The 142288-nt window shown below is 47.6% G+C and overlaps 1 protein-coding gene across 1 annotated transcript; it reads right to left on the bottom strand.

Moving 5' to 3' along the window:
• Nucleotides 1–53028: 53028 nt before the first annotated feature.
• Nucleotides 53029–141726, bottom strand: SYT6 (synaptotagmin 6). Its single transcript, XM_038379998.2, has 7 exons — nucleotides 141168–141726; nucleotides 101834–102164; nucleotides 96563–97121; nucleotides 67164–67284; nucleotides 64501–64672; nucleotides 63634–63784; nucleotides 53029–54212 (listed from the first exon to the last, which is right to left on the bottom strand). Exons 1-7 carry the CDS (start codon nucleotides 141319–141321, stop codon nucleotides 54141–54143), a joined length of 1560 nt encoding a protein of 519 aa, XP_038235926.1. The 5' UTR covers nucleotides 141322–141726; the 3' UTR covers nucleotides 53029–54140.
• Between the last annotated feature and the right edge of the window lie 562 nt (nucleotides 141727–142288).

The raw sequence follows: 142288 nt of genomic DNA, 5'->3' as shown, positions 1-142288 counted from the left end.
CTCTTGGGAAAATCAGATTTTTTCATTAATGCCCAATTTATAAGGCCACAACTGAACCATATAGCAATGCTGGTCTTCATATTAGGCTTGCTACAAGCGAGACCCATCTCACAGGTGTGTGAACAGCAAATGCTGATAGCAAGGCAGTAGAATGAGCAGTGATGAAGGGGGAAGAGGGAGATTTGGATTTGCACAAGAATCCTCCTGTAAGCACATCATGTTTCCTCAGGCACCAGCCCAAGCCACATTCCCTGGTGCTCTGCGTGATAGCAGGAACTGAACTCGCTCTGAGCTAAGGGAAAGCTTGAGGGGACCTTTCCTCCTCGGTCTCATGCTTACTGGAGACATGAAGCACGTTTAACATTGATCGTTCCCCCTAGCACGACTAACACACCCTGTGTCTAAGCCCTCACTGCTATGAGGACCATGCTAGGAATCATGTTTGTTACCCTGGGCTGCTCATGAGTTAATCTCTGAGCCTGAGTCAGTCAGCTTCAGGTGTGTTACTGCTCATGAGGACAGAAAGCAAACGTACGTTTCAGGGAGGATCCCACAATACCCTAGCTACCACAGAAGACGCCTCTCTGGCCATCTATCGAATCTCCATTCCCCAGCTCTCCTGCCAGAAGTCATTTTACCAGGGTAAATTGAGTGTGTACCAGGGACCTGGCCTCCTGCCATGGATTATCAGGTTTCTCCTCTCAGAGCCACATTCTCCTCCATCCAATGTGAACCACGGCTTGTTACTGTAAAAACACCAGTGCTGGGCTGCCAGATGCATTCAGATAGGGATCCAGGGTCACTTGTACCCTCCTCCCTCCCACATTTTGAGTCCTGTCAGAAAGTCTGGACTTGCAGAGCCCCAAGCTGAGTCTGTGGAAAAGGGAACGTCTCTCAGGGAAACTTCCCTAGGCCTGAGGGGTCCTCTACCCAGAGAACCTTTGGGGAAGGGGGCTGTGAAATAATGTCTGAGCAGCAGTTAGCAACTGCCTCCTGAGGGGTCACTGAACCTGCCTGGTGCTGGGCAGCTGCCCTCTTGTCTGCTTTCTAGCTGCATCCTCCTATAGCAACACCCCGGCACAGTGGTTCTCAACTTCAATGCATTTGCAGATCTGTAAAAAAATGTCAAATGGTGTTGTGACCCCCTTTGGAAATCTTACACAGTCTGTGACCCTCAGGGGACTGCGGACCACAGGCTGAGAACCACTGCCCTAGAGAGGCCAGGGAGGACTGACCCCGTTCAGCAATAATTCTCAGGGGCTGCCAGGTGACCAGCCCTTCTGTGGGCTCTTTTCCCAGGATGTCCTGCCTTCTGCGGGAAAAGCCAGTCTCACCCCAGCTGTGCTGACATAGACCTGCAAGAGCTGATATCTGACATATAAGTGTGGCCTCCAGCATGCTCCAAGATCATCTCTGCAGCTCACTGCAGATGCCCCTCTCCCTCCACGCAGCCCAGGACCTCGCCCGGCTAGGCAGAAGAACCCATCTCCTAGGAAGAGTACAGGGGAGTGAGCGACACTGCGGCAGCAGCTTGGGCTCACAGTCTCTGAGCAGTGGCCAGACTCTTTGGTTTGAAGGACAGACCCCAGCACCTCACCATTTCTCATTTTAAAAGGAACTGTCCTTTGTCACAGCCACGTGATGACATTACAGGAGAACAAAGAACAAAGAGTGTTTTAGCATCTGTGGCAATGCAAGTCCAGAATAAATGATCAATGGGCCCAAGTTGTTCTAGGGTCCAATTCCCCCAGTATGGAAGTAAGCGGGGTCCTTTGATCCTCTGCAGTCAGAGCCTCAATCACTCGCCTCTGGCAGTACCCGCTCTGCATGGCTAACAGGAAGAGATGCTGGAGCAGAGGGACCCAAAGGACATACAGGAAGCAGACATGTAGAGTGCAAAGAAGCTATTTAAAATAGTCACTTTCCTGTCTGCAATTGCACTTTGATTTATACCCCCTAAGAAGACAGGAGACCTTAACAACTGTGCCTTGTCCAATTGGCCTGCTGCCAGTTCACCTCTCCTGGGAGTAGTCTGAGCTCTGGTGTGAAGTCTTCCCTATGAGAAATTCAAGACTGAACTGAACATGCTACAGCTGCTTAATGGAATCCCCCCAATGCAGCTGGAATTCCCAACTGCTGATTCTGAGCCAGAGGAAACACCTGGAAAAATAGGTGGTAGAAACGCTTTGCGGAGACATAAAAGAGCCGTTTAGTGCTAACGAGAACAGTAGCCAAATAGCTTGGAGAGGGAGCTGGGGCAAGATAGGGTGACCAGATGTCCCAATTTTATAGCAACAGTCCCGATTTTGCGGTCTTTTTTTTATATAGGCTCCTATTATCCCCCACCCCCGTCCCAATTTTTCACATTTGCTGTCTGGTCATCTTAGGTGCAGAATATCTGCACATGGGTGAAGTCTGGTATTTGCTTCCTTGATCTGCTTCTGATGGATCCTCATCAGCCTTCCATTTGCTCCTGTGCCCTAAGCTACCCTGCCCACCCTTCCTCCAGCCATTTCCCAAGATTGCATTACCCTTAGCATCCACCACAGCCGGGGCATCTCCCTTCCCTTCCCCTCTGTTTAGCAGCATCTCAGAAGCAAGGGTTATTCCAGACTTTGTGTGCCTTCCTCCATCTAACGACCCCACAGACAAATTAGTGCACCCTCTGCCTCCAGTGGCCAGGCCAAGCACATGTATATTACAGCCCTGCTGCCCCTTATCCAGCTTCAGTTCTGTACCCTGATGTTGAATGTCATTGGATTGAGAAGACGGGAAGTGGGACTTTACCCAGTCTCCATCCACAACCTCCATCCACAATCCTGCAGTTCTCCAGAGACCACAGAAATGGATGCGGTCTCTGGAGAGCTGCAGGGCCAATAGCAACACAGTCCAGCTCCATCCCACAGCTGCATATTGCAGGGCTTTGAGTTGCCTTCTGGCATCTTTCTGCTCTTCAGAATGCCCTTTTTAATCTCACTTTTGAAAGAAAGTTTTAAAGTCCAAATGTTCGCAGCCAGAGCTTGTGACCCTGTCAAAGAATCGTTGCAGTGTGCAGAAGGAAACAATCTTTCATTATTTTTTGGACAGTTTCAATTACTTAACTGGGAATTGTAATTATTTCCATGCTTTGATCACAATGGATTATGTGGCATAAAATGTTTCCAACTTGCAATAACATAATTGCATCTCTATTGAGTAAGATGTGTGTGTGTCTCTATTGTCACCAACAATGAGACAATCCTTGCCAGGCGGCTTACATTTCATCCCGGAGCACGGTTTCATGAAACTGTAATCTGAAGAATTTTACTGTTTTTTTTTTAATTTTAGTGCAATTTTTTCAAACCAAGGCTTTTGGAATACATGCAAATTCAAAGTTGAGCAGTTCATGCTGCGCTATTGTTTAAAATGTCCCTCCCTTCCAATAGCTCAGTTCTTCATTATTTTTATGGAGCCTCTAGCCCAAAGTCCATCTGGAATTGGTACAAACTTTCTACCGCTCACTTTTTCATGAGCTAAAAGTTCCAGAGGAATCACGATTCTTCCTGCTGTGGGGAGAGTTGAGAGTAAATCCTGGGCTTTCTGTCCCTGTTGTCAGCTCCTACTCCCCTTTAAGTCCATTCTTTCTAGCAACAAAAACCCTTCCTTTCCTGCCTGGAATCATCATCCCCTTCAGTCCCCTAGTCCTAGCCCTGCGCTGACCTTGGTGGCAGGGGAAAGACAGCTCTGGAGCCAGCACTGCCAACCCCAAGAAATCATCTGACTGGCTTTAAAATCGTGAGATTAAAAACAAATTATAAATCTTCAGTTCATTTATTTGCTCTCTGCTTTTTGAACCTTTCAGTTGCACTGGGCATGTTTTCAAGTGTTTCTTGCAACCACGAGTTCCATTATAAAACCAAACCCAAAGCAAATGCTGACATTCCCAGGGGGAGAGACCATCTCTCGACTCACAAACCCATCAATTGCAAAGTGTGTCGCTGTCTCACAGCAACTCTCTTCCTCTGTTCTCAGACCACTAGCAACCAGAACCAAGGTCTGGAACTCCCAAGTCTCTTCTCAGCCCTGCCTGCCACAGACCCACTGAGCTACCCTAGGTAAGTCACATCACTGTGTCTAAGTGTCTCCATCTGCAAAGCAGGAATAGTAAATAATACCACAGAGGGTTCACTGTTAACCCTTTCAAGATACCAAGGTTCTTTGGATGTGCCTGTTCTCTGTGAAGGACACACATCTCACGGTGTTAAACAGTACTAATAAAACTGCCACTTTTTTTCTCTAGCGAGAGCTAGAAACCCAGCCCAAATGGGCGGTTCAGAACCCTGAGACCAGCCAGTCAGCACCCAGCCAGCCAGGGTGCCTCTCCTGGTGCAGCCAGTCCAGCTTCCATCCCAGAGAAAGAGTCAGTCCTCCTCAGGAGGGGCCTCCTCCAGCACCCTTTCCTAGTCAACAAATGAGACAGCAGAATGATCCAGAATTGCTGTCGCAGCAGCCGTAGACCAGGCCACACCACAAAAGACATGTGCTTTGCTTTGCAGTTGGCAACAGGCAGTTTCCATAGAGCTCCCTTCACCAGGCCCTGGCTAGGATGAGACCAGCACGTGGGAAGGCAGCAGAAGAGATGCCAGGTCTGCCTCTTGGAGCATTTGAGAGATCACAAGAGAAGAAGTAAAACATACATTAATGACGCTTTTAAGGGGCTAACCTAAGGGGTGAGGAAGAGGCCAGCCAGCTGCCAGCAGATAGCACAGAGCTGCTTATTGACATGCTAGCGCCATGTCACAAACCGGTGATTATGGAGTACTGCTGCTATTGCCAGAGAGACAGAGTCCAAATCAACAGAAATGACCAATTAGTGTGTTTCTGATGAAACAGAGAAGCACACAATTGACCAGGGGTGGGCAAACTTTTTGGCCCGAGGGCCACATCTGGGTATGGAAATTGTATGGCGGACCATGAATGCTCACAAAATTGGGGGATTGGGGTGTGGGAAGGGGTGAAGGCTCCGGCTGGGGGTGTGGGCTCTAGGGTGGGGCCAGAAAAAAGGAGTTTGGGGTGCGGGAGGGGGCTCCAGGCTGGGGCAGAAGTTTGGGGTGCAGTGTCCGGCTGGGGGTGCAGGCTCTGAGGTGGGGCTGGGGATGAGGGGTTGGGGGTGCAGGAGGGTGCTCCGGGCTGGGACCAAGGGGTTGGGGCGTGAGAGGGGGTCAGAGGTGCAAGCTTCAGGCAGCGCTTACCTCAAGCAGCTCCTGGAAGCAGCAGCATGTCCCCGCTCCGGCTTCTACACGGAGGTGTGACCAGATGGCTCTGCACACTGCCCCGTCCGCAGCTGCTGCCCCTGCAGCTTCCATTGGCCATGGTTCCCGGCCAATGGGAACTGCAGGGGCTGTGCTTGGGGCAGGGGCAGCGTGTGGAGCCCCCTGGCTGCCCCTACACATAGGAGCCAGAGGGGGGACATGCCACTGCTTCCGGGAGCCATGCGGAGCCATGGCATGCGTGGAGAGGGGCAAGCCCCCAACCCCGCTCCCTGGCAGGAGTTTGAGAACCAGATTAAAACATTTGAAGGGCCGGATGTGGCCCCCGGGCCATAGTTTGTCCACCCCTGCAATTGACTCACTAACTGCGCAATTAAAAGGATTACTCCCCAAATTGCCGACTAACTCTGGACAATGCAAATGGTGCTGGAATGAACACTTGCCCTGTGCTGAGGAAGGAAGGTCTGATGAAAGGCACAGAGCACAGCTGCCTTAGTCTGGCAATGCTGAAGGCTGCAGCTTTGAGAGGGGTATCAGAAGAGCATAGATGCTGGGGAGAAGGACTGAGGTGAAGGTGCTTGGGTGCTGCTTCCCCACTGTCTTTCATGCTGTGTTCTCCAGGCAGCCTCTCTCCAAATGCAGCAGGCTGTGGCATTGGGCTCAGACCTCTCCACCCGCCGCCCCTCTTCTCACGGGTTCCTCCTGGGAACAGATTATTGTGTCTGCTTCTAGCTCCAGGCAGCAAGGGCTGAGGGTGCTCTGTCAGCTGTGAGAGGCTGGGCGTGTGCATCTCTCCAATCCCCAGCCGCAAGGCCTCGCTGTGTTGCTCTCTCTGGCATTAGCTTGGCGAAGCAGCCACCCAGCAGGTCAGAGGGGCAGGAAGATAAACAGGGACAGAGGCTCAACTTCCTCTCTTCTACTGAAGCATCATAATGTGCAAACTCCTCCCCTGCCTGGGCCTGATGGCTCATGCTCCAAGACTGCTCTCATCCAGGGCCTGGGGGCTAAGGAGCATCTTCCCCATCAGACAGAGTGGGACTGCGGTCCCAGGCAGGGTAAGTGACTTGCCTGAGGTCACATGAGGCGTCCCCAGCAGAGCTGGGAACTGACAGCACAGTCCTGAGTCCAGCCCCTTGACCACAGTCCAGTGGCTCCAACAATGGACTCAGTCCCCAGCATTCAGGTGTGACCCATGTTGCATGAAAGCATCAGGCCAGTGAGCTGAGTGCTAATGTGAGATGCTACTAATTCTCTTGCACTAATTGTGAGCTTTCTAGAATGATAGGGCATGGCCACTGCTACCATCAATCTGCTTCTTCAACACAACACCAACAAAATCATCGCTCACTGCTCAAGGAGTTACTCCACAACCCAGAGCATGAACTTATCTTCTTGTTGTGCTGTGTAATTTTGCAAAGCCCTAGGCATGTGCGTATCTCAGTGGCACAGGAGTCAGTGGTGCTTAGCATAACGGTGAGAGCTGGTTCCTATTATTCAGCAAGGAAGTGCAGAAGGTGCAAATATAGACAATACTAAGTGAAAATGAGTGGACTGCAAAACCCTTAAGATTCCCTCTGAAATGTACTGAGGACAGCAAGGGGGAAACGGCACGCAAACATGATGCTGTGTGTAATACTACAGAGGCTAATTTTAACTCAAGATACATCTTAGAGTATGTTACACAAGAGACTCCCCTGTGTGTGTTGGAAAAAACGTGTCCTAAATACAGCAAGTCCATTGAAGAGAGGCACTTAGTGTATTTAGTGGAAATGGTTTCAGTGATATATGGTATGGCCCACATAGGAAAATGTGTCTGGTTCTCTGCATCCATACCGTAACTCCATCCAGCGAATTCAGCCATATGTGCCTTTATTGGAAGCCAAGGGCTATGTATAGCATGTTAGAAGTTTATAAAAGTTACATCTAAGTGCAAAGACAACAAGGGCATTAAAGAAAACTGCCCTAGTTACAGATGACTGCAAGGGTAAGTGTACACTGTAATTAGACCCCCGCAGGTGGCCCGTGCCACCTGACTCACTCACGGTTTGGGCCTGTTTCACTGCAGTGTTAACTTCCTGGTTGGAGCTGCAGTGGGAGCTCTGGGACCCTCGCACCCCACAGGGTCCTACAGCCAGGCTCCAGCCCAAGGCCAGAAGTGTAGACTGCAATGAAACAGCCCGGTGAGTGTGAGTCAGCTGGCAAGGGCCAGCCGCAGATGTCCAATTTCAGTGTAGACATACCCTCAGAGTACCCAGAGCAGGCCCTGTATTTGGCAGGGAGGGGCAGACAGAGAGAAATGCTTCCACAATAATTGCTCTCTCTCTGGGTGTAGGTAGATCTTCTAATTGCACCCCCCTGAGATGAGGGGCGACTCCAGCAGCAAGAAGCCTGTTACCCAACCCTCCCTCAGGACATGAAATCGAGGGGTCTCTCCCCTGCGTCCACACTTGGCTTTCTTTCTCTCTCCTAGGCTAGAGACCAGAGCAGCCCTGACTGATTGTGAGGCTCACTGTCTCTTTGCCAGCAGGCAAAGCGTAACTCTTTCCCCAGCCAGCCTTTTTCTGAGCTGTGTGTTTTATAAAACAAGTTCCTGGTCGCAAGTGCCCAGCCCCGGATCTCTCTGCACTCACCACATCAGCATGGCCACTGGAGAGAATTTCCTCCCATGCTAATGACCACGCAGTGGTGTGCGTCTTCACAGCAGTGTCTGACTGAGACTGTACAGTCCCTGGGCAAGGAGCATACGTCTTTCCAGCACCTCGCAGGCTGTCAGCAATTCATACTAATGCTGCTGTGCTGGACAATGGCTAAGTGTGGGTCTCTTTCCTTAAACAGGTTAGGGCTGAGTCACACTGCAATATGAAGGACTTAGCATTTCCTACACTGGAGCAATGTACTTTCCAGAAGAGACCATTGCACATCCTAGGAGCTGCAATATAGTGGCTTTAAATGCTCGACAATTACCCCGTATGTTTGTCTTTTCCCAGGCCTGATTTTCAGCAGTGCTGAGAACCCACACCTCCCCTCTAGGCCCCCACCAATCACCCAGGTGAGAGGCAGGGGCCTGGGTTAACCACTTGTGCACTAGGGCTTGTGGAACACCGTTATCTGGTCCCAGCATGCTCAGCACCTCTGGAAATCAGGCCCCAAAAGAAGCCAGGACCATGGGTTTAACCCAATGCCCCCACCTGGGGAAGGTGGTGGAGCATCTGAGAGCTGGAGTTGCCCTCATGCAGTGGGGCTCGCCTTGCTCGGTGGCCATGCCTAATCCGTCGGCTGGGCACTGGTTCATAAGCAGAGTGGCACTGGGCCTGTTCCAGGCTGTGTGTTTGTGTCCCACACGCAGCCCCTTCTCTTCTCAACTCGGCTGCGTGAGCGTGGAGCTGCACAAGGACTTTGTTCTTTCCAGTCTCTTCTCTTCTCTTCAATGAAGCCACTTCTTTGGAGATTCCTCTCTTAATACCCTGCAAAGACCCAGTTATCAAAAGCTTAGACCAAAGCCATTTGTAAGCAGAGCTATAACTGCCAGTGGATGAGGAAATGTATAGGTTAATTTAGACTAACAAGACTTTTCAATTACCCAGCTCCAAAGCCACGTGTGAAGACTGAGGGCTGGGAATATGCAGAGAGGTGAGTGCTGCCCATGAGGGAGGAAATCCGACTGTACTAAATAACACCTGTTCTTTTTGGATCAAAATGACATGCACGTTAAAACCAAAGCCAGTTTAGCCATTAACCCCATTGCCAAGAAGCCTGTCACCCGCTGATCTGTTCTCCCGCAGGAATCCCACTGGGGAGGATCAACAAGAGGTGATGCAGGGACTTTGCTGCTCTAGCTCCCTAGAGAGTTCTGCCAACTCACAGGGAGCCAGTGTCAGCCATATTCTTTAGCCCCATGGTGACACCATGGTACTAGGGCTTGGCTCCAATGACATTTACACCCGCTGTCAGGGAGGCATCACAGGGCTCTTGTGCAGCTGAGAATTGGGTCCTGGGTGCCTCATCCATGGCACAGAGAGCATCTCTGAGCCATGTTAGTCAGGCAGCCAGGATTGGGATATGTGTGCTCAACAACCAGATGGGCCCTTCTGGGAGGTCCTTGCCAGACACCTACTGCAGGGCTACTCTCAGCCATGCCGTCCCTCCAGGGAGATGGTCAGTGGAAGCTCCTTTGACCCTTGCTGGTGACTGCCCAGCAGAGAATCATGCTGTTGCTTTGGACATGGTTCTTGCTCACAGTGTCACGGGCACAGAGGTCCCGGGCTGGGTTACTGCCAAACACAGAATGTCTAATGAGTTCCTCCCAAACTGGTGTGTTTGCAAGCCCTAGTTATTACTTCATTCCATCACACTGATATTCAGAGAGTCAGTCAAGCACTTGAGAGGCAGAGAACGTCCAAGGAAGGCCGCCCACACAGCGTGAACCCTGCCCTCCTGTATGTAGACAGTACAATGGGACAATAGTTAATTACGAGATCCCAGAGACTTTCCCCGGTACTGCTGTGCAATAGCACAATATTCTCTGCTGCCTCCAACAGGCTGGCCCAAGTGTGCAGTCTGGGCTGTGCGGGAGAAGGGAGGGTTAGTTGCCATGCCCTGTGCAGGCTGCCGAGAGCCTGGAACATGGATTGTTTGCACTGTCGCCATTGCACTAAAATATGTTCTTTTAAATTCCTGGAGAAAATGCCCTGGGTCTTTCACGGCCTGAGTTGGATTTATCTCCTCTTTCTGCCCCTGTGTCCCCTGCTGAGTAATTGCACTTGTGTCTCTAGTCTTGTGTCCTCTGGAGACACTTCAGCCCAGGTCTCCTCATATTCCGTGCATGCTGCTCAGGCCCCATCAATCCCCAGCAACAAGCCCTTCAAGCCCGAGGGAACAAGTGCCCAAAACTTGCAAGAAAGGAACAGCGGGTCACTACCCACACCTGCTAGGGAATACCACTAGGGAATCTGGGAATTCTGCTTGCTAGCTGCTGGGAAGAGCTGCAGCGCCAGGATGGATTTAGGAGACCTCTGCTGCATTTATGCAGTAGAGGAAAAAGGTGTTGTCATAGCTAAAGTGGAAGGCTCTGGTTGGCTCGTACTGTTATTAAGTTTGCATAAAGAAAAGGAGTACTTGTGGCACCTTAGCGACTAACAAATTTATCTGAGCATAAGCTTTCGTGAGCTACAGCTCACTTCATCGGATGCATTCGATGAAGTGAGCTGTAGCTCACGAAAGCTTATGCTCAAATAAATTTGTTAGTCTCTAAGGTGCCACAAGTACTCCTTCTCTTTTTGCAAATACAGACTAACACGGCTTCTGCTCTGAAACCTAAGTTTGCATAGTCTCTCTTTGCTAGATGTTGTCTGCTCACCAGAGAAAGGGACATTGCTCCACAAGATGAACTGTCTCCTGACTGAATTATCACTTAAACTCACAGTGAAGCAAGAACTTTAAAAACAAACAAAAACCAAAACCAACCAACTGAGCAGGAGTTGTATGCCAAGTCTTTGGAAACCCAGCCACCTTTTTTGTCTGGTGCTCAAGAGTGCTCTGTCTGACATGAGTCATGCTCTGGGGGAAGCCACGTGTCTCGGCCTGGCATTACCCATACAGGAAACTCCTGTATCTGCCCCACTTTGTTGTTTTTTTAGGTTCCTGGGAAACATCCAGCAAAGTCACTGAGAAAGAGAGAGCTTTAGGATTCCAGAGAGGTGGATAGAGTTGGATGTTCCCGAGGCTGAGAAATCTGAAGCAAATCCATGTGCTGAGCTGGACTACCCCTTGGACTGGCATGCTGGGAAAATACGATTGAGCCCTTTGAAACATGTTGTGATGCTGCCACAGTGCACTGGGGGGGACGACAGTTGCAGGTCATTATATGTACCGTAGGAGAAGAGGCTACTGATTAACATCACAGCTCAGGAAGTGAGAGAGGTAGATTCCTGCTACTGTTTAGACTCAGCAGACCTCTGTCTCCTGGAAAGGGTCAGTCAGGCCAGGAAATGCTGATAAAGATTGGTAGCGATCAGGGGTGACCAAGGGCATGTGTGAGCACTGCAGCTCTTTGCCCAAGGAAGAAGGGAGGGATATGCTAAGCTGAAAGCCATCCAGCACCGTGTGGAGGAGCCTGGCCCAGAGGAGATACTGTGGGATGACATATCAGCAGCAAATGTGCAAGCCAAATTCTGCTCCATCCCCATTGTACCATGAAGTATCCTAAAGTGATGTGGCAGAGTGAGGTATGTTGTTACAGCAGGGCTAAGAGAAGGCCAATGCTAATTTGCCTGCCACAAAGGAGTTAATGGCATGTGGGAGATGCGCGATCTCTAAGCAGGAAATCAAGAGAATTAAAAAATTAAACTGAAATTTAAAAAACCCAGAGGAAAATGAGAACAAAGAAAGAGAAATGTTAATACATGAGCTACTTTGCAATGGAAATCACATCTCTGCCCTCTGGGAAGCTTTTTCTTGATAAATGTTGGCTTCCTGACCATGACTATCTGGCTCCTACATCCGTAGCTCACGAAAGCTTCTGCTCAAATAAATTTGTTAGTCTCTAAGGTGCCACAAGTACTCCTTTTCTTTTTGTGAATACAGACTAACACGGCTGCTACTCTGAAACCTGGCTCCTACAGTCTTTCTAGTCTTTTTTTTACCTTGAAACAAAATCACTTGCATCTTTGAAACCCAAAGCACCATAACTGCATGCAGCCTGCAGCCCCGCAGCTGTGGTCTGGAGTGACATGAATGCAGGTGATCACTCCTTGCATTTTGCTCTGAATTGCCAACTCTTCCCTTACTGTATTTTTCCAGGAAAGTAACATGTTAAATGAAAAACCAGTTACCTCAGCTGAGCCAACTCAATGTCAGAGTTATCTGCCGGCTCCTGATCCCTTACGGTCTCCATTCAAGCCCTCTTGAGAAATTGAAATGTGCAGCTCAGCTTGCAACAGCATAAAGGAAGGAATATAATTAAATCTAATCAAAAGGGATCAGAGCCAATAAATCCTGTAAAACTTTGCTCTCGCTGAGCCTGGGTATTGTATCAAGTTGTTTATTGGTTGGCCATTTTCCCCTCTTCCACTGTTTCCATGCAAGCCAGATAATTCCTTGCCTGTAGTTTGTGCTTCCATTTCCCGGGGAATATAAGATCTTCCTTCAAAGGGTGCAGAGAAACAAGCAAGTGCAGAAAATGGGAACCAGATTAATTAATATCATGTCACCATCTCTATTGCTGCATCTGGGAACTCTCGATTTCAGGAAACTAACCCAAACACGCTGGAGTCCAGGGAGCTTGAGGTTACGGGCAAGGCCGAGAGATCCTAAGGATTACTGGGGGCTCATCTGGGGCATGTATTTCTTGGGGTCAGTAACAGTGCAGTTAACAGTCCCTTCCATGGCTGGGAAGCAAGTGTGCTGACATTCATCAGCACAGGCTGCTTTGTCAGCCTGGGACCTAGAGAAACACCTGGCTCGCTCTGTGCAGGGCCTCCCAAACCCCACCCCTTTTTATTCAGTACAAGCAGATGCTTCCTCCTCTTTATTGCCAAGTCACAGCAGGACTGACCCAGCATCCCTGTGCAGTGTCAGGGTGGGAACTCAGAAGCTGATGCTCTTCTTCTGAGTCCGTTGGAAGGGACTCAAATGCGGCTGGGCAAGTCAAGGCCCTGGCTGCTTGTGGTCATTGAAGATGCTGCCACGTATCATGGAGTTGGATGCTAAGCCTGATGCCATGTGGGCAATTACTTTCCGCCTCCCTGAACTCCGTTTTTAACTGAAGACGTCCATGCTGCCCTGCCTGAAACCCTGCGGTTCACTCTCCTGGTCAGAGAGGCTGCTGGGATGCCTGTGTGATCTGCGAGGCCCGGGGGTGCATGTTTCAAATAATCATGGGAATTCCTTGGCTGCCGTTTTCGATTTCTGCAAATGAACAACAAAATATTTCCTCTCTGAGAGTTTTTACACCAGCTCCCTGCAGGCTTTCCATCCTTGCAGCTCCCTGATACGATGTACTGATTGCACAGCTTTGCAGAGACGTGGGCTGAAAGAACAAACACCACATTCTCTGATGAAAGCAAGCAGCTTTAGTAGCAAACCTTAGTAGCAAACTTCCGGCTTTGGCCTGTGATTAAATTAGCCAGTAGCTGATTGTTCTGCAGGTGAGATGTGCCCTTTCTTTTTCTTCACTTGGCAGAGATAATTTTACATGGATTGAGCCAGATTCTCAGCTGGTGCAAATAGGTGTTGCTGTACTGCAGTCATCCACAGCCTCAGAAACAACTCTGACATCATAATCAAAAAGGCTGACAAAAGAGATGCTGTCATCATCATGAATAGGTCGGTATATGCACAAGAGGCTGCTAGGCAGCTCTCCAACACCACATTCTACAAGTCATTACCCTCTGATCCCACTGAGGGTTACCAAAAGAAACTACACCATTTGTTCAAGAAACTCCCTGAAAAAGCACAAGAACAATTCCGCACAGACACACCCCTGGAACCCCGACCAGGGGTATTCTATCTGCGACCCAAGATCCATAAACCTGGAAATCCTGGACACCACATCATCTCTGGTATTGGCACCCTGACAGCAGGATTGTCTAGCTATGTAGACTCCCTCCTCAGGCCCTACGCTACCAGCAATCCCAGCTATCTTAGAGACATCACTGACTTCCTGAGGAAACTACAATCCATCAGTGATCTACCTGAAAACACCATCCTGGACACTATGGATGTAGAAGCCTCTACACCAACACTCCACACAAAGATGGACTATAAGCCGTCAGGAACAGTATCCCCAAAAATGTCATGGCAAACCTGGTGGCTGAACTTTGTGACTTTGTCTCACCCATAACTATTTCACATTTGGGGACAATGTATACCTTCAAATCAGCAGCGCTGCTATGGATACCCACATGGCCCCACAGTATGCCAATATTTTTACGGCTGACTTAGAACAACGCTTCCTCAGCTCTCATCCCCTAATGCCCCTACTCTACTTGCACTACATTGATGACATCTTCATCATCTGGACCCATGGAAAAGAAGCCCTTGAGGAATTCCACCATGATTTCAACAATTTCCATCCCACCATCAACCTCAGCCTAGACCAGTCCACACAAGAGATCCACTTCCTGGACACTACAGTGCTAATAAGCGATGGTCACATAAACACCACCTTATATCGGAAACCTACTGACTGCTATTCCTACCTACATGCCTCTAGCTTCCATCCAGATCATACCACACGATCCATTGTCTACAGCCAAGCTCTACGATACAACCGCATTTGCTCCAACCCCTCAGACAGAGACAAACACCTACAAGATCTCTATCAAGCATTCTTACAACTACAATAACCACCTGCTGAAGTGAAGAAACAGATTGACAGAGCCAGAAGAGTACCCAGAAGTCACCTACTACAGGACAGACCCAACAAAGAAAATAACAGAACGCCACTAGCCATCACCTTCAGCCCCCAACTAAAATCTCTCCAACGCATCATCAAGGATCTACAACCTATCTTGAAGGACGACCCATCACTCTCACAGATCTTGGGAGACAGGCCAGTCCTTGCTTACAGACAGCCCCCCAATCTGAAGCAAATACTCACCAGCAACCACACGCCACACAACAGAACCACTAACCCAGGAACCTATCCTTGCAACAAAGCCCGTTGCCAACTCTGTCCACATATCTATTCAGGGGACACCATCATAGGGCCTAATCACATCAGCCACACTATCAGAGGCTCGTTCACCTGCACATCTACCAATGTGATATATGCCATCATGTGCCAGCAATGCCCCTCTGCCATGTACACTGGCCAAACTGGACAGTCTCTACATAAAAGAATAAATGGACACAAATCAGACATCAAGAATTATAACATTCAAAAACCAGTCAGAGAACACTTCAGTCCCTCCGGTAACTTGATTACAGACCTAGAAGTGGCTATTCTTCAACAAATAATCTTCAGAAACAGACTCCAATGAGAGACTGCTGAATTGGAATTAATTTGCCAACTGGATACAATTAATTTAGGCCTGAATAAAGAATGGAAGTGGATGGGTCATTACACAAAGTAAAACTATTTCCCCATGTTTATTCCCCTCCCCCCACTGTTCCTCAGACATTCTTGTCCACTGCTGGAAATGGCCCACCTTGATTATCACTACAAAAGGTTCCTTCCCCTCGGCTCTCCCGCTGGTAATAGCTCACCTTACCTGACCACTCTTATTACAGTGCGTATGGTAACACCCATTGTTTCATGTTCTCTGTGTATATAAATCACCCCACTGTATTTTCCACTGAATGCATCCGATGAAGTGAGCTGTAGCTCACGAAAGCTTATGCTCAAATAAATCTGTTAGTCTCTAAGGTGCCACAAGTACTCCTTTTCTTTTTAAATGGTTCAATTGCTCAGCCACTGTAAACACAAATTCTGGATGCCTCTCTATTCAGGCCACGGAAGAACCGATGCTATTGGATTATTTCTGGTTGACAGGGAGGGAGTTATTTTCAATAACCCATGGAAAGCCCATTCTCCACTTCAGCACAACACAGCCTCCACCCCACCACCTCATGTTTGGGCCAAACCGGTCTCAATCTGGAGTAACTACTGACTGCGGTGGTGTCACTCTAGTTTCACACTGGAATAACAGAACAGAATTTGACCCTATGTTTCCATTTTATTACAGCTCTGCAGACCAAACAGTCAACACAGAGCTCCCATCCAGAGAACTGGACAATTCAGAGGCTTGATAGAGCAGAGACACAAGGGCTGAGAAAGCAGAACACAGGCTGGGGTGGGTATCTGCAAAAGCCAAGTGGTGCTGCCTCAAAGCCCCAGAGTGGCAAACTAAGGGGTGACATTGCCGTATGTGCTGCCACTCTGACAGCCCATGCACCTTGGAAGGACGCAGAACAGTACGGAAGAGGCTTTATCATTACCATGATATCAAAACCCTAAAACCGAGCACAGTTTGCTGGAGCTGCTGCCGGAGCTGATCCATAGGCTAGAGAGCAAATTGTGAATGAGTAGAAGCAGGCAGGTTAGTAAATCCCTAATTATGGCTTCCCTTAAAGTCTTCCTGGACTTTCTAATTCCTTCTTAGCACCTTTCTTTTCCTTCCATCCCACAAGCTAACACTGCAGCTGTAAATTAAACCCGTTCTCTTGGCTCCCAGATGTGGACTTTTTGCCACTGCCTTTAAAGATCTGGCTGAACTGTTACAGACACATCTCAGGGGAACAGCAAGTGCCTTGTTCTTGTAGATAATAGAGCTAATACCCCCTGTGGGGATAAGGCGCTTTCCTGCTGCTCTGTAACGCCCCCAAAAATGAACACATCCACCTTTGGCATGTGTCAAGAAGTCCTGAACTGAGGCATTGCAGCCTCCAGGCCGCTCTCCAAGGAAAGATCAGAAGCTGTCATTCTTTTTAGTTTATTACTTACAAATCTAGCAAGGGCTGGGTTTCCAGTGTAAGCCAGGAACACGTACAGGTAATTAACAAGATAGAGAGATGAGGGAAATATTATCAGGCAGTTCCACACATGGAAGGGGGTAATATAATTTAGAACCAGTCTTGGTTTTAATTTGCAAGCATACACATTCTAGATGAATTCCTGGGTTTAGAAAAAGACTCTATTTACATCCTGTGGATTTCTAATTGGAGACCATCTAACTCCTCCACAGAGCAATCTGCAGCGGAAAGCCACAGAATCTGGTATAAAACCTCACCCAGAGAAGGAAAGCTGAAGCACAGGTTCTGGGAGAGGAACTGTGTACTCAGATTCAGAAGATGTTTTTTTATGTAGAGAAAAACATTGTATTTCACTGCCATCTGTTTCCCCTCCTCAGTCACTGACCATTCACAGTGCCCCACAGAGGCTGATTTGGACTAATTAACCTCACTATAACCAATAATATTCCATTAAACCATGTGTTGCACATGCACACGCACACACACACACACACACACACAGCCCTAGTAAAGCTCCCTTCAGGACAGACACTCCCATGTCTATTGTGTTTGGCACCCACCTTACTGGACCCATGTGCTCTTTGAACCTCCTGATTCTGACCTGAATCCAGGCCCTGCCCCCATCAGGGTCTCTACCATGCTTTCAGGGTGCAGAGTCTCTCTCTAGTACCCATTCAGGAGAGCTGGAACTTCACAGTCCAACTGCCCAGCTCCTGGGCCGACTCCTCAGGCTTCCCATTACTTAGCCACCCCCTGTTCAGAACTGCAGCCATGTGGGCACTCTGGGTTTGCAGCTTAATGTGTCAAGGGCACAGACAATGAAAGCCAACAGACGGATGGACAGACAGACAGTCGGTGCACAGGATTCTAAACACCACTGATCTGTACTTAGCACGAGAGATATATGGCTCTAGACAAAATAATACACACATCTGTCTGCATTTCCCTGCTTCAGTTTCCTCTCCAGGATAATACGTGCTTCTTGGTGCTGCAGCTGACTAATACTAGCACTTTGGCTATGCCACGGAACCCACGGGGGTTGACTCCCGAGATGTTCTTGGAAGAATAACTTTTCTGTAGAACTTTGTCCCAGGTGCTGAGATGCCTAGGTTAGACAGAGAGATTGTGCCCCAGAGATGGTTGCACTTGGGTTGCTTTCTGTACTTCAATAGTTTGTTAAGCACTTGGGGATGAAAAGATGCTATCTAAAGATAACCTATCAGTTTAATTCCCACCAGGGCAGCCCACTACAGACAGATAGGAAGGTCCTCAACCTAACTTCTTTCTCTGCTCTCTCCACCATGAGACTCTCCCTTTGTCAGAGTTTCTCTCTTCTAACACCATTGGCAGTGAAGGGTACAATGCAGACGTGTCAGTGCTGCTGCATTAGGAGGCTTCCTTGGTTTGTGCCTGGAGCCACCCTTCATGTTATCATTAAGAGAGCCTTAAATGATAGTTAGGCTCAGTCCACTCCTCTGTGCTAAAACTGCAGATGTTTGCTGGATAACTATTAGGACTATCGATTAATCACAGTTAACTCATGCGATTCACTCAAAAAAATTAATCGCAATTTAAAAAATTAATCGCGATTAATCGCACTAGAATAGAATACCAATAGAATACCAATTGAAATTTATTAAATATTTTTGGATGTTTTTCTACATTTTCAAATATATCGATTTCAATTACAACACAGAATACAAAGTGTACAGTGCTCACTTTATATTTATTTTTGATTACAAATATTTGCACTGTAAAAATGATAAACAAAAGAAATAGTATTTTTCAATTCACCTCATAAAGAGATTGAACTACAGTACTTGTATGAGGTGAACTGAAAAATACTATTGCTTTTGTTTATCGTTTTTTACAGTGCAAATATTTGTAATCAAAAATAAATATAAAGTGAGCACTGTACACTTTGTATTCTGTAAAAAGAAAAGGAGTACTTGTGGCACCTTAGAGACTAACAAATTTATCTGAGCATAAGCTTTCGTGAGCTACAGCTCACTTCATCGGATGTAAATGCATCCGATGAAGTGAGCTGTAGCTCACGAAAGCTTATGCTCAAATAAATTTGTTAGTCTCTAAGGTGCCACAAGTACTCCTTTTCTTTTTGCAAATACAGACTAACACGGCTGCTACTCTGAAACCTTTGTATTCTGTGTTGTAATTGAAATCAATATATCTGAAAATGTAGATAACATCCACAAATATTTTAATAAATGATATTTTGTTATTGTTTAATCGCACGATTAATTGCAATTAATTTTTTTAATCGCTTGACAGTCCTAGTAATTATTCATCTATACTTAGGTGCTGGATTCCATTTATATTTTTGTTTATTAACCCTTGATACAATCGGTCCCCAGTCATCTTGGCTCTTCCTGTTGATTGTAATTGTGTTGCAATTATAAACTATTGATTAGTCTTTGAAACAGCAACATGCATCTCTTGGAAATCAGTGACTATTGTAGTTAATAACCAAAGATTCCATGACATTAGCAGTCTCTGGCTTGAGACCAGAAAAGTTTACCAAAAACCACTAAGTCCTACATGAAACAATTGATTTTCTTGCAGTTTGTTGCCTGAAAGGATTATTTTTATTTCTCTATAGATAATGCCCAATGTTCAGTTCCAACACCTCGGCCCCTTGTTTTGGGAGCTTAGAGCATTTTGTATCATTCCTAACCTTCATTGCTTCCCTTCATTCATTTTATGCTTATCTCCTCTGAGAGGAACACAGGTTTCATAGTCAAGGCATTGAAAATGTACCTCTCTCTCCTGGTGCAAAGATAATGGACCTTAAATTCCTCCCCTGCCAGAGAAAGCAAATTTTAACATCCATATTAAATGCTTATTTGAGATATGATTTAAAGAGATTTCCCCAAACTTGTTGAAAACGCTGCTTGCTGTGAAATCAGTTCAACACAACATTAGTAGGAAACATGCAGCTAACGCCTGATTGGTTACGATGAACTGACACTTTGTCTATGTCTAAACTAGCACTTTTGTTGGCAAAACTTTTGTTGGTCAGCGGTGTGAAAAACACATCCCTAACTGACATAACTTTCACCAACAAAAGCACCAGTGTGGACAGCGCTATGCCGGCAGGATAGTGTCTCCTCTGAACATAGCTACCGCGCCACTCGTTGGGGTGGTTTAATTATGCCAGCAGGAGAGCTCTCTCCCATCAGCATAGAGTGATTACACAGGACACCTTACAGCGGTGCAGCTGAAGTGGTACAGCTGTGCCACTGTAAGGTCCATAGTGTAAACATAGCCTTAGAGCAGTGGTTCTCAAAGCCGGTCCGCCGCTTGTTCAGGGAAAGTCCCTGGCGGGCCGGACCAGTTTGTTTACCTGCCGCATCCACAGGTTCGGCTGATCGCGGTTCCCACTGGCCGCGGTTTGTCGCTCCAGGCCAATAGGGGCTGCGGGAAGGATAGCCAGCATGTTCCTTGGCCCACGCCACTTCCCACAGCTCCCATTGGCCTGGAGCGGTGAACTGCGGCCAGTGGGAGCCGCAATCAGCCGAACCTGCGGACGCGGCAGGTAAACAAACCGGTCCGGCCCGCCAGGGGCTTTCCCTGAACAAGCGGCGGACTGGCTTTGAGAACCACTGCCTTAGAGGACACCACCAAGAACTCTTCTCCAGGAGGGCTAGCTGGGATGGGCCTCCCTCTGCACATCCATTAACATGGATTGGCTACGGACATCACAGCATGGGCAGTGCTTCTTTGCAGCAGCTTGGGGCCTAGCCCTGCTTTGCTCTCCTTTCCTGGGCATTGGACTCATTGAGTGCAGACCTGTTACTGAACCAAAGATTTCCACGTGTTAGATATTCACCCATACAAATGGGTGTTTGCATTAATTTTATTCTAGGCGAGTTTTTTCCCCACTTTGCCAACAAACAGAGGGTTGGTTTGTTTTAGCTGGGTAAAGCCAGGAGTATCAGGGCCATGCCTATTCTTTTCAATTCATTCACAGGACACCTGGGGGAAGTCTTTCATGCCAGCAAAATACTGGGAGCACAGGTGCTGACTCCATGGGTGCTCTGGGGCTGGAGCACCCATGGGGAAAAAATGGTTGGCGCTGAGCACCCACTGGCAGCCCCCCTATCAATACCTCCCGCTCCCTACAACAATTCCTGCCCACTGGCAGGTCCTGCCCAATCAGCTGTTTCGCAGCATGCAGGAGGCTGGGGAGGGCAGGGGGAGGAACAATGACATGGCGCGCTCGGAGGAGGGGGCGGAAAGAGGGGTAAGGAGTGGGAAGAGGTGGGTGGGGTGGGGTATGGCTTTGAGGGAAGGGGTGGCATGGGGATGCAGCCTGGGGCAGAGGTGCTGGGGAACAATGGCAAGTCGGTGCCTGTGACTGGAAGGGGAAACCAAAACGATTTACATATGTTCATCAACATGATTGCTTGGCTGTCTGTGCCAGGGCCTGGTCCCCATCAATCTGCTGCGCTAACCATGGTCACAGAGAACAGCAGCATCAGGCATGCATGGCCAGAGCACCTTTCACCCAAGGAGCCCAGAATCAATCACAAATACTAGTCAGTGCTCCCAATCCTCAGGATAGAGGGAGATAGATGGGTGCTGTTCACCACAGCACCTGGGGTCCTGAGGCAGTCACCAGGCATCAGGGAATCCTCCCTCTGCTCGGCCTGTTAACAGGTGTTCCCAATCACAAAGCCAGTATGAACCATGTTGTACTTTCTTCCCATGGCGTAACTATGGATAGAGCTGTGTGGCAGATGTAATCTGATCGTCACAACATAGCCTGCTATTGCTGATGTTGCCCCAGGATGGTTGGTTGGTTCATTCATTTAAGTGGCACCAAATGGTGGGGCTTGTTAAAAGTGTTGTGTCAGTTTTTATATTGATTGTTTATGGATTTAATTATATTAGATTTCAAATGCTTTCTGTAGGGCTTAGAGCACGCCAGCAGGGCAGCATGCTATAAACAGCATTGCTGTTACCACTGAGATGAGGCAGACTCCTGACCGGCTCTCCCTAGCTGATTGAGCCCAAGTTGTCTTTCTTCACTTGCTTGGTTTGTTGATCCCTGTTGCATTAATGTAGATGGAATATGGGGGCCCAAGGCATTAACATAACCCAGTCACTGTCCAACGTTAAGCAGTGTTGGACAAGGTCTGGCGTTCGGTACACAGAGACAGATACTCGCTTGGTTACTTGGTTCCTAACATCTTCCCAACACTCCCTCCCTACCTTACAGAGACCTCACAGGCCAGGGTTGAGAGATGAGGGGTTATAAATATACTGCATGGATTCATCTTATCTCTGGATAAAACACACCAATGAAGATGTACATTTGAAGGGGTTTTGTTCAGGTTCTGTCACTGCTGCAGTCCAATGCGACGGATAAATGTGTGGTTCATATAATTTAATCAAAGGGTGAGATAATGACTCTGTTTTCCGTCAGACATGAGTGACAAATATGCTTTCTCAGCTGCCTATAAACGGAAACTGCTTGGAGGATCTCATTATCTGGATCTCTGATTCATGTGATTATACCTGAGTCAGCTGCTGATTTACTGTGGCTCCAGATATTAAAAATCTCAGCGTGAAAGGAAGCTGAACAACTAATGCTGTGATCGTCTTGAAATGAACAGGACTCAGGAGATCCCATCTCAAGACACTTAGCACTAGACTGGCAAAGCTCTAGCAAAGGTAGCAATGCACCCCTCAGTGCCTGAGTCACAGAAGTATCAGGCTGGGACAGCGCCCTGCCAGGGGGCTTGGTCCTGTAGGAGTTGCTGTTTTAGTTCTCCACGGGCTGGATTCAGTCTCTAGTGCTGACCAAGATAGCCATGGTCACAGACACACTGGAGGGAATACTTCCTCACTGGCCTGTCCAGTGGGCAGGGGTTCCAGGGTTCTCAGGTGCCAGGCCTGCCAGCCCCTCAGACAGAGCATGCTGGGTCTTGGCTAAGCTCGGGTGGTTGCATGCTGATTGGACCCCTGGTGCTGGTGTGGATGCTGGAGGTGAGTGTAAACATGCCTGCATCCCAACCCAGTGGTCAGCTCCAGCTGGAAGTCAGGGGCTCCCCTTGGGCCCCTGGTAAGGATGGACACTGGCTCTGCCTGATTTCAGAGCTCTCCAAGCCAGTGCCCCCCCCAGCATCACCCTGCCCCCCAGGACTGACTGACACCGGAGAGTTAGAGTCAGGAACCCTGGCTATGGAGGAGCAGCACTGGTCTCCTCAGGACCAGGGAGTGGGCTCAGGTGTCTGTCAGTAACATCAGATGACAAGATGGGGCTGTTCCCTTGCTCCTAACGATTAAAGCCAGCACCTGCTGCTCATGACATTCATGGGATTGGGCTCCCCATGTGCCTAAGCTTGTCGGGGCATCCCCTGCCCTTTGCCTGTTTGGGCCGTTAGAGCGAAAGCTCTGTGGGCATGAGATGCATCTCTTCCACGCTCATGTGGCACCCAGCACAGCGGGGCCCGAACCCAGCTGGGACCTCTGGAGTCTTCTATAAATATTTACTGCCACTAATTACAGGGGAACCCACCAGCAGCTTACAGCTCCCCTGTGAGAACGGACACAGGTGGAATGAGTCTTCCAGCAGCAGTTCTTCACATTCCTTCCCCAGATAGCCCTGGAGTTGTGATGGGCAGTCACACATACTCCCCAACGCCTGAGGCTGCTCTGACCTCAGTGGGACACTAGCTTGTAGATGGCTCATTGAGTATTGCTAGTTTGTATGCAGAAGACTAGTGCACACAGATAATGCCTGCTTGCTTCTCTTGAGCTATTTTAATCTTTTACCTTCCCCACCCATGTGGGGCTGATCTGACATGGACGGGAATAGAGAGAGGGGGTTCTGAACCACTAAGTGCTTTGTGCTACTTTTAGAGACAAAAATTCTCTGAGATATCCAAAATCCTAAAAGCCACCTCTTGTATGCAGTTTTTCCTCTCTGCAGTGTGATTATCATTAATTCCAGGCATGCGGTTTGTATGACATTTTTTTGGTACACTCCTTAGAATAGAATAAGCAAGCAGCCTCCTTTCAGAAAGACTATGGTATGGGATTTGAGTAATCTTTAGTTGACTCCTGAGCTGACCTATGATTTGCATATATATGATAAACTCTGCCATGACACAAGAACAACTTACAGCGAGGCTGATTGGTGCAAAGTTGGACATGCAAGGAATAAATCTCTCTGACAATGACAAAGAGACAGTTCTTTCTAGCAGGCTTTTAAGGATGCAGTAGACGTTCTGCTAGTCTACATGATAAGAAATCATAATGGGTGTTGCCTTATTAAATAATGCACAATGAGACTGTACCTCAGTCGCCAAGCACTGGGCTATTCTCTGAAAACCTGCCCCATCATGCAGATAAACTTTCAAAATCTAAGTCTGTATCTCTGGGCTTGGAGAAACTCCGATCATTCTTTTAGCTTTCAAAGTGCTTCCAGAATCTACATAGAGAGATACACTGTTCTGGGTGCCTTGGGACAACCTTGTTCTGTATCTAGCTCATCTCATGATAGCTTGGCTCCTCAGCAGAGTCTAAACTTGTCCTAAATCACAGAGGTTAGTATATCTGAATTAATTGCCACATCCCCTCCACGAAGGGGTGGACTTCATAGACATCTGAATGACCCGTCCCAGATTCACCTGCCAATCACAAGATTAATTCTGCATCAAGGGGAGTAATTTGTAACCATACATTATTGGTTCACTTAATCATTCATGATTCTGGACCCCTGTGGCTGCAGTCTGGGCATTGCCATGACTGTCAATGACGACCAGGTAGCCCTAGATGAAGCAGAGGGATGAATGTATTCGCTATGAAGGGCAGCATACACTGCAGCTCATGAAATGTTGCTGTGAAAACTCTGGAGCCCCAGGTCCAGGGAAATGACATTAAAACCTCCCTCATCTCTAGCATTTTGCAAGAACTTCACAGGTGATACTGCCTATACTAAAGGCATTACTTCTGGAAGACCAGCTCCAGAGAAGGCAGGTCCTTCTGGGTTAGGTGTGAGCTCCCCACTTGTTTATTTGGAATATAAATGATCTTAGCTCATGTTTGCAGAATGCCATCTGGTATTTCAATATTTTTTACTCCTGGGACTTGTGTTTCGCGCAGGAGAGATGCCACTGCTTCCTGGGCCAGAATAAGCACCATCTATTAATTCCCAGTGCAAGGTTGAAAAGTTGCTGCTACTTTGACATGCAGATTTGTGGCAGCGGGCATGATGCTTTGGCCATCTTGTCTCCAATGTACATTCACGCAGATCAGCAGCATTGCAGAGGGGAAGGTGGACTGCTAGAACGAGGCTGGTGCCAGCATATGCAGGCTCCCTAGTGTGGGAAGTAACAGACACTTATGGTGCCATAACAGTTCACACCAGCTGCGGAGCAGCCTGCTCTGGCTGCCCCTGATGCCTTTACTGTTCTCCACAAAGTCGGTGCCATGGGAGGGTTGAGCTGAATCACACTCCATGATTTTCTGAGCCTTTTTAAGTTGTTTTGGGGCAGAAGAAAGTGGGTTGTCTTCTCTTGTGTGACTATGGTTTGTTGTTGGGGATACACAGTATCAGATGTTGGAGCAGATTGCACTGCACTAACACAGCTACACAAATGCACGTGGAAGGGGAAGAAGAGTGTTGTAACCCAGCTCCTCTGTCACTTGTAGTGCAACACATTACAGAGTAGCTTCCAAGCTCACCTATGCCAGCGTAACCCCACTGGCTTTAATGGAGTCACTCCTGATTTACACAGGTTGGTGAGAACAGAATTAGCCCCAATCTGTGTCACAGCCTTGCCAATGTCAGCATGCTGCAATGACCCACAGCTCCAGCTGATGGTAGTTGCTACAAGTGGAGGCAAATCCAGGCATGGTGGTTGTAGAGCTGCTCCACACAGCTGTGTCCTGACAGCGCCTTAGTGAACATCACTGAACGTGGCTTCGTGGCACATGCATAAAGCATGTTGGTGATTCAACTTCTCTGCATTATCTGGGGTCTGATGCTAGGCATGGAGGCAGCATCACAGAAGCAACCCCCGCCTGAGAGTGCTCTCTTGAGGAGTAAGTTTAGCCACAAACTAAGCAGGCAGAGTCCATTGCCAACACCCCAGGGACTGACCTAGTTTATTTTTTGAACGGAACAGCACCATCTTCAGTGGAACATTCCTGCATTTATGTTTTATCCATTCAATCATTAAATGTCAAATGTAAGACTAAGTCTCAGCTGCTCTCAGTTTGCCTGCTCTGTGTTAATTGGGAGCTGTTCCTGGCTGGCTTATCTAGGTACATCGAGGCAGGGCTTCCAGTTCTGTTTCTTCCTTCTGGCTGGGAATATTTCAAGGCCTCTCAGATAAAGGTAATACACCGTCTTACCATGCCACATCTCCAATTTGTTCCTTAGTAATACAGCCAGTCCTCAGACCCTGATTTCAATACATGTGCAAACCCAGATAATAACTGGCGGGCCTTGACATGGGCTGGGCAAGCTGGTATTCAGCTGGGAGAATCCACAGCCATTCCTCTGAAGGTGGATTTTTTTGCAAGGGCAATGTGGATGCATTCTCAACTACTTCATTTAGAATAAAACTGCACTTTACAGATCCCATGATTTGGGCACCATCTCTGTCCTTCAGGGACTAACAAATTTATTAGAGCGTAAGCTTTCGTGAGCTACAGCTCACTTCATCGGATGCACGAAAGCTTATGCTCTAATAAATTTGTTAGTCTCTAAGGTGCCACAAGTACTCCTTTTCTTTTTGCGAATACAGACTAACACGGCTGCTACTATGAAACCTGTCCTTCAGGGGTGTTTCCTGTCCTTGTTTACAGCTACCTGAAAAATTCAGATTTCTGCTTCAGCCAACATTTTAATTCATGCTGGAAAGTAATTCGTTGTTTGGACAGGCAAGCTCCCCTGGCTCTCTCTGTCGGAGCGAGCAAATAGCAGCCCTATTGTCTGGCCAAATTATAGACTGGCCAGTGACTTTGTGCCTCCCAAAATCCCTCACGATATTCTTTCCTCTCTCTCCTAGACTGTTGCATGATGTTACTGTGTGCTGGGGAACAGAGGTGGCGGGGTCTCAGCAATGAGTGACTTAAGCCCAGTACACACGAGCTTGCAATCAATTTGCAAAATGCCTTGAGCTCTTTGGACGGATGACAGGCACTAGGTAAACATTACCCAAGCCTTTATCACTGTGGGCGCAAACAGGAAAGGAACAGATCCACTCATAAATCCACTCCCATTGTTCAGTTTCTCACAAGGGCAGCTGGATCAGGACAAGCTATATTGTCCTCCGTCCCACCCTTGGTACCAACAGCTAATTACACTGGGAAGGACAGTCACACACTTCTTCTCTTCTCTAGGTCACGATCCACCTTTTTTTTCAGGGTGACTGGTGCTTCTGGGTATGCGTTGAGAAGTAGCCACTTGATTCGGTGTCAGGACAATGCCTCTCAGGGCTGCAAACAGCATTATCAGTGTGAGAGGAAGCAGATAGACAATTCCTTCTGATCTCTTGGCTGAGAGTTCAGGGATGGACAGAGCCCTGCCCAGCCTGCTACCTACACCTGATTAGCTCTGCCAGAGGGGAACACAATTATCCAAATAAGCAGGCAGCATGATGGCAGAGACCCTGCAGCAAGGGCCCAGCACACAGTAATTAGAGCCTTCATTAGATAAAGAAGAGATTGCACAATAGCCAGAAAGGTCCTCTTGGTTTTCATAACGATCACTGCCTAGAAAATTCATTTATGATCTTTTCCAGCAGGCAACGCCATCGGATAGCGGGCAATGCACAGGGTCAGCCAGCCCAAAGCCCTTCATAGGAGCTGGGCCTCAAAACACTCATGGGGCTAAACCAACACATAGCTGAAGAATGCCGCAGCCACCTTGCAACAGAACAGGGGAGGAGAAGACACATTTTCAGTGTGAAAATAAATGGAGAGCTGGGGAGGCCATTCCAGACAGCAGGCACTGCGGGGGAGAAGGCACTCACACCAGCAACACTTGTATTTTCTGTAATATCTTCTGTCTAAAGGCCTGCAGAAGGTGAACTCAGCAGCACACAGACACAGCAAGATGCCCAGCAACTCTCGCCAGGTGCTAAGATGAGTTCATTCCATTTATTTCCCCACCATCCCCAAGATCACTGCACTGTGGAGAGGGAATTAAATCCCCCCATGCTGCAGAATGTGGGACCTGCCTGATGTCTGTGCGACCTGCCCTCATTCAGGAGCCTCCTACTTGACACCGAAGCCACTGCAGCTCTCAAGAAGCATAACGGAGCTGGGAGCAGCCACCCAGTGTAACTCGGTGTGCCAGAGTAGAACTGGGGGCTCTGGGGTTCTCCGCCTGCTCATTTCACCCCTCCCAGCAGGTAGCGCAGTGACTGTGCCAAATGGAGCAGTGGTTACACAGACCTGGTCTTGAACTGGGAACCTGGGGGAGTGAACATTGGCCAGCACTGGATGGGATGTAGGGGAAAGTAGTTGTAAACCCTTGGAGCTGCATTGCCACTCCCCAGCCTTTGCCCCCTTTCCCCATTCACCTGAGCCGAGTTTGGCCAGGTGGATATTTACAGAAAACACCACGACTGGTGCACAGACCTTCATGAACAACCTGTGTTCTGACCAGTCCCGTGGTTGGAATAGCAGAGACCCAATCACAGATCAATAGTGCTACAGTTTGTGAGCTGCCCATTGGCTGAAACTTTTTCACATGAAATCTTCAAACATCAACAAACATCTGTAAAATCTGTGATTTCTTGGTGGGCAGTTTAAGAACAGAAAGCAAGGCTGGATTCAGCAGAATAATTGTTTGTGATGTACTATTGAGCCAATTCTAGCAGCAACATTGGGATATTCCTTCCACACGGAAATGGTAACAGGAGCTTTGTTAGACATTTGTACAGCACCTAGCACAATGGAGGTAGAGTGTCTAGGTGCTACCGCAATACAAATAACGTATAACCGTCTCCAACATTCAGCTGGACACAGCACCCAGAGCAGGGAGAGGAAACTCCAGTACTTGCCATGCTAGTACCTAAGCATTTTGCCCACTTCATAGAATCATAGAATCATAGAATATCAGGGTTGGAAGGGACCCCAGAAGGTCATCTAGTCCAACCCCCTGCTCAAAGCAGGACCAAGTCCCAGTTAAATCATCCCAGCTAGGGCTTTGTCAAGCCTGACCTTAAAAACCTCTAAGGAAGGAGATTCTACCACCTCCCTAGGTAACGCATTCCAGTGTTTCACCACCCTCTTAGTGAAAAAGTTTTTCCTAATATCCAATCTAAACCTCCCCCATTGCAACTTGAGACCATTACTCCTCGTTCTGTCATCTGCTACCATTGAGAACAGTCTAGAGCCATCCTCTTTGAAACCCCCTTTCAGGTAGTTGAAAGCAGCTATCAAATCCCCCCTCATTCTTCTCTTCTGCAGACTAAACAATCCCAGCTCCCTCAGCCTCTCCTCGTAAGTCATGTGCTCTAGACCCCTAATCATTTTCGTTGCCCTTCGTTGTACTCTTTCCAATTTATCCACATCCTTCCTGTAGTGTGGGGCCCAAAACTGGACACAGTACTCCAGATGAGGCCTCACCAGTGTCGAATAGAGGGGAACGATCACGTCCCTCGATCTGCTCGCTATGCCCCTACTTATACAACCCAAAATGCCATTGGCCTTCTTGGCAACAAGGGCACACTGCTGACTCATATCCAGCTTCTCGTCCACTGTCACCCCTAGGTCCTTTTCCGCAGAACTGCTGCCGAGCCATTCGGTCCCTAGTCTGTAGCGGTGCATTGGATTCTTCCATCCTAAGTGCAGGACCCTGCATTTATCCTTATTGAACCTCATTAGATTTCTTTTGGCCCAATCCTCCAATTTGTCTAGGTCCTTCTGTATCCTATCCCTCCCCTCCAGCGTATCTACCACTCCTCCCAGTTTAGTATCATCCGCAAATTTGCTGAGAGTGCAATCCACACCATCCTCCAGATCATTTATGAAGATATTGAACAAAACGGGCCCCAGGACCGACCCCTGGGGTACTCCACTTGACACCGGCTGCCAACTAGACATGGAGCCATTGATCACTACCCGTTGAGCCCGACAATCTAGCCAGCTTTCTACCCACCTTATAGTGCATTCATCCAGCCCATACTTCCTTAACTTGCTGACAAGAATGCTGTGGGAGACCGTGTCAAAAGCTTTGCTAAAGTCAAGAAACAATACATCCACTGCTTTCCCTTCATCCACAGAACCAGTAATCTCATCATAAAAGGCGATTAGATTAGTCAGGCATGACCTTCCCTTGGTGAATCCATGCTGACTGTTCCTGATCACTTTCCTCTCCTCTAAGTGCTTCAGGATTGATTCTTTGAGGACCTGCTCCATGATTTTTCCAGGGACTGAGGTTAGGCTGACCGGCCTGTAGTTCCCAGGATCCTCCTTCTTCCCTTTTTTAAAGATGGGCACTACATTAGCCTTTTTCCAGTCATCCGGGACTTCCCCCGTTCGCCACGAGTTTTCAAAGATAATGGCCAAGGGCTCTGCAATCACAGCCGCCAATTCCTTCAGCACTCTCGGATGCAATTCGTCCGGCCCCATGGACTTGTGCACGTCCAGCTTTTCTAAATAGTCCCTAACCACCTCTATCTCTACAGAGGGCTGGCCATCTCTTCCCCATTTTGTGTTGCCCAGCACAGCAGTCTGGGAGCTGACCTTGTTAGTGAAAACAGAGGCAAAAAAAGCATTGAGTACATTAGCTTTTTCCACATCCTCTGTCACTAGCTTGCCTCCCTCATTCAGTAAGGGGCCCACACTTTCCTTGGCTTTCTTCTTGTTGCCAACATACCTGAAGAAACCCTTCTTGTTACTCTTGACATCTCTTGCTAGCTGCAGCTCCAGGTGCGATTTGGCCCTCCTGATATCTTTCCTACATGCCCGAGCAATATTTTTATACTCTTCCCTGGTCATATGTCCAAGCTTCCACTTCTTGTAAGCTTCTTTTTTATGTTTAAGATCCGCTAGGATTTCACCATTAAGCCAAGCTGGTCGCCTGCCATATTTACTATTCTTTCGACTCATCGGGATGGTTTGTCCCTGTAACCTCAACAGGGATTCCTTGAAATACAGCCAGCTCTCCTGGACTCCCTTCCCTTTCATGTTAGTCCCCCAGGGGATCCTGGCCATCTGTTCCCTGAGGGAGTCAAAGTCTGCTTTCCTGAAGTCCAGGGTCCGTATCCTGCTGCTTACCTTTCTTCCCTGCGTCAGGATCCTGAACTCAACCAACTCATGGTCACTGCCTCCCAGATTCCCATCCACTTTTGCTTCCCCCACTAATTTTACCCGGTTTGTGAGCAGCAGGTCAAGAAAAGCGCTCCCCCTAGTTGGCTCCCCTAGCACTTGCACCAGGAAATTGTCCCCTACGCTTTCCAAAAACTTCCTGGATTGTCTATGCACCGCTGTATTGCTCTCCCAGCAGATATCAGGAAAATTAAAGTCACCCATGAGAATCAGGGCATGCGATCTAGTAGCTTCCGTGAGTTGCCGGAAGAAAGCCTCATCCACCTCATCCCCCTGGTCCGGTGGTCTATAGCAGACTCCCACCATGACATCACTCTTGTTGCACACACTTCTAAACTTAATCCAGAGACACTCAGGTTTTTCCACAGTTTCGTACCGGAGCTCTGAGCAGTCATACTGCTCCCTTACATACAGTGCTACTCCCCCACCTTTTCTGCCCTGCCTGTCCTTCCTGAACAGTTTATAACCATCCATGACTGTACTCCAGTCATGTGAGTTATCCCACCAAGTCTCTGTTATTCCAATCACGTCATAATTCCTTGACATCACCAGGACCTCCAGTTCTCCCTGCTTGTTTCCAAGGCTTTGTGCATTTGTATATAAGCACTTGAGATAACCTGTTGATCGCCCCTCATTCCCAGTATGAGGCAGGAGCCCTCCCCTCACAGACCTTCCTGCCTGTGCTTCCTCCCGGTATCCCGCTTTCCCACTTACCTCAGGGCTTTGGTCTCCTTCCCCCGGTGAACCTAGTTTAAAGCCCTCCTCACTAGGTTAGCCAGCCTGCTGGCAAAGATGTTCTTCCCTCTCTTCGTAAGATGGAGCCCGTCTCTGCCCAGCACTCCTCCTTCATGGAACACCATCCCATGGTCAAAGAATCCAAAGCCTTCTCTCCGACACCACCTGCGTAGCCATTCGTTGACCTCCACGATTCGACGGTCCCTACCCAGGCCTTTTCCTTCCACGGGGAGGATGGACGAGAACACCACTTGCGCCTCCAACTCCTTTATCCTTCTTCCCAGAGCCACGTAGTCCGCAGTGATCCGCTCAAGGTCATTCTTGGCAGTATCATTGGTGCCCACGTGGAGAAGCAGGAAGGGGTAGCGATCCGAGGGCTTGATGAGTCTCGGCAGTCTCTCCGTCACATCACGAATCTTAGCCCCTGGCAAGCAGCAGACTTCTCGGTTTTCCCGGTCAGGGCGGCAGATAGATGACTCAGTCCCCCGGAGGAGAGAGTCCCCGACCACCACCACCCGCCTTCTCCTCTTGGGAGTGGTGGTCGTGGAACCTCCAACCTCAGGACATTGCATCTCATGCCTCCCAACCAGCGGAGTCTCCTTCTGCTTTCTCCCCCCAGACATATCATCTGGTCCACTCTCCGCATTGGTACCTGTGGAGAGAACATGAAAGCGGTTAGTTACCTGTGTCTGTGTTACTGGAACCCGGACATTCCGCTTACCTCTTCTGGAGGTCACATGTTGCCAAGCTTCTTCACTGGCCTCTTGGCTCCTCCGTGCAACCTGCTCTACATCTTTAGAGCTTTGTGCCCCTAGAAGGCTATCCTGAGTTTGGTCCAGAAAAACCTCAGTCTCTCGTATACAACGCAGGGTCGTTACCTGTTGCTCCAGACCTTCAATCTTCTCTTCCAATATGGAGACCAGCTTGCACTTTGTACAGACAAAGTCGCTTCTGTCCTGTGGAAGAAAGACAAACATGGCACATCCAGTGCAGGTCACAACAGCTGAATTCCCCCCTTCCATATCACCTACCTACTACGGAGCTTCCTCAGAGACGTTGGCAAGATGTAAGCCTCACTGGGCTCACTCCAGGCGAACTCCCAGGCAAACTCCTGCTGTGAGCTGCTCTGCTGTCCCCGCTGCTCCGCTGCCGCTCAGCTGGTTCGCGAGGCTCCGGCTATTTTTAAACAGCCAGGCTTCCCTGAGGCAAACACACAGACACCCTAATGCCCGCCCCCTGCAGGCTAGCAGCCAATCAGACACTCACTCAGGCTCCCTCCCAGCAAACACACGCTCGGATACTTCCTCAGCAAGCAAACACACACACTCGGATACTTACCAGTCCCAGGCAAACTCCTGCTGTGAGCTGCTCTGCTGTCCCCGCTGCTCCGCTGCCGCTCAGCTGGTTCGCGAGGCTCCGGCTGAATGAATTCTTCGATGAATTTAGCCTCCCAACAGCCATGCAAAGTGTCATCCATTAGCAGCATGGTGCTGCAGTCATTTGCCTATCACGCTGTGACTGAGCAGCGAAGCCAGTGAAAGAACCCAGCTCTCCTGACACCCCATCCTATTCCTTAGGCCATGCAATAGCTCCTCCAGCACTGCCTTGTGCACCCCTTTGGAGCACGGGGTGAAGCAGTGCTGGATGTCCACTGGCACTAAGAATTAGGCGTAAAGATCTTTTCTTTGGTGGGTGACACCCTCTATGAATGCAGCAAATCCCAGTGTTATGGAGTCTAAGCTCGAGATTCAGGGGGACTGGACCTGACAGGCTGCCCTAGAGCTGAGAGCCACGCTTGTGGATCTATGTTAACATTGCAAATGTAAGGCACAACCTCTGAGGCTTTTTGCAGGTAGCAGTTGACTAAGCAATGTATTAATGGAGGACTACAAACCAGGAGTGAGGCAGCTGGGACTGCAGAATTCGGAGGAAGTTGGCAGAGCAATAACAGAATCCAACTCCATTTATGAAAAACAGATTCATTTTATCCTAGAGTAGCACCAACAACTGACTTAATTTAAAAAAAGTCATTAGTGCTCTTCTTCCTGTCCTTTGTGGCAGCAAGACTCATTTGCTGAGGCAGTTTGAAATGGAAAGAGATGTGCGATTGCGAATGGGAGATTAGAAACGGGCCCTTTGCAGCAGAAGTAATTAACTGCCCAGAAAGTATTTACAGATGTGAACTGATTACTGGGTCAGGTTTCCTGCGTATTGGTTTGCTACGTGTCTCTCTGAGCCCAGAGTGTACAATGCCAACGTGCTGTACAGAGAGCGCCAGGGTTTCCTCCCTTCCCAGCTGCTCACCCCAGAGTGCTTGCACCCCTCCGATAGGAAGGCAGGGAAATGACCCTTAGCAGCTCGTCCTGAGGGCTTCCTCCACCCCAGCTCTGGAATTTGAAATCCAGGCCCAAGCTTTGGGGCCCAGCGGGATCACCCCTGTTAGTTTGTGAGCCAGGCATGCCAAGCAGCAGGTCAGCACACAAACCAGCTGGCCACAGCATCTGTCTCTCTCTCTCTCCTCCAGAGCCAGAGAAACCAGAACCAGCCCAGACGGGACATAGCCAGGGGTGGTGCAAGCTCCCAGGCCTGCCCCTCTGCATACCTCCACCAGAGGCCAGAGCCACCCCCATCCCCCACAGCCACCAGTCCCCACCCCAGGCTAGCTCCCCCCAGCCCAGGAGCACTGGGAGGGCGGGTGGAGCGGCCTGAGCCGGGGCCACCCCACAGGGAGACAGGACTCCAGCTGCATGGAGCGGGAAGCAAGGGGGGTCACACCTGGTACCTGATACCCACCACCCATGGACACAGCCAAGGGTCAGACAGGTCAGGGGATGATCTCATGTCTGAGGAGAGGACAGAAGAGAAGGAACTGCTACATCAGAAGCATCCCCCATTGGAGCCCTGCAAAGAGCAGCCACCAGTGGTTCCCCATGCTTTCCATATGGGCTTGGGGAGGAAGAAACATTCTGTTGCCACCTGTGGCATCCCCCAGGGCCCTGGCATGTGGCTCTCACAGGCAGAGACTGAGACACTTTCAGGCTGGAAGGGACCATCATGATCACCTAGCCTGACCTCCTGCACATAACAGGCCACAACCTCCCCCACTAGCAAAATGCCCTGCAGCAGGATTCTGCACGGAAGAGTTCAGAGACACGTACCAAGCACTAGCAAACCCTGTCCCCCCATTGTTCTGCATTTGAAACTCTGCCCCAGGAGAAGTGATTTGGAAGCCCCCATCCCAGTTGCCAGGGAAGGGGGCTCCATTCTACACCCTGATTATTTCTTTGACATGGCCAGATGTAACATTTAGATAAGTACTGCTCCCACGGGCATGGCTGTTCTTTGACGAGTGTGAATCAGCAGAGTTCTCATGGATTGCATGGGAGTTGACATGCTGCCCATCATTTCTCTTAAAAGTTAGTGTTTGGATGGCATGGCTCAGCTGCCAAGCAGACAGAACAGGTACTTTCTCCCTGCGATTTGCCCTGCTGTGGGGGTTGAGGGGGGAGAGGTGTATTGCTCAGCCTTGGATCCATTACTCCAGTCAGGAGGTAGGCACCATACGAATGCTTGGGAAGAACCAGTCCCTGAGTGCTCACAAGCTAAATCGATAAGGCAGAGTAATGGGGATACAACACAGAAGCAAACCCATCCTGTTTCCAAGTTACCACACGCCCTAGCTGAAACTAACTGCTCTGTGGATCTGGATCATGATGGCATTGCAATGAAAGTGCGTCTCAAAGTTTAGCAAATCCCATTTCCCTGCTTGCAGAAATCCTTGTGCATTTCTCTCTAGTTTCCCTTAGGCCACAAGCACGGCTGGGAATATAAATCTTGCTGCCCCATGAACCCAGGACTGTTCAGATTGCAGCACCAGCAGTTTGCAGCCCACAGTTTGGCCTGAAGCAGTCACTGCACATGTTTCCCCACCTGTAGCTATATATAGTGTGTAGGTTTGTTCAGCAGTAGTAGTGCACCTTCCCAAAGAGTCAAGAGTTTCCCCTTTGTGAGCAGACCCAGCAGAGCTGGGAGGCTGTCTGCACTTCGCCTGAGTCTCCCGTCTGCAGAGCGAGCCTGGGAGCAGTTACAAGAGGCTCCGTGAGGACATGGAGTTACCAGGCAGGAGCAAGCAGCTCCTCAGCAAGGCCCTCACCCTGCAAGCTGACTCCACAAGCAGAGCGCTGTGCTCAGCAGTTTGTCCCACCTAGGTTTAGTTTGAACCCCTCTATTTTCAGCCCCTTCATAAAGCAGTTCTCTTCATCCTGCTTCCTGTTCTTATGAGTAGCTCATGTTCCCTAGCTGGCAGTTGTGATCTGTTTCAGGAGCACTGGGCTGGGCAGCTCCTCTGGGTGTTGGTCAGGCAGCACTATCCCCCTTGCCCAATGCAGTACTCTTAGCTAAACACATGTTCTGCGTGGCTGCTCTCCTAAGAGGTGTCACTACCAGCTTAGCTTCAGCCCTGCAGGCTAAACACCCTGTGAAAGGGACCTTCTGAAGCAGCCCCTCTCTCTGTTTTCTCAGGGTGTCCCTGGACCTAAGCTCAGGTGCTTTGAACCCACTGCTCTAATGTGGGAGCTTCTAGAGGCACCAGTTCCCTGCCACCCCTTCCATTCAGAGTCCTGGCCTTGGCCCCTAGGCAGCTACAGCCCTTCCCACTCCAGTTTGCCCAGGGCCTGGCTCTTCCCCTAGCTCAGCTGGAAAAGGAATCTCTCTAGCAGCAGCTGCAGTGCAAGAAAGTAACAGCCCTGCCCTCAGCTGTACACAGGTTACAGAACTTGGCTTGTAACCCTCCCTATATAAGCTCTCCTGCAGCCCAGTCAGCACCCTGGAACACCAAACACCTGTGTAGGCTTTAACCAGAGCCCAGCAATTAACCCTCCATTAACCCTCTGCACCTGTGCTCCTAACAAGCTCTGCCCTGTCCCGTCCCTTGCTCTCTAGTTCCCCATGATTGTTCTATGGGGTGATATTAGAAGAGATTGGACAGCCTCTGTTTACTTTTCCTCTAATTACCTCATGTTGGTTCATGTGTCAAGGACTCCTAATCCACCTGTTAGCAGACTGAAAGGGCTCCTGCCTCAGCTTTAATGCCCTTCTTTAGATCCCTAATTACATAGAAGTCTGTTGGATTTCCCCAGGTTGGAACTCAGCAAGGAGGGCATCCAGCTATTGCAGCCCAGCTGCTTCTTAAACATTTACCCGGTTCTGAACAAAGATTCCTCATTGTCCTTAGAATTCCAGTCAGCCCTGCCCTAGGGAGGAAGCATGTCCTAGTGGATGGAGCCTCTGGGTTCTGTCACTGAACCCCTGTATGAGCTGGAATGATCCCCCTGCCCTGCTCCCTCTGTGCCTTAGTTTCCCCAACTGTAAAAGGGAGCAATGACAGCGACCTGCCTGTCTAAATGCTTGTGAGATGTATGGATGAAAATCTCACATATATTCATCCATATGAAATAATGGATTTTATTGTGTTGTGTTGTTATTACGGCACTGGATAAGCCCTCATGGTTCCTTCCTCAGCTATTCTGATCTCTATCTGAGCTAACTGCACCCAGCCATCTAGCCTCACATTCTGAGTTACAGGATCTGCTCTTCACTTGCACTGAAGAGTCTACACAGTAACATCCAAACATTACTATCCCTCCTGCCCACAGCCCATAGCACTTACCCAAATGTAAGCAGGGGAATGTTCCTGCTGTCATGGGGAACTTCCCTGGCCTATACCTCACCCCGGTGGAATTGGCTAGCGAAAGGATCCGAATCCTCGCTCCCGCTCCCTTTACCCAGGGGCCTGCCTGCTCTCGAGGTCTCCCCTTCCTCCCTCCCGTGGGGCAGAGTCCTCATAAACCCAACAAGGCCAGGCCCAGGGTTCCTGCAGGGCTGGACCTCCCGTCTTGTCATGGTCACTTAGGACGGTGGCTAGGGTGTCCCCACTGCGGGGGGCTCTCTCCGCCCCGGCCACGTCCCTGACCCACTGCTCATTACATAGAGTTCAAAGCAAACACGAGCGATTAAACAGCGACCAACGAACAAAATAAGGACAAACGGGCCGTCACCCGAAGGAAACCACGTCACCCCCTCCGTGGGCCGGGGACAGGCCACCAGCCGCCTCTGGGCTGCACGGGAAGGTCAGTCTGTCCCTCGCCCGTCCCAGGCCCTGGCCGCGCTGCAGGGACGCCGCGGGTGAGTTGCCAGGTGTCCAGTTTTCAGCCAAACACCCAGCTGAGAAAGGGCCCTCCCCAGCCCGGTGAGAAGGAGCGAGCGAGTGAGGCCGGGGGGAAGATGGAGTGAGCGGGGCGGGGCCTCGGAGAAGGGGCGGGGCAAGGCTGTTCGGTTTCGTTCGGTCCGGAAGTGGGCGACCCGGCGGGCCGGACGCTTGCTCTGGCCGGGGCCGCCCTCAGGCTCTAGGCGGCAGGGCCCTTCCCCCAGTGTTGCCCACTCCCCCCCGTCGGGCTCACGTCCCCCCTCCCAGTCCGGCCTGTGAGCCCCCTGGGCTGGTGACCTCTCCCTGCGCTGGGCCCTCGGCCTGGGGTCCCCCCTCGCAGTCCCCGGCTGCTCACCGCACTCGGCTCCGGACGGCCCCGGCCTCAGCGCCGGCCTCAGCGCGGCTCCCCAGGCTGCCCCTCTGGCCGGCGCGGCTCTGCTCCGGCCCGGCTCTGCTCTCTGGGCTGCTCCTTTCTGGCTCTGCTCCCGGCTCGGCTCGGGCCCCCGCTCCCCTTAGCTCGGCCCTGCGCTGCCTCAGGCAGCTCCAGCGCACGCGGAGGACGGGACCCCAGGCTCCGGACTCCCTCATTGGCCTGTCTGCCCTGTCAATCGGGCTGACCTGGAGGTTGGCCTCTCCGCATTGGCCCTGGGGACCATCAGTCTCAGGCTCCTGATTTCTCATTGGCCCTGCCCCTTTCCTTTGCCACCAAAACCCTCACCCAGTGTCAGTGGGGGGCCAGCGGTCCCCTTACCCACACGTCTGTAGGGCAGCACCACACCCGTCAGAACGGATCTGCGCACACACCACGTCGGGCACCCAGCTGTCCTTTCTCCTGCTCTGCGCCGGCAGCAAGTGCATTATCACCAACTTCAGCACAGGCGCCATGTTTCCCTGGCCTCGGGCAGGCCTAGTGCCTATCACAGCGTGTCGTGTGGTGACGCTGTCGCTGGAAAACAGGCTTTGGGGGTTCGACTCAGACAGCACTGAACAGGAATTGTTGCTTTATGAGTGGGGTGACCCCAGAGAGCCTCTGGGTAACATGGAGGCTGGATTTTGTTCTCTCGACCCAGTCACATGAACTGGGGCTGGGTGACAAAGCCGCTACCCTTAATAGGCTGCTGTTACTCCATGTGCAGTCAGAGCCAGGAGCCTTGGTGCCCAGAGGGTTTTGTGAAAAGGCCTGTTTTGTGCACTGATAGGGAGAAGTGTCCAGGGCCAGCGAGTTCTCACCCCTCTACTGCTCCTCTCCTAATGGCACATCTGACAGAGTGGTGTGTCCCTCCCTCTCCGTAAGCAGCTCGTTGTTCAGCCTGGTTACTCAGCTCTCCCTCCGCCAGCCTCATGCCGCAGCTCAAAACTGTTTGGAGAGCGACATGTGGAAGAGAAGCATGTGGAAGAGAAGCATTATTACTCATGTGGAAGAGAAGCATCTGTTCAGATCTTCAGCCCATTCCTTCCCTTCGCCTCTGGGGCAACATCCCAAGCCTTGGCTGATCATTTACTGAGACTGATCCTGCAAGCTGCCCGCACAGACAGGTGGTTGTACCTGGAAAGAGCCATATGCAATCCACTCTGGCAGCAGGGCTTCCTAGGCTGGGCCTAATTTGCAAAATGAGGGGATGCTGGAGGTAAAGGGCTGGCCACGTTACACTAGGTCATGATGGCTAAGGCTGGAAATTTACCCAATAGCTATTCTGAATTCTTTCTTTGGGATAATTATTGCACTATAAACCCTGGGTGGACACGCTTATTCTGGAATAAAAGATTAATCCACCGCCAAGATATGGATGATTATTCTGGACAAACTATTTCAGTCAATCCAGACAAGCTTTATGTCTTTACTGCCCAGTGAACATGAGTCACTTGCATTCCGGCTAACTTCTCTCAAGCTAGCCTCGCTCAAGTGAGAGCAGCCACACTGCCCAAGAACACACGAGCGGCACAGAGAGCATTAGCAGCTGACAAGTTGTGCCAACTCAGCCTGAAGGCTATACCTGCCGGCAGGCTAACCAATTTGAGTTCAAAGCACCACCACACTTGGGAGTGTGGACAGGACTTGAATTAGAGCCAACACTTGAGTTATTCCTCAAGTTAACTCCGCAGTGAAGACAAGGCCTGGGAGTTTTCCATACGTGGCACATCAGGTGAGAACCTCCTGATACTCTTGAGTTCCTAGCTTTAGTCCTTGCCACTGTCTTTCCCAAGGGTGACTGAATGCTCTGGGATAGATTCCTGGGAGTCAGGAGACCCAGAATGTGCAGATGGGGAGATGTGCCGCAATCACTCATGGGACAATCACCAAAGGGAAAAAAGCCAGGGGAAAAAATCTCGTGTCCATTAGTGAACTGGACCCACCAGAATTAAAATCCTCCCCGCTCCAGCTGTCATTGGCCCTCAGTAGCAGCATTATCCATCTGTCCCAGATCAGCCAGGGGAATTTTTTGCCTTACACATGGCTTAGGCATCTCTGTACACTGTGCTGCTGATGGTCCTTCCCACAGTACAGTGATTCCTTGGCCTTGTTGAAATAATTTATTCATGTTTTCCATTTGCCAGTGAGAGTGCTAGGTCCAGTATCTGGCTATATGTCAGTGCCTTCTCTCATTGACACACAGGATTCTCGGCTGTGGGCGGGAGACTCAATGCTCTGCTTACTGGTCTCTTGGCTCCACAGGCCTTTATTTTCCCAAGTGACAGTATTGGTGCCCAGTGCACAATGCCATAAAAGAGCTGGTTTTCAGGCCATGCCAAGCACCCACCCTCTGAGAGCCAGGCCCCTCGAAGTTGTCTCAAACTAGGCACTCAGAATCATTAGCCTAATAACCAGGGAAGCTGTAATCCACATGTGTCATGTAAGACCCAGGAAGCAAGAGCAAAGCTCGGCTTATGTCCTCAGGAACTAAGTAGTGCCCTGAATGTGCCCCTTTGATGTTCCTGCGAGATGCTTTCATCACTTTATGGTAATTTTCTTGCCTTCCTAAGATTTCCAGTGAGACTTTTTCCTCTGTCATTAGTATATTTAATACTTCTTGGGGGTGACTCTGAGTCTGGTCCTTGAATGTTCCAGCACTGTTTGGAAATCAAATTCATCAGAAGGCCCTGATTTCTTGGGGTGCAGGAGCTCTACTGTTATAATGACCCGCATTGTGACTAGGTTGGCAGCCTGGTGTTTGACACTATCCTAGGTACAGGAAGTTCAGTTTTTCTTTGTTCAGGTATGTAGGATTTGTAGTAATGGATCAATCCTTTAACCCACAGTCTGGTATCCTGCCCCCTGCTGTGCCAGACCATCTATTTGTCTACTCAGCTAGCTCACTACCTTCTCCATCAGCTCCAATCACTGGAACATAGTCTGGCAGCTCAGCTTTGGAGAAGGTAGAAAAAAAATCTTCCAAATGCCCCTGTCTGGAAGTATCACGCTGCACACGGAGGGAAATTCTGGGGCCCAACAGAAATGTATTATAACCCACGTATCTGGTGGTATGAGGAAGACGCTATAGGGGAGACTGGCCGTTGTGCACTTAGGCTTAGCTGGGCATTGCAGCCTCACTGGCAGACGGTCACAGAGGGACAGGAAGGAACAGGGGGAACTGTGGGTTGTTTGTTTTCATTTTATTTTGTACTTGACAAATCTGCAGGTTATGCTCATCACCATGGGTGTTTTCCATGGCAACAGAACATATATTAAAATGAAGACTCACACTGAACTATTCTAAGTTATTTTATTAAATTTAATAAACTACATTTTTGAATTCATGTCTAGACTGGATTTCAGAAATAAAGTGTATTGTAAATTCCTTTTTCTTTTTAATTAGGAGTTAAATGGAAAAAATAAACTATACACATATAGTTGAATGCTTAATGCCCTGTTTTAAAATATAGGGACTCTCTAAAGACAAAGACAATCACTGCATGGCACAAAACTGTACAATTATTTTACACATCTAGCTACAGGAAATAAACACTCCTCATAACACAGAGATTCAAGTAAAATTGCCACTGATGGTGCACTGAGGATGTAAGGCACAAGGACTATCCCAAGATGTTTAATGCAGTCATGTACTAAGTGCCATTCTCTGTAAACCCAGGCTGACTGTAACGATGAGTGAGAGCCTGCTTCTTAGTCCCAAATTCACCATGGGCAGATGACCTGAACAAAGTCTGACCTTACCATAAAATGGACTTTAAATGGCGCAATAGCCTAGTTTTGGCCCTTTTCATGGAGCGGCATTCCTTCTTGGGCAATAGAACCAGCCTACATCTTTCCCTTCTGCACAATGAGGAGTGAGTAGGGTGGCATATATCCCAAAGAGAAAATGGGACACCCCCAGCTGCTTGCCCAAGGACCACTTTCTCCACACACCCCTCCCTCCGCGAGGCTATTGCCTATGGCTAGAACCCTGCAGGGGTTGGAGGGAGCCCTCAGGAGGCTGTTGGCCCTTTGCTGGAACCTTGCCACCCTCCCTCCCATACTGGAACACTGCCTCCCCTCCCCAGCCCTGCCTCCTCTGTTGCGGGGAGCTGGCATCTCTGCTTGCCCTTCCCTTCCCCTGAAATTCCTCCACACTGCACCCCACCTTTTTGACAAAAGTGGGCATTTGTCCCGTTTTCTCTTGCCAACTGATAAAGTCAGCAAGAGCACAAGGGACAAATGCCTCCTTTTGAAAAAAAAAAAAAAGTCAGGACGGCCAGGACAGGGCTTAAAAAAGGGAAGGTCCTGGCCAAAACGGGACATAAGGTCACACTAGGAGTGAACCACTCCAGCCCCATGCACAGACACAGACTGCAGCTGATCTTCTCAGCAGGGCCTGCGGAATAAGGTGGTGATCCAAGACCGAACCCATTGCTGGAACTGACTACAGAGCACAACACAAAAGCTAAGGGAGACCCAGGGCATCCAAGTCCTGACTGAATGCTGGAATCAGTAAGGGCAATTTCCTTCCATCTGCCCCACAATGCATGCATCGACTGTGGGAGGTTGTAACTGTGACAGTCATGGGTAGTCTGCACAGCACGTGCCCTTTTCATGCACACTTAGCAAAAAAAAAAAAAGCACAGTCCAACTTGACTGCACACTGTACCGCAGGATTCCCACATGTTCATAACGCAGCTAGAGCTAAAACAATTGTCCTTAGAGTGCTCCAAAACTTTCTCACCTGGAAGGGCTTTTTCCTTGCCAAGGTTTGGCCTCCAGCCCCCTGCTGTTTCTGCTGTGGAGCTGCTAAAGAAATGACCAGAATGTTTCTCATAAAGGGGAAAGTATCTTCCCTTTCTGCTCATTCCAACAAAGAGCTGAGCCATTTTTGCTCACCCTTAAAAAGCTCTTCTGGACAGAGAGCAAGCTTGGAATATGTTGGCCTGGAAAGGGAATGTTTCAGAAAGTCTGACAGCAGCAGAGCTCAGGGGTTTATAATAGAAACTGTCACAGCTTTTTAGCTAGGAGTTGCCCTGTGCTACCTAAGAGATCAGACTTGGGGACAGTGATCTTCTATGAACTCTGGGTGAAGTTTCTGGTAGAATGATGGTCCAGGTTGCTGGAGAATATGCACCTGTGACTGGGCTTCTGCTGGAGTAGAAATCCATGGACAGCAAACTGCTGACAGCTCTGCTCTGGCAGAACTCGGGGCTGGATTCGGATACCAACATGTGGAACGACACTGATCGCACATGCTGGACGCCACAGGAAAGATTCTCTTTGGACCTGTTGCCCTTCTTGCCTATATGCAAAGCTTTGCTACAAAATAGAGAGTTGTTAATACATGTGTCGGAGAGATTATCCCAAATCTGTCTAATTGGACTCTTGCACCTTCCTCTGAGGCAGCCAGTGCCACTGGCAGAGCCAGGATACTGGACTAGATGGCCCCCAGGTCAGATCCAGTCTGGCAGCTCTATATTTCTGTTGGCTTCTAGAGAAAGCACGTGTGCAAAGTGCTTTGCTGGATCAGGGCATAGTGTCCCAACTGCACAAACCTTTCCCTGGCTCCTGGCATCGCAGGCAGACTTTGGAACTTTCCCAAACTGGCACAGATGCTTGCTGGGAGAGCTCTCACTCAGCTGAGGGTCCCACGATTGCAAGGGGGAAGGAATGCTCAGGTACTTCACCACATTACTAAGACAGCTGCAGGGAGTTAGACAGCGGGGGACACACTCACTGCATGGCAGTGCCGAAGTTTGTCTTCTGTATTTATTGCTTTGGTCTCTCTCAGATAACTGCACAGAACCTTCATTTATTTCTTAAGGCCTTGTAAAGCCTCTGGGGCTGCTCTGGCCTCCTTTTTCAATTTGCCCAGCTGTGACAGTCTAAAATCAGGGCTCAAAGATTTCCTTGAGATGTAACAATAACTTGCTAGGACAAGGTTCCTGTCACCAGCAGTTCTTGGGTTACTGGTGCTCAGGAGAGTTTCCTGACACAGCAACTGGCCTGGAATCAGTGGAAGATGGAGGAAGATGGCCAAGCTCCCCGACTAAAAAGGACAATTTATTTAAAAACGAAAAGAAGATATTGCGATAAACTAGTCCTTGGGGGCCTAGGGAAGAAGGGCAACCAGCTGACGGGATACTTGTCAAGCAAGCCTTGTGAATTGCGGGGAAGCAATAGACGTGGTATATCTGGGCTTTAGTAAGGCTTTGGATACTGTCTCGCATGACCTTCTCATAAACAAATGAGGGAAATACAACCTAGATGGAGCTACTATGAGGTGGATGCAAAACTGGGTGGAAAATTGTTCCCAGAGAGTAGTTATCAATGATTTGCAGTCAAGCTGAAAGGGCACATCGTGTGGGGTCCTGCAGGGATCCATCATGGGTCCAGTTCTATTCAATATCTACAGTGATGATTTGGATAATGGCATAGAGAGCTCTCTTACAAAGTCTGCAGATGATACCAAATTGGGAGGGATTTCAAGCACTTTGAAGGACAGGATTAGATTTCAAAATTATCTTGCAAACTGGAGAAATAGTCTGAAATAAATTGGATGAAGTTCAATAAGGACAAATTCAGAGTACTACATCTAGGAAGGAATAATCAATTGTACAAATACAAAATGAGAAAATGATTGCCTAGGAGGGAGCACTGCAGAAAAAGGCCTGAGGGTCATAGTGGATCACAAGCAAAATTTGAGTCAACATTGTCATACTGTTGAAAAAAAAAGCAATCATTCTAGGATGCTTGTCAGCAAGACAGAGAAGTAATTCTTCCACTCCACTCAGCACTAAGGCCTCAGCTGGAGCAGTGTGTCCAGATCGAGGCACCACACTTCAGGAAAGACGTGGACAAACTGGAAAAAGTCCAGAGAAGAGCAACAAAAATGATTAAAGATCAAGAAAACATGACCTATGAGGGAAGATTGAAAAAAATGGGTTTGTTCAGTCTGGAAAAGAGAAGACTGAGGGGGGACATGATACAGTTTTCAAGTACGTAAGACGGTGTTACAAAGAGGAATGTACCGTTCCTCCCTCTCGGGGCTGGGGCGACCCCTTTTGATAGTGTTGGGCAGGTGGTATGCCCGCTGGCTGCTCGCCAGGCGGTCTGACTTGTGGCCGCACAATTGTCCATATGACGGTTCAGGGTGCAAAAAGGAGGATTCAGCACACCACCAGTCAGATTGTAGCCTCGGTCTCCTGGCTGGGTGGGTAGCAATACACTGGGGCGCTGGCCCTTTGGCATGGGCAGAATAATTAAACAGTCTGAATCACTGACCTTCTGGCCTAAAGGTTAGCATGCAACCAGCCCCGCATACGGGGCTGGAGATAGGGAATCCAGGCCCACCCTGCTCCACTAGGTCCCAGTCCAGGGCCCTAGAAATGATGGGCGATCCCACCACGGGGCCAACGGGGAAACTTGCAGTCGCTGCCTTGCGTCCTGGCAGCACAAATGGACCAAAATCTTGTTTCCCTGAACTACTTCCTATTGGATTCTGCTGGTGCTGCTCCTTCGCCACTGGGACCTGGCTCTCAGTCTCAGTTGGGTGGCCCTTCCTCCAGTCTCTCCCTGGGGGTCTTCAATCTCCTGGGGCAGTGGGTGGGGCTGAGGGCTCAGCTGCCTGGGAGGGATGTCTGCCTCTTTCCTGGCTCCAGCCCCAACGAGCTGCAGGACCTGCTCTTATACTGCCTGCCCCGCCCTGCACATCCTGGGGGAGTTAACCCCCTCTGTGCTGGAGGGAGGCCATGCTGCCTCACTACAAGGAGGGTGATAGATTGTTCACCTTATCCCCAGATAGGGCAACCAGATGTCCTGATTTTATAGGGACAGTCCCGATATTCGGGGCTTTTTCTTACATAGATGCCTATTACCCCCCACCTCCTTGTCCCGATTTTTCACACTTGCTATCTGGTCACCCTATCCACCGAGGACAGGACAGGAAGCAATGGCTTTAAATTTCAGCAAAGGAGATTAACGTGAGACATTAAGAAAAACTTACTGTCAGAGTAGTTAAGCACTGGAACAAATTACTTAGGGATGTTGTGGAATCTCCGTCATTGGTGAACAGGTTGGACAAACACCTGTCAGGGATGGTCTAGATAATACTTAGTCCTGCCTCAGTGCAGGGGACTGGACTTGATGACCTAGCCCAGTCCCGTTCAGTCCTGCATGTCTCACACCAGTTAATTTCATTAAGCTCACTAGGGTTACTTCAGAGTTGCGGCAGTGTATAAGATCCGGGCCTGATTCTCATTTACACTGTGGCCCCTTCATACAGCTCCAGTGTAGCTGCGGAGTCAGGCTTGTATAGCTCAGTCTGGAACTTCAATAGATGTTTCTTACTGTGACTGTTATCTGCTTTTAAAAGAGTGTGATTGTGTGAGGATGAACAAAATCAGCTGTAGTCATTTGACATGTTTCCTTCCACAGAGTACCGGGGAATCGATGCTATAACCCAGGGCCTGTCTACGCTGGCACTTTACAGCTCTGCAACTTTCTTGCTCAGCGGTGTGAAAAAACACTCCCCTGAGCACTGCAAGTTTCAGTGCTGTAAAGTGCCAGTGTAGACAGTGCACCAGCGCTGGGAGCTACTTCCCTCGTGGAGGTGGGTTTTCTATAGTGCTGGGAGAGCGCTATGCCGCGACTACACAAGCCACGTTGAAGTGCTGCTGTGACAGCGCTTTAACGTTGCTAGTGAAGACGTGCTCCCAGTGAGGGATGCACAGAGGTCTTTCTCTCCCACATATCTGAACACTAAAGTACCTGTTTAGGGTGCAAAGTAAAGGCAGGATTGATGGCAGACCATGACAAGTGTGTCATGCAAAAACATATTTGCAGGACAAGTATTTAGATACATCCAGTGTATCACAATGTCTTCTAGCCTCATTTCACAGACCCACAGGAGCACTTGGTAATTAAGCTGCACCTCAGGCAACACCACTCCACTGGTTTTTCTACCCTTTAGCATGGCTCTGAAAAACAGGAGCTGTGTGAGGCTGTAACAAAGAGAAGAATGAGGCTGAGGTCAGGCCCAGGGCCTGGGAACGTTTGGCAGGGTTTGGTTAGCTAGTTTCCCTTACACTGAGTAAAATTCACCACTTGTGGCTACTGTTCTGATTTTGCAAAGTTGCCAGTAACTGGTTCATGCCCTGTAAATAGTTACGTGTCTCCATTGTGTGGAGGGTGTATGCAATCAGGGGCTGGAGCCTGAGGGGCTGAAGGGGTAATGCATACTTTGAGGAGTACTTAGCAGAGCCTTGATCCAGCTCCCATTGGAAAGACTGCCAGTGACTTGGCTGGATCAGGCCCAGGAGCTGTCCCACTGATTTTAATGGGACCATTGGCATGAATCAGTACTAGAGGGGTGAAATTCACCCTTGTGCAGCGGGCGACCATTGGCCAATGTAGCACTGACGTCCCACCTAAGTCCAAGGCGTATGTAGTGCATGGCCCTGGCCTGCCCTTCTGCACGAGGAAAGAAAATATTGGTTATGCATTCCACATGTGCTGGCCCAAGCTGTTCACAGAGATAAAAGAACAGGTTTTCCATTGGGACGAAGGGAAATAGTGTGGTCAACTTGTGGCCTAGTTGAGGTCAGGCGCTGATGAACATACAGCGGATTGATTATCCCCTCACCAAGAGTCATAGTTCAGCTGCAGCGTTTCCAATCTAACTGTGGGTTTTGTACATGCTGGGATGGGGGTCTTACTCAGTAACAAGGTGGCAGCATTTCAGCAATGCCGCTGACAATCAATAGCAAGAGGAAATTGATTATCTGTGTGAAGCAGGAATTAAAAATAGAAGCTTGATGCCAAACCCCACGTCTATTTTGACTAAGTCCCAGCTAATGAGAGACATGATGGAAAAGCAGTGTTATTACAGAAGCACAAAGCCCAAGAAGCGAGGCTTAAGGAAGCAAGGGACTGAGTAGGAGAGTGATTAATACATTTTTAGATGACAACATCTTACCATCCAGCTGAAACTGGACATGCAGCTTCCAGGGCGTAAGTCTTCCCTGCAACCGTAACCGCTGTGATGGGCACCAAGGTCTGAGCTCTGGGTTAGCCTAGGTGGAGTGTGAGCTGCCCTGCTGCAAAGCCCTGCCTACATTGCTGTGACCTCCCTGGGGCTGCACTCACCAGGACCCGCTGGGAGCACAAACCAGGCTTCTTTGGGTTACAGTCAGCTGAGCTGCTCTCTGATTCCTGCCTAAGGAATTGTGGGAGAACTGCTTTGGGGGTGGGCGAGCAGGAAGTACTAGAGGGCTCTGAGCACTCGCCTGTGTTCTCACTGCAGAGGCAGCAGGTTATCAGCCTGTGTGAAAGCAGAACCTGGGCTCCCCCAGTTAAAGTGGCCTGGGTCAAAGCTGGTTAGGTCTTAGCAGTTTAAAAAACACCAGTAGGCATCAGCGGGAGCCACATGGACACAGAGGCCATGGCCGGCTAGCATGGGATAGATTCACACCCCAATGTGCCACGAACAAACTGGTCTTGCAACCACACCCTTGGGAAACTTGACTAATGTGACCGTCATTCTTGTTCTGGCTGATGAGCTGCTGAGTGTTCGTGGGGAGGCTGTAATGGGGCAGGGGCAAGCTGTGCACCTCGCTCAGTCACCAAAGAGACTGAGCAATGGACCCAGGCCAGCTCTGAAAGGAATGAGTGGAGCAGGGGCCCACATCGAATCTAAGTTACAGCACAGTGACTCCAGAGTAATTATACCAGAGCCAGTGAACCTAGCGTACTGGAGAGCAGAATCTGACCATAGGACTCACGACACTCAGGATGCGTCTATGCTGCCTCGAGAGCACAGCTCTGAAGGAACTGGCCTACGGACTCAGCATCCCCACTTCATTGTAATCCTATGTGGCCTACTGCTGGCCCCATGTCTCACAGCTGTGCTAACAGAGCTGCTGATGGGGCTGTGGCTTGGGCTGCGGCCATGCTGCAAACATGCCAGGGCTTGGGCCCAAGGCTCAGTGGGAGTCAGGCTCTGACCTGCCCTGGTAGGTAGCCAGACTGATTTGTGTGTGGTCAGAATGGGGTCTTGGCAGGGCTTAAAGACTCATAGAGTAGTTCCCAGAGCCTCCCCCTCACCCCACAACATCCTCCCCATTCTCTGCCTACCAGACTGGGAAGGGGGCGGAGCTCTGCAAAGAGGGGAGGTCATGGGGCTAGGGGATTTGTGGGGGGAAGAGCTTGGGGCTTCTGCCCTGCAAGGTGGGGTGGTCTAGGGGCTTTTGTCCTGTGGGGCTATGTGGCTCCAGGCTTCAGCTACAGGGTGGGAGGGCCCCGGGAAGCACTGGGGCTCAGGGCTTCTGCCTGGCAGGTTTAAAAATATTTTCCGGAACACCACTCTGGCCAGCACCCCCAGATTTAAGCCCTGGGTCTTGGGTTCAAACCCGAGCCAGAACCTAGCTCAGTGCCCACTGTAGCTATAGCCTGCAGTGTAAGCCTAGGGTTAGTAACTAGCGTTATCAGAGCCTGTGTTTGTTACACTAGGGCTTGCACATCCACACTCATTTTTAACCCCCAGGTTAGGAATTGTTGAACCCTGGGGCCCAGCCTCACTCCTCTCTAAAAGCGTCTACACAGTTTTATATGGGCCCGAGTCCAACCGCCCACAGCCCAGACTTCCTAGTGCCCTCCCACAATGTGGCCGCTCTAGCCCGCTGTTCATGGTGCAGCGTGAGAAAACTTGCCTGCCCATCCAAACGTAACTGTCCAGAAGATGGTCCGTGGGCTTGTGGGATACTGTTGGCCAAATCGCAGTGTGTGGTCACACTGCAAAGCAATAGGGCATAAAACTTGGGCTTGACTCAGACTTGGCCCCTCCAGCCCTGTGGGGGTCTACCATGATATCTGTGTAGACAGCAAGGAATTGGGCTTGAACCCTGGACTCACATTGCAATGTAGACCAGGGGTGCCAGAATGGGGATGGGAGCATGGCTTTGCCACTTTTTACTGGCCCTAAAGGCAAGCAATAGGGGGGAGGGGCAGAGAGGAGCAAGTGGGGACAGAGTTGGGGGGGGGGGAAGAGGCAGTATGGGAGTGGGGTCTCATGGGAGGGGGCAGGGCAGGGGCTCGGGGAGAAGGGATGGCGTAGGGCAGGGCTTCAGGGGGAAAGGGTGGCATGAGGGGTGGGGGCCACAGTTCCGGCACCAGTGACCCCCCCCCACACTTTTAGGAAGCTTTCACCACTCCTGGTGTAGACACACCCTCAGTGGCCCCAGAAGGCCCATTAGGAGATAATAGCATGCATGCATTGCAGAAGATTAACATAAGCCCCTGAAAGCAGTGGAAGGCACTTTTTAACTTCTGATAGCGACCCTCAACAGGTTCAATTCAGCTCAGATCGTGCTTTAGAACATAAGAATGGCTATACTGGGTCAGACCAATGGTCCATCTATTCCTTCGGACAGTGGCTGGTGCCAGATGAGTTAGGGGGAATGAACAGAGCAAGGCAGTTTATCAAGTGATCCATCTCCCATTATCCTATCCCAGTTTCTGGCAGTTGGTGGTTTAGGGACAGTCAAAGCATGGGGTTGTGTCTGTGACCATTTTGGCTAATAGCCATTGATGGACCTGTCCTCCATGAACTTATCTAGTTCTTTTTTTAACCCATATATAGTTTTGGCCTTCACAACATCTCCTAGCAAGGAGTTCCATAGGTTGTGACGTAGGACTTCCTTATGTTTGTTTAAAACCTACTGTCTCAGCATTTCATTATGTGATCTCTAGTTTTTGTATTATGTGACATGGTAAACAACACTCCCCTATTCCCTTTCTCCACCCCATTCATGATTTTATAGACCTCTATTCTATTCCCCCTTTAAGTGTCTCTTTTCTAGACTAAGGGCTAGGTCAGTCTTTGTGTGGTCCATAGTGGTTTGGCTTTCCCTGCTTGTGAGTCAATATTTTGACCTATTAAAGCTTTTTCCTATTAGAAGACACAGGACACTACAGGAAAGGATATACTCTCTGGAAGGTGTTTGTAGGAAACCACCTGGGCGGTATAAGCTATAGCACCAATCACCACATCTAATTCTTCACCTTTACTGCACTTTCACTTCTCTTTTAAACCAAATTGTAAGTAGCTGTGGACTGCAAAGTCATATGTTTTATTAAGCTAACATCTGTTGGTGAAAGAGAAACATTTTCAAGCTCTTCTTTCACCATTAGAAGGTCCAATAAAAGATCTGACCTCCTCTCCGGTCTTTATAACACCCTGGGACCAACAGCTATACCACCACTGCCAATATCATTGGATTGTCTCATTTTCAGCAGGGTGTCTTCACTCAAGTTTAAAGTCACATAGGGGTCTTTTTGTGTATGGTCCAATTGGCTGAACATCTGGAAATGGATAGACACAGTCACTACTGTCCCAAGAGAAACAAGCATTTAGGCCAGTAAAACAGGCATTACAAATCAAATCTTTTATTGAGTTTCTGCTCCTTTAGCATGTGGCACACAGAGAATTAAGATACAAAGTCTGGTGAGAAGTTAGGTATTTGTGCTTCACCGAATAAAGGCTCCGTCCTCTCACCCAGCAAAGACATACATACAAGTCTAGAACATTCAAATGGGAAAATGAGGGAAAATGAGGCTGAGCTGGAAACTGATTGCTGGCTCAGGTGCTTGCTAACCTGAGTCACCATACCTGTACATTGGTGATTGGAGAGGAAGGGGATGACTGCCCAAAATTGTTTAATATCAGTGAAACAAACACTAATGTATTTAGCAACTTAGAGAACAGAAGTCCAAGATGAAAAGTCTCAGAAAGTTCATTTGCTGATAAATACCTGCTGACTTGTGGGATTCAAAAACATGGTACATTGAGATGTGGTAACATCATTTTCTGGATCTTGCAGGCAGTGGCATTAGCAACCATTCATTATTCACAACAGACTTTTACCTTGGTTTGAGATTTTAGACACTTCTCTTATTAAGTAGCTGCTTACAACTTATGGAAAAATTTAAAGTAGGGCTGTCAATTAAATCAAGAGATTAACACAAAATTAACTACAATAAAAAACCTCTAATTAATCACAGTTTTAATCACACTATTAAATTTAAACAATAAATATCAATTTATTATAAATATTTTTGATGTTTTTCTACATTTCCAAATATATTTATATAAATTACAACACCGAATACAAAGTGTATAGTGCTCATTTTAATATTACATTAAAAATGAAACAAAATACTATTTTTCAGTTTATCTCATACAAGTAGTGTAATGTAATCTATTATGAAAGTGCAACTTACAAATATAGAAATTTTACATAACTGCTCTCAAAAACAATGTAAAACTTCAGAGCCTACAAGTCTACTCAGTCCTACTTCTTTTTCAGCCAATCACTAAAACAAACAAGCTTGTTTACATTTACAGGAGATATTGTAAATAAGAAGCGAGCAGCATTGTCACCAGAAAGTGAGAACAAGCAATCGCATGGCACTGTTGTAGCTGATGTTGCAAGATATTTACGTGCTCAATATGCTAAACATTTGTATACCCATTCGTGCTTCCACCACCATTCCAGAGGACATGCTTACCAACTGAAATTCAGCATGGATTCTAGTATTGTTTAACAGTGCAATTAAAATTAGGATTAATCACAATTTAAAAAAAAAATCTCATGATGAATTGTAATTTTTTAAAAATGGTTTGACAGCCCTAATTTAAAGCTTTAAAAATTAAAAAAAACAACAACACTTGTTTATATTTTTGTGCTCCCCTGTATTCTCTCACACTGTCCTGCTAAGGATCATTTATAAAAATAAAGATCTAGTGTTCATGCAAGACTTTCACCTGCTCCTATAACCCATTTCCCACCTCACATCAGAACCCTGCTTGCGTCAACACAGTCCTCTTCACTCCGCATCAGACAAGCGATGTCACAGAGGAATGAGCAGCAGTAGCAGACAGGGGAAAGGATAGCTCAGTGGTTTGAGCATTGGCCTGCTAAACCCAGGGTTGTGAGTTCAGTCCTTGAGGGAGCCATTTAGGGATCTGCCGCAAAAATTGGGGATTGGTCCTGCTTTGAGCAGGGGGTTGGACTAGTTTGACCTCCTGAGGTCCCTTCCAATCCTGATATTCTATGATCTATAACTGTGTTCATGCAAATGGTCCTAGGGAGAATACAGAAAATGGATCATTTTCCCTGAGGAATCAACAAATCTTCAATACATCACAGAAGGAAGTTTGGGGTATACACGGCACAAACTTTGAAAGGCTCATGAACATTTCTACATGAATAAGAAACCTGTAAACATGTGGCTGAATTCAGATTGATCACATTAATAAAGAGCTGGTCACATGAAGTCTAATCAAGGCTTCTATTTACACGGTTCCAATCAGTCAGAAAATGCAACAGCATGCTTCTCCCCATGCCTCTTCCCTGGGGCATGTCATCGGTGTTCATATAGGCTGAGAAGATCTCTGCTACTGGTCCAGCATTTTACACGTTATTTTACAGACCAACCTCCCAGCTCATGTTTTGTTCCATCTTCTTCCTCGGGCAGCAGATCCATAAAATGCAAACTACAAACATCATCTTGGGAGCCATAACAGACCAAGACAAATTTGACCACAAAGTGTTTCTTCTGCCTTTACCTACGTTGGAACAACTAGGCCTGGAACGCCTCACTGGTGCCACTCAGCAACAAGTTGTTCAGACTGTAGGACAAGTGCAAAATAACTTTGTTTAGTTCCATTCTAATCCACTGCTTCAGTGGCTCATGGTGTGGGAGGTGGCTTAGGAGATGGACATGAGCCTTGGCTGTCGAAGCTTGCTGCTCGGCCTTGCCACTGATGGGAGAGAAAAACAGCACGTTATTTTCCCCACATTCCCTTGTCACGATCACAGTCTTACTTTCCACAGTCTCATCTGCTGCTGAATTGGGTTTAGCCTAGGATTGTCTACTTCCATCACTTGGTCATTAAGGCCTCATTGGTGGCAGCCATACGTGCCTGACACCACCTATGGGAGGTTGCCAGTGCGTTATTACTTTTTTAATCCTGAACCCCGGTGCCGAGACTGAGCATCAGATAAATCATATCCAGGCTCCTTAGCTGGAGAAAGTTTGCCCTCCGACTGTTTCCCATTTTAGCATGCAATTTTTTTTTTTAAATATTGAACTATAGCAAAGTTAATTAAATCATTGCAGTAAAGAGAAATAATGAGACTCCACAGGAACTAGTGCCAGAGCCATTTTTCAAATTGAAAATCAGATCAGACTGGGGATGGATGGATAGGTTAGTATGTAGTAAACACTTCATCGTCAGGGACTTCAGACCATAAATTATTAGCAATTTGTCTTTGAGCTATTAGTGTAGTTTAAAACCAATATCACTCAAGCTTTTGAGGTCTTGCCAGTCTCTCCCTCTCTCTCTCTCTCTCTCTCTCTCTCTCTCTCTCTCTCTCATTTTATTGAATGCGAATGACAAACTACATGTATCTCCCAAAGACTGCAGGGAATATGGTATTTCACATTGCACCTGCTCCTGGCTCCTGTTGCAGTGCTGTCCACCCCAAACCAAATCTCCCCTCTCCTGAGCCAGCAAAAATCTTTGCATGTAAATATTAGTGCTCAAAGTGCATGAAGTTCACATAAGAGAAAGAGAAAATTCACCAGCTGATTTGCACCAAATCACTGCAAATGAATGAATCCAGGCAAAAGTCACACCACCGACTGGCTTTGCCACAGGGTTTCCCTGTTCCAGTCCAAACGTGTAACATGCATGTTATACTGTTTAGGAGGACCAATGCTCTCAACCGTCACCCATGCACGTAAATCACCCTGTGCCATGGAAAGCATACAAAGGACAGGACCCTGGTACAAATCAACCTGCCCTGTAGGATCTGAGAGGTGCAGTTACTCACTTAAACTCTCAGAATAACTGTGATAATAAGTTCCAGAGTAATTGCTCCCCCAACCCAGTATAAACCTTGCAAGTGGCTGGGTTTACTTCCACAGAGAAACAAATATGGTTCCATACCTGGTTGGGGCTCTCATGTCCACATGATGTCATTGCAGCTTTGGCCTCTGATTGTCTAGTAATTCATTCCATGCAAAGTGGGTGGAAAATGCCATGAAAAGTGTGTATGGGTGGAGAATTCGGATTCAGTTTCATTTAACATCCACTTTGCACAGGTATAAATGGTGATCCAAGGTGCAGAGCAGTGGCCAATCAGGCCTTTCGCCCATCACTTGCTACCTTGGAGGTACTGTCCCTTCCATGTGCAGTTCTCTTCTGTACTCTGCTGTGCCACCAGCACAGGATGGCAGATCAGAGCTATGGAATCCCCTTTGTGTAGGATGGCTGGCTCCAAATATCCTGTTTAAGACGTGCTATCTGAATACACTCGCTGGCCTGTAAGAGTTCTCATTAATTCTTTCCCCGTTTTTCACTTCAGAAAATAAATGCTTGCTTGGCCCAGACCCATTAGTAAGAAGAATGAGTCAGCAGGGAAAGGCATGGTGGTGGGAACATGATAGTGACCAACCAGAGAGAGAAATACTCAAAAAATCCTGCTTCCATGTAAGAGTCATTAACTCAAAGCCAGAGGGCTGCAAGTGGGATATCAGGGTTGCATAGGCCTTGGGCTGGCTCCTTGCATGGGGGGAGTTTCTCAGGACTCCCCCTGTTCTTTGCAATGGGCACAGTCCATCTGCCCAAGAGGATCGGATGTGCTAATGCACAGATATGCCTGGCCAGATTGTGAGGTCTCCAGCCAGTGCTGAGCAAGTCACAGGGGAAGGTGTGCTGGCCATTGCCCATCTTGGCTCAGCTGTGCCTTTGCAGGTACACTCAAATTAATGTAAACCTAGCATTATGCCAGCAGCAGCAGCAGACCTGCTTTCATGACTTATCTGTACAAATACTCATTCTGGGGAGGCAGGGGGCAGAATTGGGGGGTTAAGGGTTGGCATTTACTCCTTCTCCTCAAAGAGGACAGACTTTTCATTTCCAAAGCAATCCACTACACAGCAGAGTGGACATTTAATTAAAGGTCAGCAGAAAGTACTGCGTTAAGAACCAAGAATTGTCTCTCAGACCTAGGGTACCTTAAGGTAATAAAGTCATTCTGCAGTGCCGCTGCCAGTTCTGCCAGGCTGTTCACTACAACCTAAAGCCCCAGAGGAAAGCACAATGCAGATGTAATCTCAATGGTAGAATTGCCTCCAAAAAGATGGGACATCAGAAATTACTCCAGAAATAAGCTCTTGGTAGAGTTTAGGATGTGCCATTGCAGCATTTCTCCTGCCTTTACAATGATAATGTTATCTATTCTTAACTGTGAAGGAAGCTCTAGTGAGATCAGGGTCAAGTGACCTATGCATCTTGAGAAACCAGAATAATTTTCCCTTCTCTTAATTAGAGAAGTGAGCCATTCTTTCTGTAACAGCCAGGGAAGTGTCAGTTCTTGGAAGGCCAGATGGACTCAAAGGACTAGAGGAGATTAGCTTTGCATATCATTAAAGATGAGCAGTTATCTTTCATTATGGACTAGATCCTGCTCCCGGTGAAGTTAAATTATTTCTCCAGAAAAAAGTTTAAAAACAAATAAATGCCCAAGTGCTGAATGTTGAAACTGCCTCATAACATTGGAGACACATTTTATACTGGGCTGGTGATACTAGGTGCTCCGAGATAGAGACAAATCTCCACTTTTCACTGTTCCCTTTAATGTTCATAAAAAGACTCTGATTTTTAAAAATTTCTTCCTGTAAACATGGCAGTTAAAGATCCTGACTGACTGATGTCAGGAAGTATTTTGAGGGAGACAGCAAGGCATGAGAAAGTAATTGGAATGGCTGAAGCATACCTAGTACTGCAAGGGGAAACTCATCAGATGCTGAATTGTCCTGGGTCAGCGTGTTGGTTCTTTAGCCATGTGCTGATGATTATAGGAAGTGTGTGTTAGGTACCTATTAGTGCAAGGCACTGGAAAGCAGGATTCCTGGGTTCCATGACTAGCTCTATTGAAGTTGGTGTGAATGTGGACAAGCCCCTTAATCAGTCTGTGCTCATTCAAAGAAAGGGGGAATAACACTTCCTTACCTAATAAGGGCCTGTCATTAATTAATTACTTTAAAGTGCTTTGAAATCCTTCAAAGAAAGTCACCAAAGAAGTGCAAGTTTCTCACTTAGTGGCAGCAAAACAAGAGTGAACAGAGCTGTGGCTATTGATGATGGTTCATTGGAGATCATCGCCATGAAAGGGGGAAAGGGAGAGCAAGGACTTGGCTCATGCAGACTCAGGCCTGATTCACCATTTTACTACTCCAGTGCTATTCCTGCAGGGAGCCATCTGTGTAAGACTGATGCAATGGCTGGGGGAATCAGGCCATGCAGCACACAGGTTCCTCTAGTTGAATAGTCAGGAAATGCCAACGGGAAGGCAAGAAGTCCCTGGAAGAGAACTCTAGGTTTTACACAACTCTGGAAGATTGCCACTGAGAAGCCATAGTGCAGTGTTGTGTCTGGAACACACACCAGCAGCTGGAACTGTACAGGGATGGGCAGCAGCAGCCTTGGAGGAGAGGAAACCTGGGAGAGGGACTAATTCATTTTATTAAAGAAAGTCCTTCCTAGCAAGGAATGTCTTTTTCTGATTTATTTGAGGTCTGTGATCTTATTCTAAGTCCAAAGTTTGACAGGAGCACTTTTTAGACAGATTTCTGCCCCCTCCCCCCAAAATAGGCGCTAGTTGAGTGCAGATTAGAGAATGTATAACAATTAGCAAGGAATTCTACATTACTCTTCAGTTTGCACATGTGCAGTCAAATTGGGAAAGGAAGAGGAGATGGCTAGGAGCTTTATCTGAGAGGAGGAGAGGAAAGACGTACAGAACTGAATGGTATAAGTTACTTCAAATTCCCCCAGGTTGACATAATTTTCTGTTTTACAATTTAGATCACTTTATTTAAAAAAAAAAAAAAAAAAAAAGAAGAAGTCAAATTGGTTTCCTTGCATTTGACTTAAGATCCAGGTCTGAATTTGGAAAGAAACTGTCACATGTTCCATTTCTTTCTAAAGTTGTTGATATTCCTCATAATTAGAGGTTTCAGAGTAGCAGCCGTGTTAGTCTGTATCCTCAAAAAGAAAAGGAGTACTTGTGGCACCTTAGAGACTAACAAATTTATTTGAACATAAGCTTTCGTGAGCTACAGCTCACTTCATCGGATGCATTCAGTGGAAAATACAGTGGGGAGATTTATACACACAGAGAACATGAAACGATGGGTGTTACCATACACACTTTAAGGAGAGTGATCACTTAAGATGAGCTATTACCAGCAGGAGAGCCGGGGGCGGGGGAAGAAGAAAACCTTTTGTAGTGATAATCAAGGTGGGCCATTTCCAGCAGTCGACAAGAAAGTCTGAGGAACGGGTCAGGAGGGGGGGAATAACATGGGGAAATAGTTTTACTTTGTGTAATGACCCATCCACTCCCAGTCTCTATTCAAGCCTAAGTTAATTGTATCCAGTTTGCAAATTAATTCCAATTCAGCAGTCTCTCGTTGGAGTCTATTTTTGAAGTTTTTTTTGTTGAAGAAGAGCCACTCTTAGGTCTGTAATCGAGTGACCAGAGAGATTGAAGTGTTCTCCGACTCGTTTTTGAATGTTATAATTCTTGACGTCTGATTTCTGTCCATTTATTCTTTTACGTAGAGACTGTCCAGTTTGGTCAATGTACATGGCAGAGGGGCATTGCTGGCACATGATGGCATATATCACATTGGTAGATGCGCAGGTGAACAAGCCTCTGATAGTGTGGCTGATGTGATTAGGCCCTATGATGGTGTCCCCTGAATAGATATGTGGACAGAGTTGGCAACGGGCTTTATTGCAAGGCTAGGTTCCTGGGTTAGTGGTTCTGTTGTGTGGTGTGTGGTTGCGGGTGAGTATTTGCTTCAGGTTGGGGGGCTGTCTGTAAGCAAGGACTGGCCTGTCTCCCAAGATCTGTGAGAGTGATGGGTCGTCCTTCAGGATAGGTTGTAGATCCTTGATGATGCATTGGAGAGGTTTTAGTTGGGGGCTGAAGGTGATGGCTAGTGGCGTTCTGTTATTTTCTTTGTTGGGCGTGTCCTGTAGTAGGTGACTTCTAGGTACTCTTCTGGCTCTGTCAATCTGTTTCTTCACTTCAGCAGGTGGGTATTGTAGTTGTAAGAATGCTTGATGAGATCTTGTAGGTGTTTGTCTCTGTCTGCGGGGTTGGAGCAAATGCGGTTATATCGTAGAGTTTGGCTGTAGACAATGGATCGTGTGGTGGGATCTGGGTGAAAGCTGGAGGCATGTAGATAGGAATAGTGGTCAGTAGGTTTCTGGTATAGGATGGTGTTTATGTGACCATCGCTTATTAGCACCGTAGTGTCCAGGAAGTGGGTCTCTTGTGTGGACTGGTCCAGGCTGAGGTTGATGGTGGGATGGAAATTGTTGAAATCATGGTGAAATTCTTCAAGGGCTTCTTTTCCATGGGTCCAGATGATGAAGATGTCATCAATGTAGCGCAAGTAGAGTAGGGGCATTAGGGGACGAGAGCTGAGGAAACATTGTTCTAAGTCAGCCATAAAAATGTTGGCATACTGTGGGGCCATGCGGGTACCCATCGCAGTGCCACTGATTTGAAGGTATACATTTTCCCCAAATGTGAAATACTTATGGGTGAGGACAAAGTCACAAAGTTCAGTCACCAGGTTAGCCGTGACATTATCGGGGATACTGTTCCTGACGGCTTGTAGTCCATCTTTGTGTGGAATGTTGGTGTAGAGGCTTCTACATCCATAGTGGCTAGGATGGTGTTTTCAGGAAGATCACTGATGGATTGTAGTTTTCTCAGGAAATCAGTGGTGTCTCGAAGATAGCTGGGAGTGCTGGTAGCGTAGGGCCTGAGGAGGGAGTCTACATAGCCAGACAATCCTGCTGTCAGGGTGCCAGTGCCTGAGATGATGGGGCGTCCAGGATTTCCAGGTTTATGGATCTTGGGTAGCAGATAGAATACCCCAGGTCGGAGTTCCAGGGGTGTGTCTGTGTGGATTTGTTCTCATAATTAGAGGGAACACATGTGGCGGATGGAGAGAAGGGAATCCAGAACTTGCTTATTCTAATGGAAGCTTCCTAATATTGACATTTCCCTGAATAGTCTGGTTATTACTGTTCCTCACAATAATGCAAAGTAAGCTCACCCAACCCCAGAGGGCAGGAATGGGAGACAGCGGCTGCTTCATTGTGACAATTCACACTACCTAGGTGTTTTCACCAAAGGATCTTATGATGCAGGTGATGCGTACTGAGTACACTGGATAGGGACATCTCAAACAAGTGCCTCTGTCTTGAGAAGTGTGACCAAAGATTTGAGTCATCGGTTTTGCTAAGACTGTACATCATGAGAATAGAGTCAATCAGCTCCCTTGTTGGAAAGCTCAGCTGCACACACAAGATCTGAAAAGGCACACTTGCTGACAAGCTCTGGGAGCAAGATACCCACCAGTTATAGGAGAAACCTTTCATTTGCCACCCACCTTATTTTCTGTGAATTGACGTCTGCGAACATGACAGTGGGTGATGCCCAACACCACACAACAGACCATTAAGGAGCAGGAGGGGGAGCGGGATGTGCAGGGATGAACAGCTAAGGATAACATCTTGCCACCAGAATTCATCAAGGCATTTTTCTAGAGTTTAACAACCTTACCCATCTGATTTACACAGGGATTGTGTCCTGACCTCCCGAGAATCCTTGATAGGAAAGTGATTGGCAGATCCAGAAGAGGGGCAGCAGAGCTATTTTTATGCTCAGAGGGAGATTAAAGACACCTTGACTCTAAACTCTCTTACAAGACTATATTTAGTGCAATAGAAAAAACATTTCCCCAGTAATTGCTTCTTGGGACTCTGGTAGGTTTTTTGTTGTGTTTTGTTATTTGGTTTTTAGATATGTCTGTATACAAAAGAGTTGCACACAGGCGGCTAAAAAATAGACACAAATAAGAGATGGTATGATGGGATAACATGATTTTGGTAATTAATTGATCTTTAAATATTCATGGTAAATAGGCCCATGGCCTGTGATGGGATGTTAGATGGGGTGGGATCTGAGTTACTACAGAAAATTCTTTCCTGGGTATCTGGCTGGTGAATCTTGCCTGGTGAATCTTGCCCATATGCTCAGGGTTTAGCTGATCACCATATTTGGGGTCGGGAAGGAATTTTCCTCCAGGGCAGATTGGAAGAGGCCCTGGAGGTTTTTCGCCTTCCTCTGTAGTATGGGGCACGGGTCACTTGCTGGAGGATTCTCTGCTCCTTGAAGTCTGTAAACCATGATTTGAGGACTTCAATAGCTCAGACATGGGTGAGGTTTTTCGCAGGAGTGGGTGGGTGAGATTCCGTGGCCTGCGCTGTGCAGGAGGTCGGACTAGATGATCAGAATGGTCCCTTCTGACCTTAGTATCTATGAAAAGGAACCATTTGCTTGCTGGCTGTGTGCAGTGGGTTGTGGCAAGAATACAGGACTCGATGATGCTGGGCTTTTGTAATCGTCCCCCTAATCCGCCCAGCATTAGGGTGAAATGATGCATTTGATTTTTTGTTTTCAACATTTGGGTGGCCCAGCAGTGGGTTTTGATTTCCATTTTAAGTGGGTTTCATATTGTGCCTGTTTCTTTGAATTTTCTTGTAAATAATTGAATTTTTCCTTGTTTGTTACCAGAAATTTAATAGGAACTGAGCCTTGAAACTGCAACCTGGGTCTTAAATATAATGGAATGAAATCATGTAAACTGCCAAATGGAGAAATGATTCTATCCTCCTGCATCAGACATGACAGCTGGAACCAGGTGCTGTGTGGCTGCTACTGATACTGCAGAGGAGGTTAAGCTTCCTGGCTAATGGATCACTGAATACTGCATAAAAGAAAAGGAGGACTTGTGGCACTTTAGAGACTAACAAATTTACTTGAGCATAAGCTTTCGTGAGCATCCGATGAAGTGAGCTGTAGCTCACGAAAGCTTATGCTCAAATAAATTTGTTAGTCTCTAAGGTGCCACAAGTACTCCTTTTCTTTTTTGCGAATACAGACTAACACGGCTGCTACTCTGAAACCTGAATACTGCATATTTATCCTGAAACTTAGCAGCCACTAAATCCCAGCCCAGCAGACAGGAATAACTCCTATATTCCTGCCAGAGGGGGTATGTGACATGCTGTAGTTTTAGCCTGAGTGGTATATTTCACAGCACAGCTCACCACCCAAAAGTCACTGCTATTGTCAAACAAATTCCGTATCAGAGATGACTCTGGGTCTGATTCTAATCTGACTTGCACCAGTTTTACGCTACTGACTTCATAGGGGTGACTCCTGATTTACGGGATTCTAAAGCATCTTGGTGATAGACGACCAGGTTTCAATGGACACATACTGGTTCAGGCCACTGCTGTGATCCATGGGGCCCAGCATCTGGCTACCAGCAGAGCTCAATCTCTGACACTTCAGAGGACAACAAAATACTCCTTATACCACACCTAGCCATTGGGCAATGCTGCATAGAGGGGAATGCTGTCCTGGCCCTGGCCAGGGTGGAGATGTTATCGTCTTTATTGCTTTAACTGGCATAGCTGTAAATGGTGGCTTTGTTTATCATCACTAAAGTGCCATTGATGTGCCTGGCATTGTGCAGGTTGGCAACTGCACCTCTAGGGATTTACCATCCAAATTAGACAGATAGCAAAGGAGACCAGGAGGCTGCGTGAGGAAGGGGAGGAAATGGAGAGCGAGGGAAAGGGAAACCTTGTGGATGGTCAGGAAGTTGTCCAGCCTTTTCAAGTCCAGTGACCATATTGAGTAATACAAAGATGTAGCTAAACGCTCTCCAAAGATGTTTGGAGCAGTTAAGAGTAGAAACATGTGGTGTGCCTGGGGTATTTATTCTGGATCACAGCAGTGTTCCCTTTTCCTGTCTGTTCTCTCAGATAAAAAAAAAAAGAAAACCACAAAAACAACCTGATCTGTAAATTCCATTCCTTTCCACTTCTGCTTGCCAGCCAAGGAACTATGTCAAGCCAGAGCAGAGATGCTGGTTCTCTGGGGTCCACCTCCAGCAAAAAGCTCCACTCAGCCCATCTCAGAAACTCCGCAAGTGAGAGCAGAAGCTTTTTGCAATCCTTGCACCAGCTCAGCCATGCGTGGCACATGCAGTCAAAGGAAGTAATTGACTTCAAGCACCTCTTTGAAGGATTTCTTCACCTCCACTAATGGATGCCAGTGTGCGATCGGTTTGCGAGGGTATGCCAGCATCTCGTTCCAATGGTCTCGGCCCAGTCCCTCGGCACTGATCCCCACACGGCAACCTCCAATGATCTCATTATGACCAACTCTGAAAGGCAATGGAAAAGTGGCATAATTATTTTGACTAGAAAGTGCATGTGCACATTGCCTATACAGCCACACTGCTTACGAGTACTGGAAATTTCCTATGGACTGCTAAGACAATATCATACTGTCTCTTGCAACGTGTGTGCTGCTCCCAACACAATGGGGCCCTGATTGCAGCTAGGCCTCTGGGAGCTACCAAAATATAAATAAAAATCATGCTGATGGTTTTATTCAATTACAGGCCTTTTGGGATTCTGTATGTGGGCTGACCTCCAGACTAGGTCAATAGACAGGATCCCAATGGACGTGTGTTCTGATAACTGAGGAGTGAAAATAAGTGCTTGGGGCTCACTAATAAACGAATCCCTGAGAAACGGATGGCTCCACTTTGTGGGAAGTGGTTTGCCTTCTAACAGGGATGATGGCTCAGATGAAATGCATTCAACACTCTGCAGCTATGGGGCATATTGTGCTCATTCAAGGAGAAAATTACTTAAAAGCTAAGGATCAGGTTTATTGTACTCATGTTTCTAGCAATATAATTATCCATAGCATTACATATCCATGACATTTTGTAATGCATCATTATGTGATGCATGTTGACACAAACTGGCTGTGTAATCCAGGCAGCAATACCAAGGCGATTTGGAATGGAGCATGAAAACCAGGCCGAATGGGCTTGTCCCTTCTTTCTGCTTTCCAGAAGCTCCCACCTACCTATCATAATCCATGACGGAGATAAGCAGGCTAACTTGATCCATGTTCTCTGGGGGAATGTCAAAGATTATCGCCTCATTGTAGGTAGGATTAAGAGTGTTTTTCTTAATGGTGGTTTTCTTCTTTTTCAGCCTCCGCCCATCACAGAGCAGAGACACCTTGACATACGGATCTGAGGAAGAGTGGAAGGGAAAAACTTACTGCTTATGGAAGATCATTTTGTCCTATAGGAGGTAAATACAATGCATAACACCACCTCTGTGGGATGTTTATAGGAGGCCATTCCATGCAGCTAATTTATTTAAAAAAACCTCCACCCTTTTCTTCTACCTGCAAATATTCCAATTTCTGTCCCACAGCAGCAGCTCAGGGCTCAGTAACATGAGTGAGCAGCAAACAGATTAAACAAGGGAGGTTATTTTTTGCTGCAGAAAGAAAATTTATTTAAACCCATATTCTGTAGAATGCAGGAAGGGCATGAACAAGAACCCCATTCAAATTTCCCTGGTTATAGCGATAATTATAAGACATTTGACCTGATGGAACTCTACTCACTTTGACCAAGGGGAGAAGGGGCCCCAAAAGAACTGCTCTCTTCACCAATTCACCACTGGGAAGTGAATGTGTAATAAATTCAGCCCACATGGGTCATCAGCAGGGTTTGAAACCAGGATCTTCAGCACCAAGGTAAAGCCTTCTACCCCTTTAATTAAAGGAGTAACTCCATGAAGCTGGTAGAAGTAGTAGACTGTTATCCTGTAGTGGACCCACTAATAGAATGGGACCCAACATACATTTTGCCAATGAGTTACACAGGATATGTAGCAGCAATGACTCATTTCTCTGCAACGATGAGACAGTTCAACTGCCATCTGTATCAGTTCAGAATAACCGTCAGTCTCTTAAAGAGACTTTTTCAGGTAGCAGAATCTTTCATTGTACTTTTTCCCCCCTTAGGTTTCATCCTGACTTTGCCTTGACACAACAGTGTCTAAGTTACTTCAGGAAGGTGCCATGTGCCTACCATAAAATCCTCACTGTATTTCCAAGTGGAGGGAATGTTCCACAGAACAAGCCAGCAGTGTGCCAGTTTTCACCTTCATCCCACTGCTTTCAATCCCCGTTTAGTTTTTATCATTTTACATTGTCATCTCTTTGGGGAAACAACCTGGTCTTCCTATCAGTTTGTATGGCTCCTAGCACAATGAAACTGACTGAATCTGCAAATGCATCTGACAATACAGCGACCCCAAAATATTTCCTGAAGCAAAAACAACAATTTCAAATACTTGTAGAACAGAGTAAAAATGTAACACAGCCACCTTGAAGATCAAAATATGAAGTGGAACTTAACTTACAGAGATCTTTTGCTGCCATAGCTCTCTCTCTCTCTCTCTCTCTCTCTCTGTGTGTGAGAGAGAGAGAGAGAGAGAGCAGGTACTCAGCATACAATATAATTAGAGACAGCAAAATGCCTTTGTATTTTATCTTGTATCTTATTTCTAGGACCATCCTCTAGGAAAGTTTCCATAACTTGCACATACAAGTTTATTGTCTAAGTGGCATGTTGAGGAAATAAATGGCTGTCACATCAGAGGCCTGATAGCAAGAAGTGGCATTTAACAGCCCTTTTTCTTGGTGCGAAAGGGCAGGGGGAAGAAGAGGAGGTAGGGCAGCCCTCACTTGCTTCATCAGTGGCTGGTTTTGGCAGAGTGCCTCTAAGTTACAGCTTGGTTGCTGTGTAGACTGCCGGGAAAATCTCAATGCATTTTGAAGTTCCAGTAAACAAACAGCATGTTATTGCAGAGCTACTAAGCTGCCTTCCATCTGAAACTGGGATTCTCAGACATTTCACACTGCAGCAAGTTCCATTTGAGCAGAGCTGAGTGTGCTCAGAGATCTCTTCAATTAGTGTTACTGTTTATGAAAAGGTTTTTCAGAAGAATTCAAGTACTTCCATTAGACCTCCAGGTAAGAAACTTGGCTGGCTTTCATGTTAAACACTAGTGTTTGTGCATGGTGAGTTCCCAGGCAAGATTTTGGAACTATGAACGCACAAAACCTTGCTAGTTGATTAAACTTTCTCACACTGGAGTGCCAGGGCAGTGCATGGAGCAGAATTCCCGGTCACACACCTTTGCTCATCATGGGTCAGATTTATTCAGGCAAATAGTCTAGATTCTGGCAGCAAGTGGCTAGCAGAAATTTCCATAGGTGGAGGGGAATGTCCTTGCTGGCATAAAGCGGCTGGAGTCAGTGCCTGCATCATTCCCCAGGCCCCGGGAGTGCCGAGAGAAGTGGAGGGACATGTCCGAGCTCCAATCCACCAGTACCGCACTGCTGTAACTGGTGATGCAGCACGGCATGCCCAGCAGAGAACAAGGAACCATAACTGCCCCCATTTCCCTGGGCCGAGTGGTGCGTGGCTCCTGGGAGGGTTGAGCACCCCTCTCATTCTCCTGGGGCTGGCTTTCCAAGTTAGATTTATTTTTTAAAGCTTTGTGAGTATAGCTTCATATCTGTGTGCACACACAAACTTCCCACACCCTTTATCAGGGCACCTCAGAAACCACACAAACTAGCACAGCATCAAAGCCAGCAAGCTGCTAGGTGGGTGAAGTAAAAGGGAATGACACTAACTCTTTGAGCAAATGAACATGTACCTGAGTAGCCGGTAATATCCATAGCTTTAAGATTCCTGCATTTAATGACTGTTAAGGTGAGGCGACCTGCAGTTGGCAGATAACAAAGGGAAAACATGATCTCTCCCAGGTCCACGCTTTCCTTTAATAAAAGAGGAGACAGAGCATTAGAAGTGTGTAAGAACCAGCCACGCACCAAGGTCAGTCCTTTGCATTTTTTGATTCTTTTACCCATCTTTCCTTTTTCACTCTGCAGAACTGCTTCACTTCTCTCTCACCCCAGAAACCCACTTCTGGGGAATGCATTTTGAATGCTAGCAGTGCACCTGAATTAGATACAATGGACTAAAAAGCTTCCTGTTCTCCTGAGTTAATATCTGTTGGGGAAGTCAGTATTGTTTAAAAATCCTAATTTTGCAAATATTCTCTGGTCAACCCAGGTTTCTTGTGAAAAAGAAACCAGTCGGCTTCCTGCTCAAATTGCAACATATCCCAAGTTTCTCTGTCTCACCAGTATGTGAGGGGCAAGGCAGATACCATAATGTCCAACAATGCTTCAGTAGACAGGCCTCTTTGGATAGTGGGCAGAGACTTGGGGAGTTAGTCTAAATCCTAGGCAAAGGCTTTTCTTCATCTGAGCCAGTTTGCCTCCCTCATTCTGTTTTACTAACTGATACAAAGGGGTCAACATTCTCCCCCACTCCCCTACCACCACTGCTCAGACCAGTACACTGGTTTTATTTTTAGTGTCTCAACGAGTCAACTCATCTTATTGTGGTAAATACCTGCCTGGATGTTGCTTGTCCACAGCCATTTAAATAAGGTTCACTAGAATTCCTCTAGGTGGCGATGGGACCCCTCCCTTTCTTCAGACACATCCTTCCACATCTGTCCTGCCAACTAATTAAATCATTTATGGAGTGTAATGAGCCAGGACCCCCAGGACTCCCACGTTTGGAGGGGCAGCGGAGGTGCAGAGGTAACATTATCAGCTCAGCCGTCACTGTTCTTCATGAATCCTTGCAAATTGGATTGTATCTAAGTCAGCGGCTCTAAAATCCCATTTTAAAAACAGATGCTATATCTCTTCCGTCTCCAATTGCTGTACAAAACCCCATGCTGAGCACCCAACATCAAGGGGCAGCCATTATACAGCCATTAAAAATCTCAGGCCAGGCCAAGCACAGCTTTAGTTGGCTAAAAACCTGTATTCTAACTGAGCTGAGGGGCTTCCTGTGACCCTAGGCTGCAGCCTCTGACCCTATCTGTATTTGTACACCACATTACAGCGGCACCTGGAGGGCCTATCCAAGATTAGGGCCCTTTGTGCTGGGCACTGCCCGTACATCTAGTCAGAGACGGGCACTTTCAGTCTTAACAAAGAAGACGGACACTGGATGGGAGGGGAAACTGAGGCCCAGGAAGAGGAAGTGATTTGCCCAAGGTCACCCAGCAGCTCAGTGGCAGAGCTGGAAACAGAACCCAGGTCTTCTGATGCCTCATCCGTGCCCTGACCACACAGATGGGGAGATGCCTGTCACCTTGACAGCGACCCTTGACACTGCTTATCCTGGGTAGGACTGCGGCACATTATACTATTTGCCAATCTCATTAACTGGTGTGAAGCTGCATTGCAGACAGCCTGCAAAGCATGAAGCATCCAAAGCAGACTGCAGGCCACTACAAATATGCTTTACATACCACACAATTCCTGTACCCTCTGGCTGGGACGCAAGGTGATTTTCATTTGCCTTCCTAATTCGGTTTCACTGGCCTGGGATATAATCTTGCCCTAGTACTTGTGGCACCTTAGAGACTAACAAATTTATTTGAGCATAAGCTTTCGTGAGCTACAGCTCACTTCATTGGATGCATCTGATGAAGTGAGCTGTAGCTCACGAAAGCTTATGCTCAAATAAATTCGTTAGTCTCTAAGGTGCCACAAGAACTCCTTTTCTTTTTGTGAATACAGACTAACTACTACTGCTACTCTGAAACCTGCCCTAGTACTGTATCATTTGGAGAATTTCTTTGGGGTGTCATGTGCAAACTTGCTATTAGCTGGGACACTGTTCCTCACAGAGCCAGGGAACTGCCCCTCTATCAGTGTGGTGGTGGTTTCCACAGAACACCACTACTCCACCTTGCTCAGCAAGGTGACATCAGCTGCATATCACAGCATTACACTTTGCTTGGGTTTGATCTAAATGAGCATATTAGTCTGCCTAATACATAGTATAGTGGAGTATGTTTGTGGCATCCCTCCACTGTGTGTATCTGAGCTGAAGAAGAATGTGTTTTTCACTCTGAAGAGCAGTGATATGGTATGAGAGAACAGCAAGCGTGGGCATAGAGGTGTCTTATGTGAGACCATAATAAACTGACTTTGATGCCAAAGACAGGGGCGGCTCTACCAATTTTGCTGCCCCAAGCAGTCACCGCCAAATTGCCACCGTGCCTGGAAGAGTAGCGGAGCTGCCGCTGAATTGCTGCCCCGGGACATGGAGTGCCGCCCCATTCTGAATGCCGCCCCAAGCACCTGCTTGGAAAGCTGGTGCCTGGAGCCGGCCCTGGCCAAAGACAGGGCTATGACTCCTCCAGACACAAAGGGAGTGAACAGACCCAGCCAAAGTGATGCTTTCACCTCAGTTTGACGGAGTTGAAGCAGGTAGAGATTTCTGAGACTCTCTGCAGCTGTCCTGTTCTCTTTGAGCACATGCAGGATTAGATGCTGGCACCTTCACTTATACTGTGTAGCCCCTGATTCCACAAGATGAGTTATTGATTTCGGGGATCTACCTTCAGCCCTGGGTATAATGAGCAGCCCTTTGCTGTGAAGGGAGCACAGGATGCAGAAAAACACCTTTCAGTCCATTCAGGAAAAATTACTTTCTTTTGACAATATTTGCCCAACCTTCAGCCTCTCAGTTTGGAGAGGCTTGCTGGGAGACACAGAAAAGTGCATTTGTGGGCAACAGTCACAGGAGGGGGTTATTAGGAATTACACCAAAGCCAAGGGACATTGGCTACTCCAGGCTTGGATTCTAAAAACAGCCTATAAATTACTGCAGATTTCCCTTCTCAACAGCACTGCATGCTGCGCAACTCACACTACATTCTGTAAGCAACAGGATTTCACTGTTTTATGTGAATGTTTAGGGTTAGTAACGTCTATGGAATGTGCATTTACTGCCTCAGTTACATTGTTTCTGTGCAGTACTCATGGAAACACCTGATGCAAGACAGGATATTTTCTGGAAGAGATGTGAAGATGAAAGGCTCTTTATTTCTGGCATTTGCTGGCACACAAATAGTTTACAGGGTTTGCTTCAGAGAACACAAACTGTCCAATATATGGCTGCTATTAAGACACCCAAAACACAGCCCATTTCCTTCTTCCAGTGGGGTGACTGCAGGCCCAGAACAGCATGTGAAGGATGAACAGAATGAGAGGAGCACTTTTCTGAACATCTGAAGGCCTTCCTTGGAAGAGTCGCTTTGATTTAGCGTTTAAGATTGCACCGAACCCCTGATCCTCAGAGAGGGCAAAATACATGCCGTGCCAAGGGCCAGCACCAGGCTTCCACACTGCTTCTTACGTGGTCAGTCAGCATTTGGCTGTCCCTCAAAGCCAGCATACATTTCACCCTGGAGAAAGCTGCCCTGCACAACCAGCATCTCTTCTTCTTGCAGTTTCTGGAAGACCACCTTTCTCCACGTTCTGATTTGGATCTTCATAAGGAAGAGACGAGATTTTCCGCATCTAGCTAGAAGGTAACCTGCCACCTCTCTTCTCAATCATGTAGAATGAGTTGTTGGTAAGATAGCTATCCAATTGAGGCTGCGTAAACGCTCACATTAACCAGAGCACTTTAACCTACCTAATTCAATGTGCTAATAGCAAGTTGCAATTAAAATTGACTTAATACTGTGCTTTTTCAGACAAAATCAGACACATTAATGTGCGCTTTCACATTAAGACCTTTCATATCACTGGAGAAGCTGGCACTGTTTGTGGTAAGAGTCTAAATGAGACAAAATGCTAGTGTCAGATTAAACTGCAAATTGTGAAAGCATGAGTTTCTTGTTCACTCAGAATTCTGTGCTAGGATGCTGGCCTCGATGACTCACTACCCCTGTCGATACCTGTTCAATGAGATCTGAAACTCTGGGGGGGGGCCTTGAAAAGAATTATTGGGTGTGATTATCTTATTTCTGAAGAAGCAAAACAAACCAAAGATGAATTATTTCTATTTCCATACATACACACATTCCTTAGGATGCTGAAAATCATCTCCTTCATTGTAGAAAGGCCCATCCCTGCCTCTCACTTTCCCTGTAAGAAAAATACAGTTACTTACCATCTCGTAACTGTTGTTTTTCGAGATGTGTTGCTCACGTCCATTCCAATAGGTGTGCACTCACCACATGCACAATTATCAGAAGGTTTTACCCTACTGTCAGGTCGGCTATGGAGCCCCCTGGAGTGGGGCCTTCATGCGGTGTATATAGGACTGCTCAGTTCCTTCTTGCCGGAATACTCCGATAGAGGGGAGGCGGGTAGGATTTGGAATTGACATGAGCAACACATCTTGAAGAACAACAGTTACGAGATGGTAAGTAACCATTTTTTTCTTCGAATGCTTGCTCATGTCCATTCCAATAGGTGACTCCCAAGCAGTTTCCATGGAGGAGGGGTCTGAGTTCAGAGTTGCTGATTGCAGGACTGCCTTGCTGAAGGCCGCATTGTCCCTCGCCTGTTGGGTGATGGCATAGTGTGACGTGAAGGTGTGGATGGAAGACTATGTTGCTGCCTTGCATATGTCCTGAATAGGGACTTGTCGAGGAATGCAGCAGAAGAAACCTGCACTCTTGTGGAGTGCGCCGTCAATGCCGGGGCTGGAATCTTAGCTTGTCATAGCTTGTTCTGATGCAGGACGTGATCCATGATGAAATGTGCTGGGACGAGAAGCCCTTTCATCCTTTCGGCAATTGCAATAAAGAGCTGTGGTGACTTACGAAATGGCTTTGTGGGTTCACTGTAGAAGGCTAGGGCACACTGGACCTCCAGAGAATGGAGCACTCTCTCTGTTGCTGGCATGAGGTTTAGAAAAGAATACCGGTAGAAGTATGTCCTCGTTTACATGAAGGTGTGAGACTACCTTGGGTAGGAATGCTGGGTGAGGGCACAGCTGCACCTTGTGTTGATAAAAAACAGTGTAGGGGGGGCTTGGAAGTCAGTGCTCTGAGTTCAGAGACCCTTCTGGCTGAGGTTATGGCCACCAGAAAAGCCACCTTCCAGGACAGGTAGGATAGAGGGCACGTTGCAATGGGCTTGAAGAGGGGCCCCATAAGTCTAGAGAGAACCAGGTTGAGGTCCCACTGGGGAATGGGCTGCCTCACCTGCAGATAAAGTCTATCCAAGCCCTTGAGAAACAGGCCAAAAATGGGATGTCCAAAGACCAACCTAACCGCATGCCTGGGTGGAAGGCCGAGATGGCAGCCAGGTGCACCTTAATAGATTATATCGCCAACCCTTGTTGTTTCAGGTATAGAAGGTCTAGCACAAGGGGAATAGGGGCTTGCTGCAGGGTGGTACCTTTCTTAGGGACCAAATGGAGAAATGTTTCCACTTCATCAGGTACGCTGTGTGAGTGGAGGGCTTCCTACTCCCCAACAGAACTTTCCTAACAGAGTCCGAGCACTGCAGTTCCAGCAGATTCAGCCAGGGAGTGTCCAGGCCAGGAAGTGGAGGGACTCCAGGGTGGGGTGCTGTAGTTGGATGTGGTCCTTTGTGCTGAGGTCTGGGAGCACAGGAAGGACTACTGGCCTGTCCACTGATAGGTTTAGCAACGTGGTGAACCAGTGCATCAGCATAGCCTTGCAGATGAGGATCATTGAAGCCCTGTCCTGCCGGATCCTGAGGACCACCTTGTGTACGAGAGGGAAGGGCGGGAACACAGAACAGGTGACCCGTACTTGGGAGGCGAAAGGTTCTGAAGAGAGCAGAACAGCTAGCATCTTCTGTTGCTCTGTGTGGCAAACAGGTCCGTGTGGGGATAGCCCCACCTCTGGAAGATGGAGAGGCAATTCCCCGTGTTCAATCACTTGGGGCAGAGAACATGCGTAGATGTTACCACGCACCAACAGAACTTCATCCACCCTCCAAGTGACTGTCCTGGGACCCATTTTTATCCATTGTCATTTTAATTATGCCCCCGAAGATCACAATGGACCATCAAGTTTCCAGTAGGTTGTTGCACTGTAAGGAGCCTAAGCAGGTCCAGCTGGAGCTGCCTTAGAGAAGATACTGCTCTGGGGGGCTTGGTTTTTTATTTTAAAAATAAATGATAATAGGATGAAGGAGCTTCTTTCACTTGATCATTACCTGTTAGGTTCACTCCCTCTGGGGCACCTGGCATTGGCCACTGTCGGTAGACAGGATACTGGGCTGGATGAACCTTTGGTCTGACCCAGTATGGCCATTCTATGTTTAATTCCCAAAGGCAGGGAATGCAGAGACAAGAGCTCCATCTCTTCCCCAAATCCTCCCATGTACATGTATGGGAGGGTATTTAAAGAGTAGACATGGGGTAACCTGGCAAACAGGAACTCAAACATGAAGCACTTCAGTCCTTAGCTCTCTGTTTTATAGATTTCAAGGCCATAAGCCAAACTGATAATACCAGTAATTTTCCTCATGTAGGCTCCTTGCCTTTATGTTGCTTCATATTGTAGATTCATCACCAGAAATCGACCTTATATAACACTACACCAGACCTCCCAGAAGACAGAACTAGTTACTGGAATGGGGCTTGAGTCAGTCTAACAGAAGAGAAGAAATAGGTCCAGATGCCACTCCAGCTAAGAGACCAATGTAACAGTGGTATAACAAGACATTTTGAGTAAGAAACTAGAATACAAAATCAACATGGCACACATTAAATGAATTAAAAACTGAACAGATATACAAATACATTTTGAGACCTATGGGGAATCATTATTACACAGATGTGTTTTAGCAGGGTCCCTCAGGGATTGAATCTTGGCCCTACACTATTTAACATTAACAACAACGACGTGGAAGAAAAAAACAAACAAAAAATTCTCTGAATGTTTGCAGATGGCAAAGACTGAGGATGTTAGAAATAAAAAGGTGAAGTCACTGATACAGTGTGATCTGCATTGCTTGGAAAACTGACCAAAAGCAAACAATATGCATTTCAATATAGCTGAATGTAAAATCATACCTCACACAACAAAGTATGCAGAACATACTTACAGGATGGATGACTCTACCCTGGGAAGCAGGGACTCAAAGAGACTTGGGCTCATGGTGGATAATCAGCTGAACATGAGCTTCCAGTGCAATACTGTGGCCAAAAGATCTAAAGTGATCCTTGGATGTATAAATAGGGGAATACTGAATAGGAAAAGGGAGGCTATATTCTCTCTGTATTTGGCACTGGTGCAATCACTACTGGAATGCAGTGTTCAGCTGTGATAGCCACAATTCAAGACAGATGTTGAGAAACTGCAGAGAGTTCAAGAGAGTCTACAAGACTAGAGTAGGGTTGGAAAGCATGCCTGATAGTAAAAGGAGCTTACCAGGTTAAGGGTGACTGGAACACTGTCTATAGGTATCTACATGGATAGCAGACATTTGAAAATAGAGGGTTCTTAATGTAGCAGATGAAGGTATCATAAGATCCAGTGGATGGAGGTTGAAGCTAAACAAATTCAGACTGGAAATATGGTGCAAACGTTTACCAGCGAGGGTAATTAACCTTTGGAACAACTTACCAAGGGTTGTGGTGGATTCAATATCACTGGAAGTCTTGATACCAAGATGGGATGGTTTACTAACAGATCTGCTCCCATCAGGGAAGTCCTCTGGCCTGTGTTATGGAAGTGGTCACACTCAGTATCACATTGGCCCCTTTGAGTGAGGGCTTGGAACAGACAATGAGAAGAACCCAGTCGAATGGAGAGAAGGCACGCAATGCCCTCCCTCTCCATCCCACCCCCCAACAGCCTGATGGGCAGGATTCACTCCAATGCAAGCCCACTGCAGGGTAGGGAAACACTGCAATCTGTGACATGGGCCCAGAGCACTCAGAAGCCGCTTGTTGTTGAATGTGAATTAATTAATTAACAGGATGAAGAGCTGAATTCAGAATGGATGTTATCCTGGAAGTCTCTTTCACAACAATTTGGTTTCAGGGTGGTGATGGGGGTGGCAAAACTCCAGGCAAAGGCTCCAAGCAAAGGATTTTGGCTTGATTTAGAAAGTACTCAAGAGTCTGCAGTATGTGTAGGAGTCAGACAAACCCTGTGACCTGACAGCCTGGCATTCTAACGATCTGCATCCAGCCAGCCATTTGCCTGGAACAAATAAACCCACCCAACCTATTTTGTAATAAAGCTAATTTCTAAACTCAAATATTTTTGTTCCAGGATCAAGGTCTGACGTGAGTGACACTGCTCTAACTGGTTTCAGAGTAGCAGCCGTGTTAGTCTGTATTCGCAAAAAGAAAAGGAGTACTTGTGGCACCTTAGAGACTAACAAATTTATTAGAGCATAAGCTTTCGTGAGCTACAGCTCACTTCATCGGATGCATTTGGTGGAAAAAAAAAAGACTCTAACTGGTGTCTGTTAAATGTGTTTTATTCTGGAAGAAAAGACAACATTGGAGGAGAAATTAGTTGATCATTATCCTAACAGAATTTGGTCTGTTCCTCTTGAATTATAAAACTGATACACCCAGGAGTTTCACTAAGCTAGCCTATTCTCTCTCTCTTCCCCCCCCCCCATAATTTTGCAGTGAATGGCAATATATTATTATGCCTGGCATAATGGAATGTGTATCAGTGTGCCCCAGCCATGTATTTCCCCTTTCTCTTAAAAGCTGAATATTTGGAACAGACCTAGAAAGTAGCCTGACTCCTATCCTACAGCTCAGGTTAACAGTTCTCTGCCTCCCAAGGAATACGCAAGTCCCTGCACAGTGCGACACTTACTTCTCTCATTGTTACAACCAATGCACTTGCCATTTCATTTCTGTATAAACAACAGCAAAAGAAAGGACATGTAATGCCCAATGAAGACCATTAGGAAAATTATATGCTGTACATTCAAGCTACGCCAGCTACTACTATATCTTCCCTTGCCAAGCATGTGACATTTGTTTCCTCTGCTCCAGGAATATAGAGCAGAGACAGGAAAAGACAATACAGAATGTGAGCACATCAACTGAGGGAGCTGACTGCATCCCAGAAGTTTGGATTTCTGCCTGTCTAATGTGATAAACAAGACAAAGATAAACAAGGCTCCTTTCTAATTGTTCCATGCGTAGATGTTGGAATAGCCAGAGCAAAACCCAGCCTTCCCTCAGGCAAGAGAAGCCTTTGGAGGGTGCAGCTGGGCAAAACGTTCAATAAAAAAACAAAACAAAAAAAACCCACGCAGCTTCAGGTCGACCAAAACCATTTGTGAATTTGGGTCTATTTCAGCAAACTGTTTTGGAAGTAAATAAAACAAATATATGAAAATGTCAACCAAAATGTTTCCATCAAAATGATGAAACTTTTTTCCAACATTTCTGTTCACTGAAAATTTTGAAACATGTTCATTTTGAAACAAGTCCGTCATCCCCCCTCCACCCCGCTCAGTGTTTCAGACCCCAACCAAACCAAATATTCAGTTAACCACACAACCTTGCTGGGGGGGTTTCTTAGTGGGTCACATTTATGGCATGGGTTTTATAAGGATAAATACATTCGTGATTATGATTGCTATAAGATCTATTGATGAAAAGCACTCTAAGAGCTAGGTATTTTTATGGCAAACCCACCCAGGGGGAAAAAAAAAAACTTTGCCAAAGACTGGCAGAAAATGGGTTAGGAGTATTTTGTTACCGATTTTCACTTCATTAATCTGGACTTCTCCACTCTGGATTTTCCTCCTCTGCTCTCTTTACAGTCACCCTTGATGCTGTAGCTCACCTGCATGTACTGTTCCTACCAACTGCCCTTTATCATGCTATAGGCACTGGTGAGGTGTGTTATCTTGTAGGCCTGATGTGTGCTGGACTAGGTCCCATGCCATAGTCTGCCATTTGCCTGCACAGGACAACGCACCTACGATGCGACAGAAAGAGACACATCAGGGTGATGGGGTAGTAATTCATTCCCAGTATCTTTCGCTTCTAGGAAATACAGACTGACTTTGGCTCAACCCATATTATTATACTGTGTTTTGGCTCTTCAATGTCACAGAGATTCCTGACTCCAGGCCGGTTGGGAAGGATACAAACGCTCATGTTTCAAAATGCTGAGACTGTCAAGATCCTGGGTTGCCACCGTGCATGCTGGCAGACATTCAATAAACCACTCAGTCCTCCTTATGCTGTGGAATTGAAATCTAACCTAAAATCCCAGAAACTTTAATCCAGCTTTCTTTGGACCTACCTGAATATTAGCCTTCCAATCGGTTTTCTTTGGTCTCACCTGCAGATGCCAGACAAGCAATAATACTCAATGCAATGTACCTTGCCTACAGAAAGGACTTTCCCTTCCTGTAAAATGCTTCCTCTGCAAAGTCTAGAAACAGCTCCTAAGTATTTAAAACAGCCAAATCAACTGAAAGATATGGAATTAGGGTTGTCAACCCTCCAGGGTTTCCTCCTGGAATTAAAGATTATGTCATGTGATGAAACCTCCAGGAATACATCCAACTACAATTGGCAACTCTATTTTTCAGTTTTCAGAATGGAGAGAGGTAAATAGTGATGTCCCCCAGGGGTCTGTTCTGGGACCACTCCTATTGAACATATTCATAAATGATCTGGAAAAAGGGGTAAACAGTGAGGTGGCAAAATTTGCAAAAAAACAAACAGAATGTTGGGAATCATTTAAAAAGGGATAGATAAGACAGAAAATATGTTGCCTCTATATAAGTCCATGGTACTCCCACATCTTGAATACTGTGTGCAGATGTGGTTGCCCCATCTCAAAAAGATGATATTGGAATTAGAAAAGATTCAGAAAAGGGCAACAAAAATTATTAGGGGTATGGAACAACTTCCGTATGAGGAGAGATTAATAAAATGGGGACTTTTCAGCTTGGAGAAGAGACGGCTAAGGGGAGATATGATTGAGGTCTATAAAATCATGACTGGTGTAGAGAAAGTAGATAAGGAAGTGTTGTTTACTACTTCTCATAACACAAGATCTAGGGGTCACCAAATGAAGTTAATAGGCAGCAGATTTAAAACAAAGAAAAGGAAGTATTTCTTCACACAACGCATAGTCAACCTGTGGAACTCCTTGCCAAACAATATTGTGAAGGCCAAGACCATAACAGGGCTAAAAAAATAACTAGATAATTCATGGAGGATAGATCCATCAATGACTATTAGCCAGGATGGGCAGGAATGGTGTCCCTAGCCTCTGTTTGCCAGAAGCTGGGAATGAGCAACAGGGGATCACTTGATGACGATTACCTGTTCTGTTCATTCCCTCTGGGGCACCTGGCACTAGCCACTGTCGAAAGACAGGATACTGGGCTAATGAACCTTTGGTTTGACCCAGTAGGGCCAGTCTTGTGTTCTTATTTGGAATGCATGGAACAATCTTTTGTTATTTTGCCTAATCGAAGCTAACATTCATCCTGAATATAAAGGTGAAGGAAAGAGAGCTGTTACCAACGCACTGCAAACGTATCATAGAAACCATTTTAAAATGTCTCTAGCACACAGGCCGTTTGCTCCATGTTCTACTCCTCCCTTGGTCAGAGCAAATGCTTCTGCTCTGCATATGGATGCTTAGAGCCTGGAGGACAAAACCCTTGTAGGCAAGTGACAATGTCAATAGACAAAGCTTTTAATAGAAACCAAAGGTTGTGTTTATCCATGAATATTAAGCACCCAGATTCCCCTCAGGTTACAGCACACAAGTCAGTCAACTTTTAAGTTTTTAATAAAGTTGAGTGGGGTGGGGAGGGAATGACAGAAACCTTCATATGGCATAATTGGCTCAGCTACTAGATGAGCATGACAGAGCTAGAGCTGCTCTGCCCGAAGCTGACTGCCTTGTTCTTGTGCTGCTGCTCAGAGAAGCTGTCGCTATGCTGAGAAGCAGGCGTTGCACATCCCAGCTGGACGGGGCCTGCAGTCGGCCTGCCTCTGAGGGGCAGCAGGGCAGTAGCACTGCCATGGAGTCTGGGACCGGACACAAGCCGCTTGGTGTTGACTTTGTACTGAACTTGTTATTGAGACTATTGAGGCCGTGGGCTGAGTGCCCTGCTGACGGTAGTGTGGGCCAAGGGGGAGGGCACAGGACTGGCAGTCAGGAGCTCTGGATTCTAGTCCTCACTCTGCCATTGGCCTGCTGTGTCACCATGAGTGGATCACTCCCACTTTACACTTGGGAGGCTGTGTGACTTAGTGGGTAAAGCACAGGACTGGGATTCAGGAGACCTAGGTTCTATTCTGGCTTTGCCACTGCCCTACTGAGGGACCTGAGCAAGTCACGTCCCTGCTCTGTGCCTCAGTTTCACCATCTGTACACTAGGGATAATGACACCGACCCCCTCTATAAAGCACTTGGAGATGAAAAGCACTAGGTAACAGCTAGGTATTCTAAAACAGCGTTTTTCAAACGCAGCCACCAGGGCCTTTTCTTGCCGTCACAGTCTCATGGGCAGTGATTGGGAGGCAAAGCAGCTGCCCCTCCCCCTCCCTGTCGCTCCTGGATGTGCCACCTTGCTGTTGGTTGCTGGGGCTGCCAGCTGGGATTGGGCCCTGCCTGACACACCTGGGGCACAATGCTGGAGGAGCAGTCAGCCAGTGAGTTCCCCACCTTCCTGGGGGCGTTGAGGCTCAGGCTTACAGCCCTGGCTGGGGTGGCAGGTTCTGGCCACGAGGCTTCAGGCTCCGTCCCTGGGCCTTCAGACTCTGGCCCCATCCCCTGGGGCTCTGGCTCCAGCTCTGGCTCCCCATTGCCTCCCCTGCCGCCTATCTATCCACCTCTCCATCCAGGCCTTAATTTTTCCCCAGGCTTGGCAGGGCTAAGTAAGTCTGCTGTGGAAAGTGATACTTGTATGTTCGTTAATATTACTTTCCACACCAGCAGACTTACTAGCTAGCAATAAATACATTACAATGGTTTGGACGTGTCTAGGTACATATTCATTTGTTTTTCCTAAAGTTAATTATTTTAGAACAAAGTGTAAAAGCAGCCATCAGTAGGAGCTGGTAGCTGTACTCTGAGGCCACCAAAAATTTTGTTGTGAGAACTCCTGTCAAAAGATCTGCTCCAAGAATTATTTCGGAGCAGATCTCTGGCCTGCATTACACAGGTGATCCGACTAAATGATCACAATGATCCCTTTGGGCCTTGAAATCTCTGAGGTCCTCTATCCAGCTAGAGATTTTACAGGCAACAGCAGCACAAGTTTTCCCCACTCCCCAAGAAGTGCTCTGGCCTGGGATGACTGCCTCTGACAAGGAAAGCGCGGCAGATATCGGGGAGACATTGCATTGAGCCTCTATCACTGTACATGTGATTGTGGTCTGCTTCATGGGAGAAGGCACCACAACTCCCCTCAGGAATTAAAGCAGGGGCAGGGTAGGAAGAGGGGATTAATCTGAATCTCACATTGTAAGAGCCTCCCAAGAGAAGCCATCACCAGAGAGGTTTGCATGTTCTGGTTCGAATGGGTTTCCAGACATTGGAAACCAAGGAAGGGCTTCTGACATAAATAAGTAGCATTTAAATGGATTCAGGGCCTCCTTTTTAATCCAACTAAATGGACAGTGTCTTCTGTGGGGTCCCCACCCTGGATGAAGGACTTTGACCTACTAGGTTTCCAGATGACTCGGGGGACTCACATGACTCACGCGTATGCTGTTAGCATGAGAATAGGAACTTTTAGTGGTTGTGTGTGTTCACTGTAATGCTTTTCCCTTAAGAAAAAAATGTTCTTGTTAGAAGGAGCTGTGTGGGGACTTGTAACTGCTGGCAATATGCAGTTCATAGCCCATAGACATAAGCAGAGTTCAGGTGCTGGCCTTTAGGCAGACTGGCTTGCTAGGGCTATCACAGTGTAAGGCAGGAAGCTATGCAGCCTTACACCCCCTCAATCAGAAGGGAGAGGGACAGATGTCCCTGCCCAGTGCCCAGACAGGTGATGGTTGGAGATCTGAGACTGCCTGAGAACTCCTGCAGTGAGCCATGGAGGCGAGAATACAGGGGCTGTTACCCTGAATTGGTGACAGAAAGCAGACTTAAGTTGCCATAGTACATTCAATTTTTAGTCTCTCCTCTGAGGCTACCAGTAAGGAGGCCATTAGTGCCAGCTGTACTTGTGGGTTTGTGATGTTTAGTAAAATCTAGAGTGAGGCCACTAAAGAGTGGTCAGACAGTTACAGGCCCCCCCAGATCAGATTCAAATGTAATCCTAGAGGTCTGCATCTGTTTCCTATCCCATCCCCAGTGCCCCTGGGCATGCTCTCCAAGGCAACTTCTCCCTACAGATCTCATGAATGTCTGAATGGAAAAGCCATGCCCTTCATCTAACAGTCCACACTCTGCTTTTTATCCTTTGCAAAAAATAAAGTGCTACATAAATATTAACTGAGTCTCACAATTTTTGTGAGATAGGTATGGGATACATCAACCATCTAACAAAATGCAGACACTTCTGGGGTGGCACAGCAGCAGTTTAATAGAACACTACAAGACAGGCAAAACAAGCATCACTGTGGAAGCATGCTGCATTGTTTTCAATTTTGTGTGCATGCTGGCTAGGAGGGGACCAAATTGTGCAACTGCTAATATAACGAAAAAAAGTTAGAATAGCAATGTGGTGCAAGTCTAGATATGAGCCTGTCCACATGACACTGGGAACAGTTATTCATGCTTATTCCCCATGTACACACACTGTTATCCCATCAACAAAAGCATACTGGCTGTGTCCTGGAGCGTCTTCAGCGTTGCCGTAGGAACTCAGTATGTATGCAGAGGGATTACATGCTGTCCTGCTGCATGCAAAAGCCCCAAGCCAAGGAACTTCTCTCTCTGGATCTTTATGATGTGAACTACCTTCACCCAGCCCCCACTTTTATAAGCTCAGCAAGCACAGATTCATTAGCAACTCAGGTTCTCTCAGACCAGACCCATTTTCCATTTGCAGTAGAAGTTTTAAGTACAGAAATGCTAGTAGCATGAGCACAATTACACAGCATGAAAATGCTGAATTGGTCACGGAACCGGAACAGGTATGACCATGTACATTGACCTGACACACACATACGGGAGTAAATGGGGCCAGAGAGGAGCTTGACTGAGGTAAGCTAAGGAGGAGAAGAAAGTAAATAGCTGTACTGGGACCAGTAGTTAACTGTGCAATTAGTAGCTACATTTTTGCATCAAATCACTAGTGAAAGCTACTTAAGGGTGGAGCAAACTCTGGAGCTACTCTGCCACCCCAGCTCCAAGGAAACCAAACAGCTAGTTCCTGGAGGAAGTGGTTGGTGTTTTGATAAATTACAGCCTCTTTCTCTCCCTGGTTTCCTTTGCCACCCAGTAATCTGCTTCAGCTCTGTCAGGACTGGATTAATAGCTCACTGGCCCCTTGGTACTTGGTAAACAGAGAGAAGAATCACAACTAATTATTGTGTCATCTTACTACTTCCTTCCCCGGTATTCTACACTAACATTCCAGGGTACCTGGGAAATATACATTGTGCATCCTCCTGCCTTGCCAGATCAGTGTGTGTTGTAATTGTAAAGCAAATGCTCAGCTGCCTCTGGGGCTAGCCCATAATCCCCGCTCCAGCCCTATTGCCTACTCTACCTTCTATATAAGAAAAGTCCTAGAAATAGGACACTCCAGTCAACAGAAGAGGCATAAATGGTGACCAAGTGCTCTGGAGAGAGCAGGCAAAGGAGACACATCCCAGATGGTGGGATGCAGTGACTGCCATTACAGTTGTTGACATTTCAGCATCATTGGTCAAGACTAAAGGGGCCAGAGAAAGGTTAGCAAAGGAAAAAGCATTCAGAGGCATAACCCCAAGCATTATAATGAAAAGGAATGTTACAGCTCCGTGACACATAATCAAGTGAAGTTAAGAAAATATATATTTTTCTTATATATATATATATATATATATATATATATATATATATAAAAAATCACAGCCCTGTTCCACTGCCAGAGTGGTGGAAGAGAGACTCAGGAATGGAGTAGACGGAGAGCCAAAAGCTATACTAGTAACCTACCGCCAGAGGGCCAATCTGTTCCATCCCAGCATCTGGCTAGCCAGGCCTCCACTTTTCCTCTGACTCTCCACTGACCTGCACGCATCCTAATCACATTCCTCCCTCTTAATTAGGGCATAACACAAGACTAATGTAATCAGTTTGCTTGGTCATGCCAGGCCAGGCACAAACTCTTCCTTTCCCAGCACAAATAACCCCCTTTACTGCACTGAGTTGCAGTCACAGGCTCCTCACTCCCCATTCCTGACATTGCTTGACTCTCCCTAAACTGAACACAGTCCTCACTACCAGAAAGCCACCCCCCAAATCTCTACTGCTGTGGAAAAGGCTGCCTTTTATAGTAGCTCTGCCTCCAGGCTGCTGTCATATGACCTAGTCACCTGATCCACCTGCAGGCTGCACTGGGGTTTTAATCCCTTGTTGTGAGTGCTCTATAAATGAGTGGAACGCTTAGGGTGACCAGATAGCAAGTGTGAAAAATTGGGAGGGGGGAATAATAGGGTCCTATATAAGACAAAGCCCCTAATCTTGGGATGTCTGGTCACTCTAGGATGGCTATATATGTAAATAGCTAGTTAACATGCCCAGTAGCTGGTGCTCAGGAACATGTAGCATAGTTCCTGGGGTTTCTAGGACCAATAACACATGTTGTTGTGCACCAGAAATGGATTCTTGTGTACAGCTCTTTACTCACAGCTCTTAACACTCTTTGCAGGCCCAGCCAGCCCTGTGACACCTTCTAATAGCATAGTCTGGTGTGTATCACTGTCTTGCTCATGGGAATTTAAAAAAAAAAAAAAGTGAAGCCAAACTGAGTTTATAAACAGATTGGTATTGCTCAGACTGTGGAAAAACGTTATCCTCTGCACTAAGCAGAAAAATCCCCAAACATATACAAAGCATGGTTACAAGTTTGCTTATTTCATGCATAGGGCATACAATCCATTTATCATTGCAGAAGGGGTATTTGGTTCCTTCCACTGTGATACAATTCTCTCTTGAAATTGCAGCTGTTAGTATCCAAGTGACAGAACTTGCAAGAGAAGTATATGCATTGGGGAAAGGTAAAATGCCCATGTGTTAGCGGACTAGGTCTTGTTGATGCATGTGATTTATGCCAAATGATTTCCCACTCTTTCTCTGGCAAAAGATTAGCTATTTATTCCACTTAGATGTGCAGAATACTAATGAGCAATGTATTAAAGTATTGGTTCTAGACACAAGACTTCTCTTGTCTAGCAAATAAATCCCAAATCTTTTCAAACGCAAAGAGTATGAAAGAAGCACTGACAGCTAAATGCTATCTGGATAGAGGGGATGTATGACTAGACTTGTAAGAATCTAAAGACACATTGTCACAGAAGATGCAAGTTGCTTGTAAAAGAGTTTGATATACCAGTCCATTCAGAGCTCTCTCCAGGATCTCTCTCGTCTTAAAATACCAACTCTCCTAAAGACCGTTCCCTTCAAAATGACAAACACAGTTTAGTCTAACGGCATGACAAAAACATCTTAGTCCCAATCTCATTGTCAAAAAAGAAACGGAGTACTTGTGGCACCTTAGAGACTAACAAATTTATTTGAGCATAAGCTTTCGTGAGCTACGAAGTGAAGTGAGCTGTAGCTCACGAAAGCTTATGCTCAAATAAATTTGTTAGTCTCTAAGGTGCCACAAGTACTCCTTTTCTTTTTTGCAAATACAGACTAACACGGCTGCTACTCTGAAATCTCATTGTCAACGTTCAGTAATGAGATACAACCCAGTAACTGTGTTTTCACCTATTATATTGCCCTATCCTTAGCACCTACTGACAAGTCCATTGTGAGTTGGATTTCTAGCTTCCCAGAATATTAACAAGGGGCCTTATTAAAGCATCAGAGTTCTCTGCATATCATCTGCAGATTTTAGAATCTCTGTGGCTTCAGGGTCTTGACTGAAGTCCAGCTACTCCCAGCCAGAGAGATGAGGCAGGCAGATAGCCTGAAAATAATAACTGCTTCTGAGTTAGGTCGCTGAGCTCAGAGAGTAGAATATGAATGAACAAGAACTTAGACACTTGCAGAAATGTTGCTAGTTTCTATTCCAGTTATCCTGTGAGATATCATCTACATTCAGTGAAGAATGCATTCCACCGAATGCATCCGATGAAGTGAGCGCACGAAAGCTTATGCTCAAATACATTTGTTAGTCTCTAAGGTGCCACAAGTCCTCCTTTTCTTTTTGCAAATACAGACTAACACAGCTGCTCCTCTGAAACCTGTCATTCAGTGAAGAGTTAGGCTGTCCTGCTAGCAGCTTTACTCTCTCACTCTGCAATGTAACGGCTTGGCTCTTAATTCCATTAGCTACGCTAATCTAATCGCTGTTACAGCTATATTAATCATTAGTTCTTGGAAAGAGCCATTCTCTATTTTAATGTTCCCAAGCTCACTAACAGTTACATCTAATAATCTACTCCTCTTTTGTTTCCTTTTTCTTTTTTAATGAGGCGAGAAGACACAGGGTGGCTACACCGTATGCTCTGTGACTCTTCATCACGACAGTAAATCTGTGGGGCGGAGTTTTTTTATCTTTCTCCACAGAGAGGCTATGAAATGATGTATCCAAGTAGGGTGAGATTAAGACGAATGTCTTGAGGAGTTGCTCAGCTGTGTGATTTAGAGCAGATTCCCGCAAGGGGATTTGAGGGGGAGGGACACTTCCAGAAAGAGGAGAAGAAAGGACCATATTGTGTGTCTGTTATGTTACCGAATGCCGTGGGACATTCCTAGAAACATAAAACATGACATTCCAAACTGAAGCAGAGTCTGCCCGTGTTGCATCTCCAGTTGGGCAAGAATAAGAGTGGTATCAGGCTGCGTGTTCAGGCTCCTGCCCGTCCACAGTCTGCACACTGTGCTTCACAGCGCCTTCGGCAGAGATCCGCCCTGATCCCGCAAACGATATAGACCTTCAGTGAACCCTCCGATGGGACGTTCGGGTCAGGAATCTGGTTAAGGTGTCCGTGTTATCCTAGCCCACACATCCCCTGAGTTCTTAGGACTGTATGATTAAGAGGGAGAACTACTTCAGTCTGCTTTCACTCGTGGAAAACTTTCCTCAGTTTCTTAAAAATTAAGTGTTTTTGTTGAGGAACCCCAGTGGAGCTATGTGATTCTTTGATACTTAGCAAACCCCCCACTGAAGAGCATGGAACTCTGATTTTCACTGTAGTTGCTGAGGCTAAAATACTTCCTAACCTGAAGCAAGAGTGCCCAGCAAACTACCTCCACCGCTCTGCTTTTCCCTTGGCAGAGTCAGTGGTCCCGTGCCCCTGTGGGATGTTCTATTAAGAATGGTTTCAGAGTAGCAGCCGTGTTAGTCTGTATTCGCAAAAAGAAAAGGAGTACTTGTGGCACCTTAGAGACTAACAAATTTATAGAGCATAAGCTTTCGTGAGCTACTTGCATCCGATGAAGTGAGCTGTAGCTCACGAAAGCTTATGCTCTAATAAATTTGTTAGTCTCTAAGGTGCCACAAGTACTCCTTTTCTTTCTATTAAGAATGGTATTCTGCAACAATATTTTCCCCATTTAAACCAGCCAGTGTAATTTATTTCCCCTCTACCCTGCACTGTCTGTTTGCTTCACTTGCTGTGTCCTACCCCCAGGTGCAGGGTAAGCTCTATAAGGTGTATGGTTTATATGACTGCAAAGCTCATTGCACAGACTTTGGCCACTGTATGAATATAACAACACAGCACATGCTGATGAACATACGCAAAGAGAAAGGCACAAGAGAAGGGCACTCATCAATACCATTGCTTGATTTTTCATCTTGTAAAGTGAAACCCTCCCCTGTGCAGAGCTTCAGGACAAAACCTACTTGCCCCATAAGTCCTCCTTAAGCACCTAGATATATGCTGCCCAGGGATAACGTTTCATTCATGTTAGCTCCAGTATTGTGCAAACAGTGGTCAGAATGGGCAAATATAAGGGTGTCTGCCTGCCCCTCTGCCCAGCACCAGCCACGCCACAGGCAAGAGACGTAGCCTTCATTCAATGGCATTTTTATTAAACATCTGGTCCCTAGACCAGAAGCCAGCGGGCTCAGAGGGTAATACACAGCTGGGCACCCATAAACCCTGCTGCCCAATACCGCCAGGGGCACATCCCACCACCTCCCTGTCACTAATGCCCTGCAGCTGAGGTGCTATGGGCTGGGGATAGTCAACATGGCCATGGGGTGTCTGAACCCTCTGGGGTGGCCCCTGCTAGAAGGGACCAGCCTTGCACGGAGTAGCGCCTGGGCGCCTGCAAGAAGCTGGAGCTGCTCCAGGGTTGTGAGGGAAAGAGGGAAAGAGGCCCTGGGAGAGTGGGCACTGCAATGCAACCATTGGCCCCGACATGGTGGTGGTGAGGAGGGACATGGCCCCCTGAGGATTTTGCCACAGGATTTTCTATATCTTGGCCCAGATCTTCCTCTTGTCATTAATTCTCGCAATGCAGCAGAATAACTTGGTGCTTCAGTTAGAATATTATGCTAAGTCATCATTTAAAGCTTTCCTGCCCCTCCCTGCTGGGACAATGGAACGCCCCAGCAGCTTCCCTCCACACAGTGGGTGTTGGAGGGGCAGTCATGCCTGCTCTGCCCTCGGGCTTTGCCCCGTGGCTTCCGCGTACCCCAGCCCCAGGCGAGAGCTCAGGGGGCCCCATGCGGCTCCATGGCAGCTAGTTTGTAGTTCAAGGGGGCATTCCACAGATCTTGACTCCTAATCCCATGCAATTGCCAAGTCAATTGCCCCCTGTGCAAAGCCCAGGTGCTCCCTGTGATCTGGGCTCCGGGTTCCCTCCATCCCTCCAGACACAGTGTGATAGGGGGAGGGCATGCGGCAACATTCGGACAGACAAAGGGACTCATGCACCTGGCTGGCCAGGCAGGGGCCATTTCAGGCTAGCTGGGCCTAGCTCCTCTCTACTGGTTTATTTCAATCTGTGCCTGCAGAGCTTGGTGTAACCAGGGTAAGGAGCATGGACTGGAGAACGTCTAACTTGGCACATGGCACGGCTAGGAGTCAGACAGCTATGCAGACCCGTTCTTCCTGGACGCCCGTGAGCACAGGCCCCGCTGCTCCTCACTGATAGCAAAGAGCTAGCCCCACAGTAAAGAGGCACCCACTCAGGCTCTGACCCTCCACGCAGCCGAGATGGGGGGAAATGCTAGGAGCCAACCCAGTAAATACAGGAGAAAACGTGAGCAAGGCTTTAAACCTTCCTCCTCCCAGGTTGTACGGACAGGCTTTAGAGCCTGTGAATTTTAATGCACCACACCAGGTCTGCTCCTGAAAGTGCTGAACTCCTCCACGGAGCCTGTTCCTCAGAGAGCCAAGCTCGGCTTTATATCACAGCCTGGTGTCACTGCCATCGATTTTATCCTATGGGATCTGGTGGAGCTGACTGACTGGATGTCACACTGCCAGCCTGACAAAGCTGCATCAGAAGTATCAGATAGTATATTTCTGTTTTACTCCACACACCCCCCACCCCCAAACATGGTGCAAGGAACCCCCAGCTGCACAAAGCAGCCCCCGCACATGTCGGGATTGCCAGGATAAATGCAGACTGTAATTGATAAATGTACCTGTAAAAGAGAACATGGAAAGGGCAGCTCAGTGATACCTGACCTGCAGCAGCACCCCCTTATTGTGCTGAGGAACGGGGCTATGACAACTTTATCCAGGCAGCTAGCAGCACCCATTCCATACATCACTTACATCCCTCAGAAACCCCTCACTGGGGCCTGGCTCCCTACACAGAGCTTAGCAATCACCACTTGTAATGATTCTCTGGCTCTGTGGCTCAAGTTAGTTCCCAAGCCCTCTTTCTGCATAGGTATCGTGCATTTGCTCTTGTCTATACAGATTAGTGAAACATTTGGCTGGAAGAATTCAATGGGGATTAGTTTTTTCTGTTGTTGTCTTCCAAGGTAGAATTCTGAGAGCCAGTGGCTGCAGGTGAAGGTTCTTACAGACTGCAGGTGAAGGCACCTATCAGACACCATAGAACCCCACTGGCACATCTGGACATTACAAGACTTAGCAGGGCCTGCTTTCTGGGCAAATGGAGATCTTGAAAGGGAAGTTGCCAGATTGATTCCTGTAAAAGGATAACACTGTGTATTGCTCCAGCTGCAGAGTCTGGATCCAGCTGTGAACCCAAATTATGCCAAATGTCAGGGTGTGCTCTGGGGGAAGGGAGAGGGGAGCATTCTCTGGCTCTGGTTTAGCCCCATCTCGCCTGCCAAGTCCAAGGAGTCTTCAGAATAAAATCTGGGCAAGAGTTCTATGAAGATCGAGAGGAATGTGACTCAAAGCCCAGCCCAGTCATTCCCATGTGTGGTTGGGAACCAGCCCAGTCCATATGCTTAATGGTGCCCTATACCTAATTAATACGAACAAAGCTTCCCCAGGGCTCCTTGTAAGATCTGCCCAACTGGTCACTGAGCAAGATTGTCACCAGCGACTGGTAATTATAATTTCTTAGTTTTGGGGGGGCACAGTGTGAGACCCTGAGGCAGGTGAAAATCAGGTGCCCTGAAGATGTCTCAAGCTGAGCAGCCAAAAAGTGAGATTCAGGAAATTACCCGGACCTGTACCTAACAGCCACCAAAGGGCTCAGAAAAAGCCTTACTGCAGGAAAGTGCTCTGCACCACATCCCTGGAACAGCCTCGCAAGCACTGACACTACCCCAGCACAGAACATCTGAGTCAGCCACTGCAGCTCCACCCACACAGCACACACAGGAACCCCTCAGGAGGCACCAGGGGTTAGCAAAGAGCTAACGCACAAATACTGAGGAACAGCCATTCTGGCTCGGACCATTTGTTATCATGCCCAAGCAGATAAATAATGAGTGGGAAAGCATCTGTGCTTCGTTCTGATTCTCTGTGCCTGATTGGTCTGTGCAGCACACCAGTGACTGCTCATTTGGGCAGGGCACAGTGCTGGCCTTTATTCATTCTATGCATTAGTCAGAGTGCTGGCTTGGGAGTATGTCTAGCAGGAGGCCTTGGACACAGGCACGAGAAGAGATCTCCTTTAGAATGAGAGAGCATCCGAAAGGCACCTTCTCCTCTCCTTGCCCTGCAAGAAGCTGCACAGGACATGGAACTGGCACTATCAGAACTGACTGGGAGCATGATCCAGAGGGTTTTACTCTGTGACCACAAATGAGATGGGTGAGAAGGGCCCTATTGGATGGGTGAGTTGCCTGCACATTTGAGACACTGGGCCATTTCCTAACTGCACCTCAGCAGCTCGTGGAGTTAGCGGAAAGTCTGGATCAATAAGCTTTGCAAACACCAAAACCAGAATGGCTCACAGGTTCGTAAGCTACAGTTCATTCAATAGCTGCTCAGCAGCAGCACTGTCTGAATGGCTGTACATCCTCCTTTGGGCACATTCTGCTTTCCCACACGAACAAACTAACACTTTCTTCGCTGCTCAAGCCTTTGCTGGTACTGTAGGATAAGAACCACATTTATCTTCCCACTTTCTGCTAAAACAGAAGTGTACCTGGGTAGTTACAACTGGCTGCGACAGATCAGTGCCTGCAGCACTCCCACGGAAATGAATGGGACCATGTATGTGACAGGGAGAGGATGGCAGGACAGAGCCAAGCAATTGTCCCATACTGTCCTGGGGGAGTTCTGCAAGGCTTACTAGATGCTACTGTCTGCACATAGCCTGCTCTGCTCACCCCACAGCCAATATGACCCCTTTACAGGCCTGTTTTTTAATAATCCCTCTGTTAAGGGTTCTCTGCTTGTTCAGCATGTGCCATTAGCTAACCCCATTCCCTCTCCCCTGAGAAAGCCCTTACCACTTCCTACACACCCAACCTTGATCTCTGCTGCACAGTCAAATACAAACTACACAGCCGGCATTGTCACAGACCCTCTCCCCTGATGATCCCATCCTTTTGTTCCCCTCTGACACTTTTACAATGAAGAGGAAACTTGTTTTCCTTCTTCCAGAGAAAAGGAAAGAAAAATACCTTTTCCTTCTGGGCTTTGATGTTCTTTAACTGTGTTGTATTTTTCAGATTTCACGCTGGAAGGTGCTATAAAAACTCCGTATCATCTGCCTCAGCTCCGAGGGGCTGACCAGTGTGCTAGCAGATGCCTGTCCCATCCTGGGCTGGCTTTATTACCAAAGAAATTAACAACACAAAGTTAGGTTTAAGCCTTCTTCCTCAGTTGGGCTGCTTCTCAGCTTCCTATCCCAGAATTGCTCAGCCTATACTCTAGATCCTCTCATTCCAGAGAGCCACTCCCTACTCCATTATGTCCAGGTAGGGTAAGAAGCCACCTGCCTCTGGTAGTCACAGCAGCGCCCTGTTACTCAGAATAACTCACACCTAGAACTGCAAGTGATCTATGGTACACAGGGTCTAGGAGCAACACCAGCCCAGCGCGCCAGCCACTGAACATGCTTTTGAGAAAAGCTGTCTTGAGCAGTCTATATATATTACCTCTCACTTCTAGGTATCAGGAATGGCTTAAACGTAGGTGCCATATTAACAGATGCTAAGCTCATCCAATAGGATGAAAAGATAAAGCCTGCATGTGATGATCGTTAAAGATAACAGACACCATTCCAAAGCAGCCCAGTACACAAAGGACTTCAATCTCAAGCAAGACAATTAATCTGGCAAATTTCTTAACTACATATTTCAGTGGTTTTGTTTAAACTCCCTCTTATAAGGAACATTTCAAAAGGAAGAGCCTTTCAAAGCCATTCAAAAATTAAATTCAAGCCAGCCTCAAGCCAACTAGATCAGCCTGCAGGGAGTAAGGGCGGACTCTGGCTATGAAATGACCTAATCAACTCTTTTTGTCCGGTAGGTAAATATTAGCTAGAGAACCCCAGCTGTGGCCACAGAGAAATCAAAGCATGTTCTCACAGTGGGAATAGCAAGCGATTTCATAGCAAGGTCTGGAGTGCAAAGCGGGTATTAGGATTTCAAAGCAGGGAACGATTCCCTAGTAGTAATTTGAAGTTAGAAACATTAAATCAGCAAAAGAACACTTCTGTGTCTTAAGTCTCCAATACACTAGTCATGTCAAATAACTGATAGGCAAGGCAGGTTTAGACTGTACACCCTGGGACCAGGAAATTCACCACAGAATCTATGCAAAACTGTATAGGCCTGAACCAGGAGACTCACAAACTGAACAAACTCTGGAGCAAGTGACTGGAGTAGCAGTAAGAAGTGGGTTCAGGGACAGTACTGTGAGTGCCGGGGGATGGGGTATTGATTAAGTGCCGAAACAGAAGGACGATGGATGAAGATAAACAAAAAAGGGCTGGTGTTTTGGGTGGGATGGGGAGTGTCTAGCTCGACTGGTGCCTGTTGTTCATTGGATCAGATCCTCAATCCCTCATCAAAATCAGAAAATACTCTTGTAAGAGAAACAGCCACCGTAGGCATTCTTCTCAAAACGCCCCTGTTTGGAACCGAGTAGCAGGCAGCCCATTGAGAGCTGTCAGTTATAAGCAACCACATCACCCCTGAACAGTGCACAGAATCAGTGCGCTGCAAGGCGTGCACACGGACACGCACACTACAGACACTGCACACACGCACGTGCACACACGCCAGGTTCCCCATGAGGTCCCTCTGTGCTGAGCTCAAGTCGACGCTGAGGGTATGTCTGCACTACAGCTGCCACAAGCAGCACAGTCATGGTGCTGCAGCAGCGCAGATGTTGCGCCGTCACGTAGATACCTCCATCAACGTAGGTATCCACCTCTCTGAGAACTAGGTTGACGGAAGAATCCTTCTGCCTACCTAGCCACATACCCGCCAGGGATTATGTCGACCTAACTATGGCCATCCGGACGGGACATTCTGCACAGCCCTGAGTGACGTAGCGAGGCTGACCTAAGTTTTAGGTGAAGCTCAGGCCACAGGACCGTTCAGGATTAGCCCCAGCAGGGCAGTGCGGAAGGACCTGATCACAGGTCCTGGATTTCTCTGAAACAGGCTGAACTGACATCCAAGAGGAAGTGGGAACAAAGAGGCTCCTGCAGAGCTCTGCCTAGTGAGTATCCCAGCTGCAAACAGCTCAAGTGCAGGGGCTACCTGGGTGCAAATACACCCAATCTCCATGCAGACAGTGTTGCCGGGGGCAGCCAGAGCATGAGGATCTATCCAGTGGGGGGGGGCACTAGTGTAGAGCTTGGAGATCTGGAGTCCCTGCTCTACCACCGACTCCCCGTGTGACCTTGGGAAAGTCACTCAGTTGCTCTGTGCCTCAGCTCCCCCCCTACACATGGGCTGGTGTGAAGATAAATGCACTATAGATTATCGGATGCTGCGTCAGTACCTGAGACACAGAGCCACACACCGGGGGTGCACGTCAGTACCTGAGACCCAGAGCCACACACCGGGGTGCATGTGAGACCTGAGACCCACAGCCACACACTGGTTTGGTATGGCCGCGGGCAGCCCTGGCTCCCAAGGGCCCTGTCTTTGGGAATCCAGCCAAACAAGTTGCTGCTGCCAGCATGTCGGAGTCAGAACTGGCAGTGTGATGGGATGGAGACCAGAGTCAAACAGGAACTGGAACGCCTCACCTATCCCTGGCCTCAGAAACACTTCAGGGGACTGACTGCTTAGTTCAGCTCACTCCATCCTTTCCTACACAGAACAGTCAAACTCCAGCCCTGGACACATGCTGGGCTCTCCAGCAAATGCATTAGCAACATGCAGCTCTCTCCCTTCCCTTGGCACTGCACCTCCCCAGGCAGAGCACAGCTAGAGGAGGTCTCACCGGCCCAGTCTCACCAGGCCAGCAGATGGGCAGCACTTGTAGGTCAAAGAGAGCCCTAGCTTGAGGGGAATGCAAGGAAAGGTCAGAACTCAGTGTGATGACAGAGTGATACTGTTGGCAGAAATCGAGTGGCAAGATGGGAGTGTGGCCAGAGAGTGAGAGCAATATTGCTAGTGGTCTTGGAGCAGTGCCAACAGGTATCCTTTAATATTGCTGGCCCCTGTGGAATAGCTATTGCTATGCAAGAGCTCAGTCCCAGGGTAGAAAGTGAGAGAGCTGAGAGACCAAATAACCCTGGGGCAATTCCAGGCGGGATTACACACAGCATTCACTCCATTTGCCAGTCAGTCGGATATGCTCATCGCCAGGCAGTGTTGGCAGGGCCTTTGCTTTGGGCCTCAGGGCTATGAAAATCCCATATTCTGCAGTCTCAGAAATAAGGCTGTGACATGAGACAGAAAAAGAGCAAGTTGCTTCCAGACCTACAAAGCAGATGGGTCTGTTGTTAGCCCTCAGGACTAACTATCTCCAACAGCACTCCTGGAGGTGATATGGGAAGAGCAGAAATGCAGCGATTTATGTGGTGATTGACGTACATTTCTGAACTGAGCAGTCAGTGTGGGCAGGTGGTGCCCCCCACTGGCCATAACCACAGTGTGATCAGAACCACCCCCCCTTCATTCATATTGGGTCAGAACTACCCCCCCTTCATTCACTAAAGGAATTCAAAACACCCACCAAAACTCGAGTCTCCAGCCTTTGCTGCTCCTAAGGGTCCTCCTTCCGGCCTGCTCAGCTCACACACTAGATCTTCTCTGCAGAGAACCACCCTCATGTCCTTTTATCCCCAAGGGGTAATGCACGTTCTTTTCAGTGGGTCAGCACAATAGGCTTTACTTCCCCAGCAGGATCATCACCTGCTGACAGGGCTTGGGGGCGTGCAGCTAACACTGCGGCCTTTTACAGACCATTGTTCATAATGTGCTGCTCTGTCTCACCATCACAGTTATTGCTGGTACTCTCCCCCGTGCAGCACAAGGGAGGGAGCTATTGCAACTGCTCCACTGCCAAAGAGTGGATGAGGGTAGCACTGCGTGGGTCACTTGTCAGCATCACACACACACACGGACACACACCGCTCATGTAGCCAGCCCAGCACCACCAATAGCCAGGGGGCAGTGAGAAGTGATACTGCCAGGCAGCACTGATCAACTACTTCCCCTTTCAGACAATCACAGCCCAATGAGACGCCAACTGCGCACTCGGGACTAAGGGCAGTGTCTGAAGCTGCCACTATTTGTACATTTTATTCCCAGATTCACAGATTTTACGGCCACGAGGGATCATTACGATGCTCTAGTCTGCCCTGCACAACACATGGAATAGAATTTTACCTAGTGATTAATCCCACAACTTCTGGTTGAACTTTAAAAGAGGTGAAATGATGATGCAACCCTCGAAACGAAAAGCAAACAAAAATTATGCTTCCAGCTGATCCCTCTGGGCGTAGATTTCCAAGGGGCTTCTGAAAGAGCCAGATTAATACTGAATAATAATGGCTGGAGCATCTCTGTTTGAATTTTCCACGCGGGGTCACCTTGGAAGTTGGAGTTTTTTGCTAATTTGTTTTGTTTAGAGGGCTTGAAAATGTTACTTTTCAAAAAGGTAAAAAGAAAAACTCCAGGAAACCTAGCAGTTCCTACACGTTTCTCAAATGATGTTTTCTGATACTGTGGAAACAAGTCACACGATAAATAAAGACGGTGTAACTTCTCAAAATGGAGGTAAGTGATCTGATGGACCAGGATGTTCCTCCAGAGTAATTTATTAATGTCTATCTTATGCACATGGCAGACATTGAGAGCTCTCAGGCTACCATGAACTGAGTACGTGACTCACCACATGTGGGGGACAACACACAGTACTGAACAGGGAGATAACAGCAAGTGGATCTAGAATGGCATCGGCAATAAATGAGGACCCTGGTAGAGCTGACAGGCCTGTGCCCACAACATCCTCCCTCCCCACTATGCTTGCGTGATCATTAGTGGAGTTTAAACTGTGGGTCTTCAGTGCTAAAAGTACAAGACCCTCTCACTTGTGCTAATCGAGAAACTCCGTTACCTGGCTACTCTAATAAACTCTTATTTACTGGTGTGGGAGGAGAGGACAAAGACACTCTCTCCTGGTGTGGGTGGCTAGACACACTATCCAGTTTAATGTGCACAGACAGTGCATACAACATTGATGCACAATATCTGCATAGATCTCAACCCATTTGAAGGCCAACGTGTCTCCCCTGCAGCAGATACTCACAGTTGTCGCATACTGAATATCCTTCCAGATGGAGGTTTCCCGGGAAATGTCTGAGGCCTCAAACAGGTTCTCCAAGATAACCTCCCCTATCATGTCATGCCTGGAGAACCTGTCAAAGTCAAAGACACTCAGGTGGAGTTTCCTGCTAGTCAGCTCCTCATAGGGCACAGGGAAGTGGAAGGACTCATTGAAGGTGGGGTTCAGAGTCTTCCTGTGGACTCGCGTCTGGAACTTGCGCTTCCTGTCAGGCAGGAGGTAGATCTTGACGTAGGGGTCTGAGCTGCCACAGAAATCCTTGGCTGGCAGATCAAAGGCCTTGAGGATCCGCACAATCAGCGTCTCGTTCTCATAGTCATATTTGAGGGTGAAGTTTATTTTCCCACAGGTTTTTGCCGCCTCCTTCTTGGGGTCCTCGGAGTCCACAGACTTTTGCTTATAAAGCTCTGGTTTAATCCTGCCAATGCTGGTTGGCTGCTCGGCCTCAAGGGGCAGGTCTGTGCCATAGTCCATGCTGGACACGTGCATCTGCCGAGGCAGGTGCCTTTTGAAGGAAATGTGCCTGCAGGGGAAGAGGACAGTTGTACACTTTGCCTGGCACATTCCCACTGCTCCCTCCCTAGACGAGCCCAAGCAGAGCTGGGGATGGGAGAAAGAGGGGAACAGGTGCTCGTGCTGTCTGTGGAGAACCTCTGAGCTGGTTATGGGCTAGGGGCATTCGGCTCTCTTCCTGGATCTGCAATGGAAACATCCCAGCCTAGCTTGCAGAGGTGCCGCCTCCCCTCTCACACACAGAGACGTGCCTGCGACTGAAGAGCCCAGATAACAAGCAGACACCCAGGGTCCTTCCAGTTCTCATTTGTTCTCCTTCCATGCCCCTGTGACACAAATGAGAGCAAATACACTGTGTCTAAGCCAGAGCCCATAGGCCGGGGAGACTCTACAGCTCTCTCGCCCTTTTCCATTGCCAGACCCTGGCACTAAACTTCCTTCCCCTCAGAATACACAGAACTGTGAAAGCCAGGCAAGCAGAGGCAGGACTAGCTATGATGGCTGCCTTCGGGCCCCTGCTGCACCCAGACCTCCCCAACAGATGCCAATCAGGCAGTGGCACATGCAGACCTAGGAGGCTGGGTGGAAGACGTCTCGCGTGGAAGCTGCTCCAGCCCCAGGGAATCTCAGCATTAAAAGCATTTCATGCTACTTCATATGCATTTTTCATGTTTCACTCTGACAGGAAGGGGCTCAGAGAGGCCCTGCTGATTTCCCAGTACAGGTTCTCTGGGCTCTAGCAGGATTCTGCTGTTGTTATTCACTTTAATGGTCTCTGCAGGGCTGCAGAATCTCCCCCTGCGTGAGCTGGGTGGCTCCCCTCAGTTCTTCCTTTTGCTCTGTAGCTAAAATCTGAGAACTGAAGGAGCCTCCATTCCCTGCCTGATCACCCATAACCTGCCTCACTCCCAAATCTGGGCCTACACCACACAGTGCTGAGCCTGCCAGTTGTCCGGTGGGGTGTGAGAGGCCATGTGAAAGCATGGCAGGATCCCCTGGGGCAGCAGCCTAGGTATAGCTGAATCATTGGGGCAGGTACAGCTCATTAGACTTTCCCTGAATTCAAGGGGAGGGGGCAGCACGCCTCTGGCAAAGGACTCTAGGGCCTGGGGACCGTGGAGCATCCAAGACAGGGGAGAAGGCTGACATTGGGGATCATGTAGCTTGGCTTTGGAATTACCCTTCGTTAATATAGCAGGCCCCGAGGAAGATGAACTCAAACTGGAAGCGGTACCAAGAAGGGCTACTAGATGACAAGGAGGATGGAGAGCTTGGCAGGTTTAGCCTAGCAACACAACAGCTGACAGGGATACGACTGCTGCCTGTAAGCACATCGGGGTAAACACCAGGGAGGGAGAGGCGCTGTTTAAGTGAAGGATGGTGTGGGCACAAGAACTAATGGCAATGAACTGGCCATGAATACATTTAAACTGGAAATGAGAAGATGGTTCCTACCCATCAAAGGAGGGAGGCTCTGGAACAGCCTCCCAATAGGAGCAGTGGGGCCAACCAGCTAACCAGCTTTACGACAGCTGTTAATGTTACATTTATGAACAGGGTTATGTGACAGGGCTGCCTGTGAGAGCAGGGAACTGGACTCAGGAGGGCTCTTCCGGTCGCTAGGGGGAGTTTTGACTCAGATGTGAGTGTGTCGTGGTTGTGTGGAGCTGGATGGGGATCCCACCAGGCACCAGGAGGGTACAGAATGAAAATGTGTGTGCCTGGCATTCAGATAGCACAGGAAGGAGCGATTTGGAAATAAATCCAAGAACAATCCCTGCTCCAGCACTTGTCTCTACACTACCTGCAGCCTCAACACCCAAAGGAGCTCGACCTGCTACAGAGACGTCTCATGTGCCTGATTTGATCATTCAGACCCACCCACATGCATTTATTAGGAATTCAAGAGGATACTCAGCTAGGCTACACTCAGTATGGGAGGCAGCTGCAGGACAGCGAATCAAACAAAGGAGGGCAGAGTTAGCAGCTTGATCTCTGGTTTTGATGTGGCACTCAGGGGCCAGAAATGATGTGACAGGACGATGATTAAAGTGCACAAAAGAAACAGGGCTGCTACCCAGGGGGCCTTCTCCACTATGCAAACCTTGGAGCCCAGGTGAATTTTGAGTGTGTTACCACAAAGGCCAATGTGCTGTGTCTCTTTCTTGGAGGTTTGTACATGATTTTTTCCATGCAGTTTCGTACCTCCATACATCTGAGGAAGGTGCAAGAGGGAGATGAGTGATGGTAACACATCTGCACCATTATCCCAAATATCCTTCTGTAACTCAGGGTGCAGTGAAACATTTGCCAGTGGAGTCTGACACAAATTCCTGTTTAATTTTTTTTTCTGTTGCATCTTGGGGGTGAATTTAATGATGCAAGTGACTATAAAAAACTAGCAGGGCTGGCATACTGTGGGCAGGCCCCAGCAAGATGTCCCCACACATGCTCAGCCTGACCGAGCTTTTACCCTCTCTTGTGCATGAAAGGTGCTGGAGAAGCAGAACGTGCGTGTGTTTGTGTATGCACAGAGAGGGGGTTCTGGGCATGTGCGCAGTGTTTGTGTGTGCACGTGCACACATGCTGCATGTGTGTCATGTGTCCATGTGACTGAGCTGCCCGAAAAGCAATGCAATGGTCACAGACAAAGCCTGGCGTAATTCCAACTGTCACAAGATGAATTTTAGTTCCCCTTCAAACGGGAGACTGAGATGTGTGTCTTGTATGCTGGGCGCCAGTGCAAGCAGCGTTCTGAGCAACAGCTGCCTGCACAGTGGTGCTGCCCACTTCACTGGGGTTGTGGCCAGCACTTCAGCCAGAAAGCATGGACTTGGCTTCCTGCCCTTGTTTCACAGACTCTGGACACAAGGAGAATTTTTGGATTCTCCCCCAGACTAGCCATCCAAGGCCCATGCATCTCACCTCTAATGTTAATGACTCTCATGCACAGGCCTTTGGGCTGCGGCTGGGGCAGCAATGAGCCATTGATCAAGGCTACTGGCATGCAGCTACTCTTATGCCTGGCCAGCGAGTGATACTTCAATTCTGTTTATCCAATGAGTCCTGCTGTGAGCCAGAGAAGCAAGAAGAGAGCAAAGGGGTCTTATTCTATCTGACAATATACTGTGTCACCAACCCTTCCCTCGCCCTGTCTGTGCTGTCACAAAATTAAAGTGGCCACAAGCATATTGATAGCTTGACACAATGAGGTCAAGTCACAGTAACAGGGTTTGAATCTTTTACTTTTAATCAAGCGCCTACCCTAAGATTGACTTAATACATCAGCTGGTTCAAAACCAAGCAAATCTTTGGCAAACGCTCCAGCATGGGGATGGGTGTATTTCCTTCAGCCCCACTGGGTACATCTCCCCTCAGGCTCAGACATAGTTCTTACATATCGAACAACAAATAATTATTAAGAACACACCCAAGGCAAGCCAGTTGCTGGAGACTAGGGGTACGTGTTATCACACATTCTCAATAATCAAACATCATTGAGCCCAGGGTATAACTACCCTGTTGGGTGTAAGTTAGACACGTACACATATCTAGGGTCACTAGTGTACAGTGATATAATATCTGATTCCTTGTGAGTTAGTTAATAACCATTTTGGAAAGTCTGATTTCCCACTGCTGAGCTCCAGGATTGATCAGATGGAATGAATCATCCAGACTAAACTTGAACATGGAGAACGCCCCCATTACACATCGTGGGGATTCTTTCAGGGGCCCATGGAGCCCCTCTGGTTTAGGCACAGGAGCCAAGAAGCTGCAGGCTGTACTTAGCTTGCTGTTTTTAGGGCTTCTCTCTAGCACCGGGCCGATGAAGTGAGCTGTAGCTCACGAAAGCTTATGCTCAAATAAATTTGTTAGTCTCTAAGGTGCCACAAGTACTCCTTTTCTTTTTGCGAATACAGACTAACACGGCTGCTACTCTGAAACTAGAAACAATGGTTTGCTTTTGTTGGCAGCTCAGTGCCACTTACTACTGAACTTCCAGAGACAGCGTTTCTCTCCTATGGAAAGGCACCATCTGGTAAATTTAGTTGAAGCCATTCCCAAGGACTAGTGCAGTGGGTGCGGTCTAGGGGAACATGGGCTGGGACGTACATGAGGGATAGATAACCTAACATGCTCTGTCCGCAGACCATGTCAATGGATACCTACAGCATCTCTAATCCTCTCTTCGTTTGTTGGCCAGGCTCCATTCTTCTCCAGCCTGTGCTCAGTATTACTGTACCTTCTGTAAATTCAGGGCACAACATCAGAGAATGGGCACTTACCCGACTTCTCCCTGAGAAACCCAACCTCCACCCAACAGTTGCTAACTCCATCCTGGACCACCTCCTGGAAGAGTGGGCAAATAGTCTTTGACCAATGGCCAACAATGCAGCTCCACCTCCAGCCACCAGGAGGTGCTGTATTAACAAGGAGACTTACATCTCTCCTATGTATGGGGCAAAACTGTCTCTTCTTGCAGGCTCATGCTAGTAAGAATCCAACCGAAGCCTGAACTTATCGCCTCTTGCTTTAAGTGCCAGCAGCCTCCAAGGTGTGGGGTGTCGGTAAGGCCTGCAGATCAGCCCAGGTATTGCACAGCTTCTTAAATGCAAGGCTCTTGGAATGTAAATGGAAAAGCCATTTCAGCCAAGTGCGTGGCACCGATCTGCAAAGACCCACGCGGTCTCCATGCTGCACGGAGCACAGCACAGCACTTACCTGGTGGACGATGCCGGCTCTGTTGTTTGCCTCTGTAGCCGAGCGTGCCGCATGATATGGTCTTTCATGGACATCTGGACCTCGGCTGGGATATCTGGCGAGGTGTGGCTGATCTTCACAGCTGCCTCCAGGAAGCCAAGCGTACCTGTGTCCTTTAGCTTGTCTGCCATGGTCTCCTGGTTGCAGGCTGCCTCGCTCTGGGAGACGTTAGAAGAAATGGCCTTGTTCCTCCAGGGCACCCAGCACAGCTTCCAAAAGAGAAAGAGAAAAACTGCCACCAAGGCGAGGCCACACACACTAACTATCACTGCAAGGAGGCTGATGGAGAGCTCTAAGGGCAGGAGAGGTGACGGTGACACACAGGCAGGAAGCAGGAGGGGCAGGGAGGGAGAAGAGAAGAGAAGAGAAAAGAAAAGAAAAGATGGTTGTGAGAAAGCTGTAAGGTAAAATGAAAAGATGGTCCAAGCTGGCTTGTCTCGTCTCTACACTGGGCCCCCCTTCTGTGAGTGACGGGTGAACACGCACAGTTCCCCTGTCGAGTGCTGGACTCAGACAAACTGAGTCAGCAGAATGGGCAGGGACGAGAAGGGGCGGGGGGCTGCAAAGCTACCAGGCAATAGCAATCTCTGCTGTGAATGGTTCAGAACGCTCAGATTCAGTGGTAAAACTCAGTTTGATCTGGCTAATTGGCACTGTCAGATATTGAGTTTTCACTTGCGTTTGTGTCCCTAGCAGGCCGCTTAGCTGCAAGCCTGACTGCAGAACTGCTATGGGACCGAGCTTTAATAAACCGCTCTGAAGATGCACCTTTCTGCTGTTATGGCAGAACGTGCCTTCCACTGCAAAACATGGGCTTTCTGATGTGCTATTAAAAACCCACTGCTATGACTCTCAAAGGCAGGCTGGTTATTGGCCTATTAAAGTGCACCTTCCATCCAGCTGTGCTCATGGAGAATACAAAACCACAGGCTGCTGACACAGTGAAATCAAATAGAGAGGGAGGTTTTATAGCAGGCATTACATGTTCTCCCCTGCATTAAATAAAACAGACAAACCCAAAGTGAAAGCTGACACTGTCCTCTGGCTGTTTGGTCATTTTCCCTTATATGATGTAGGTTTCAGGTTTTAAATCTCTTCTCTGGAGAGGGAAGAGGGTTCATAGCAATAGTGGAAGAATCATGGAACAAATAGAGCGTGCACATGACATGGGGTTTAATAGGAACCACAATCTCAGAACAGGATAGGACAGTTTATTTTTACATCACTTTTTGCAGCATATTAATGGACAAATCACTGACATAACATCGTAGGAAGATTCCTCCCCATAGCCTAGATTCTGGCACTTTGGCATATATGAGGAAGAGACGGCCCACTCAGCATCGACGTGTGCCCTGGAACTTTGGGAGCTGAGGTAGGTCTGTGCATGGAGTTGCAAGTAACCGTTTGGGTAGTTTTGGATTTGAGTACAACAACTGCAAATTTATTCCCTTGCCTAGCTGCGCAGCTTATATTAGTGACCATTAAAGCTATATTCCAGGATCTAGCCAAGACTCTCAGGTGCAAAATGGGTAACAGGAAAACAGGCAAAAAGGGAAAAATCTCAACGTTCCAAAATGTAGTCCGAAGTGAAACTGTGCCCCCTGTTGTCCTGTGTCCGTGCAGACAGTCGGGCCATGGGTTGACATGCAGAAAATAAAGCTCACACCGTCAGTATCCAAAGATCTCAAGAACCTGGGCTGCCACAGTATTGTTAAAAGAAAAGGAGTACTTGTGGTACCTTAGAGACTAACAAATTTATTTGAGCATAAGCTTTCGTAAGCTACAGCTCACTTCATCAGATGCATTCAGTGGAAAATACAGTGGGGAGATTTATATACACAGAGAACATGAAACAATGGGTGTTACCATACAGACTGTAACTAGAGTGATCAGGTAAGGTGAGCTATTACCAGCAGGAGAGTGGGGGGGGAAACCTTTTGTAGTGATAATCAAGGTGGGCCATTTCCAGCAGTTGACAAGAATGTCTGAGGAACAGTGGGGGGGGGGTGAATAAACATGGGGAAATAGTTTTACTTTGTGTAATGACCCATCCACTCCCAATCTTTATTCAAGCCTAAATTAATTGTATCCAGTTTGCAAATTAATTCCAATTCAGCAGTCTCTCGCTGGAGTGTGTTTTTGAAGTTTTTTTGTTGAAGAATTGTCACTTTTAGGTCTGTAATCGAGTGACCAGAGAGATTGAAGTGTTCTCCGACTGGTTTTTGAATGTTATAATTCTTGACGTCTGATTTGTGTCCATTCATTCTTTTACGTAGAGACTGTCCAGTTTGGCCAATGTACATGGCAGAGGGGCATTGCTGGCACATGATGGCATATATCGCATTGGTAGATGTGCAGTGTATTTTCCACTGAATGCATCCGACGAAGTGAGCTGTAGCTCACAAAAGCTTATGCTCAAATAAATTTGTTAGTCTCTAAGGTGCCACAAGTATTTCTTTTCTTTTTGTGGATACAGACTAACATGGCTGCTACTCTGAAACCTATCAGTATTGTTAAGGTATTTACAGAACTAAAATTAACACTTGCTGAATACCACAAACCCAATCCAGCCATCAAGATACTCGAAGGAATATAACAGAAGCATTTGCTGGAAGTTCAAACTATCTGGTGTGAAGTGGGACTAACCAGACCCACTGGATACCTGCCTACTTTCCCCACTCTGCACTGCGGGGCAGACTCTGAGCTCCTTGCCCAGTTCTCTCAAACCATACCTGTGTGAGGAGCACCAGGGCTCTGCTCTGCCAAAGGGGCCAGCACAATGCAGCTCAAACCAGCTCCAGGAAGCAAAGAGACAGGGGCTTCCATTGGTTGGAACAGCCCTTGAGAGAGCACCCGTAACTGTGGCCATCCCTGGGCAGGACTCTCCCGCTCTCCAGGACAGGTGTTGAGGGAAGAGAAGGAATGATGGAAAGAGGGAGAGACGGAAGGGGACAGGCAATGACAAGAACAGGTAAAGAGACACCCTAGGAGGAGGGAGAGTGGGTACATCTCAGGGAAGGAGCAGAGTATACAGAGGTTGTAATAATAAACAGGAGAGTTGCACAGAATAAAGAGACGTGAGGACAGGACAGAGAGAGCAGCTGGACGGGAGAGCTAGGGCTGATCAGAACCCCCCCTGCCTACAGTCCCAGTTCGGGGTGTTATTTTCTGCTACCGCTGGGCTTGTCACACACAATGGAGAATCCAGAGAGTGTGCTGTTTTCAAACCAACCTTTGCAATTCAAAGAGCTAATCCACCAGATGCGCCACAGCTCCATGATGTCAGAGAACGCACTGCTAAGTGGTGATAAAGGGACAATGGATTTATAGGACAAATCTTGGACCCATTCAGGACAGCACTGAAGCACGTGCTTGCTTTCAGGTCCATGCTGAAATCCCATTGATTTACAGTTCAGCTTGGGTTTAGGTGTCTCCCTGCCTTCTATGCGGGGGTTCTGCACAGCGGCCAGAAAGCAGATAGGAGTCCCCAGCTGCTCAAGAGGCTGCTATGCCCCGCTGAAGGCCCTGGCATAGGAGGCAGACTAGGCCCATGACTGGGCTCCACAGCCAACAGGCACAGGACACAGCAATGCAAATCTGCACTGGAGCCAGAATCAAGGTGCCACAGCTGGCTCCTCGCTCAGCGGTCCCTGGGGATCTCAGCAGCAAGCTGCCGAGGCTGACGGTCACTAGTGTGTGTAAATCCCATTAACAGCAACTGGAATTAGGCCCCACACTCACAGCCTGATTCACTCCCCCTGAAGTTAACGGAAGCCTCTCCATGGAGCTCAGTGGAAGTCTGGATCAGGCCCATATGAAGGAGACTGCACAACTCTGCCTTCTGCCCTCGCTCCTAGCAGTTTGACTCCTTGAGTTAATCACAGGATTAGCACATGTAAAGAAACAGATGGTCTCTGTGCTGAAGGAAGCACATAGCAAAATGGTACCTTTGCTAAAGAAGCCTGTTTATTGCTGGTTGAGATTGAAGTGTATTGGTAGAAATTTATTTATTTGCTATTTTTTACAATTGGCATAAATGTGTGTAAGTTTACAATACCTGTTTGCACTATGCCTAAATCTAGATAACGCCAACCACTTCTCACTTTCATGAGCTCTAAAAGGTTCTTAATTCACCCCAAAACTGCAATTTAAAAATAAATCACTCCAAACCTGTTATTGGGCAGCTGAGCCTTTATCAGACAATCCAGTCAGCTTGCATCTATTCTTCATTGCAGCTGTTATAGAAATAATCCTTGAAATATGTCTCACCATAAAATACAAGGTCTTTCCATGAGTTCTATTCCCTTTGATTCTATGTTTTACTTTAGATCTAGCCATAATTAGATCTTTGATGTTAAAGGCTAGAAAAAACCCTATAAAACATGAAGGGGGTTTAAATGTTCATTTGACAAAACACCTGAATCTAAAAATGAAATAAAAAAAATCACTTTGTTGGCGTAATGAAGGAACCTGTTCATATTGTTAGCTGTCGCTGGCTTGCTGTTTGGGAACACAACTGCTATTGCATCGACAGGATTTTTAACATCAGTTGAAATAAACAAACAGTTCTCAAACAAGTGTCATATATACACAGTGTGACATATGGATATCAATAAGCTAGCGCCACTGAGATAAAGAACCCTCTTCAGGAGACACAGCTTTTTGTGTTTCCCAGTGTTCCATGTATCTTAACTGTATTAACACCTAGGAGCTGCATACCAATTGCATTAACTATCTAGGTTGGCAGGCTATCTAGGAGAGCTGGGGAAAGCTTCTTCGCCACAGGTAAATTGCTTTGAAGGAGGCATGTAAAAACTGCCAGTGAGTGAAGGAGCAGGATGTGGAGAGAATAAGCACCCACCTCCCACCTCTCTGAATACTGGAAACCTCCTGCACTCAGCTACTCTCCTTCGGCAGCCCCATGAACAGTCCATGTCTGAGTCAGACTGTACAGATTACCTTATTCAAGCCCTTGCAACCAGAGCCTCGGGAGAAAGGGCGTGTCATGGGCTGGTGAGTGAATGTGTTTAGTCTCATTTAATAATAAAAAGAATTGCAAGACAGATGACGGAGCTTCCTAGGAGACTTGGCGAATTGTGTTCTCAACATCGCAGAGTTCCGAGACACCGATCTACTGTATTTTGAGCTAAGTCCTAGAATTTTTCTCAGGGTTCTCAGTTCAAACACAGTTCTGTACAAAAACATAAGGAGTTGGGTTGTTTGAAAATGTGTCTTTGTTGCTCCTTTTCTGGCACTTTCCTTTGCAAATGGTTTTTGAAATGAAGAAATATTTTCCACTACAGTTCCTTCAAATCCTTGTCAGAAGTCTCTAGCCCTAAGCCTGGAGATATAGATATGAACACACGGTATATTAGCATCAACGACACGAAGTTACCATATGGTGCATCCCCTGAAAGCATCTTTATCCTTATTATTATTATTCCTATGATTAGCAACAAAAATAAGGACATTTGTTGCTGGCCCTGAGCTAAGGCCGTGAGGCTGAATGAGAAGTAACCATATCACCCTGCAAGGGGACAGCAGAAATGAGAGAGCAAATCCTCAGACAGTTCAGCTGTCTGACAGGAAGTTTTAAAAGTAAAAGAGTTACAAAGTCCACCAGCCCAGCCTGGCTGCATCAGAACAAAGCTGCTTTTTGGGTTTACCATCAGGAAACCCAAAATAATAATAATCATAATTCCTCCCTTTAATGTGCGTTCCCTCCTTTTGATTATTTAAACTACCTACAGTGCAAGATGCTATAAGGGAAATAAGCAGAGCTGCAATGCAGAATCCATCACTGATAGAAGTGGTTGTGTTGCAGGAAACTTCTCCTAAGACATTTCTTTCATGCCATGGAATTATGTAGGACTTACAAATCTGCTAACACACCATAGATGTTAATGAAAAGCTTCAGAAATAATGAATCATCAACTCTGAAAACTTGTTGCCTATTTGAGATGGCTCCACACGTCTCCTTGCTGAGCTGGCATTCACAAGATATTGACAGGATTTAGAGATGCTTTTATGCATGAGCTCTGAAATCCTTCCTCTGGCAGCTCACCTAAAACAAAGGAGGATGGGACCAGGAGTTTACAGATGGTATTAAAAAAAAGAGCCGGCCTCAGAAAAACATCAGCTTGTTTGAAGATGACATTAGATTATCTGAGAACAGATTTATCAAACAAATATTAATTTGATGGAGTTGGACCATAATTAAGTCCATGAGTCTTAAACTGGGGCTGTGAAAAGATCGGGTACTCTAAAAATGTTATTGGACCAACTTCTGTTGGTGAAAGAGACAAGCTTCTGAGCTTACCCAGAGCTCCTCTTCCAATCACCTGAAGCAGGGGAGCACTAGGTGAAGAAGAGCTCTGGGTAAGCTCGAAAGCTTGTCTCTCTCACCAACAGAAGTTGGTACATTAAAAGGTATTATCTCCTCAACCTTGTCTCTCTAATAGTCTGTGATCAGCATGGCTACAACAACACTGCAAGTTACTTAAAAAACATTTAGTGTTCCACATGATATGTCTTCGATGTCCTTTCATTTACAATGAAAAATCAGGTTTCAGAGTAGCAGCCGTGTTAGTCTGTATTTGCAAAAAGAAATACTGAGCAAATAGCTTTATTAGTCTCTAAGGTGCCACAAGGACTCATTTTCTTTTAATGAAAAATCAGAAATTCCTTGGCTAACAGAAACTCCTGGTCAGGACCCTGCGGATAGAGGTTGCTAGGATATTCCTGCCATCCGAGTAGATGGGAACCACATGAAGATTGCTCCTGAGAAGCACTGGGGACAAGAGGAAATTCTAGCTTGGGGAAATGATCAGCCTGTGTGTTCATATTGCTCTGCCATGCGCACCAATACGGGGCTGTCTTCAAGGGCTGGCTGAGGGCTGGCAGGTCTGACAGTAACGAAGCTGGACTCCTCCTGACTCAAAGCACAGCACAAATAGTCCAGCCATTTGCTTTGGCTTAAACACATCCCCAGCCACACGTGGGAATTCCCTGGAGTCTTCCCTCTCTTACAGCATTTCCGAGAAATCTGCTACTCAGAGAAATTCTCCTTTTCCTCTTAGAAAGGACAGTGAATTATTAACTAAGGCAAACTACTTATTGGCCATATTGACACTTAATTACTGGAGAAGCAGGACGTACAATTTCAGAATGCTTCAGCAATGTATCACGAGGTTCTTGTGACACTGTGGTGGGACGGTTGTCATAATCAGGCCTACAAATGTATACAATGTCCCAGTAACCAATCACAACAGATGCTGATGGGAAAAAGTGCATAAGAGACACAGCCCACCCCAAAGCAGAAGGACTCCTGTTCGCAGGTCCTTACCTCACTGGAACACAGAGAGCTCTCTTGGAGACCGCCCATGGTAATGCAGGGTCTTTAGGGTCACATTTCCTTACTGTTTAGGAACCCTGCAAAGGGTTGCTAAACTGCAGCTGGGGCCTAAGCATCCATTGGGTCCCCCACAGCTCCCGTTTCCTGGACACATCCCCCTCAGGATCTGCAGCAGTCGCTGTTGGCCAGGTTACCGGACATTCTGGCCTCCCTCTCCTTGCACTTACACCTTGACCCTTGTGAGATTTCCGGGGTTCGCTCCATCCCTATATAAAAAAAAGGCTGCTGTGTCCTACAGTGGCGACCCAAAAGTGAGTGTCTACCGCAGCATCGCTGGAGCTGTGATGACTGAGCATAGGGAAAGAACCCTGGACCTTCAGCTCTGAGCACAGGCTGTTACCACCTGAGCTAAAGCAGTAACCCCAGAGTAGGGTTTTAGGATAAGACACTAGATGGGGCTATTTTCAGAGTAGCAGCCGTGTTAGTCTGTATTCGTAAAAAGAAAAGCAGTACTTGTGGCACCTTAGAGACTAACAAATTTATTAGAGCATAAGCTTTCGTGAGCTACAGCTCACTTCATCGGATGCATAGATGGGGCTATAGCACACTGTGCACCAGGGCAGCTGGCAGCAGCTTGGCACCATGATGGTAAGATACTGGTGCTGAAGATTACAGAGCACAAAGCCCCCCATGTTAAATGGCACAAGAGGAGTGAAAACTGGCTAACTGAAAATGTCGTTTGCTTCAGATGTTTGCTGGGAGCACAAGGAAAGTCTTGCTCACACTCTCGCTCTGCACCATCTTGAATGTGCTTTGGTTTTGAGAAGGGGGTGAGGGGATGTTCACTGGCTGGAGGAGGGCAGGTGGTACAGAGGAAGCTGCTGCTAAATGAGTTTTTAATCACTGTTTATGCAGTAGGAGGAACAGTTAAAACATCAAAGAAATTGAGTCAATTTTGTCTCTGATCTCCCACACCTGCATCCTGACACTAAGGAAAACAATGAATCAGACGAGTCCTCTGAGCCAATGAAGAGTCTGGATCAGCTCTTGTTTTCCTGCAGAAGTAGCTGTCATTTTAACAGGGCAGGGTGGGAGAGAGTGGCCAGAGGAGTGCAGCTCAGGAGCGGCGCATGTTGTGTGCGGGCAGCTGGAGCCCCCTAGGAAGCTCTGGGTCCCTTTTGCTCCCTCTGTCCAATGGACACAGCACACTCAGAATCCTGCTGGGACTGGTGCACAGAGCTCCCTGTAGGCCCCTTGCATGCAGGGTCGCTGCAGTAGCTGGCCCCTCTTTCTGCCCGGTTTCTGTACAGGTGCTAAGAAGCTCTAGCTACGCTGCAGAACCGCCGTCAAGCTGCCAGATCCCCCCAGCTGCCTGCACTAGTGACTGATCTCAGAGGGCGCAGTCCATCTCCCCTAAGTCACTTCCCAGCCAGACCCAAACCAAACCAGCATCATGAATCAGGCATTGCTCTTTGCAGAGACTGGCATAGCTCCCTGGGGTCTGCTGCCGAGGAGGCAGCCCGAGTGAAGCAGCTCACAGGATAGCCCCACAGTGTCAGTGGGCTGGCACCCCGATACAAAAGTCAGTGCTAACTGCTCCTCCAACGCCTTGCCAGGTGGCCTCTTGTGACAACCTACCTGCTCCCATGTGCAGCCAGTGACCCTGCTGGGAAGTACCTATGGCCGGCTGGCTCCTCTTACAAGCAATGTCCCTGGCTCCTGATCCAGGGCTGCTCATGGCTGCTGAGAAGGTGTCACATCCACATGCCACCCCCCAGCCAGAGGCTGCCACTGACACCAGGCCTGACCTTGGTTGCAGCACGCAGTCTTGGAATGGGAACGCTGGTTTGGAGACCTTGGCAGAGACAGAGCTTAGCCACTTTGGTGGCCGATGCGAGTAAAAAACAAGGAGGAGGAGATGGCCTCCAAAAAGCCAAGGAAACAGCAGCAAGTCCAGAGCCCCAGAGCATTCTGTCCTTCCTGAGAAATGGAGCACGTGATCAGCTGCTGCCGGAGCACGTGATCAGCTGCTGCCTCAGCACGAGAACACGGCGCCTGGCACAGTCAGAAGCAGGAGAGACTGGAGAGCCGCGCAAGGGCCATGTCATGGGCTCTCCCTACAGGGGAGCAGGAACCTGGCTTAGAAGCCTGGGCATCAGAGAGCAGGCCATTCCCAGGGTCTCAACTTGGCAACCGCAACTTCCAGCCTTAGTGACACTGGGATAATGTTTGGTTGGAGACTCACACACTGAAATGTCCAATAAAGAAATCTCTTTGTCATGGAAACGGCCTATAGAATTTAATGAGTTTAAACCAATTGAGCCCTAGAGGAATGTAACAGGTTTCTAGAGAAATGGTGCTAGAATCGTTCAAACTGAACCGAGAATGATCTCTTTTCTCTAGTTATCTGTAGCTGTCCTAGAGAATTACATTCCTGTGATTGATTTGTCTAGCAAACTCTGCAGGATTTAGTCAAAAGAAAGAAAACCAACCAGCCAACCTGTGGGAAGGTTTCCATTCTCTATTCCATCTTGTGGGTCTTTTCCAGGAGGGGTGCCCAGGAGATGGGATGGACCCTGTGGGCAGACAGGACAGTTTGGAGATTTCCACCTTCAATCTAAAAGCAAGTCTGTGCTATTTGCAGAGGCAAAGGCAGGGCCTTTGTTGGGTTTGTCAAAGCCCTTCCTGATCCCGCTCCAGCCCTCCTGCCCAGGCTCAATGCCTTCTGAAGCCCCTGAAAGTAGCTCATCAATAAAATGCTCCGTTTTGTTTCACTTTGGAAACATGTTAGGAGAATATGGTGTGATTAAAATGCAGTTTTTATGTCCCTGGTGATTTTATGATTTTAGGCTTGAGTTACCAATGGAGATAATTAGCAGAGTCCAAACAGAAAACAAATTAATGCTCCAGACAAAGCCCAATTACACAAGTCTATTCACCGCAAGACAATGATGGGCTAATTATGGCAACCCTGACTTTTATTACTTTGAAGTAGCTTTCACCATCATTAAGATTCATAGATGATTCTTAGTCTGATATGAAGAGTTCTACTGACTATATCACTAGCTATAATTTAGCTTTTCACCCAACCCTCCCCAAGAGAGAAAAGAAAATAAATTTGGTAGCTCACACAACATTGTAGCATCTCTGGGTCATTCTAGCCACGTGGGAAACTGTCGCTGTGTACTGTGGTATGCCTGCATGCCTCCCAGGGAATTGTGGGATGCCTACCAACTGTGCAACACGCTTTTGCCATACAACTGGACTCTGTGTGGACAGAATGTGCTGAGTGGGATGCACGCTGCAGAAACAGTTTTGTTGGTGGCACTACACTGACCGAGCTTGTGCCAGTACAACTTTCTAGTTGGCCTGGACTCTGTGTGAAGAGAGAGAGAGAGTGCGCATCTCTCTTGGGAATGCTTCTTGCCTGGTAACATTGCAAATGGCCTAGTGAGAGATGAAAAGTCTTGGCACCGGGAGCAGGTGTGGCTGTCGCATCCCCAGCTAAGATTTTCTTTCAGATAAAGAACTGGCTCGGAGCTATACTGGGATGTCAGAGCCACCTGCTGAGGAACACAAAACTCCACTGTTTCATTACAGGAGAGTAGGAAGAGTGAGAATATCTCAGGTGACTCCTTTTAAGAAATAACCTCAGAGCCCTTTGTCTTGATGTGATTCCGAAGCATTTGGATACTTTCAAGTCAGTGAGACTGATCAATAAAAGTAGTTTGTATACGACAGCACCTTTTAGCTTCCCAGCTTTGCAAAGACATTACCTAATTAGTCTTCACAAAAACCTGTCAAGTGACCTTGGACAGCACAAGTCATTACAAAAATCTTACAAAGCAAGGCAGAGTCTTGGCTGCACTGTGCCCACTGTCCATGGGCAAGGATGCTAGTACAGCCAGCCAGCCACCACCACCACCACCAACATGGCAGGGCCTGGCGGAGTCCTGTGAGGGCCTCTCTATCATTCAGTACCTCTCTGTCACAACAGCTGCTATGAAGATGTATGGGTCTATCTCTAGAGCTTTTGGCAATCAGACTGTGGTTTTTTGTCAGATTACTATGAGAGTATATGGCTAGGGGACAGACAAAGACGCTCCGCTGCTATGGCAGCCCATGTGGGACACACACCGACAGGCAATTTAATTCTTTTTCCACCAAGCACCACCAGAACTACATATTTGAAAAGCTGGACTTTGCAATCTGTGCACAAGGAGCCGCTCGGAATCTCAGGCACAAATGGGTTAATGAAAGAGAAGAGCTCACCTTGAATTTATCCATTAAATCTCCACTATACACAGACATTGGCCATTAGAGCTCTGCCTTGTGATCTGTGCAGAGACACCCAAGGAAGCAGAGAAAATATGGGATAGAAGCATAATTTTAACAAGAGGAAAAGAAGAGCACCCCAAGGAACAGCAATCACAGACCACCTGGGTAATAGGGAGTGGGCCCTTCGGAAGCAGGAACCCAGCTTGGACTAAGCTCTGGAAGGCTCAGAGAGGGGGACCAAAGCAATGCAAAATGAAGACCTCTTTTTACCAGGGCATTTAAGAAGAAAATCTGATCACCTTTGCCCCCCTTATGACTGTGGACTCCCAGCTTCAGGCCCGCATAGGGCCCAATCAGGGTGAGAAGTATCCCCCACCTGCTCTCTAATGGCAGCTGTTTGTTGGCATTAGAGTCAGGAGCCAGTCAGCCAGCTGATAGTTTTGTGGCTGTGTCCTTGGGCTACTTGTTTCCATTTGGGTGGTGTCCTAGGCTTCAATAATGCTTCTAATTTTAACTAACTGGCCGTGTTCTCTTGGTGTCTAAAAGCTACGGAAATATCTCCTGAAACATTCTTGAACTAGAAAGGTTATTTGCATCTGTTCCTTCTAAGTCTAACTGCAGCTGATTTGCTTTTCACAAGCTATCAAACAGGCTGGATGCCTGATGTGAATGTGTTGTTAAGCACCAAAACAAGCCCCCCTCAGATAGAGGCGAGGGGCCCAAGTGATGGGGAGATATTTCATTAAGTTCTTGGCAGCAAAACAGGTCAGAAAACAATTAGGGACCGGACAGAGCTTTATCCTCCTTCTGACATTCTTCCATCTTGTGTGCTGTAATAAGGAATGCAAAGCAGCCTCTCTCTGAATGGAGCCTCCATGTAGCAGCCACTCAGCCAGCAAATAGCATTCAATGCGAACTGAGATTTGGTCCCACAAGTCCCCAGGTTCTGAGCTGGGTGTACTTGGTTTTCAGAACAGCTTCTGTTCAACCAGTAACTTGAATGACAAGAGCAAATGTCACCAGTCACTGTACTTTTCCCACAGTAGCAACTGGAACTAACACAGGTTTATATCTCCAGGCAAGGTGAGGTCCTTCACAGCCCAGCCATCTGAGAGACTTGCTGAAGAGCAAGTGTTTCCATTCCTAGAACGGACAACAGGGCAAACCTTAGTAAAAGGCAGCTGGGACCCCCCCAGTTACCGAGTTCTTTGCCAGTGTGACCAGGCAAAGAAAGCAAATCAATCATTTTCTTTCCCCAGGAGTATATCAGACATTTCACTGCCCAGTGCAGGGCAGCATTAGGCAGTAGCCACAGAGATACCAAAAGGTGCCAGGGAATGCTGGGCTTGTTGGGGACAGTAGCCCAGGAACCCAGGTGGGCTGCTTCAGACGCACATGCATGGTCTCAAAGGAGCAGGGCACATTTTCAAACTGTTACAGCCTGTAGAGAAGTCTTGGTTTTGGCGGCTCCCTATCATAGAATGTGGGCTGAATCCCATTCTCAGTTACGCTTGGGGTCAATCCAGAGTATCTCCATAGGAGTCAATGCAGTTCATCTGGATTGATACCAGTGTAAATGAGAGCAGAATTTGATCTGGATAGCTTTATATGAAGCATTCTTGCAAGGCTTAGCTGTGTGCATATCTTCCAATGGCTGGCTCTCCCTTCCCTTAAGGGGTGGGGCAGAAATCTCCACAAGGAAAACTTCACTGATACCCTGCTGGGAGAGGCTCAAGGGCCCCTTCCAAGCACTACAGATCTGAGATCCGTGTGGCAAGGAACCTCCCTTCATCCTGGACCCAGGAGCCACCATGCATAGACCCTACCCCTCCTTCCTGGAAGCCTAGCTCCCTGTGGCTGATTCTAACTCCCACTGAGATTCGCACTTGGGAAATCCAGGGGCTCTGCAGTACCATGCAGAGTGGCTCCAGCATGCAGGGCCCCGGTGGAAGGGCATTGGCGCAGGGATGCAGAGCTCTGCACACAGAGAGAGCACCCTTTGTCCCTGCTAAAGAATGTTCCACACCACTGTGGAGATACCAGGTCCTGGAGTCAGCTACACCAAAGTTTCAATTACATAGAAATGACTTCTGAAAAGTTTAATTTACCACTACAAGATTCTTCTTCAATGAGAGAGCTTATTGGAATGCAACACGCCGACTTCAAAGGCTGGGATGAATCAGAGGATATTTTGAGAGTAATTATATAAGATTATAACATCAAAACCACCTAATTATTGCCAGCTAAGCATGGAGACAACCTGCTTTCTACGGAGACCTTAGAGGGAGCTAGTGGCTGGATCTAATCAATCATGTTCGGCTGCCCAGAGCATAGAAGGCAACCTCACATTTTCAGTCCAAACCACCCTTGTTCCATAGGCAGCTGCAGTTTTTCCCACCCTCTGTAATTCTTTCTTGGGGTGTTTTTATAGACTACAGTGCCTGAATGCCACTGACTCAAGGATGTGGCCTTGAGGTCCTTTCCATGAGTTCTAGAGCTGGTGGAATAATTGGAAAAGTGGCTCATTAACAACTTTGTGAAAAGTGTTCTGAGTTCTACATCAGTTACTCAGAGGGTGAAATTATTCCTTTTTCATGAGTCTGGACACTAGTTTATTATGTTTCATGAATTTCAACTTGAATTATGATTAATCCAATTACATAATTCATTATTTGTAAATATTTTGCTTCAGAAGCTTCATTCAGCAAACAGACATCAAACCACGTGGCTAGAAAACCAGTCAAAAACCACAAAAAATTATTAGCAGACAATGAATAGTTTAGATATTCTGTCAATCACACTTTGGATACAATTGCAGAACTCATCTCTTTTCCCACCGCTCTGTTCCTCTGTTAGAGCACAGCACTGTACAATTGACATCTTTTGGAGTCAGGTGTATATAATGCATCGGTTAATAGGGTCCCAATTAATGGGTGATTTTTCCATAATGAGTGTATTACCACAGAGGGTTTGTTGTCACTATGACCTGAGTAAATGAGATATTTCTTCTGTTGCTTGCATCAGTTCTCATCCACCTATCAATCTGCTCTCACTGGATTCCAGATTTGGGACCTAGCCACATCAGCATGGTGATGGGCAACTGTAATGCTAAAGTAGGCTGTGACAGCCAAGACATGGAAAGAGCATCGGGATGCATCAACTGGGGACCATCAACCAAAATGGGGAGAGACTCATTGAGCTGCGCTTGGTTCTGATCTTGTTCCCATACAAAATAACCTGTTCCCATACAAAGAACCACAGAATTCACCAGATGGCAATATGAACAATCAGGTCAAGCACATCTGCATTAGCTTGAGCATCAGGTCACCTGTCCCAGAATGAGATCCTATCATGCTGTAGATATTCTGCAGTGACCACAATATTTGCACTGCTAAACTGAAATTGAAATTGAGAAGATCAGCTTTAAACAGAAGGTGGTAGAGAACATTAAGAGTATAAAACTGAAAGCAAAGGAGTACTGTGACAAATCCCAACAGGAACTAAGGGGCAGATCTGAGACACTGCCAGAGGCAGAGGAAGGTGAGATACAGCTTGGTTCTGAGGGAGAATGGGCAGTGCTCAGAGACAGTGTGATTCAAGCTGCAGCCGTCACAATTGGATATCAAAATAGACAAAGCAAGAAGTGGATAAATCAAGAGATGTGGCCTCTCATTGAGGAAAGAAAAGTACTGAAAGGAAAACTCCGGAATGCTAAGACCAAAGAACTACTGGAAAAGGCAAAGGAGGAATATAAGAAAGCAGACAAAAGCTGTGAAAAGCAACACAAGGAAGATAAATGGAGATATGCTGGAGACCTAGCAGCTGAAGCTGAAGCTGCTGCTTTGAAAGAAAACCACAGAGCTGTTTATCTAGTGACCTGGGTAGAAATTTCAAAACAGGACATGGGCCAATAAAAAGGAGAGATGGAAAAATGCTTACATCTGAGGTAGAACAGAAAAAATGGATGGGGAGAGCTGTCCAAAGAAGTCCTCAATGGATTCACCCCCCCACCTCCTCACCAGATTTTAATGCAACGTGTGAACTTGATCATCATGACCCTGATCCTCTCCTTTGCTTAGGATATTTAAACGTGGTTTCCATCTCTTTGGTGAGCTGCCAACCCTTTTTGCTCACATTTGTGACTCAGCCACATTGGCCATTAGCAGAAAATTAACCAAGTACTGCAATTCTGCTCTACCATATGGTGCTATTCCCCAAGCCACAGAGGCGCTAAACCAATCCATTATTTATTTTTAATTACAAAGCAGGAACCAAAACACATATCTGTACAATTAAGGGGCTAATGCAAAACAGATTCAGTCCCTGCAGTGTATTTACATACAGCAACGAAGTGTATCAACATCATCCACCATGCCAGAAAGATCCAAATCTGGTAACAGCTATAGGACATCAAAATTCAAGTAACTTCTTCTTCACATCAAAGCAGACTGAATACACAGATAATCTACCATGTAGCACCAAGAAAAGTCTGCCATATCATTAATGTCCAGTAGGTACAGGGTCTTTCCATGAGAAGACTGGATCTTTGGAAGCAAAAAGAAAAGAAAAGCAACTATGCTTAGCTGTTGGTGGCAGCTGTTCACAGACTTTGGCAGTGCCTTTATTTAGGAAGACAGGCCGTGTGTTTGGCTAGGCAGACCAGTGGGTTAGTCGTCCAGGCTCAGGGTCCTGTTCCCAACTGACATTGATTCACTTCCTGACACTAAGCAAGTTAACTTCTTTCTGCTTGTTTCTCGTCTGCAAGCTTGAGATAACACCAACCTCACAGGGCATGCTGAGGCTTAACCCAACCTTGTAAAGGGTGCTGAGATCCTCAGATGAAAGGCTGTATTATAAACACAGCAGGGACAGTATATACACATACATTAGTGCATTATTAGCAGGGCTCTCCATACTGTATTCCAATACGTAGCTGCAGGTTCATTTTGAAGAGAGAGGGCTAACACCAGCATAGTCAGAAAATGGGAGAAAGCTGAGCTTCGGAAGGCCTCCAGCTGTCTCTACGTTATAGGCCCCAGTCCAGCAAAGCACTTAAGTATGTGCATAGATTCAATGCGATTACCGATGTGCTTAAAGTTATGCATGAGTTTAAGTGCTTTGCTTTCACTTGATAATTGCCCTGTTTTGTTCATTCCCTCTGGAGCACCTGGCACCAGCCACTGTTTGAAGACAAAAAGAAAAGGAGTACTTGTGGCACCTTAGAGACTAACAAATTTATTTGAGCATAAGCTTTCGTGAGCTACAGCTCACTTCATCGGATGCATTCAGTGGAAGACAGTAAACAGGGCTAGATGAACCATTGGTCTGACCAATCTGGCTATTGTTTCATTGATATGTTGCTGGATGGGAGGCTTGGTGCGCCCTTCTCTGTGGTATTTAGGCGCTATGAAATGCATTAGTTCCTACAGTCACAGAGGACAAGGGATGGAGGTTGCATAAACTCCATTCAGGCCCTGGTCTCTTGCCTCTGGGGTTCCCCATTAGTGGGGATGCTGAACAGTCACTACCAAGGTAAACCCACTGGTTTGAATTTACCTGTAATGGAGAATGCTCCTTGCCTTTACTGATACCGAGGTTTAAGACAACGACAATGCACAGTGCACCCATTGCTGCAGATGGAGGATAAGGTAATGGGGAGTTACACACATCAATGGACTGGGAGACTATGTTTGTGGCTATCTTCTCTTCTAAGGAGGCTGAAGAGGAGAGCATGGCAGAGCAGGGAATACAGCACCTCTAATACAGCCCCTGCCGGAATCTCCTCACTCCCTGCTTTGGCAGGCCTCTGCTCGTCTCTCCCTGAGCATCTCCCCTTCTTGGGAGCTTCCTGCTGCTCTTAGAGGGGAATCAGTTGATCCCTGCTTGGGTGGGCCTCCTTAGTAACTAGGGTTGGCTGGCCCCTGCATCCAGCCCTGCTGGGGAAGCCATCCCATTATAAGTACACTGGAGACATGAGATTTCCCCATGTGTTCCAGCTGAGGTTTCCTTCAGCAAAAACAACTGCTATCACGTCAAGGTGGCAAGCTGCTCGCTGAGATGGACATACTATTCTGAACTTGCTTGGTTGCATCTCAGTTTGTCTCGGCTGCCTGAATGCTAACAGCAGGGTGCCCTATTTCTTGCACTTTCTGGGGCGGAGACATGACTGAGGTCGTACTGGCCACATTATCTGAACAAGCCTGTATTTGTAGAGATTATTAACTCTAAGCAAGACTTTGTTCTGAAATTAGTCTGTGGGCTGGGCTAAGAATTAAATATTTTATGCCAATCAGAGTGAGGACATAAGTTTGGAGCTTTTCAAAGGACAAAAGCAACAGGCCCTGGTCATGTTCTGACAGTGCCCAGAGCTATAGAGGGGAATTCACATGGAAGCCAAGGAGCCTCTGCTTCCAAGCACATGTAATAGTGAAGAACATGGGTGCTCCATAAGTCGCTGGAACAGACCTGCTGAAGCATTTGTCCTCCCTTCAGTTAAGCACCTCTCAGCAGCAGCAGAGACTTCCAACAAATTCCATTCTGGACAGCAGGAAAGTCTTGATAGCTGTGGAGCTACCCTGCACCAGGGAAATGAGCAAACATCTGGAGGACACTTACAGCCCAGCCATATGGAGACTATCACAGTGACTTCGTCAGCATCAGTCCCCACCTATCTCAATGAGAACACCATCCACCCGGCAGTACAGGACTGCGGCCATCTTGTAGAGCACCTCGGCACTGGCAGCTCTTCCCAGCAAATGGCAAAGAAACTAAACTGAATGCAACCCAATCAGCTGAATGAGGTTTCTCCTCCTATGCCACTGGATGGCAACATGCCCCCATGTCCTCAGGCTCTGGTGGGAGGGAGGCTGGGGACTGCTGCAGCTTTGCTATGTGTCTGAAACTGTATATTGCCATTTTATTGTAACTGAGTCTTTAGGAAGAGATGCATTAAAGTGATTTCTCAAGTGCTGAAGGCTTTTAGCAACCTGGCTGTCTGGCGGAGTCACCCCCCTTTTATCTCACATGCTTTCTATTGCCATGAGCTCAGGTGGGATTTTTGGAAAATGAGCTGTTCCTCTGGGTACCTCCCCCAGCCAGAGCTGCTCTCCCTCACCTGCAGAAAAGGGAATTCCAGTTACGGGGCTTGGGGACCAACAGACCCAACGGCAGCTTCTTGTTGTGGGCAGCTGCTGCACAGGTCTCCTCTGGATAGCACCGCTCTGGCTGGCAGCAGCTTTCCCACCTAGGCAGTGACAGTAGAGCCAAATCAAAGGTCTGACAGATCCAGAGAATCAAGCTTCAGAGATCAACACCGAACCCAGGCATTTGAGCCCTTTGTCTACATGGGAACAAAGCCCACCCAGCGCTATTTGATCCCTTGTGTCTCTTGCAGGCTGGGCCAGAATGCTGCCTGGGGATTAAAGTATCACTCCTGCATGTCAGTGAGGGGATGCTGGAGGAGAGAAAGACGAATGAGGCAGATGCAAGAGGGACAAACTGTTTCCAGCTGGAGACATGGTGACGCAGAGGAACATAGACAGGCACAGAAATGTAAGGAAAGATTCCGCGTGGCATTCTCTTCAGAAGCCAGACAGAAGCGGGGGCCCCACCACTAGCCTCGCAGGATTAGACCTAGGTGGGCCGTGACTTGGGCCTTTTTTGTGGAGAGCCCAGGTGCCAGGATTTAAATCTTTGGGGAATGGCTCATGACATCTCCGCACGGCACGGCCACAACCGCCCCAGTACTATGAATGCTCCTATCCCTGCTAAGGATCTGTTCTGTGAACACAACCATCAGTGGGACAGAAAGTGAACTTTGCCCTGAGTCCATTACTCTGCATTCAGAGCTCGATTCTAGCACGGGGGAACGGCTTAGCTTAAGGCAGCGAGGCCAAAGTACAGAGTTACAGAGCGAGGCATCGTCAGAGCCACCAGAACAGCTCGGGAGCTGCTGCTCAGACACCGCCCCCTCTCAGTTCTGACTGGAAATGAAAGTGCCAGACTCTGCCACAGGAGAGGAGAGACCTGGCTGCTGGCTTCCAGGAGCTATGTTTATTTTGGGTTGGCTGGCCCTTTGCTTGCTTTGCTGTCACTTATAATGTGCTGGGAGGAGGGACGCTCTTTGAGAGACACTTTGTTTCCACTGAATGCATCCGATGTAGTGAGCTGTAGCTCACGAAAGCTTATGCTCAAATAAATTTGTTAGTCTCTAAGGTGCCACAAGTCCTCCTTTTCTTTTTGCGAATACAGACTAACACGGCTGCTACTCTGAAACCTGTCTTTGAGAGAATGTGAGCGAGTGGCATTCTAAAAGGCCTTTGAGCAGAACCTTGGGTGAAAGGATTAACCTTGTTGTAAACAGTACCCTTTGCACCAGCAACGCCTACCACCTGGATGCTCAAACCAAGGGACATTTCCTGAGCTGCACAGCAATGGACCTGTACACACCATGCTCTGTCTCCAGCACATGCCATTGCTTCCCTCTCATCCCCATCTCTCTGCTGAGGAAAGACGGCAACTGCAAGGCTCAGATCCTGGACCAGCAGCCACAGATCACCATCTTTGGATGCTGCTGAGATCGGGGGGTTTCATCTCTGCCTTCAGGCTGCAGCTTGAGGCCTCGCTTGCTGCTGAGCTCCTGGTTCAGAGCAAATTGTACAGGAGGCTATGCAGGGGAAAGGGCTGCAGGTCCCTTTGCCATCTTAGCTGGCTATTACACCCTCACTTCTTCTCTGGCACAGAGTAGTTACCACGTAACACCTGCCCTTAAAATTCCCAGTCTCAGTTCCATCAGCAGGAGCTTGCGTTCTTTGGGTTTGTCTACGCTGGCACTATGTCGGCCTCTCCCCGAATGACAAAAGTTTTACTGATGAAAAGTGCCGGTGTGAACAGGAGCGCTCTCCTGCGGATAAAACTGCAGCCGCTCGTGGGGGATGGAAGAGCTCTCTCCTGTCGACAAACAGCAGCTACACTGGACGTCTTTTAGCGGCATGGCTGTAGCAGCACAGCCGTGTTGCTAAAAGCCTCATAGTAGTGTAGGTAGAGCCTTTGTCTTTTAATGGTGTGTTTTAGGGAAACAAATTAAACCCAGAATTGGGGGAAAGACTGACTTTCCCCCCGTACCCAGCGTACTTTCAACGTGTGGCTTGATGCTTTTAGAACGGGGCAGCGAGCCCACTAATCTCCCTGACAAGGGCTAATTAGGCACAGCTAGTGAACCAGCTTATAGGGGGTGGCCAGCTGGCTCATTGTGCTGTGGCTTTAAAAACCAAACCAAACCCCAGAGGCAGTAAGTCCCAGGGAAATACCCAAAGGGGGGGTTCAAATGCAGAAGTAGATTAATTTACAATGGGAACTGACTCAAATCTCCAGTCTGGCTCTTGGGCCCCTCCAGGTGGAGTGAGGCAGGGAAGGATTTAATTGCCCAGCAAAGAGCAAAGGATCATAAATGACTGATGAGCACAAGGATTCTGTGTGCCTGCTCCATGTATGAGAAGCCTCTGTCTTATCAGGCTCCAGCCAGGCAAAGCGCAGCTAATGAATCCTGACTCTCAGAGACATCTCTACTAAGCAGTAATACCACACACAAGCGACAGAGCTTCTGTGGGGGGACACTGAATGTTCAAGAGGAGATATAGTTAGTTTTTGCTCCTCTGGATTGTTGCAAGTACAGTACCCCATCTAGCAGGATGGGGAAATCGAATCACAAGCATAAAATCAATCTGCCTTTAGACATCTTTAATTTGCAGGACTCTACCTTTGTCCAGTGTGAGTGGAATACACAGGCCACAGTGGGTAAGTGCTTTGTATTTTTGTCCCTATGGGGTGGCTCTGGGGTCTGCCCCTCAGAAACTCTGCAGCCATCCCTGTCTCATTGCTGTGCATCACCACTGATCATAGCTTCCCTTTACAGTTATACACACACACAAAGTACAATTTACAGCTTTTGAGACAGACAGGCCCAAGATGCAGAGCTTAGCTCTAATTGCAAACTTCCCCAGTATTCTGAGGTATCTGAAGCCAGGCCCACCTGTCTCCCAAAGGGATGGGGAACTGGCTTCCAGCTAAGGCAGACTGTCTGTCATAAAGCAGCAAGTTCCCTTCCTCTTGTCTCCACTAAATGCACGCTGAAGCACTGAAAGGTTACACAACCCTGATGTGTTTATATGGCTTGAATCAGATCATGGCTGATAAGACAAGGATTAGCAGTAAAAAGAAATCTCAAATCTGTTCTAGTGGGAAGCTTCAGGCCACAAAGGAGAAAATGGAAAGTTCGACACTGAGGCTGGAGTGAAATGTGTTATTTCTTAATTTGGCAGCAAGGGCTATAGAAAAGTCACAAGCCAAGTAATAAGCAAATGGTCACACTTGCTGTACAATGAATTTAAAATCCGGAGCTATTCTTAGCATAAGGCTCCAAGTGTAGCAGATCTCTGCAAATTCCTCTTTCCATCCTGCGTGACATCCCAGGCTGTCCCTGGAGGGACGGGAGTGGGGGTGGGGGAGGCAGGTGGAGTTGTACTTGAGGCAGTTGGCCCATGCTCTGCTCACAGCTGCCCCACTATGTTTGGCCCGCTAGCTCGCATGAGAGCTCATGCAAGTGTGTCTACGTGAGCTGGGACTTACTCCCCGCTCATAGTTTATCCATGGGCTTAATCTGCCCTGTGCCTCAATTTCCCATCTGTGAAGTGGGGATGAGACCTTCCCTGTCACACATTGTGAGGCAGCAGATACTACTGGAGTGGGACTCAGACACGTACCTAGAGAGAACCAAGCAGCCATTTCAACGGGCTGCCACACTCGCAGAAAGGCAAGGCCCCTACACAAACGATACAAGGCATGTGAGAAACAAGGAATCATGGTTCAATGAAAGGAACACAAGGCTACTGCCCCGGTAAGAACCCTGCTTCTGGAATCCTGGCACTCTGCATGTGCGCGGCTTGTTGTTTGGCCAAGGTGGGCAAGCAGAAGGATAGTTTTCAGCTACAAGATGCAAATAACAAAACAAAATCTCCCCGTGCCCCCAAAGCTCCCACAAACCCAAACAAGAACCAACCAAATCCCACCCCCAAAAAGCACACCCTACCAAACCAAGCCACTCCGAGCACACGCTTTTCCCCTGCAGAGAGGATGAAGGGACAAACCACATGTGACAGGTGTGAGTGATGTTGAGTAATTCACGCCTGGAAGGTGCTCAGCTACTACAGCGAGGAGCACGGTAGAAGAACCTCTAGTGACGAGAAGCACCGAAATATATTTTCCATTATAAAAAATGAAAGGTAAAAACCTCTTCTTCCCAAATCCAGGGAGAACACAATTCCTCAGTGATTTACGGTGTTGTGTCTTAATCGGCTGCTCTCCAGAGGGTTATAAATGAAGTAGTAATAGTTGTCAATGCTTTATGCGTAACAGATGCCAATCTAATAAGCTATAATAAGCCATGCTGAGTATAACTATAGTACCGGGCTGGGTGCTAACCCCATGACATTTTATCATAATGTGCTGTAGCAACATCTGTAAATGACTAAGTAATACTGAATACAGAGGAACTGCTGCTCTGTCCCTGGCTTATGTGAAATAGCTGCAACTTTATCTCACAATCTTCCTCCTGCAAAATGCCCCATGTACTTTAGCAGGCTCACTCCCTTGGGAAGGCCAGAAGCCCTCTGGTCTGTGAACTCTGCTGGGATAAAGAGGAGAGAGACACAATGGTGTCCCCTGAATGAAGGCTACATAATCCGTACACACCATGTCTCTTTGCACAGGCTACTGGGACCTGAGTAGAGGTGGCCAGAGGACAATTCTGCTCAACGCGAACTTGTGAGGTTTTGAAATCTCTTTCCATTCCATTATGGAATAAGAGCAAAACCTTTTGAGCATTTTTGCAGAACGGGCACTTTTGGATCCACACAGTCGGATCTCTGTAGATAGATAGATAGATCCGACTGTGTGGATCCCAAAGTGCCCATTCTACAAAAATGCTCAAAAGATTTTGCTTTTGTTCCACATTGGAATGAAAAGAGATTTCAAAACCTCACAAGTTTGTGTGAAGCAGAATTGTTATCTGGCTCTCTCTCTGGTGCTCTCTCTCTCTCCCCAGAAGTGACCAGAGCCCAGGATCTCAGAAATCTTCCCATTGAAACGTAGTTCCCAGTTCAAAACCACTGCAGCTCTGCTAAATGCTCTGGCTAGGAGAGAACAGCACATTGTGACAGCAATACATGTGTGACGTGATTGACATAATCTGGGACCGTATAAATCATTGTTGCAACCAAGGTCCTGCAGTAGCACCAAATCTTGTATAAAGGGGGTCAAATAGGTGTCTAAGACAAGGTTATGGTTGGCTGGTTATGATTATACTATCTGTATACATGTATCATTTTTGTATTTGAAGTTATAAGTATTGGCTCTGTACTGTCTGTATTTCAAACTTATGCTGTGCTTCTGGGTGACACCCCAGAGAAGTTGGTGTCAGCTCTGCCTACCCTGCTTGATGGCCCATTAAGGACCATCAGCTATACAATTGACTCATTGAAAGAAGGCAAAAAGAAAAGGAGTACTTGTGGCACCTTAGAGACTAACAAATTTATTAGAGCATAAACTTTCGTGAGCTACAGCTCATGCATCCGATGAAGTGAGCTGTAGCTCACGAAAGCTTATGCTCTAATAAATTTGTTAGTCTCTAAGGTGCCACAAGTACTCCTTTTCTTTTTGCGAATACAGACTAACACGGCTGCTACTCTGAAAGAAGGCAGATTCACCTTGTGACTCAGCAAGGTATGCAGGGACATGCCTATGGACAGAACTCTGAGGTTTTTCCATGCCATGTGATGGGACAAAGAAAGCAGAGTCCACACGGTAAGAAAATATAAAAAGCTGCTGCAGCTCCTGCATCTTGTCTTCAATCCTGCTCCATACCTCTGGAGGAACTTTGCTACAAATGTAAGCTCTACGCAAAAGACTGATGACCCATCCCAGCCATGGATGTACTCCAGAGACTTGACTTGAACCTGCAGTTTATTCTATCACTGCTACAAGCCTGAACCAAGAACTTTGCCATTACTGTATGTAATTGATTCCATTTAACCAATTCTAGCTCTCATCTTATTGTTTTCCTTTTATGAATAAACCTTTAGATTTTAGATTCTAAATCGGCAACAGCGTGATTTGTGGGTAAGATCTAACTTGTTTATTGACCTAGGTCTGAGGCTTGGTCCTTTGGGATCGAGAAAACCTTTTTTCTTTTACTGGGGTATTGGTTTTCATAACCATTTGTTCCCATAATGAGTGGCACTGCTGGGGATACTGGGAAACTGGAGTGTCTAAGGGAATTGCTTGTGTGACTTGTGGTTAGCCAGTGGGGTAAAACCAAAGTCTTCTCTGTCTGGCTGGTTTGGTCTTCCTTGGTGTGCACAGAAACCCCAACCTTGGGCAGTAACTGCCCAGCTTGAAGCAATTTGTCCTGAATTGGCACTCACAGTTGGGTCCCACCAGAACCAGCATCATTACAACATGTCACCAAAACTGTTCTGCCCCACTGCCGAGCCAAGAGACAGCCTGCTGGGTCCCACAGCGGGGGGGAGGGGAAGTGCCTTGCAGTCCCAGTAGGCTGGAGGAGTCACCCAAGAGCATCCCCACAGCTCTGCCTTTAACTCCGTTTGAGTGCATGGGCTGCAGCGCAGCAACAGCTCGTACTCCTGGACTACACCCTCCACTCATTATCAAGGCAAGGGAACTCTATGCCAACTCGCTTGGTTATCCCACTGACCTGGGCTCTGGGCTGGACAAGGTGCTCATGCTCTTGTCTGGCACGGAGCTTTCCTGCAGAAGCGCTCAGGACAAGGCTGGATTGTGGGTGGAATCAGGGTCTCCTCATTCCCACGGTCAGGCTCTGGGGCTCATGTTTCTGATCAGATCTGACTTGGGGGGAGACAAGGCATCATCCACACACTTGCATGATGCAACGCACTGGGGTCACAGGACTCATTGAGGGAGCCCCAGAGATTTGCACAGGAGTGATCCTAGGCTGAGCATCAGGAAAAGCAGCCTGTGTGAGAGCACTATTAGACCATGGGGCAGGCTCCCCAGGGAAGGGGTGAAAGCCCCACAGCTTGGAACAAAACAGCCTCTCAAGCCTCCCATCCCATGATGGGGCAAGGCTGGAACTATGTCCTGAGGGCGCCCTCTCTTGGCAAAGCTCCAAAGGACACATGGCTGTTTCTGCTCTCAATCGCTCCCCTGGCACGGGGTATCCAGGAAGGAGGCAGTTTGGCTCCAGGTGGGTTTAGGTCACCACTGAAGTCCCGCTCTTGATTATCGGACCTGACTCCCTAATGGCACTAGTTGTGGCTGTGTGCTGGTTGTCAGTGGGCAGGATTGAACTGGGGACCTCTGGAGCTTAGTGCATGGGCCTCTACAGCATGAGCTAAAATCAATTCACTCTTAGCTAAGGCTGTAGAGCAGACTCATTTAACTCTCTCTTTAAGTGGTCTCAGATGGGACAGAAGGTGTGTGGGTTACACTAAGACTCACCCCAGCATGTGACTGACAAAGCCTCTTTACAGGCTGCAGAGAAGGATACCCCAGCCCAGCTCTGTGCAAGGGGCCAGTGCTTCTCTTGGCCCCAGCTCCCTGCTCCGGACACCCGGCATCGCCCGGCCTTGGTAATGCAGCAATTATGGAAACCATCTCTCTTTGGTAGAGAGGCTCAGGAGCTGACTTCAGGCTCAGCTGTGGGATCGAGAACTCTCCACTCCAGCTCTGCACGGCTGGCTCCTGTTGTTAGATGCTGCTGTAGTTTCTATTAGCTTGTAGCAAAGGCGGAGCTCTTTAGCCCCTAGAATGTACTACACAGCAGCAGCTCTCGCAGGCAGGACTGTCTGATCCTGGAGATTTATATGCAGATGCCAAGCTTCCTTTGCCTTTTCTAATTAGCTCTGTGGCTCTGTGCCATGCACCGTAACACCCCAGCAAAATAAACCTTTTAACCAGAGACCAGATTCAGCCCTTCAGGTGATTCTGGGGCAGATGCTTGCCCACAGCTGATAGACGAACTACACTGCACATAGAAAGGTGCATTCAAGTGGGGTTTGGAGGTGTTGACCGAAGACTGTATTTCAATAGTAAATACATTTCCTTGCATCAGCTGCAAACATGGATGGAAAATCAGAATTATAATTTACAATACAGGAGGCATCAGGACATTGGAATTTCTATGCAATTACTACTCAGACAGGATCAGACACCCTGGATTTTCTGTCCTAATGATGTTTCCGGTGGTATGTAAAGAACTGAGATCTTGGCAGCCTGCCTGTAGTCTTTGCTGCACAGTTTCCTCAGATGTTGTCAAACACTAGCATACTGTACCATAACAAATTGAATTAAATTTCAAGGTGGCCCTAATTAGCATACACAGCTTCCAAATGCTTAACACTCCCCGGAGAGTAACTTCATCTTTGCATCCCGTCTACAATTTCATTCACAATAGCTCCAAATCTCCCCCACCTCAGCCCCACAAGGATGCCATTTTGCAATGTGTAAGTCTAATTAAAGACACTGCATGGTGCAGAGAGGATGAAGTGAGCTGTAGCTCACGAAAGCTTATGCTCAAATAAATTTGTTAGTCTCTTTAAGGTGCCACAAGTACTCCTTTTCTTTTTGCGAATACAGACTAACATGGCTGCTACTCTGAAACATATCTCCCCCTGAACAACTACTATTCATTAGTGACTGTTAGATTAGTGAGTTCATCAACGTGAAATGATGACATCTATTGCAGACAAGTCTTGTGTTTACACAATTCCCAGGTAGAAAGAGCACCAATCATTGCTTCTGACAAGAAGGAAGAGGAAAAATATCAAACTGGACAAGGAAAGCTGCCAAAATTGTAAGAAGAAAACAAGGGTTTCTCAGGAAAAAAATGAAATTCCACCTAAATATGTGAACAGTGAGAAAATGAACAGGGATAAAAAAGCAAGCAGTGGTTAAGCTATAAAGTTAAATGAAGAATTGTATCAGGCAATGAGATCCACTGCTGGTTTTGGTGATGTTTATGTATCTCTCACTGATACATACACACATGTTGGAATGTGTGCATAGCCGGCATGAAAGTGCAGCATACACTACACTGAGACTAGTTTAACAAGCAAAAGATGTCAAGCACAAACAAACATCTACAAATAGAAAATCACTAACTTCCCAGTTTCATTTTGCCCGACAGTGGAGACGAGGATAAAAAGGGTTTGCTCTGATCTGAAGTAGTTAAAAGCACATGCTTGGTATCAACACAATCTAGGCAAAATATTTGAAAGCAAAAGAAAATGCTTCAGAAACAAAACCGCTGAGGCAAACTGTGCTAATGCAGAGGAAGGATTAGCATTACGTTTAGAAAGGCAACCAAAATTAAGAAAGCAACTTTGGAAGTGTAGACTTACCAACCAGGCTTCTGTTCCTGAGCCCAATTCCTAGCCACCTTCAGCAGCCCACTCCAAACACACAATTTACACTAGCAGAGATCTGGCTGGCTGTTTCTATGGAGTTTTAGATTCTGATTCCTAACTATGTATGAGGCTACTGCAGCTGCACTGGAATAGGCTCCGAGGTACACAAAAAAGTCTACAAACACGATCAGCCTCACTGTACGGCTTCAGGAGTGATTCAACCAACAACAATCAGCCAAATCTAAACCCACATCTGTGCCGAGGGATGCTACCAACACACGCACACCATAAGGCTCTGTGTGTGCATGGTATTTACATGTGCAAACACACTACACAAATATAGCTACATATATAGGTACACACACAAATACAAACATTCATGTGTGAATAGATGATTTAATTATTGTTTCTATCTGCATGTCTCTGTTTTGTAGGTTTAATATTCTTTTACTATAGTTTGATTAAAGATGTAACCTGCAAATGTAATACACCCTACATTTGAACCTGGAACCTTCAACATCAAAAGAGAGCCCTCTATTATTTGAACTAAAGGAATAACTCCATCAGCTAGCAGTAGGCTCTTATTCTAAACGTGGACTAGCCACTAAAAGGGAATGCAACATACATTCTTACAATGTTGTTACACAATGTGTAGATAAAGTAGGTGTCTGTCCCTGTGTCTCCCCTGTCAGCTCTTTGTCCCTACATGCTACTCCTCACCTGCGTGGCCACTAGAGGTGGAATTATAAGCAAGGAATATCTTTGCTTTAGAGGATTAGGACTCACATGGCATGGCATGCTATTGTATTAATGTCTTTGTTTAAAATACATTTTTAATGATGGTTCGACTGAATCCATTATGCCCAGTGCACTAATTTAATTCACACATCTGCACTTTCAAAGAGATGCTGCTTATAGCTGCACAGCATCAGCAAGGAGTGATGTCACAATTCTGTGCAGCTTTCCCATCAGGTCTCCCTGCTACGTGTACCACCTCAAGCGGAATTTTTTCCCAACAAATTTTAGAGGCAAATTTTCCATAGAAAAACCCCAAGCAACGTCTGTGCCCAGCAAAGTCTACACAATGCAGAGAGCTGTAGTGCATGAAGAGGCAACCGCATGTCTGTATGCAGGGACCACACAGCCACAGAGCGGAGACATTCACGTGTGGGTGTTTATAATAGTTACCATTTATGAGTGTTTGTCAAGTGCCAACAGGGTGTTCCCCACTGTCCAAGGCCCGCTCCCTGCCCCCAGAGCGTGCACGGGGCACCCCCCAGGACTACACACGGGGCTACAGGTAAACAGGACTGGGCCTACATGGACAGACGACGTCTGCCAGGAACTGGGAGCTTAGCCTAGGACCTTCTGTTCTCCTTGTTTTTATGCTTTGCCCACCCTACCGTTTCCTTCATCCTCTCTCCACATTGGTATCCCAGGGGGCTGGGAAGTGTTTTAACGGCAATGACTCAGCAGGAGTGGGTTTGTGGAAGAAGTGAGTTTTGAGGCAGGTTGCGTGTGCTGTACTGAGACTATCGCCCAGCACCTGTGGTAGGGACTTATTGGGAACGATCTCAACATACCTTGAAATCATTCAGTCCTTAAACTGCAGTGCTTCCCCATGAGGCAGGGATGCATTTAACATGTGGGTAAACTGAGGCAAAAGAGTAGCTAATTTGTTTACACCGGGTCATGCCCTGCCTCAGTGCCATGGTTGGGACCAGAGCCCAGAGTCCCAGCTCTCAGCCAGCTGCTCTAACCATTACACCAGATTCCCTCTCAGAGCCAGACGTAAAACCGAGGAGTCATTGTTTGTAGGCGGCTCTCTGTTCCCTGCTCTAACCACCAGACAATGTTTTTCCCACATGAATGCCCTCCTGCCAGCCTCTAAGACACTAGCCAGTTCATAGTACCTATTTTCCATTTTATTCCACTGGGTCTCCATCCAATATTGGATCCATTTTATAATTCTCATCCCACTTTGGACTCATGCTCTCAATATCCCACTTGTCTCTCAGACCCCTTCTGACCCACCACATCCATTCGAATTGTCTGCCACGACTTTTTGCTGACCCTGCCTTCCAGTGGACAGCCCTTCTGCCAGAATGCCCCAGGCCTCTGGGCCTTGTTCCCCCAGGACATTAGGAGTGAGTCAGTAACACAATTCAGCCCTGAGGGGCAGCCTAATTCTGCAGACCAGCTGATTCCTGTCAGACTCTGAAGGAAACTCATTGTTTGTAGGCGGCCAGAGGAGCTCATTTTCATGCCACAGAAAAACAACAACATGTTGTGAAGCTGACAATGAGGACTCTGAATCCTGCACTGGCCCCTGGGAGAAGTAGGATGGCTGTGATCTAACTAGGTCTTTTCCCTCTGACGGACAGTTCAGTTAAATGAACCGAGAACCTGCCACTGCAGATTCCTGCTTCTCAAGACCCCACTGACTCCCCCACCACCACTCTCCAACACACTGGTTTTGCCCAGTCTCTCAGATGTCACACAATGCTGCAGAATCTCTAAGCAGCGGCCCAGAACATGGGCACTTTGGGCTCCCTCACAGCTCCATGGCATTTGTCTTTGGCCATTGCTGGCCCTGCTAACCTGCCCTTCCAGCTTTGTGGGGGAGGGGGATAAGGGTGTGTGTGTGTGTGAGCCAGCATTGGATTTCACTTTGCGCTTTGGACTCTAATTGATTCCTCTGCTCTTCTCCCCCAAGGGCTTCTGCTCATTTTACAGAAGGAATTTTCTGTCTCCAGGCAATAAAGCCAGTGGTACCTCCAGAGTGTGGGCCACCAGGCAAAAAGACCCCAAGTCTGCAGCCACCAACTTCATAGACTGGGGAATTCCAAACACATTGGTCAGATTACTAGCTGGATTCCATTCTTCTCTCAGGCCAGACCTGCTGCCTCCCGGCACCGGACAGGAGAGATTCCCTAAAGGAAGGAGCTGGGGTTTCTTCTGGAGAGAGCTCACTGTGATTCTCAGTCATTTACCAACTCCCATCTGAGTACCGGAGCTCTGGCCCTTGAGAAAGTAGAGTTGTTGTTATTATTTGTGTTACTGTGGTGTCCTGGAGCCCAGCCATGGAGCCGGCCCCAGTTGTGCTCAGTGCCGTACAAACACTGAACAAAACAATCTAAGTATCAAACAAGCCACAGACTGATGGGGGAGCACAAGGGATCAAGGACACAGTATTAGTCAGCATGACGGGCAGTGGTATCAGTTCGTCACTCCGAAGAGAGTTTTAAGGAGTGCTTTGAAGGAATTCCTTAGTTTTGCAGGTCTTTATGGGAGCCCCACCCCAGCGTGGGGGAAAGCATGGGAGAAAGCAGAAAGGTGCTTACTTGAATGTTATTGAACAGGCGGGTGACGGGGGCTGCCAGCATGGGCTGGTAGGAGGCAGGAGCCAAGGTCTGGAGAGTGAATTAAAGATCAGTAGGGCGAGAATAGGCAGTGAAAAGCCTCGCAAGGGAAGACAGCAGCAATGTGATGGAGAAGGAGGAGCCAGTGGAGGGATAACAAGAGAGGGGTGATGTAGCCAAAGTGACAGGCTAGGAAAATGGCCTTTGCAGCAGCATTCTGACAGTAAGGTAAGGTATCAGAGCACATTTGTCAAGGCCAGAGAAGAAGATGTTGCAGTACTCAAGATGCAAGATGATGGACAAGAGTTATGGCTGGGAGGGTGGATAGGAAAGGCTGTGTCTATGCAGGAAGAATTGGCAAGATTTAGACATAACCTAGAGGTGAGGATCTAGAGAGGTCTGGGTCGAAGGTGCTGTCCCAGGCTACAGGCCTGAATGCCAGGCAAGATGGTGGTATTGTCCACAGTGACTGAGAGACAGACAGATACAACAGCCAGGGTTTTACAACCTGAGTCTGTGCCACTATGGGGCAGCGCCTGCAGGACGCTGCAGAGCTCCTGATAGATGCTGAAATGTAGGTGCGCAGCACCATACAGGATCAGGCCCACTATTGGTTCATTGTTGCAGATACAGCATCATGTGATGCGTCTAGGTTGCAAAAAAAGGATGTGGTAATAAACAAATAAATCAATAAACACTTATTGTCAGTACAGAATCTACCTCTCAGTCTAAGAGCAGCTTGCTCAACTGCTGAGAGCAATGGGAGGGCAAGGGACCCTTCCTGCCCACAGACCAGTTCTGGAGCACTGCTCAGACTGCATTGTGGCAGGGCCAATTCTGCATACACCAACCCCCCAGGAGGGACTCATTAGCTGCCTCGGGGCGGGTACACAATCTACATTCAGCAGCTGGTATTCCAACCAACCAGTGTCCCCAGGCTGCTGTAATGCTGCAGCAAATGCATTAGACACCAGCGCACAGCTGCTTTTACTGGCAAGAAAGCAGGCGACAGAGCGATCCCAGCTGGCTGGGGTGAGGGTGGGTGGCACTGGCTTGGCACAAGCAGGTCTTTTCCAGCTCTGGTTGTGACACTGTGAAAACTCCTTTGCAAACAGAGGGTGTAACTCACAGAGGGGGATTTCGATTTAATGTAACAGCACCCAAAACTGCCTGCTCTTGACACAAGCCAACACACCCCAAATATGTCATGGGATCAGGCTACACAATGGACCCACAGCATCACAAACTACATGCGCCCCCATGCATGCCCCCGTCCTCTAGGTAAAAAACCTGGGGCCCAGTCCCAGCTGCATTTCTCCAACTAATGCCAGCAGAGTTGTGTCTCTCCCAGGGGTGAATGGCATGAAAGCAGTGTAAAGCTGGAGGGACACAGTGGGGAGGCTGGCCGGCACCTGGGCTTTGTCACACAAAGCAGGGAAGGGCGTGTAAAGGCCAGGCAAACCAGGGGGGCATGTCCCCTGCAGACAAACCCTGACAGACCAGTTCCTGGAGGAAGCTTGGGGGGGTGGGGGGGAGAAGGCAAGTGTCCCCCTGGGTGAAATGTATTCCCAGTCCCACACGCTCATGCCTGGATGCAGTTCAGCTGGCCTCTGACAGGCTTTGCCCAGAGCTACATGGCCTGCCCGGTGCATGACACATCTGCTCTCCTGTGATGGGATTTGAACATGTGGCCAGTGGCATGTCACACTTCACGCCAGCCATGTCACAGGGAATCTGACTAGAAGCACGTTGGAGCTGCAGATGGGAGCAGCTTGGGTGTGAGATACTACAGACGCCCACAGAACAGCCTCCAAACCTGCCTCACCCCAGGGTGCATCCTGCTTGTCTGCATGGTCCCCTGCAGGAGGGCACTTCAGGGAGCAATGTCAAAGTGTGAGTGAGTGCTAATTGGTCAGTGATCACATCACTCCGAGACGCCTGCCCAAAGGAAGGCGGGGCATTGTACTTCTACAATATAAGGCACACTGGCCTGCAGCAAAGCGACCCTGGAACCCTCCCTTTCTCTCAGCTGGACAATCCATTTTGCTGCAGCACAAGGGAAGCGGGCTAGGAATGAGACCCCCTTCTCCATGGAAAGCTGCACTCCATGGCAGGCATGAGGAAGCTTTATCCTACAGCCACTCGCATGATGAGAAATACACTCCGGGCTTAGTTCTCCTCCTGCCCTCTCACTGGCACAGAGCTTCCAGACAGTTCTGTAGAAGCACAACTCCTAGGCACGACAACAATACAAACAAACAATAATAATAAAGGGCGCTTCAGGCATCGGAATGGCTGAGCCTGGAGAGGTGCTGTCTTAGCTGGCAGACCTGCTATAGCTTCCCACATCCCCAGCTCAGCCAGCGTGACAATGGGCAGAAGTAAAACACCATCACACTGCATTTGCTGCTCTCTTTCTAGTAAACATTGTCACTTCCAGTCGTGTGGAGACAGCACAGCTCTCAGCCCGTATACTCTTCAGTGCGGAGACTATCTCTCACTGGCCGTCTGTCCAGCACCTAGCACAACGGGCATCAATCCCGACTCCAGAGCCATTCAAACAAACAACAATAGATATTCTGCACTTCTCTGGGGCCTGTTCCCCAGTATTTCAAAGTGTTCTGCTAACTTTAAGCCTCACACTGCTACAGTGAGATAGGTAATCCATCTATCCATCAGCTAAGGTGCTTATTACCGGGGTATCCAAGTGCTATGATAAAGATGAACTGATATTTTAGAAAAAAGAAAAGGAGTACTTGTGGCACCTTAGAGACTAACAAATTTATTAGAGCATAAGCTTTCGTGAGCTACAGCTCACTTCATTGGATGCATCCGATGAAGTGAGCTGTAGCTCACGAAAGCTTATGCTCTAATAAATTTGTTAGTCTCTAAGGTGCCACAAGTACTCCTTTTCTTTTTGCGAATACAGACTAACACGGCTGCTACTCTGAAACCTGATATTTTAGAGTTCACTTCTGCCAGCATTAAATGCGGCTGTCTTTGGGGTGAACCAAGATGAGCTGTTTAACAGCTCACAGCACCACTGCACAACAGCTTCAGACTTGAAGGGAAGCAGGATTTTCAGAGCTGCAGGGGGGATTTGAGGCAGGCAAAGCAAAGTGATGCTTTCCCCTGTTAAATTCCCATTCAGATCCCTGATTTTTCTAACTGACTTAATGATCTGTTTGCAGTATTAGCTAGCAGCAGCCTGCAGCATGCCTTTGCTGTGTAAACAACACTGCAGAATGGACTGGGAACATGCTGCAGCTGCATTTACTTCTGCACTTTGAATAGGGGAGAAATAGCTGATATATAACCCTAAGTGCATACAATGGAACAGCATCTGCTTTTATATACTGTAGCACCTTTCGCACACACCCCAAAGCACTTTAACAAAGGATCCCTGCATAAAAACCTGCTCAGCTTATCCTCGATTATTCCAGCTCATGAACTGTTTGGCAAAGGTTTCTGCCTTCACAGTTTTAGACACTGACCAGGGCAACCAGCAGCAGTTGAACAGGGTTAGGATAGGCTGGCCACTTGCTGTGTAACTGCAGTTTTGCCCAGCACACACTGCTCTCCATTGACTTATGAAAACCCATCCCAAAATCCACTCTTTCTTACAGGTCCGGTGACAAGCAGGAGCAGCCATGCAGAACAGCCATAGCTCCTAGCCTTGTAGTGTTAGTTCAGTTTTCTTTCTCAAGTCTACACAAAAGGTGCAGACTGCACTTAAACATCAGTGATGGGCACTTAGCAAATCAAAGACTGATAGATAAACAGATACAGAAACTGCAAACGCTGCTTGATTTATTCCTTGGTTAACAGATTGACCCAAACTATCAAACTCTGATAGAGAAATGGCTCCAGAGATGTTGTGATTAGAGAAAGAGTCAGTCTTGTCTCGATGACAACAGATAATGCATAAGAAAAGTCCTGCAGCTGCTGCCTCCCCATTACTGCACCAACTGTTATAATTATTCTCAAGGCTTTATCGTCTTTACCATACAATCTGCAGGCTTTTGCTTGGGGTTTGGATTTGATTCTTCACACAAGATTGTCTGGCTCAATCTGTTCTGTGCTGGATGGATAAATGACCCTATGTGGTGCAGAATAAGCAGAACTACCATTCCCCAAGTCAGAGATGGGCTAAATACCCGAGTTCATTGGGCATACACCAGAGAGGGGGCTATGTGTTCCAAGTGCAATGTGTAAACAAGAGCATCTAGAACCCAGAAGTCCGACCGGGCGTCCAGTTAGCTCAGTAGTCTCCCTCCAATAGCAGCCAGCACCACTAATGGAATAGCCCATTATGCGGCCGCGAGTCCCTAACCCCCGTCAGTTAGTGACTGGTTTATGCCTCAAATCAGGAAGGTTAATATCCCCTATAAACATTTGATCCTCTCTAACGGAACTAGATTTTCTCATTATCCATATAAATGATGGACTAATCCATTTTTAAGCTTCTCAAGCCCTTGGCTTCAGTGACACCTTGTAGTGGGGAGTTCCACAGGAGAATGTTAAACATTGTGTAAAAACATCCGTCCTTCCATCACTTTTAAATGTTATCTTTTCATTGGGTGTTCCTTGTTCTCACATAATGAGAGAGAGTAAACAGAAGAGCCCAGTTTACCCGCTCTATACCATTCCTTCATGTAAACACCTCACTAATGGGCCCCCATTCATCTTCCTTCTGACCTGCACAGTCTCTTCCTTCAGCCTCTCCTCATACAGCACTCTCCCTGCACACAGCATTTTCATTGCTCACCTCTGGACCCTTTCGCCTTGTGCTCCATCCTCATGCAGGAGAGGTGACCAGATCTGAGCCCAATATTCCAGGTGGCTGCCAACAGATTTGCTTAGCATAAGTCCCTAACGCAAAATGTGTAGCAGGCAGGCTAAGACAGTTCAGAGAGGCACTGAGGCATACTACAAATAATAAATAGTAGTAGTTGGGAGAAGTTTCTTATCAAAGTGAAGGCCCCAGACAGATTGCAGCTGCTTGTACTCAGGTCAATATGCAAATAGGCTCATTTGCTAGGCTGGAGAAGTTCTGCAGTCAGACATTCTGGAATTAGCCTACCAGCTCATCTGGGCACCAATCAGCATGCTGAATGCTCTGTAGGCATACAGATGGCCCTGGCCTGCCCCACACAGGGACCAGCGAGCAGAGGCAGTGGAAGCAGCTATTAGCATGCCCTCTGCTCAGCATGATCCTTTCCCATAGCCAGGTTCACATACATGATGTAGCTCCACTCTGAGCTAGGAACACTGCAGTGATAATCAGACAGAGTTTTTAACCCTCAAAGGAGTATAATGCTGAGAACGGTTAAAATGGGACAGGCCACTGCAAAGAAAAACTGCCTGCAGTTCTCCCTGTGTGTGGACTAATGGGGTTTTAAATGGCTGATGGATAAAGACCAGGTAGCTACGTACCACTGTAACATTAGTGACTAGAATTAACACACAGGTATGTAGCCCCAAACAGCAATAGGTTGACTGACAGATAGACACACACACACACACACACACACACACAATGGAGAGAGACTCCAGTGCAGCATGCCTGCATTACTTAACAGCGCAGATAGGATCAGCGCAAACTCTGCTCCTATGCACATGGGGAATGTGCTGGCTGCAGTGGGAAGTGGAGCAGGAGCAGCTGAGTGGAAGGTGGTGGCACCATCCTCCTGCAGGCTCTGCAGGGTCCCCCTCTGCTGTACACCCCCACCCCAGCATCTCCTATTGTTGAGAGCAAGATCTGAGAGCCCTAAGCCAGCTCATTGGACTTCCCTGGGGACACGGATGTGTTACCTTGCCTCAGGCCGAAGGACCCATTAACTCCATGCTGCCCTGCTCCAGCAGGGGGTACAGGACCTCTCTTGGCAGAGACCAGTGCCAGTCCCCAGAGTCTGCAGCTCAAATTGAGAAAATGGTGAGACTTCAGTAATTCCACTTATGGCCAAACCAGGGAAATGTAACCTTTTCCTAACAGACTCACTTCACCCCTACAGCACAGGTTTAGCCTAGGGCTTGTTTTAAACCAACAATCCTTAATACTATGCTTTACAAATACGCAGAAACTCCAATAATAGGGGTGACTAGTTAGCAATTGTGAAAAATCAGGACAGAGGGTCGGGGATAATTGAAGCCTATATAAGAAAAAGTCCCAAATATAGGGACTGTCCCTATAAAATCAGGACATCTGGTCACCCTATCCAATAAGAAGCTGTGAAATAGAGACATCAGTTCTGACTGGCATGCTAACAATGTAGAGCTAAAAGAAAAGGAGTACCGGTGGCACCTTAGAGACTAACAAATTTATTAGAGCTGTGGGCAGTAGAAAGATGTAGACAGACATGATGTCTGGCAGAGCTATCACACACAGCCTGCACAGTGCACACACACAAAACAGGAGATGGGCTATGGCATGCGACTCTCCCAGTGCCCTGTATGCTGGCACCTTACACGGGTTGTGCTGAACACAAAAGGCCCTGTTTAATAAGGCTACAATGACTGCCCTGCCAGCCTGTTCTGAGCACAGCACCAGGACCAGCCGGCAAGGCTGGCAGGATTTGAGATGTTCTGGGACAGAATGTGTTTATATAGCACCGAGCACAATGGGGGCTCAGGCACCAGCACCATGTAAGTGTTAAATAATAACACTAGTGATGCTTTTAAATATGATTGAATTGTTTAAAAGAACAAGAAACAATGTAGCAAAATACTTACCCCTCCCGGGGATCACGCCACTGGACTGAATGAATCTGGCCCAAGAAGTCTGTGAGAACTGCCTAACACAATCTGCGCAGGCTGAGTATTGGTGATGGCGGAACGTTCTCTTTAAAGATGTTAAAAGACTCTCAGCAGCTGACAGATATTGCTGAATACTGCTGGATTCTGCACTACTGCTGGATTCTGCACTTTGTGGGCAACTGGCCGCATTCCAAAAAAGGATAGTGCTCAAATACAGCATTCTAACCTCAAAAGAGGTTGCCTGGTTGATCTCCTGAACTGTGGAGGTGGGGTGCAAGGATTCCTCTGCAATGAGACGTTTAATCTAGAATCCCCTGGAATTACCATCTGACAGGCAGAGAGATCCAGGAAATTAACCTCACTTAAAGGGTGAAATACCCCTTTGCTGTTAGAGCTGCAGCACACAAGCTTAGTTCATCTCGGAAATGCCCGTGTGTCCCTCTAGTGTTAGCCAGCTGGCAAGGAAGAACTGGGGACAGATGTGAAACTAAAACTGCATTTGCTTTTGCTAGCAAACAGATACAGAAAAGTCTATTCAATGCCTCATTAGTTAAACAAATAGATTCAAGCCCTTCCTGTCCTCCTTAAATAGAGATATGGACAAACACTTCAGACCACTCTGGTCAGTGAAACCACTGCTGTGTTTACTATAAGTATCTAACTTGTCAGTACAACATGGGACTTTCACAGAAACTTTTAACAGACAAAACTTCTCTGCAGCAGGATTGTGCCTCTGTTATTTGCACTGGTAACATCCCCTCCCTCTCCAGTCCCATTCTAGCTGTCCTCACAGCTGCTAGCTCCAGAACTTCCAACTTGCAACAGGTTACTTGGAATTTCCAGACAGAACACGACAGTGGAACTACGGGATGGGGGGGGGGGGGTCAATGGCAACACATACACAGAGAGGGAGATAAATTCTGGACAGAGACCCAGTCCCTCAGCTCCTAGCTAGGGGATTATCAGTGCTGCTAGCTACACAGCTGTGCCAACTTCAGTCCCTTTGGAGATGTCACCTCCCATGCCAATCTGCCTTGGCTCTTGGTGTGCAGTAGCTCTCTTACCTACAGGAAGAGCTCAGCCCTGCAGGGCAGGGTTTACTGTACCTGGCTCCGAGATACTCAGGCTCTGGTCTGAAGGCAGGAGGAGGAACCCCCTGCAAGTGTCCAAATCCAGGCTGGGCAGGCTTTTCTTCTGGCACAGGTCAGTGACAATCCGCACTGCTTTCTGACACCGGCTGTCCTCCTTGGTGGCACTCATCTCCCAAACTGCATCCTTCACTCTCCCCCTAGCTGACTGTCTAGGAAAATCAAACTAGGGAAAGAATGTATTTATCTCCAGGAACACAATACCACCCACTCTGCCCCCAGTGCTCCTGTGATGTTCCCGGCTGCACACTGCCCCTGAGACGGCAGGGATCTGAGCCCTTCTCAGAGTTAGGACTTGACTGCCGGAGGGCAGCTTCCTGCGATCCAGCCAGTGTCTGAGTGCCTCTGAGATCAGATAGCGCTGAGCTGCCAAGGCGTGTGCCAGACTCCTACCCAATTCAGTGTGATACCTTCCATGTTACGTTTTAAAGCTGCAGCCAGAGCATTTTTTTAACCTCTTACTTGCTGCACCTTCTCTCTCAGCATGTGAGGAGACATTTCCCCTGCCTCGGTGCAAAGCTCAAATTCAAGCCCAAGAGCTTCTGTGCAGAAAAGCGAGCGTTGGAATCCTCCAACCAGAAACAGCTTGTCACCAGAAATAGCGGAAAGCCGGGAGTGTGCTGCACACTGCTTCCAATTGCAGAGAGCAATACACAGAAAGAAACAGGTTTTATTTACTGGCTTTTGCCAGTACTAATGTACCAGGCTATGGACAGCGATAGGGACTGCAGCCATTGTTGTGTTGTGTAATTAGATGATTTTTTTAATGTATGATGGTGTAATTTAACAGATAGGTCATGCCGCATGACAGAGCTACTCTGTTTAATAGAAAACACATTTGTTAGGCATGAGCAAAGAAGCAGATCACATAATGGGATAATTACAATTATCATCAGCAGAATCATTTCTTGCTGCTTCTGGAGAGGAGCAGTAGTGCAAATATAAATGAAGGTGCTGGATAGAAAAGCAGAGTTAAGCTGGCTGGTGTGCTAAGCTGCCATTTCATGGCAGAATAGGAAGTGTGTCTGAATGCATGCCACTTTACTTGTCCTGTCCGGTAATTACTTGCTGCAGCTCTC

This window comes from Dermochelys coriacea, chromosome 21 (assembly GCF_009764565.3).
Source record: "Dermochelys coriacea isolate rDerCor1 chromosome 21, rDerCor1.pri.v4, whole genome shotgun sequence".
Lineage (NCBI taxonomy): Eukaryota > Metazoa > Chordata > Testudines > Dermochelyidae > Dermochelys > Dermochelys coriacea.
Note: the sequence above shows the minus strand (reverse complement) of the source record. Positions and strands in the feature narration are given on the sequence as shown.

Coding starts and splice junctions, on each gene's coding strand:
- SYT6 (XM_038379998.2), bottom strand. CDS start 141,321: ATGAGTGCCACCAAGGAGGACAGCCGGTGTCAGAAAGCAGTGCGGATT. Junction 64,673..67,163: donor GGATATTACCGGCTACTCAG/GTACATGTTCAT, acceptor ACTCTTCCTCAG/ATCCGTATGTCAAGGTGTCT. Junction 63,785..64,500: donor TCCGTCATGGATTATGATAG/GTAGGTGGGAGC, acceptor ATTGCCTTTCAG/AGTTGGTCATAATGAGATCA.